The sequence below is a fragment of the Peromyscus maniculatus genome, chromosome 23 (assembly GCF_049852395.1).
Source record: "Peromyscus maniculatus bairdii isolate BWxNUB_F1_BW_parent chromosome 23, HU_Pman_BW_mat_3.1, whole genome shotgun sequence".
Classification (NCBI taxonomy): domain Eukaryota; kingdom Metazoa; phylum Chordata; class Mammalia; order Rodentia; family Cricetidae; genus Peromyscus; species Peromyscus maniculatus.
The window spans coordinates 49,002,024-49,146,202 of record NC_134874.1 but is presented as its reverse complement, the minus strand read 5'-3'; the positions used below and the strand labels follow the sequence as shown (position 1 = coordinate 49,146,202).

Genomic DNA, 144,179 nt, shown 5'->3' with positions numbered 1-144,179 from the left:
AAGCACCAGGAGGTTTCAGTAAGAGCAGAATGTCCACTGTGAGGTGGTAGACCAGGATGCAACATGATCCTTAAGGCCTGTATTCAGGGGATTCTTTCCTCCTGTTTCTAGGCCCTACCACAAGCCAAATCCTTATCAGAAACTGAGGATGGAACATAAGCAAGTCATGAAGAAATTAAACAGCTTGCAGAATGAAAACACCAAGACCTCAGAAAAGTTCAGTGAGATGCCCAAGGAGATAGTTTTCTATCGGTAAGTGCCCATCTTGTCATGGACCTCGTGAGTTGTGGAATGACCATCTCTGCCTTTCTCTTTCTCTGGACTGGAGAGTCCTCAACTCTGGTTCTTATAGCCATTCTGCTTCTTAGGAAGCAGCCTCAGCAAGCAGCTATTTTACTTGTCTCTGGACTCAGTCTCTTTCACACTTAGCAAAACTGTTAGCCCCTGCCACCATTGTCCTGGAGCCTCAGGGGCCTCTAGATAGACAATCATTTTACACCATGAGGGGAATGTCAGGAAGCCCTGGGTGTCTGGAACTCGGGCCCAGGCTTTACACCTCTGGTTGCTGTAGAACCTGTGGATAGAATATACTCACCTTGGGTCTGCTGTTCTCCCTCAGAAGATATTTGTCTACCACTTGCTAATGCTTCCTTATTATCATGGACAGTTAAGGACAGTTGGGGACTCTTCTCTCTCTTGAAGGAAAATGGATCCCTTTTGGTGTTGGGATCTTCCATGGTAGTTTGATTCCATCTGCCATTAGCAGTTGTCTCATTTTGGCCTTCTGAGTGCAGCTGTCATGGCTGTATGGAACTCTAGGCTTTATCTTCCTGGAAACCTGGGGCATTTGGGGGTTCTAGTTCCTGGAGGCTGGGGTGGCAGGAGGAGCCTGGCAGGGCCTTATTATGAAGAGTGTGTCTCCACTGGTCTGTACAGCAGGCTCCTGATGGGACAGACTCGGCTGAAGAAAAACGTGGACATGCTGAGGCAGGAGAACAAGATACTATTGGAGGATTGGGTCCTGCAGAAGTAACGTTTGGAGGACTTGAAAGTGATCTGTAAGGACCAAGAGGAAGAGACCAGTGACCTCAAAACCCAGCAATGGCAGGTGGGTCAGGCTAAGGTCTGGCACCATTTGCCCATTTGACTGCCTGTCTGCCCATCCACCCACCTGTGCTTTCACCCATCTCCTTCCTCATCCATGCTCTCATCCAGCCAGGTGCTCATTTCAGTGTCCATGCACAAGTACCTCTGGGAAGTGAGCCTCCTCTGAGAAACTCAATTATTGGCAAGCCAACCCTGCTGCTCTGCTTGAAGCTGCAGTCCAGTGTAGGAAATGGTTCCATAACCTATCACACACCCGCATGTCATTATGATAGTTAGGGTTCTATGCCCAGAGCTTTGAGAGAGCGAGTTCTGGGTCCTGGGGCTCTTTTGCCTGGCAGGGCTCATGTGAGGTCACGGGGGGGGGGGGGGGCAGAGCAGTTTTCAAGGAGGAGATCCCTGTGCAAGTGCCAAATGGGTGCTTCTCAGAGTCATGGACTTGGGTGGCCTGTGGCCTTCTCCTTTCTTCCCACATCCCAATGTGTTCTGTTTTCTTTGCCCAGCACTTGGTTCACAGTGGCAGAAGCCAGAGTAGCAGCTTGTCAGCTGTTTTCTGTGATGTTGGACAGTTCGCCCATCCAGCAGAGTATAGTCTGGGGTTCTTTGGATGTTCAGCTAGAGGCTTTTCACAAGCTAGTGGTGGAAGGTGGGAGATTTGGGACTACAGGGGCAAAATTCATTAACCAGCTCAACATAGTCTGGCCAAGCAAATTGTGTTTCCCACAACAGTATTAGTCCCCAAAGAATGATGGCCGAGTTGTGAGACTTCTGAAAGGGCTGATATGTTATTCTAAACTAAAGTGATCATCTGCCATGATGTTTTGTTCTGCTTGCTCCCTCTCTTTGCTCACTCTTCTCTCTTCTCTCTCTCTCTCTCTCTCTCTCTCTCTCTCTCTCTCTCTCTCTCTCTCTCTCTCTCTCTCTCTGTGTGTGTGTGTGTGTGTGTGTGTGTGTGTGTGTGTGTGTTGTAAGCATGTGGGTGTTATGGTATATCATGCATGTGTACATTGGCTAGAGGAGACCACTGGGTTTCTTATCAGTCTTTACATTGAATCAGGGTTTCTTTCTTCCCTGGATACTTACTGTTTTGCTTGCCTGGCTGACCAGCAAGCTATTGAGATCCTTTGTAACTGCTGACATTTGTATGACAGTGTGTAACCCTTCACTAAGAACACAATCTTCTAATGAACAGGAGCTCCAAAGGGGATGAACTTGGCAGAAAAGCTGCAGCATCTCTTTGAAGGCTCCCAGATGACGTAGGAGCCCAAGCTGGAGGGAGGAGGTAGAGCCAAATGGGTCCCCTGTGCCTGGGATCTCTGTCTTCTATGGCCTTCTGCTCACATGCACCGTTCCCAGCTACAACCAGGGAAAGAAATCCTCAGAGAAAGGTGCTGGTCCAGTCAACAAGAACTTCTGCCCAGGAAACAATGTGTTTGATATTCAGTATGTCTGTAGAATTGAGTCTTCCTTCCTCTTAACTCTCTGTTCTGAGAATGATTTTCTTGAACAGATCTGCCAGCCTTAGGCTCCCAAGTAATGGCATTTAAAGGTGTGCACCACCACATCTGGCTGAAATTACTATTTTATTTAGGAGTATCCCCCATAGAGAAGAGATTCCCACCTTTAAACACTGCTCTCTGCAATTTATCCATTTCCTGTGCAAAGTGTTCTCTGTATAGAGTAAATTAAGGACTTTCCAGCATGAACCCAGGCAAATGCCTCAGATGCAGGGAAGATCAGAACCTTCTTGGGAGCATTCTGTAGCAGACTCTCAAATAGCCAGGATGCAGATTCTCAGCTCTGGTCCTAAGGAAACCACAAGTTTGTTTGGTCCCAGAGCCCAGTCAGCACCAGTGTTCCCAGGCACACATCTCAGGAAATGCTGCTCTAGCATGATAGGTTCTATCTTGCATGTTGCTCATATTCAAGGTGCCTTCTGGGCATGAGGACTGAGTTAGTCTCATGACCTTGTTCAGGTGCCCAGATAGCAATGTTGTATTATAGCTATAAATTAATTTCATGTTGCTATTTACAAAATGTCCCTGAACTGTAGAAGTATGTCCTATTTTTTTCTAGTAGGAAGGACATCATACAGTGCTTAGTTTAAATTATGACTTGTGTTTAGGGCTGAGTTTTTATGAAGAGTTCTAGGTCTAGATACTCTGTGATCCTTATTTCTTGGGGGTTCAAACAATGAGATCAGTCAAATGATCAGTGTTGACTGTTCAGCATACCTGAGGTGGTGGGAGGTAGTAGCTGGACAGTTGACATTGCAGGTCTCCTCCTGACCGGTGTCTTAACTGCTTTCCTCTCCAGGTCTAGAAAAGTTCAGCCTGAGCTGGAACAGGCCACAACCCAGGATGAGAGCCACTTGTAGGAACAGGCTCTACAGCAAGAGCCACCTGCTGAACCCCATTCTCAGTAACCACTGAAATCTGGGGATACATTTTCTTCAAATTTGGTTTCCATTGTGGAATAGGCCTTGATTATGCCTAGTCAGTGACCCATTATGGCTGCTTCTGGGTCTTGAATCTTTCCTTCTTGACAACACCTTTTGTGAGAATTGAGGAAACCAAAGGAAGCCATAGACGCATAGAGAGCATGACATTAATCACCCTTGGATCTAGGCCTCCTCAGAAAAAGACACCCAGTTGTAGCTGTGAACTCAGAAGAGGATAACACCTTACTCTTGGGGAGCTCATGTCATATAAAGCTCCAAAGAGAAATGCCTATGCTCCTCTTGAAAATGCTGTTATAATTGGTAAATTGTAATTGAAAAGAAAACAAAGTGAATTTGATCTACTTACTTTCTCTCTTCTGTGGTTTCTCTGGGCTGAGCTGATCCATGAATAGTTGCTCCTGCTGCTGTGTATCTGTGCTGGTCAGTATTTTTTTACTTCTCTATCCACTGGTATTAGACAAATTAGTCATGGCTACATCTTCAGATGTCAAGCTTCTTGATGGTGCCTTCTCTCTTTGTGTCCTGAGGACGGGTGTTGACACCAGATACTGATTCTTTTTTTAAGAGGCCCTTTTCTGATTGTGACATTGGCAAGTGTCCTGCCAAGGCCCTCTTTTGCAGTGCCCTGGGTATCACTGTGGAGCCTTCTAATAGGTGGTCCCACGAGTGTGTTCTTTGACATAGTGCTCACAGACTTCGTGTTGACAAACTTGGTGATAGCAGTCCCACTTGACGCTCTTATGTTGATGGCATTTACTGACACAGACCGAGAGTTTTCAGCTTTAGACACAGTAGTGGGAAGTTTCTTCTTTGTTGCAAGACTCTCACTGTGGTGGTATTGTGTTCACCAAAATATTGTGTACCTTAATAAACTCACCTGGGGTCAGAGAACAGACAAGCCACTAGTTAGTCAGTGATAGCACACGCCTTTAATCCTAGCATTCCAGAGATAGAAATCCCTCTGGATCTCTGTGAGTTCAAGGCCACATTGGAAATAGCCAAGCATGGTGACACACACCTTTAATCCCAGAAAGCCAGCCTTTAATCCCAGGGTGTGGTGGTAGAAAGTAGAAAGATATATAAGGCGTGAGGACCAGAAACTAGAAGATTTTGGCTGGTTAAGCATTTGGCTGGTTAAGTATTTTGGCTGGTTAAGCATTCAGGCTTTTGAGCAGTAATTCAGCTGAGGCCCATTCCGGAAGAGGACTCAGAGGCCTCCAGTCTGAGGAGACAAGACCAGCTGAGGATCCGGCGAGGTGAAGTGGCTGTGGCTTATTCTGTCTCTCTGATCTACCAGCATGGACCCCAATAACTGGCCTCGGGTTTGATCTTATTAATAAGAACTTTTAAGAATCCTGCAACACTCTCACTGTTGACATTTGAAAGCTTTCTAAATGAATTAATCTTAGACTGAACAGCCTGGCCATGATAACAGCCAAGCACTCCTTTTTTAGGCATGTTAGCATCCTGTTGGCGCTTTTCTGCAGTTGCTTTACTGTCTTTAAGATGACATGCCTGGTCTGATGTCATAGTCTGTCCTTGGAAATCATCTCTAGTTGATTATAATTTCACAGCTTGAATATCATCCTTCAAGTTGTGTATTTCTGAACTGGTTACATCATCAGCTTTTGATGGAATGCAGTTTTTTCAATTGTGTTTCCAATGTTTTCTTCATCAGCCCATTAGAGTTAAGAGGTTTCGTGTTTCAGAATTCATTTCTTCATGACGAACGTAGAAAAGGTCTGAGTGCTAAACACATACCTTACCATTTTTGTTTTCAGTTTCAGAACTCTCTTCCCTTCTTGGACCTGATCTTCAGATGTCATCACTTCCTGATCTCTATTAATTAAGAAATTAGTTCTGTTTGAAGGAGATTTATTTTAGGAAAGGGGAGGGAGCGTTTTGTACAAACTAAGCAAATGCTCTACCACTGAGCTACAGTCAAGGCCCCACATTTTAAAATTTTAATTTGAGGCAAGAAGTGAAATAAGATTTGTGTAGTTAATAGAGTAGACAAGATTCTTTTAAACTCTTAGCTCAAATTTTTTTCAGCTATTGACCTGTAGAGTATCTGATGACCCCTTAGCAAATGATACCAAATACATGCAAAATCAAGATAAGAAATTGAATATTGTCAATTAGACATTCCAGTAATTCTAAAACAGATTCACAAATTCAGAGAGTATGCTAAAATGTGGGTACCATGTTATCTGGCAGAACTGACAAAATCTGGTATTTTAGAGCTAGTGAAACTCCTTACAACTGCAGAGGAAGATTATCACCTCCAACTCTGCTTTCCTATTGGATGAAGTCCACCTAGGCAGAGGGCCACCTGCTGTCCTCCAAGTCACAGATTCAAATATTAGTCACACCTAAGAGATTTTCTTCTTGTATTTTGTTAGTTTTTGTTTTTTGAGACAGGGTTTCTGTGTAGCCCTGGCTGTCCTAGAGCTCACTCTGGAGACCAGGCTGCCACCCCTTCCCCCCCCCCCCCCCACTCAGAGTTGAGACAGCCCTCTGCCTTTGAGTCTTGGGATTAAAGGCATGTGCCACCAAACCTGTCCTTAAAAGATTCTTTTACTGCAACATCTAGGCTACTGTTTGACCAAACAACTGGGCATTGTAGCCCAAAAGACACAGGAAATCACCATCACAGCTGCAGTGGTACCATTCTAGGATCTGTACTTTGGGACAGAAGGAATTCAAATTTGAGGCCAGGGTGTTTAGAATGCACTTTTTCAAAATCAAACACCAACTTCAGTATAGCTCCTAAATCAGTATCTTGGTACATATACATACACTTTTCTTTGAAACGGTTTTCTCTTGGACCTGTGAGATGGCTCAGCAGATGCAGCTGCTTGTCACCAAGCCTGACTACCTCAGTTTCATTCACAGCACACATGCCTGAAGGTTACTGGGCCTGCATATATGTACCATATCTTGCATGCACCTGCACAAGTGGGTAAGCAAATATACACAAAGAACAAATTTGTAAAGGAATTGTAATTGTTGCCCTTGAAGAGTTTGAACATATATAGAAAATGATGATCTAGTGCATCATCCACATAAAGTGGCTGCAGGTACAAGTCAAGATGTCCTGAAAGTGCTAACACACACCAGATTGTTTGAAGACTCGATACCAAAAGAGAAGGTTAAATGCCATGGTGCCTTTTCTTATGTGGTGCTTCAGTGGCAACATTCTACTACTGGAAAACGTGTCCAGGCCTCTTAATGCTTTTAAATATCATATGTTGAAGTAATGATATGTGGAATCATAACTGTATTGCTGTTATTATCCATTTTAACATTAAAAATGGTTAGTAGGAAAGTAAAAATTACCAATGTGGCACATGTTAGGTTCTTAGTGGACAACTCTAACGTAATTCTGAGAACTGAATTGAACTTGACCTCTCCTGGATTTTTATCTGATTTTCCTGTTTGTGTTGAAACATTTATTTTTTGTATTAACAGATATTCCTTGAGTTTTTGTTTTCTTGTTCTAAAGAGTAAGGAGTAACAAATTCAGCTCTAGCTAAAACATCCTACATGGTTGAATTAAACTTTATTTTACTTGGAAAATTATTTTGATACAGTACTGTCTATAATGATGTAAAAGTAATTAAGATTAATAGAATTGATGTTATAAAGGATTTGCTTGTGAGACACTGATTCCCACAAAGTAGAATTTAGCTAAGCCAGCACAGCCTCCACAGATATTCCACAGGGGAGTGAGGCTAACCAGGCGGGTTAGAGGAAAGATTCAAGATGCTAGGATGTAAATGTTTGTTCACTAGAATTGACAGCCTTTTGGCTCTAGTCACATGACAAAGGACATTTCCTCTAACAGGCTGCTCTAGGTGGGTAGAGTAGGGTCACAACCACCAAGTCCTGGTCTGCCATAAATGTCCTGTGCTCTTATCAGTAAAAACATAATTCTTGCCAGGTGGGCAAGATGACCCTATGTAGCAGCTGTTTGAAAAGAACAATGCTGATGTGCTTAAATAATTCTGGCAATTATATTTTCTATGTCAATCTTCCATCTGCCCAAGTGGCCATTGGTTAGATTTGGTAAAGAACTAAGTCTTATTAAGCTGGGGACCATATGCCATGTGTCGGTCTCCCATCCCCATGGCTAGATATATGCCTCAGCCCCTACTGCAGCCCCACTGGCCCTATAAGGCATAGGCAAGCCCAGACATGTTGGTTTGGAATTGTCAGCTCTTATCTGATGTGACACAAGGAAGTCCTGGGCTCCCTAGTGCTTTTCACTCCCAGCTCTAATAACCTGTGTTCATGACTAAAAACAACTGAATGTCTCGGACCTGGAGACATGGGTGGAAAGTTTCTCTCCCTGGTATTTACAGCAGATATCCATGAAACCTACAGAAATCCACTGAGAATGAAATGCAGCAACATCCTACCCTGATACCTCATTAAAGATTCTTTGCCTCTTCTTGCATTCTTTGCCACTCAGAATGAACTGAAGGAGGTTCCTGCACAGCAGCTGCAGCCTTGACTAATCCTGGCCCTCTGCCAACTAACCATCAGAAATACTTCACTTTGGATCTGCTCTTTAGGAACCCGGATAAGCAGCAAAATCCCATTGCTTCAGATGATCACAGCTTCCAAACCCCATTACTAGAAAGTCCATTTCTAGCCTAACCACCTCCTTAGAAAACCAGGGTGCTCTCTGCCAATCAATGTGCTCAGTCTTGCCAACATGTTGGTTTGTGAACCCTATAAGCATTTAATGGATGCCACAAGGGCAGTTGACATTACCACAACACTAGTGATTTTGCAGAAGATGCCCAGGGCTCTCCAGGATACAATAGAATTTCCAGAGAAGTGACTGTTAGGGCCACTGTCAATGGTCATTACCTATCTGATAACAAGCTCTTCTCCAATTCACCAAAAGCCAAGCTACCCTTTCCAGGAGCCTTTCCTGAGACACAGGGGAAGGCCTTTAGCACCTCCTCCTTCCAATCCCGAGATCTCTCTGATTCATTAGAATCTAGTTCATTCTAATTCAATAGTTCATCATGTGTGGAGAGCAAGATTCACTTTCCAAAGACTGCCCAGGAATGGCTCTTCCCTTAAGATCGCTTACCAATAAGATGAGAAATAAAGGATGCTATGAAATTAGCTCAAGATAATGAAGACAAGTTCCATGAGGTGAACAAGAACATCAGAGAAGATCTATGGGGCTGCTAAAATGTATGGGGGTGGTGGGAGATTGTGTATGTCCTGTCAGAACAATAAGTCACATAGATAATGATGAAAATTTTCCCATAAGGTTCAACAGAAAACATTCCAGCCATCATGTTAGCAAAGGTTTTAACTACTGATAGGTATGACTGAAAATACCTAAGGACTGGGCATTCCCAGGAGAGCCCTCAGTCACCAAGAATAAATACTTACAAAAAATAGTGATGTCCCAGTCCTGCAGTCAAGGTAGAGGAAAAAGGACTGGCTAATGCGAGGGCAGGAACTCAGAAACCTTAGGGGTCACTGACATGCGGCAATACTTGGTGGCTCCTGCCCTGCCAGTGGTTGTTATTTAAAATGTGAGAACCTCTAGCTCTGGCCAGGGGACTTGACTCTCCTTATTAGTGACACACACCAAAAGAAATCCAGTGTGGGTGAAGTGCAGGGCTGGAACTGAAACCTCTTTAGTCCCTCTGTGCTTCCTTCCCACTCAGAGTGAAAGCAGAGGTTCCTCAACAGAGCAGCTTCAGCCTTAACCATCCCTGGCTCTCTGCCAAACTAACCATGGAAAATCCTCAACTCTGGGTCTGCTCTTGAAAAACTCAGAGGACCAGGACAGGCCCATTGCTTCTCAGAAACTCTCCCCTCCTGAGCCCCACTCCTGGAAGGATCAGCTGAAGCTTTCCTCCTTCAGGAAGCTCCCCTTCCTTTTCCCAGGACTCACTGTGCTTTCCCCAGAACCATTTGTTTCTTGATGTGTGACATGGAGACTGAAGGCCATCCTCCTTCTGCCTCCCTCTGATCTCCCTGTGCTCGCCATCCTGTCTCCCAAGAATCCTGTTCAGTCTAGTCAGCATGTCTGTAGGTGAACCACAAGAGACACTGCACCAATGCCCCAATGACAGTTGGTGTTGCCACAACACTGGTGACATTACATGGAATGCCAGGGCTCTCCAGGAGACATTGGAATGTCCATGTGCTGATGTCACATGGTCTAGCTATTACTTCCCTGCTACATACCTCACCCAAAAGTGACTTGAAGGTGCCATTTCCAGGATCCTTTGTGGTCACAGTAGAAGCCTTTAGGTAGATCCTCCTTCCAAAGCCAGAAATGTAGCCCTCTCCTTCATTAGAAACTTTATGTGAAGTTGAAAGCTCACTTTCCATGCACTGTCCAAGGCTGGCTTTTACCCTCCTTAAGATCCATAATCAGTAAGATGAAAAATAAATGAAGCTTAGAAATGAGGTCAGATAATGGGGAGTAGTAGGGATGAGACCTCTGAAGTGAATAATCATCCAGGGAAGATCCTCAGACTTTTAGAGATTGGTGGGCTCAAAAAAAAAGTCACACAGGCAGTTATGAAGATTTCCCCCTGAGCGTCAATAGAGCTCACTCAAGCTATGAGGTTGTTAGTAAAGATGTGACTAGTGCTGGACAGGTCTGGTCTAACCCTGAGGAGCCACTGAACCCAGGTAAGCCCTTAGATATTGAGAGCAAACAATTTCTAGAAAGAGTATGATGACCCAAACCTTGAATCAATAGACTAGGGTATTGAGAGCCGCTGGTAGCGAAAGTCCATGAGAGTATACAGCAGTGACAATTAGTGTTCACTAATTAGTGTTCACCTATCAGAACTAAGGGTTCTGTTAGAGGAAACTATCATGCAAGGCGTTATGGAGTTACTGCCTTTGGAATGAACTGGCTGTCTCTGGTTACAAACTTCTTGTGCAATAACAGTTATGATTCTCCCCATTTACCATGCATCTCCATGTTAGTGTAAATGTAATCTCAAGATTGCTTCTCAATCTTCGGCACAACTTTCCCTGTACATTTGGGGTAATTGGATAACTGTCCCCAGCTGCGTTTATTTTTCATTAACATATATCTGGCCAGGGCCATTCTCCAGACAAAAGTATTTCAGCAAAGATACCTTTTTCCAAGGACAAAACTGCACATAGATAAACATTAGCTCATCTCACCCACAGATAGAGAAAAGAGCCACTAACAATTAAATCCTCAATCCCTTACCTTTACCCCAGCTTATTTACACAAGACCCTAATTTAAGAGATTTACTGCTCACATTCCTGGGATGATGTTTTAGCCATTTGCTAGATACTGAGTTAAGGCAGTTACTTCCCACTGACCCAAGGAGATTGCCTACAAGGCCAGGCAGGTGATAGATGCCAAGCTTCTTTCTTGTGCAATTTAAGTTTTTATTCCTCAGCCAGGTGCTATTCCTAGATTTTCTCCTCAGCAATTACTCTGAGTGAAAGTGCTTTTACTAACCAAATACTACACGCTCTGACATAGGTTGCTTAGCCACCTAACATATGTCCCTCTCCCTTTCAGAAAGCAGCTGCAGCCGGGAAAAGCGGCACCAAAGACAGTTTACATTCTTGTGACTTACTGACCCCTAACATTTTACCTAGATATTTCTAGATTATAGTTTGAGCACATAAATTCCCTAATTGATCTTAGCCTTTAGTTGACCCTACCAGAGAACTTCCCTTTAGTGACTCTCCTTTTGAATTGTAATTGGAAGCTGACAATTAATTGCTTTATGTGTGGATCATTATCACCTCTTTCTGTGACCCTGAAAACTTCAAGCCTCAGATCGCTTTGCCAAAGAATTACTGTGTGGGTATATAGACTGGTTCTCTGAGAGCACTGGGAGAAGAGAATTGATGGAGAAGAACAAAGATGAGGACTGAGATGGAAAGAACTAGGTAGAATGATGAGAGAACAGCAGAAGGGACTGAGAGCAGGAGGGGCCGAGAGGAGCTAAGTAAGAGAGCAGAAAAGAAACTGTAGATGGAATCGCCATAGAAGAATAAAGTGAATGGACTAACAAACTCAGTGTGCTTAGATTCATTGAATATCGCTCCGACTAGAATCCTCAGCTGGTTGTTAGACTTCTGCGGACCCTGGGAGCAAACAATATAGGCTGGACCTATTATTGTTTGTGTTACTTGGGTGAAGAACTCAGAATTTTTCTTTCAGCATCTGTAGCCCTTTGAATCTGAACCATTTTAGGACGTCTGGTTCCCAGAAATAGCCCTCAAATTTAGTTCCATTCCAGTTGTCTCTCAGTGGTCCCACTTTTACTTTAGGCTGATATATGAGGTGAGGTGGGACAAATACTGGTCATTGAGGCAGCCCTGGCATTCTAGTCCCCCAAAAATCTTTTAAAATAAACATTCCAGGTTTTGTGTAGAACTCTAGAAAAGGAACAAGGAACCCTGGATACAGCAGATGATACAGAGAGCTTGTGACAAAACAGGCTGAGTTATTGCATGGTGATATGGATTATTGTAATGGAGAGGCAAGAGTCTCTGGGTCAGGAATATGCAACAGGTTAGACACTCTGAAGATAAAATTTAGACCACTTTTTTTTCAGAGCTGAGGACCAAGCCCAAGGCCTTGTGCTTGCTAGACAAGCACTCTACTACTGAGCTAAATCCCCAATCCCCAGTTTTTAAGGACATACTTTAGAGAAAAGTCAGAGGAAAATGGAGGACTTCCCTAGAATGTGTTGGACTGATCATGTTTGTCTTTGGGGGATGTTATTTTTATTAAAACAACAGACTTAGTAGGGGGGTTTATCATTGAGCTCACCAGCACGAGGACACCCCACTCAATGATTAGTCTGGAATTCTTTAAGGAAGGAGGAGATGCAGCAAGTTGATGAAATGAAATGCAGAAGTGCCTGCAGTTGAAAGGTCAGGATGAGGTGGGTCACTCCAGAATGTTAACCAAAAAAAGTCAGAATAAGGAAAATGAAATATAGGAGGAACTCTTGACAGTATGTGAGAAAAGTCTTTATTTGTTAATGCTGTGATGATTGTCATTGCACATAATCCTAGGAGTATAAAAACAATGGGGATCCTCTTTGAGAAAAAGTCCACATCCATATATTTGTATATTAAGTTCCAGTCTCTGAAATCTTGTAAGGAAAAAAAAAACATCATGGACCATGTTTCTGAAAAAAGAAATAGAAAAGAATTACTGAAGCAAATTGGAAGTATATTAAACATATATATGTACTCATATATGCATATACATGCAAAATTATGAGAAACAAAATCAGTAAAACAATCCAGACAGGAGTCCAATAGAGTCTGAATATTGATAGGTACAATTACCTTGATGGCTACACTATCCACTTAATTCTAAATTCAGGCAGTCAGCAAGGACAATGCTGTTCTGATGAGGATGCCCTTAGAGCTCTCTTTCTACCCTTATTCATTGGGCTGTAGGTGGCAGCATTCAGCTCTGGAGTGAACACAATGGTTTTACATCACCGAATCTACTGTAATTCTCTATGTTAATGTGTAAGAGAAGAACTGAGGTAAACTGAAAGTTATGTCCCAAATATCAGGCAGACCAGCTTTCAATTACCAAATGCATTCATGGTTATCTGAATATCAAGAATATGAATATAGCCTCAGTGCAGTTTCCAGTGATCTTTTGTCATATTCAGCTTCAGGCTGTGCATTTTAGAAATTATGTAGGTAGAAGGAATTACCTGAAGCATTTTCAAGTATAAACAACAATCAGATTCATGATACAGTACTGCCTTGATTTATTTAATTATAACTTATGTGAGAATAGAATCAGTCAAATTAAGGACATTAACATTTTCTTTAGAATTCTTGTCAACACTTAATTATATTTTATGTCATGTTTGATATTTCTGAAATGCTTGTAGCATATTATGAAGCTTGGAATAAAACAGGATCTTCTGGGCATGACAGGACTACTGCACTCGTGAACTCCAAGGTCAAGCCGTCAACACTCTAGTATGGAAGACAAAGGGGCTCACTGGCCCCCATCCCTGCCTGAGAAGCTGGTGGCAGTGGATGGCTTTCGGAGGAGGAAGAGTCAGTTTACTGTAGGGTGCTGATGCCAGGTAGTTTGAGCAAACTCAGCAATGGCTCTAACTCATGAGCAGATGGCCATGCAGTGCTGCCCTAGGTAGATGATTTAAAACAATGGGCATGGATTTAGTAATGTTGGAATTAAGAGAGTGGATCAGGAACCATCTAGAAGAAATGAAGGGGAATATGATCAAAATACACTGAATGCATGGGTGAAATTCTCGGAGAATTTTAAAATGATTATTTAAAAGCTCACAGTTCAATAGCATTAAAAATCTGATACAGACTTTTATCTTTGAGAGGAAAGTGTGGGAAAGTCGCTGTCACTGCAGTTCAGATTTTTGACATTGGACGAGAAGATTTTTTTCTGCAGACTCAGATGGTGGGCCTGGCTCAGTTCATTCTCTTATGCTTTTAACTATCTTCCTTTTCCTTCCTTAGGAAGAATTACATAAAGCCTTGTGATTCTTATTGAGCAATTCCACAGATGTTTATATCATATTCAGAAAAAGGTAATTCTAAGTGGCATTTCATTTTCTTTCTTTTGGTGAATAAATATTCAACTGTGAAATACCCTGGAATTTGACTGAAACATGAACAATTGGGAAGTCCTGTGTGTTGGTTTTTAGCGGTGCTCTTACCCTGTGAGGAAAAGTCACGAAACATGACAGAATCCACTAACAAGAGTTTTGTTAAGATGAGGAGAAAAGGATAGGTGTGATCAGGCCTGCTGAAAGGATACATGTGTGATGGGGGCTGGGGAACATGGGGGACGGCTTTTAAAGGCCAAGCTGCACCTGCACACACAGGCCCATGTGGCTACTCCACGCATGCGCATAGATCACATGGTTGTGCCATGTGCTTTACAAAACCACGCAGTCATGGGGTCATGGGTCACGCAGGATGTATGACCCAGAAATGACTAAGCGGAAATGACTTAGTGTCTTGCCAGGCATGTGTGACCATGGGGGTGTGGTAGGAATTTCTATCATCCCAGACTCTTTGGTTTTGGTGGATGAGTGGATATGGGGCATTGTTTCTCTCAAAAAACTACTTTCAGCTGACTTGGTGGGAGTACATTGGCTCTTGGGGGGAATAGGGAGAGGAGCTTCTAAAGTCCTGCGATGATGTCATCCATTGTTCTAGAGCTGTACATCCTTCGTGGCCGGGGAACTTTTGTCTGACAGGATGCTGGTGACACAGAAAAAGCTTAGAGAGAAAAGAATCATTATTATTTTATTTTATTTGGGGTGTTCCCAGAACAGGGGAGTTGGCACTTATCTGAGGTAGATCCAGCCTGTCCAGATGAATTTAAGCTGGTTTCTGGAGCTTGGGAAAAATTTTGAACATGTTAAGAAGCAGCCGTGAGAAAATCAGTGATTATTGTGGTGTTTAGTACTCTGCTTAATTTTTACCTGAGACAAGCTTTATCAGAGGTAATTTATTTTAAGGCACCTGTTTCCTTTATTAGTTTATCATTCAGGAAACACAGGTCATCAGTTACTGAGCATTTAACAGTGATAGACTGTTGCATTACAGTCTGTTTTTGCAGAACCCAGACACTTTTGGGTCTGGGAGTGTAAATACCTTTTGATTATTACTGTTTCTTTGTTTTTTCCTTACCACCTGGATATTTTTGATGGTCCTTTTGCCTCTGGCTCTGTGTGGCCCTAATTAGGAAAGGAAGAGCTTATGGGGTGATACCTCATTCCTCTGGAATTGGTGACAAGGCAGTGGATCCTGATGTCCTCTGGAGCTTGAGAGAACAAGGCCCTGTCCGTGTCGCTGTATACGAAGAGAGAATTTTCTGGGATGGAGGTGAGATAAAAGGTTTTAAATGAGACAGGTGGACGCAGTGGGGAAAACCTTTTAGCTTAGCAGCTGTAGGGGGTCACAAGAATTACCTTGAAGGGTCCCTGCCACTTAGGGGAAAGGGATGAAGGGCACTGGCCTGGAGGGGAAAGAAGAACCTGATCCCCAATGTAGATTGTGGGTGGGCAAGGATTGTCACATGGCTGAGGTAAGGAATGGTCTGCAAAGTTCCGCAGGATAGACCTTAGGTGACATAGCAGGGCAGTTAACAGGCTCTCTGGAATGGTTGAAGGGTTGGATAGAAGACCTGGTATTAGAACTGGCCTTCCATACATTAGTTTAAATGGAGAAATTGAAAGAGGCTTTTTAGGAAGAGCCCTGAGCCTGAAAAAGAGCTAGAGGCAATAGTCTTACCCAGTCAAGGTGAAGTTCCTGTGACATCTTAGTAAGAATAGTTTTTAAAGACCGGTTGGTACACTCTACCTTTCCTGAGGATTGAGGATGGAATGGGATATGAAAATGCAAGGGAATGTTAAGAGCCTTAGCTAGTGTCTGGGAAATCTGAGAGGTAAACTCCAGACCACTGTCAGACTGAAAAAAAGCAGGAATCCCAAAACGAGGAATAATTTCTCAGAGGAGATCTGCGACGTTTGAGCCTGCTTATTAGAAACGAGGTATGCATCGACCCAATTTGAAAATGAGTCCACCATCACAAGGAGATATTTAATTTTCCTGATGGTAGCCATATGGATAAAATCAAGCTGCCAATCAGTTCCTGGAAGGGAACTTCTAGCCTAGTGGGTGGGAAAAAGCTAACTTCTGTACTTGGTATTGGGATCTGGTTTTTGCCAGATCTCACAAGAGGCAGTAATAGTTCTTAAGAACTGTGAGTCCTCAGAGGTGGGCTGCAAGTAAACTTTTACAAATTGAAACAGAGCAAGATTATTAGGATGAAAGAGCTGGTATAGATAGGACAGAATTTGCCAATTGTCAGGGGTTCCCTGTGAGGGTGTGAGCTGCATTGTATGGATTCCCTATGGTGGGTAGGGTGAGACTTGGCCCTGGAGGGCCACTGTCCTGGCTGCCTGGTCAGCCTGGTTGTTTCCCTTAGAGATAATAGAGCTATTGGTCTGATGAGACCAGCAGTGAACAATTTCTATATCCTTGGGGAGGTGGGAAGTCTTTAGCATGGCCATTATTTAGCCTGACTTAGCTATGGATCCCTCTTTTGCTGTGAGGAGGCCACACTCCCTCCAAATAGCAGCATGGGACAGGAGGATATGAAAAGCATATTTGGCGTCTGTTTAAACATTTAGAGATTGTCCCTGTGCCAATTGGAAGACACGGGTGAGAGCTATCAGCTCAGCCTGTTGGTTAGTGGTGTATGCAGGTAATGCCTGTGCTTCTATTACCTCAGTATCTGACACTATGGCATAGCCTGCTTTACAAGTACCTTCATGTAAGAAGGAGCTGCCATCTGTGTACCAAGTATAGTAGCCTGAGGCAATGTGCTCTCCTGTATGTGTGAAGGGTGAGGTAACAGTTCCTCCAAGGTTTCAGTGCAGGAATGAGAAGGAGAATGGCTAGCATTAGGTTGATGGGGGAGGCTTGAAATATTAAGAGGTGGACATGTCTGGAAAGTAAATGTGGCATCCTCTAGTAATGCCACCTGGAGCAAAAGAACCCAGGAAGGAGGTGAAGTTTATAAGCCTTTATATGTTAAGAAATGAGACAGGTTATGGTGAGAGAAGACAGTAATAGGTGACCCAAAGTTTAGCTTCTTTGATTCTCGAATAAGGAGCTCAGCATCTGCTAAATCCCAGATGCAAGGAGCCCAGCCCTGACTGGTAAGGTCTAACTTCTTTGACAGATATGCTACAGGTGCAAAGGAGGGTCCCAGCTGATGCCCTAAAGTTCCCAGGGCAAATCCCTCCTTCTCTGCTACATAGAGGGAGAAGGGATGGGTTAGGTCTGGTAGGTGAAGCACTGGTGCCTGGAGAAGAGCCTGTTGGAGCTTCTGGAAAGGCTTAGTAACAGGGTAAAGGAGGGGCTCATGTGGAGAGCCCTGAGCTGCCTCGTAAAAGGGCGAGCAAGGAGAGAAAAAGGTGGAACCCAAGACTGTAGGAAACCAGCTATTCCTAGGAAGGACAGAATCTCTTGTTTAGTAGAAGGGACTATAAAAGACTGGATTAGATGATTTCTATCTACAGTAATAGCCTTGTGGGTTGGAGTAATGGCTAGACCCAAATAGGTGACCTGGGGCATGCACAGCTGAACTTTAGAAGGGGATACCCTGTAACCTTGACTGGATAAGAAATTGAGGAGAGCAGATGTGTTAGTTTGGCTAACCTGTAAGGATGGGCTACAGAGTAAAATATCATCTACATACTGTATTAGTTTAGAGCTAGGGAGAGACAGAGAAAGCAGGTCAGAGGCCAGAGCCTGACCAAATAGGTGTGGACTGTCCCTAAATCCTTGTGACAGAACAGTCCAGGTCAGTGTGTGGACAGATGAGTGTCAGGGGCAGTGCAGGTGAAAGCAAAGATATTTTGAGACTGAGGACTGAGAGGAATAGAAAAGAAGGCAACTTTGAGATCTAGAACTGAGAAGTGAGAGGTTCCTGAAGGGATAGTGGATAGGAGAGTATAAGGGTTAGGCACTACAGGATGGAGGGGGACCAATGCAGATTCAATGAGCCGGAGATCTTGAACCAGGCGGTAGGTCCCATTAGACTTTTTAACTCCAAGTATGGGAGTGTTAAAAGGCAGAGAGGTTGGGTGGAGCAGCTTTTTCCTGAGAAGGTCAGAAATGATAGGCTTAAGTCCTCTTAGGCTCTGGAGTGAGAGAGGGTACTGAGCTTGGGTGATATATCTGGCAGGATCCTGTAATTGGATAGTAACAGGCTGGTGGTGCCTGGCGATAGAAGGGTTCTGGGTGCCCCAGACTTTGGGGTCTACCTGAGAGGCTAGCAAGGGAAAGGAACTGTTAGAGTCAGTAGGGTGGGTGGCTAGGAGAAGAAAAAGATGAGCTGCTGGCGAGGCTGGGGTGAGGCGAATGTGTGGAGCGAAAGAAATGGACATTCTTACCTTAGCTAGAAGATCCCTTCCCATTAGAGGCACAGGGCAGGTTGGCACCACTAAGAATGTGTGTGTCAGAGGAATGCCTCTGAAAATACAATTAAGTGGTGGGGTCTGGTGAGGTAGATAAGGCTGAACCCCAACACCACCAATAGGGGGATGAGAAGGAGAAGCAGGCCCCCAAAACTCTCTCAGGACAGAGTAGGTAGCTCTGGTGTCCAAAAGGAATGAGATGGGGCGCCCATTTACTTTTATCACTACCCTAGGTTCCCTGTGTGAGATGGGAGTGGTCGGGGTGGAAACTGGGCAGCGTCAGTCGTCGCTGTAAGCCAAGCCTAGAAAGTCAGCCGGAGGGTGGTCTTCATCTGGTGTTCCTATGCCGCTAGGTGCATTAGGACAGTCAGCTGACCAGTGACCCTTTTGGCAACATTTTGGGCAAGGCCAAAATGCCCTTCATGGGGCAGTGGTGCAAGCCCAGGCCCAATGGCCGTCTTTCCTGCACTTGAAACAGGGACCAGGGAGCTGGTCGGATAGCATGTGCCAGCATCTGGCATTTATTTTTGAGGGCTTTCTCATCTCTCCCATGGTATCCTTTGAATGTTACCACTAACACATCTGCCTGTGGAGTCAGAGGGCCATTCTCTAAGTGTTTAAGTTTCACCCTTATGTCGGGGAAGCTCTGTGAGACAAAGTGGGTCATTAGGAGCTGCCTGTCCTCAGGGCTTTCAGGATCAAAGCTAGTGTACTGAAGAAGGGCCTTAGTGAGCCATTCTAAGAAGTGAAACAGATTTTCATCCTTATGTTGAATTATCATTTTTAGTTTTTCATACTTTACTGGTTTTAGGGCAGCCTTATGGAGGCCTGTCAGGAGACAGGTAATAAACCTATCTCTGGCTAGAGACCCATGCTGGGTGTCATGATCCCAGTGTGGGTCCTGATCAGCCCCTGGAGGGTGTGCGGGGTTAGTCTGGTGAACCTCATCTGCATGCATCCTAGCCTGCTCCCACACCTGCCTGCGCTCCTCAGGAAGCAAATTATTAGCAAGTATCATGTATATGTCATGAAAGGTGAGACTATAAGATTGAGTTATATATTGAAACTGTTTAATAAAGGAAGCAGAATTAGAGGTGTAAGAACCCAGTTTCTTTTCTATTTGAGAGAGATCTGCAAGAGAGAATGGGACATGGACCTCCAGCCATCCACTCCGGCCATCCACTCTGGCCATCTCTTGAAAAGGGAGAATGGTTGGCAGGTTTGAATGGCTGGTGTCAGGCCCTTTGCAGTCCGAGTGCGGGTAGCAGGAGGAGCAAAGGTTGGAGGCAGGGCCAGGCCCTTGGAAACAGCTGCTGCTGAAGAAGAGGAAGAAGCCAGAAGAGGAGCTGAAGGAACAGGCGCCCTGGGAGCAGGTGTGGGAGCAAAAAGTCGGATAGGCGGGGGTTCATTTGCAGGATCTAGGGCCAGAGATTCCAGAGTCAGAGAATTGTCCGGTTCAGGCATGGCTAAGAGCATATGAGCAGGAGAGAAGGAATCCAGAAGAAATGGTTTAATACTCAGACAGAAGAAAGCTATGATATAGGGCAACTCTTTCCATTTGCCTGTTTGCTGTCAGAAGTTAGACAATTCCCGTAAAATATCGGGATCAAAGAAACCACTTGGTGACCATTTTTTTTGTTATTCTCTAAGGCATATTTGGGCCATCTCTTAGTACAGAGATGGACAAGCTTAGAAATCTTTAAGCAAGGCATTAAGCTGAGAGGTTTTAAAGCTTCAAGAAGGCATCCTAGGGAGAGGTGGGACTAATGGGGTTGGAAGCCTTATTTCCCATGTCTGCAGCAGAGAGGCAGAAAATAAAAAAAAAATAAAAAAAAAAAAACCAAACGTGATCCTAAGCCAAGGTCCCAGGCATCCCTAGGGCCAAGGATGGATCTGTACCAGGCACAGACCACCAGACGACTTGTCAGCCACAAGACAGGGACCTAAGGCATGTGAGGCAAGGACTCCGTGGGAGTCCAGGACAGGATTTACTGCTTCATCAAGCCAGAAAAATGTGTCAGCCTTACACAGCCTGAAGATGCACCTGAAGGCAGGGGTCTGACCACAAGGAATACATCTTAAACTTCAGATGTGGGAGTGGCTAGAAATTCAAGCCTTCAATAGGGATCGACCATAGCCAGTGAAGACCGTGGTCGGGGGTTCCCCGGTTTCAAGAATTCCAGAGGGATGCCAGATCCTCAACGGTCATTCCCACAGATCCAGGAGACTGTTTACGCTGGCTGAAAAGTAGGGGGACTCACCAATTGAAGCAGCGGTGTTGTGTGCAGGATCCTGCAGCCAGGCAAATGGACAGTGGGCTGTCGAGGATGGTCCTCGGTTTACAGGTTTACAGGTGCAGAGTGCCTGGAATGGCCCATTGGGCCATGGCACCAGATGTTGGTTTTTAGAGGCACTCTTACCCTGTGAGGAAAAGTCACGAAACATGCCAGAATCCACTAACAAGAGTTTTGTTAAAATGAGGAGAAAAGGATAGATGTGATCAGGCCTGCTGAAAAGACACATGTGTGAAGGGGGTCAGGGAACATGGGGGACGGCTTTTAAAGGCCAAGTTGCACCTGCACACACAGGCCCACATGGCTACTCCATGCATGCACATAGATCACATGGTTGCACCACACACTTTACGTAACCATGCAACCATAGGATCATGGGTCACGAAGAAAGTATGACCTGGAAATGACTAGGCAGAAATGACTACATGTCCTGCCGGGCATGCGCAACGGTGGGGGCATGGTGGAATTTCTATCTCTGTGACTCAGGGTTTCTTTTGGTTTGGTTTTTTGAGACAAGGTATCTTTGTGTGACTTTGGAGCCTCACCTGGAACTCACTCTGTAGACCAGGCTGGCCTCGAATCAATTAATTTTAAGAATTTATTATTGTTTCTTTATTCCCTGTGGGCTCTGTAATTGTTTTGAAAACTTAGTTAAGGTTTCTATTGCTGTGAAGAGACACCATAACCACAGCAACTCTTACCAAGGAAAACCTTTAATGCGGTGTGGCTTACAGTTTCAGAAGTTTAGTCCATTGTCATCATGGCAGGACATGGAGGTATGCAGGCAGGCATGTTGCTGGAGAAGGAGCTGAGAGTGGAGAAGGAGCTACATCTGGATCCCACAGGCAACAAAAGTGCTCTGAGACACCAGGAGTGGCTTTAGCATAAGAAGCCTCAAAGCCCTCCCCACACAGTGACATCCAACCTCCAACAAGGCCACACTTATGCCAACAAGCCACCCCTCCTAATAATGCCACTCCATATGAGCTGATGAGGGCCTGTTCCATTGAAATTACCACTCTGCCAAGATATCCTTAGAAGGCAGAATAAAACTGTTAGTTGGCTCTAATAGATGTTTTTGAAGAGGAGAGGACTTTTATTTTAAAAAGAACATTATCATTTGGTTGACAAATAAGACTTTTGGGAGAAAAGTAGTAAGTGCAGGAGGAAAAATATTTTTGCCTTCTACCCATCTTTGGTCCTTTGTTGGGGACTCCCTAACAAAACAGAGATTCAGAGGAGAAAAGTACAAAGACTTACCCAGTACAAACTTTTACAACACCAGAGCCTTCATAAGGAAGGGCAGCCCTCAACAAGTGCTGAGACCTGAGATTTTATACTGGAGTTGATGGCAAGTGGAATGTTACAGCGTGTGTGACAAACACCACTATGAGCCAAGCAGATGAATGGCAAATAGTGAGGGCTTTTGTCTCATGTCACCTGTGCATACCTTCATCAGTCTTTAGCTATAAGGATGCTTCTTTCTTCCATGGAAGGACATGTGGTACTTCTGACCTGCTTCAGGAAATGGTCAGGAAGGCCTTTTCTAGGTTTTATGAGCAGCTTCAAGGGAAGAGCAGAGTCCTTCCTCACATTCATTCTTCTGCTCAAAATATTTCCTAAGACTAGTCACCATGTTTTGAGATAGCATATTCTGAGCACCACCAAATATGAATTTTAAATATTTAAAATGACAGAATAAACAAATGGTGTTTAAAATAATGGAAAAATCATCTTTGCTAGGAGATACAGTTTTTACCATAGCCAAAAGAGTATCTGACTCATAACTTTGGGGATATAAAACTCTCAATCCTGCCCTCATAAAAGGTGTGAATTTCTACTTTGTTTTAAAGGATCTATCATTTAATTTTTTCAGGTCCAACTGTTAGTTTGGTAGAACCATTAATCTTGGGCCAGTGGTTCAGATCATCTGTGCCTGTGTGAAGAAGATAGCACTGTGTTGTGAGGCTAGTGGTTGTATTCATGTCATCAAAATTTTTGCAGTTTAACTTAGATGTAAAATCACTCCAAGGAAAGGCTCAAAATCATGTTGTAAATAGAGAGACAGGAGGGAACTAATGTGAGAAAAATGGAAAATTTTCACATCCTTTTCCTCCTAGTTCATTTGTCTTCTGTTTCTGGAAAAAATAAAAGTGGTGTTATCTTATTGGATAGTACAGTTTCCCAATGCTTACCTCACTCCTATCAAGCTTGGTAGGCACACCTGCAAACCCAGAACTAAGAAGCAAGGGAGGGCGTATCTTGAGTTGATGGAACCCTTACCTGTCCCTCATTACTCCATTTTCTCAGCACAAGAGATGATTATATACACATGCACATTAGTCAATTCCAAGACATGCTAAGCATGTGTCAGTTAATGGCATCAGCTAAAAGAGATGTTTTCATCACAGTACTTCTACTACTTAGTAAGGAAGTAGCATTCCCTCTTCATAATGCAATTTGTGTTCCCTATAACCTCATGTGTCTAATTTTGAAGTTTTCTATCTGGGATCATCCACCTGATGAGTACTATGATGATGATTCTCTTTATTGGAAGGTAATGTACAGTATTCTGAAAGAGAGAGTAAATCATGGTTCTATGAAGGTTCAGATGGCCAAGGACCTATTTGTTCTAACAGACCAAAATCATAGGTAGACAAGGAGAAGCTTTTCAAATACTGTTCTTTGGTAACATCTGCTGTTTTACCTGCTGGGGAGCATCAGTAGGGACAGTGACTAGGCAAGGACAATGACAAGTGGTTCCTTCTAGTGTTATATTTATCATGAGAACTAATGGATCAGGAACCTTATGGGATTTATCACACACATGTGCCCATACTCAGTGTTTCTGATTTCATCCTGGGCTCTGAGACTCTTGTTCTAGGAGACTTGATCATGCACTTGAACTCTCATGATATCCAGGGCTTCTAGGTCCCCTTCTCTGGCTGCTCATAGACTTCTTTTTCTTTAGTCTTACCTCTGTTTTTGGTCATTTCTTTCCATTTCTGATGGCCACCACATTCTTCTGCCTTTGCTGTTCATGAAGGATTCAAGCGTTTCTGCAGCTGAGACCCTCTCTGAACCCTGTTACTGCCATTGGGATTAATACCCAGAATGCTATCCTCAGTCATTTTATTTCTGGTGTTTGCTTGGGGCATTGAGTATACCAGGAACAAAGTAGGCCTCTTGGAAGTATTTCATATGTGGAGAACTGAGTGTTTGTTTCCCATACACTGCACAGAAATGTCTCACTCCTTCATTAAAACCCCCCTTTTTATCATATTGAGAAATGAACTACTACTGGGAAATGGCATCATTTGAATGGGAAGGAGGGAAGATCACCTACCTCAAATACAGAAGCATGGAAGCACACCCAGGAAGATCCTGAAGGGCTGGTTACAATGTTGGAATTGGGCTAGGGGTACACTCAGAGAAGCCAAATGCCTAGTTGTTGAAAACTGCCCCAAAGGTGCCTCATCAGATAGACAATATACTCATGAGGATGCTGTGATGAAGTGCTGGCAGAGGTAACTTGAACAGTGGAGCCACCAAGAGAAAAATCCCTCAGGTTGAGTGTGGTGCCCTCTATTCTGCACTTAAGAGACCAAAAGAAGATAGATTGCATGCCTCTGTGAGTTACACATTGAGACTAAGTATTGGAAAAAGAAAAGGCAGCCGGGCGTTAGTGGCGCATGCCTTTAATTCCAGCATGTGGGAGGCAGAGGCAGGTGGATCTCTGTAAGTTTGAGGCTAGCTTGGTCTACAAAGCAAGTTCCAGAACAGCCATAACTGTTACACAGAGAAACCCTGTCTCAAAAAACCAAGAAGAAAAAGAAAAAGAAAAGGCAAAGGGGGAAAAGACAATAGCTGTGGACATGGCTCAGTTGGCAGAATGATTCCTACCATGTAGGAAGCTCGGGGTTCAACCACCACCCACACTGGACAAGTTCCCACTTCTTTAGTCCACACAGGAGGGACTGGAGAGTTTGTTCAGCCAGGTATTTCTTCCTAATCAGACATCAGTTTCTATGCCTAGGGAGGGGAGGAGGTTTAGCTGCATCCCCTGGCACTGTGACTTATCATTAATTACTCGATGTCTAACAAAGGTGAGTTCATATTGTTGAGTTCCTGTCTCTATCAATGAACAAGGAAGGATGTGGGGCTTCCCATTTCACCAGATACTGACAGTCCAGAGTTCCAGCCCAAGCTTTTGCTCCTTGTCTTGATTTTTAATTCACTTCCTAAGTATTTAAGGCTCTGCTATTTCAGTATTAGAGGGACTTCAGGTTCCCAGCAGCAGCCATGCTCACAGAGTCCACACAGAAGTGTGTCTGAGAAACATGACCTCCTGGACATCACTACTTCTTGAGTGTACTGAACAGACTGCCTGATAGTGCTGAACACAATCAAAGCAGAAGAATATAAAATATACTTCTATTCCACCCGGTAAGATAGAAAACCAAATCTGAACTTATGTTAATGTCCAGGAATCCCTGGGATACTTGTGGAAATGAGGGATTGCTTCCCTGTCATTCTGAGAATCTGAATTGGGAACTGGAATCCATGTAACAGTCCATATGAAAATAGAAGGATTAACTAGGTTAAGTCCTTAGTACTGAAACTCTTTCCTATGAATATACTTTCTCCTCCATCTATTAAAAGCACATCAAAAGTCATGTCATACGTGATGGTTCATGCCTTAAATTCCAGGACTCAGGAGGCATAGGCAGGTAGATCTCTGTGAGTTCAACATCAGCCTAGTTTGCATAGTGAATTTTAGGATAGTCTTGGCTGTAGATTGAGATCCTATCTCAAAAGACAAAACAAAAACAATAAAACAAGTTACCCAAAAAGGTGGGGCATGGTGATATCAGCACACTTGTAATCCCAACACAATGGATGCAGAGACATTTGGATATCTGTAGGCTAACACAGGCTATATGATGAGATTCAGAACAGCCAGGACTACATACAGAGACCCCATCTCAAATGTCATCAACAGCAAGAATGTTACCAGAAACTGCATAACACATGAACCTATACATGAGAAGGATCTAATATCCAGGACATTAAAAAAAAACTCTCTTCATTTTCATTTTCTGTGTATGGGTGTTTTGCCTGAATATATGTCTCTGCAGCACATCATTGCACTGTCCAAAGAGGTTGGAAGAGGGCAAAATATCTTCTGGAACTAGAGTTACAGAGGGCTGTTGCTGTGGGGATAATGCTCTTGTACACTGATTTAATAAAACCCCGATTGGCCAGTAACCAGGCAGGATGTATATGTGAGGTGAGCAGACTAGGAGAATGCTGGGAAGAGGAAGGGCAGAGTCAGGAGTCACCAGCCTACACAGAGGAAGAAAGATAACAAGGCAGAACTGAGAAAAGGTAGCAAGCCACAAAGCTAAACATAGATAAGAATTATGGGTTAATTTAAGTGTAAGAGCTAGTCAATAATAAGCCTGGGCTAATGGCTGAGCAGTTATAATTAATATAAGCTTCTGAATGATTATTTTATAAGCAGCTGCAGGACTGAAGGGCTGAGCAAGGCCAGAGGAAACCTTCTGGCTACAGGCTGTGAACTACCTTTGGGTAAGTGGACTATAACCTGGATACTCTGCAAGAGTACTCATACAGTGAAAATTTTATTAGTGTATCTGAGTAGTGTAAAAAAACCCACAAGTTTAATTAAAAGAAAAAAAACTCACAAGGCCCACTGGTTGACCTCATCCCTTTAAGATTAAAAAAAAGAAAATAGAAAAAAAGCCAATCATTCCACTTTACTTCCTAACTTAATAAAAAAAAAGAAATAAAAGAAAAGGCCAACTTGTCAACCTCCTTCTTAATCTTAAAAAAAAAATTATACAGGCAACTGGTTGACCTGAATTATTTTATATAATGTATATTAAAAAGGCCAACCAGGACATCTGGTTGACCCATGTCGACCACATAAGACCACATAAGATTGATTCAATTTATATTTTATGGCAAGGTACATTACTTTGATTGCTCACACAATACACTAATGAAAGTATTATTATTCTCCAATCAAAAATGAGAAAACTGCATTGAACTATAATCATGAAAGCATAATTCTAGCACAAGGCTTTTCTATTATGAGCTCTGTGGCTCACGGAATTATAAACTCTCTCAGTTTCAGTAACTATACCTGTAATATAGAGACCATAATTAACCTAATAACCTTTCACAGTTGTTTGTGGATGGCAGTTAGATAAAATGTAAAGTCTATATGAAATGAAAGGTGCCTCAGAGATAAAGATTTTTGTTTTATTCTGTTTATTTTGTTTTATTCAAAAAGTGGTGTTAAAACTCAAAATGAACAGCAGCAATGTGGTTCTGAGATCAGCTCCTGGAGTTACATGAGAGTGTGTTTCTATTTTTTGTTTGTCTGTTTTTCGAAGAAAGGGTTTCTCCATGTAGTTTTCATGCCTGGCCTGGATCTTGCTCTGTAGACCAGGCTGCCCTTGAACTCACAGCTAGTGTCAACCAGCTTAATCTCAAGACTTCCTTAATCCACAGTTACTGAAAAATGATATATATGTATATTTAGCATTGGTGTGTATAATGAAAATTCACATTTATGTTCTGGGTCCTGAATTCCAACATAAAATTAAGACATAACGTTGTTCTCTCGGTTGCATTAATATCACTATTTGCTGGATGTGGATGAATTTGACCAGAGTATAGAGAGATGTGTGCTGACTCTTTGAAGTCTCTTTTTACTGTTGCTACCCACATTAAAGACAAGTGCCTATGCTTGGGAAACAAATAAAAGAGAAAAATCTAGTAAAGAAATTGAACTTGAAACTTTATTTCTCTAGGTGACCGTTCATCAAAAATCTGCTAAATTCATATTCCCAGGCACAATACTGAGAAGCTTCTCTGCATCTGCTCCCTGCATAAAATCAGCAAGTTTTCACTGTGGTTCACTGAAGCCTGGTTTACGTACTCAACCATTCAGTTGTCAATCAAATATGGTTTTATTTATACCACAAAGCTTCTTTTTCTTGTGCCTTTTGTAGACTATTAACTAGAGAGCTGTTACTTGAAACAAAATTTAAGTGTGCACTAAGCACTTGCTGTTGCCTTTAAAGTAGTCTCACTCCTAGTTTCTCTTATGTCATCCTAGAAAAATATTTAAAGTGCTTATCAGTAAGAAAAGTGTTTCCATTATATGCTCACTCAGTTACAAACAAAGTTTACAGGCTCAAATAAAACCATCATTCATAACTGAGAAACAGTAGAAATTTCTCTCTGGTTATACCATATGTGATATTCTGCCTTTATCATTCTTGATGGCTTTATTTCCCTTGGGTATCTATGAGTCTTAACGGTTCAGGAATTCTGCCCTATATATCTTTCTATCTCTTAATGTGAAAGTATACTGAAGCCCAGATCAACGATGCTCTTTTTAGTATATTCAATTCTTTTTAGTATATTGAAAAAGATATCAAACTTCACAGTATGAATGTTGAACATCTAAATCACAACTATCTCTTTGTATTCTCCTATATTTACTTTGCTTAAATAGGTGCCATACCTGAAAGAAGAATCAAGAGAGTATGGTTTGATATATATTCTACACTACATCATTTCTGTAGTGTGTGTGTGTGTGTGTGTGTGTGTGTGTGTGTGTGTGTGTGTGTGACATGATAAAATATATAACATAACTAATTCATGGACTTAGAATTATTTTTTCCAGGGTACGAATGTGTAAATGTTGATTCTTTCATACTATCTGTGGCTGTTGCAATATACATGAAAAGCAGATGACTGTGTTTTATAATTAGATGGATGGAACAAGAATAAACATCTTTAGTGAACTAACCCCAGCCCAGAAATATAACTGTGCTATGTGCTCGCTTATATGTGAATATTAACTGTTACTAAATGATAATCAAACTACAATCATTTGACCCAGAGGATAGCTATAAAGGAAGTGACTAGGGGGATACATTAATCTCCCTGGGAATGGGAAATAGAATAGATTTTATGTGTGGACTGTGGCTAGTTGGGTGAGATAAAAGGATCAAGTGTGGAGGTGAGCATTGGGGGTTGAAAGAGGAAATGATTGTGATTAGAGATAACTAGAATTGAGGGGTATGTGAGGGGTGGTATGGAAAACTAGTGCAGTAGTAGATTCCTAAAATATATGAAGATGATCCTAATGAAGTTTCCAAATAATGATGGAGTCCCAACTGGCCAATTCTTGTCCACAAGTGAAGCTTTCAGTACCATAGTGGGGTACATCCAATTTAGGTGTTGGCCAAAGGGGTCCCATGAGAATCCTCAAACAACCCAGTCTGTTGCTAAGACAACTATTTTCTCTCCACAACTTGACAGCCCAGCCCCCTTGCTAAAGACAACACCCACCCAACTCATTAAACATGGAGATATTTTTGTTACTGGAAGCTACATTAAAGAGAAACATAAACAGCAACACAGCCACAAAACCTTTCAATTACAATCCGTTCTGCTTGCAAAATATGCTAGGGCAATGGTGACACAAAGCCCATGGGAGCAGCCAAGCAAAGTCCAATTTGACATAAGGCCTACTCCACAAAGTGGAACTCACACCAACACTGCTTGCATGGTTAAGAATCAGAGACTAGATACCCCAGATTCCTAGGGTAAAACCTAATACTATGGCTCTAAAAAATAAAAATAAGTAATGTTAAAATGACTTCTAGTGTGGGACTGGAGAGAGGGCTCAGAGGTTAAGAGCACCAACTGCTCTTCCAGAGGTCCTGAGTTCAATTCCCAGCACCCACTTGGTGACTCACACCCATCTGTAATGAGATCTGGCATCCTCTCCTGTATACATAATAAATAAATAAATCTTTTAAAAAATGACTTCTAGTGATCTTCATCTATACTCATTGATTAGTGCCTATTCAGCCATCATTAGAGAAGCTTCCTTCTGTGGAAGATGGGAAAAGATGCAGAGACCCACAGCCAAATATTATACAGACAGAGACAGCTAGAGATAGACAGAGACAGAGAGTCAGAGAGAACTTGGAACCCGCAACTCCAAATGGGATATCTGTTTCAAATCTCTCTTCTCAAATCTTATGGAACCCCATGGAAGAAGAGGCAAAATGAGTGTAAGAGCCAGAGGTCATGTAGGACACAAGAACTACAAGGCCCTCTAAGTCAACTAAGCAAAGTTCATATGAACTCACAAAGAATGAAGCAGCAAGCACAGGGCTACACAGGATATGATTCAGGTCCTCTAAGTATATATTATAGCTTTCAGTTTAGTATTTTATGGGACTCTTGAGTGTGTGTTAATGAGTGGATCTCTGACTCTTATGCTTTCTGTTCAGTCCTTTATCTTCTGTTGATTTGCCTTGTTCAACTTCAATGTGATTTTTTGTTTTATTATACTATATTTTGTTATGTTTGGATGTTATTCTTTTGAAGCCTGCTCTTTTCTAATGAGAGAGAGAGAAATGGGGTGGATCCAGGTGGGAAGAACATGGACGAGAAGAGGGCAGAAAAAGTGTAATCAAGATATTTTCAATAAGACTCTACTTTTTAATAAAGGGGGGGGAATGGATCCAAGTAGGTGACTTTAAAAGAGATTTGGCAATAAATATTTAAACAGAATCAATGGACACTAAATAAATGAGTCCATGAAGATCATAACTAACAAAAGCACCATTTAATATGAACAGAATAAAATAATCCCTTAACAGACGTGGACTTTCAAAGCTAGTGATGATTTTTAGACAACTAGTAATTAGTTGAGTCTAGGTAGAGAAATGTCTGCAAGGAAGATCCTCACAAAATGACAAAGGGATAAGGGAAGGAGAGGAGGAAGGAAGGAAAGAAGGAAGAATAGAGGCAGGAAAGAAAGGAAGGAAAAAGGGAGGGAAGGAGGGAGAGAGGGAGGAAGGAAGGAAGGAAGGAAGGAAGGAAGGAAGGAAGAGAGGGAGGGAGGGAGGGAGGGAGGGAGGGAGGGAGGAAGGAAGGAAGGAAGGAAGGAAGGAAGGAAGGAAGGAAGGAAGGAAGAGAGGGAGGGAGGGAGGGAGGGAGGAAGGAAAGAGTGACAGAGGGTAGATTTGTTTTGCTTTGGAACTGAGGATGACTTTGAAGTTCTGAATGTCCTGCCAATACATTTAGAACAGTGGTTTTTAATAGGTGGGTCATGACCCCTCTGGGGGAAGTAGGACCCTTTTACAGGGTTCACCTAAGGTCATCAGAAATATCAGGCAATTACATTATGATTCATAACAGTAGCAAAAATACAGTTAAGAAGTAGCAATGAAAATAATTTTATGATTGGGATTCATCACAACATGAGCAAATATATGAAAGGGTCCCAGCATTAAGAAGGTTGAAAACTAGTTATTTAGAGTTATCACACAAAATTTATGTGATATTTGGAATCAAAGAAAAATCTTTATAAGTTTTAGACAAGTAGGCTGCCAAGTGAATTTAATGCTTAGACTCTGAATAGTTTTCAAAGGTAACGAATCATGTTGATACAAATTAAGCTTAATGTTAAAGCACCAAGTTTGCATACAAAGACCAACAATTTAATTCCAGCACTGTATTGCAGACAGTGTCTAGAAACAGATCTCACTTTAATATACATGACCCCTGCATGTAAAGAGATAGGTAAACATTTTTATAAACCATCATAAGAACATCAAATGCTCCCTCAATTTAAATCTAACCATCCCTTATATCAATAATGCAAAAGGCACAGAATATCATTCTTGGCAGATGGAGCTGAAATTGGAAGAAGGACAAAGCAAACCCTAGTAAACAGAAGCCGGGGCAGAAGGAGGAAGGGTGACCCTGCATGGTCAGTTTGATTGTCTGAGTGTCACTGTGTAAACACGACTCTCTCTGTGTACAAGGGAGTTTCCAGAAAGACTGAACTGAGATAAAAAATCTATATTGAATGTGGAAAATACAATTCCGTGCTTAAATGCCACTGTGAATAAAAGGGACAGCTACCTGAATGCCAGAATATATCTTTGAGGGAAAACACAATGTGATCTTCTGCATCACTTTATCACTACGATGAAACCAGATGAAGTTTTTTCTTAAAACTGGAAGTCTAAGTAAGTCCCTGCATGACTTGATTTGTTACTCATTTTGTCACAGAAATAACAAAAGTTAAACTCATCCTGAAAATCAGATCTGAGGAGATGGGCTGTTGTTGGGATGAATTTGACTACATTGTTTTTGAATTTTTGATCTGCTTTACAGAAGGAATGTGGAAGAGAGATGACTAAGAGCACGTGAAGCTTCAGAATGTGGTGAGCAGAGATTCCAGGGACCTCTTATGTGGTATTCTGGAGGATCAGAAAGTGGAGAGAATAGTTTAGGATGGAGTTACAGTTCATGCATTGTCATAGAGAAACAAGGATTCTATTGATCAATATAATAATGCCACACATTCTACATAACTTGAAGCACTGTCACTATATTAGCCCATGTGAAGCCAACCTCAAAGTGAAAGGACTATTTGTTTAGCAGGAGAAATTAGAAGACGGGATCACATTTATCCATGTTATGCTTTCTACTGACTGCTCTGTTTCAGGACTATAGTGAAAATGAGGAAAACTTGAACAGAAAGATCTGAAAATGTGAAACTTTGTGATGAATATTGTGTTATGAAGCTTAAAGTTGCAGTCACACTGTGTGCGAGGCTCTCTAAAGGATCATAATTAACAGCATCAGATAGATCCTGCATGATCAGCACTGGAAGTATAGCAAAGGTCCTCTAAGGAAAGTCACCACTGGTCAAAGTTAATAATATGTAAATTCAGAAATAAAACTGAAGACAAAAGGACTCAAAAGGCTAACCATATGGTTTGATGCATAGACAGTCAAGGCTCCAAATTTAACAAATTTCAACAGCAAAAACTTAATGTCTTACATTAGTGAAAACAATGAGAACTCATGCAATCACATCTCAAACTATAAAGTTCAGAAGACTTATTAAACCTGTTTATTTATTTTAGACAATGGACATGCAGTAGTTCAGCCTCAAAAAAATGGTTCCTTATTTCTGCCATGTGGTTCCTTGGAATAAACCTCAGAAAAGCAAGTTTGGTGGGAAGAATTTGTACCTACAGAGCCATGTTTAGAGCACCGTAGTATATTCTTAAATGTGACTGTTAGAATGGTAGCAAACTAGCACAATTCAGTTTAATTCAAGAATCATATAACTAAGCTTTAATTAAATTTTTGTTCCTACTATGGCTTCTGTCCCTGATGTGATTAAGTGAGTTCCTATCGGGCCTGAACAAAATAATGTAGCACTTAGGGGAAAATATTAGGCAGAGAATGCTTGCACTGGAAGCCACAACAGAGAGAACTTCCATAGACACCATGACCTTCCCTGTGGTGCTTTGGTAGACAGGGAGGAAAGTGACCCACACACTGCTGAAAATAAGCATGCTGAAGACAGGAACTTGGCTTTGTTAATTGTGTCAGGTAGGTTCCTGCATAAGAAAGCTATGAGGTAGCTACCAAAGGCCATGACTCCCAGGTATGCCAGACTGCAGTAAAAGACAATAGCTAAGCCCTTGTTGTACAGAATAATGATGTATCCATAGTCAAAATGAGCATCCATGTCAATATATGGAGGAGATATTCCAAGCCATATTCCAGAGAGAAGTACATGCAGCAGGGTGCAAGTTGGAATGATGAAATTAGGGGCTTGAAATATAAGTAACTATCTCATCCTTCTCCATAACTACAGTGGAAGTTATGGAAGGCCATAACTACAGTGATGGTTTTAGCCAACACAGTAGAGAAAACCACAATAAAGAGAAGTCCAAATAAGTTCTGCTGCAGGATACAGGTTGCTGTGTTGGGAAGGCCAATAAAGAGCAGTGGACAGAGGAAACATAGCATGAGAGTGGTGAGCAAGATATAACTGAGAGATCTATTATTGGCCTTGACAATTGGAGTGTCTCTGTGGTTTACAAAGATCCCAATAACAACAGCTGTGAGCACAGAGAATCCCAGTGATGTGGCTGTGAGTCCCTTCCCCAAGGGATCATCATAAGACAGAAAGGTCACAGTTTTCTGGTTGCAGTATCTCCTCTCTGCATTCACTTAATGAGTTTCTGGACACTTCACACACTGATCAATATCTGGTAGACATGCAGGTGATAGTGAATGCATGATCAAATTTTTCCTTTATCAAAACATATTCCACAGTACCACCTCCTTGCGTTGTTATCACAACCATATTCCTAGTCAAAAATTAATGAGTACTCTGAGGTGAATAATCCCACAAGTTAGAGTTTCTTCTTCTTTCAAAAAGCTCCAAGACTAAAAGCAATTTATGGAATAAAGGGAATTCTTCATATTCCCCTCAAAGTAGGATAAGTAGTCAAGAACTGGAGTTGAGTCCATGGTCCTGTGATGTATCCTGACCAGACTATACTGTCTTGCTCAACTTGCTTTGATATACAGCTCAGAATCACCTTCTCAGATGTGGCATCACACACAGTGGGGTGCCCATGTACAGCATTCACTAATCGAGAACGTGTCCAAGAGCCTTGGCTACAGGCCAGTCCTTAGAGGCATTTCTTAGCTGTGGTTCCCTCTTGTTACATAAGTCTAGCTTTTGCCAAGTTGATCAAGATAATGCCCAGGACATCACATTTCTCGAACCTATTTCTTTTAGTAGTATATTAAACTATTCTAATGTCTTCCTCTGTTTTGACTGAAGTGTTTTGCTTATATTTTGTAATATTGTTAAAACTTACAAACTTAATCACAAGAATACCAAATTTCACTGCCAAAATGAATTCAGTCCTTACATTACTTCTGAACAATATTTCTTCATTTCCATATATCATGGAATTTAATTTTAAGAATAGTTTTGTACTTTAATTTTTTTGTCTAATCATGGTGGTCACAAACATAAGATATACACATTTATTCATTTATTCCTCTTGAATATTTTTCATTTTCACTGGATCTTGATTGGATAGCATTAAATACATGTTCAAAGCTTTTCTTAATTTTCTCCCCTTCCCGTTTTGTATTTTGTAGGGAACAAGGAGGTCTCACATATGCCAGAGTGTATTTGTAGATGTCAGCAAAAAATAATCAGGACTTAATTCTCTGCCTTAATTCTAGGTTCTGGGATCAAATTCAGATTGCTGTGCTGGGCTTTAAACTCTTGACATATTTAGACAATTCCATGGCCATTAAATTACTAAAGTTTTAAAGAACCATTTTCAGTAAAATGTCTATTCAGTAGTTCAATTTAGATTTTATTTGTTCTTCCTAGATCAGATTTTAAAGACTCTGAATAAATACTTGTGAATCAAACTCAGAAGCAATGAAATATATCCTCCTGGTGTTATTTAATGTCACATATCATACAGGATAAAGTTATAAGTATTTCTGTTAGGATTCTTTTTCAACAGATGTTTTCAATTTTATTTTTGTTCATAAAATATATGGAGGGTTGGAGAGATAGCCCGGAGTTTAACAGTACTTTCTGCTTTTCCACAGAACCTGAGTTCGATTCCCAGCATGTACATGGTGAGTCACAGCCATCTATTACTCATGTCCCAGGTGATCAGTGCTATGGTGATATTTTATTTGTATTGAAATGTGATTTTAATTTTATGTTAATAAATAAAGTTGCCCTGGGGTCAGAGCTATTAGAGCCATAGCAAGAGTGTGATGGTTAGAAGAGCTAGGTAGATTTCTGTGTGTTCAGGGATACAGCCAGTATTGGAGACATACGCCTTTAAGACCTGGAGGGCGGTACTTACAGGCAGTGATGAGGCAGTCATGTGGTTGTGTTTACAACCAATGAGAAGGCAGAACAGAAAGACTATTTAAACACAGACAAACAGGAAGTAGCTCTCTCTCGGGGAAGCTAGGAGCACTGCAGGAGGTAAGATTTTATCTCTGAGCTCTGACCTCTCAGCTTTCTCTTTTACATTGGCTCTGTGTTTCTTATTTTAAAAAGACGATTCGTTACATCTACACAGTGCTCTCTTCTTGCCTCCAGAAACATCAGGCATGCATGCAGTACACAGACCTACATGCATCTGTGTACATGTGTATCTTGCTTATATTTTCTTAGACTCTCTTGTCACAATAGTTGACCTTCTCTCAAGATGTTTTTACATTCTATGTCATTCTCTCATGTTACCACATTCTGCCCCAGGTTTAGTTTATTTTTGTTGCTGAGTTATTTTAGATTCTAATGGGTGCATCATATGAAGAATGCCAACTCTTATTCACTAATCGTTATTGACATATAAGACACAGAATCTACTTTCTATATGATTGAAACTTTGTATTGAAATACATGTTTAGCATATTCTACTCTATTTGTTATGTAATCTTTCTAAATTTGGAGTGTTAAAGATATGTGTAACTGTCTTTTCTTTTTCAGTCAGCAAAAAGTGAGATTTTGATATAATCAAATTAGCTCTTCATTCCCTTCAATCCCTCCAAACTTAAATGTCCTTGTAGAGCCTATAACTTACTCTGTAGCCATGTAGTTGTGTATGTGGCATGTGATGTGCTACTTCTTCGTGCACATCAAACACATACATGGATTTTCTATGACTTCAGTCTGCATAGAGCTGATAAAACCAAGTTAATGGTTAAGAAGTGTCTATGTTCAGTTCCAATATTTCCCACAAAAAGAACTTAAGTCTACATTTTTATTGTGAAAATCATGGAAATTAATATATAAAAAGGAAAGTAATTCATTCCATTTTAGAAATTGGTATTTTTTTGTGATATATATTTTTTATTTTACAATACCATTCAGTTCTACATATCAGCCATGGGTTCCCCTATTCTCCCCCCTCCCATCCCCTCCCCTTACCCCCAGCCCACCCTCCATTCCCACCTCCTCCAGGACAAGTCCTCCCCCGAGGACTGTGATCAACTTGGTAGACTCAGTCCAGGGAGGTCCACTCCCTTCCTCCCAGACTGAGCCAAGTGTCCCTGCATAAGTTCCAGGTTTCAAACAGCCAACTCATGCAATGAGCACAGGAATTGGTCCCACTGCCTAGTTGCCTCCCAAACTGATCAAGCCAATCAACTGTCTCACCTGTTCAGAGGGCCTGATCCAGCTGGGGGCCCCTCAGCCTTTGGTTCATAGTTCATGTGTTTCCATTCATTTGGCTATTTTTTTTTCAATAATTGAGTAAAACTGAAATTTATTATATGCTACAGTCGTCCTAGGGACCTCCATGCTATATATATAGCCTCTATGGTTCTATGGGTTGTGGTCTGATTGTTCTTTATTTTATATCTAGAATCCACCAATGAGTGAGTACATACCATAACTGTCTTTCTGGGTTTGGGTTACTTCACTCAAGATTATTTTTTCTAGTTCCATCCATTTGCCTGCAAATTTCATGCTTTCATTGTTTTTCTCTGCTGAGTAGTACTCCATTGTGTATATGTACCACATTTTTCCATCCATTCTTCCATTGACTGGCATCTAGGTTGTTTCCAGGTTCTGGCTATTACAAATAGTGCTGCTATGAACATAGCTGAGCATGTATCTTTATGGGATGAATCAACATTCCTTGGGTATATGCCCAAGAGGGGGATGGCTGGGTCTTGAGGTAGTTCGATTCCTAATTTTCTGAGAAACCGCTATACTGATTTCCACAGTAGTTGTACAAGCTTGCATTCCCACCAACAGTGGAGGAGTGTTCCCTTTGCTCCACATCCTCTCCAACATTGCTTGTCATTGGTGTTATTGATCGTAGCCATTCTAACAAGTGTAAGGTGGTATCTCAGAGTTGTTTTGATTTGCATTTCTCTGATGATTAAGGATGTTGAGCATTTCTTTAAATGTCTTTCAGCCATTTGTAGTTCTTGTTTTGTGAATTCTCTGTTTAGCTCTTTAGCCCATTTTTTAATTGGACTGTTCAGTGCTTTGATGTCTAGTTTCTTGAGTTCTTTATATATTGTGGAGATCAATCTTCTGTCAGATGTGGGGTTGGTGAAGATCTTTTCCCAATCTGTTGGCTGTCTTTTTGTCTTATTGACTGTGTCTTTTGCCCTGCAAAAGCTTCTCAGTTTCGAGAGGTTTCATTTATTAATGGTTGTGCTCAGGGTCTGTGCTGTCGGTGTTTTATTTAGGAAATGGTCTCCAGTGCCAATGCGTTCAAGAGTGCTTCCTATTTTCTTTTCTATTAAGTTTAGTGTAACTGGATTTATGTTTAGGTCTTTGATCCACTTGGACTTGAGTTTTGTGCATGGTGACAGATATGGATCTATTTGTAATCTTTTACATATTGACATCCAGTTATGCCAGCACCATTTGTTGAAGATACTTTCTTTTTTCCATTGTATAGTTTTGGCTCCTTTGTCAAAAACCAGGTGTTCATATGTGCATGGATTAATGTCAGGGTCTTCAATTCGATTCCATTGGTCCGTATGTCGGTTTTTATACCAGTACCAAGCTGTTTTTATTACTATAGCTCTATAGTAGAGTTTGAGGTCCGGGATGGTGATGCCTCCAAGGGTTGCTTTATTGTATAGGATTCTTTTAGCTATCCTGGGTGTTTTGTTTTTCCATATAAAGTTGAGTATTTTTCTTTCCAAGTCTGTGAAGAATTGTGTTGGGATTTTGATGGGGATTGCATTGAATCTGTAGATTGCTTTTGGTAAGATTGCCATTTTTACTATGTTAATCCTACCTATCCATGAGCATGGGAGATCCTTCCATTTTCTGATATCTTCTTCAATTTCTTTCTTTAGAGATTTAAAGTTCTTATCAAAAAGGTCTTTCACTTGTTTAGTTAGTGTTATCCCAAGGTATTTTATATTATTTGTGGCTATTGTAAAGGATGATATTTCTCTGACTTCTTTCTCAGCCCTTTCATCACTTGTGTATAGGAGGGCTACTGATTTTTTTGAGTTGATCTTGTATCCTGCCACTTTACTGAAGGAGTTTATCAGCTGTAGGAGTTCCCTGGTAGAGTTTTTGGGGTCACTTATGTATACTATCATATCATCTGCAAATAGTAAAAGTTTGACTTCTTCCTTGCCAATTTGTATCCCTTTGATCTCCTTTTGTTGTCTTATTGCTCTAGCTAGAACTTCTAGTACTATATTGAATAAATATGGGGAGAGTGGACAGCCTTGTCTTGTTCCTGAATTTAGTGGTATCGCTTTGAGTTTCTCTCCATTTAATTTGATGTTTGCTGTTGGCTTGCTATAAATTGCTTTTATTATGTTTAGAAATGTTCCTTGTATTCCTAATCTTTCTAAGACCTTTATCATGAAGGGGTGTTGGATTTTGTCAAAGGCTTTTTCAGCATCTAAGGAGATGATCATGTGTTTTTTTTCTTTCAGTTTGTTTATATGGTGTATTACATTGACTGATTTCCGTATGTTGAACCATCCTTGTATCCCTGGGATGAATCCTACTTGGTCGTGATGGATAATTGTTTTGATGTATTCTTGGATTCGGTTTGCCAATATTTTGTTGAGTATTTTTGCATCAATGTTCATGAGGGAGATTGGTCTGTAGTTCTCTTTCTTTGTTGCATCTTTGTGTGGTTTGGGTATCAGGGTAATTGTAGCCTCATAAAAAGAGTTTGGTAGTGTTCCTTCTGTTTCTATTGTGTGGAACACTTTGAAGAGGATTGGTATTAGTTCTTCTTTGAAAGTTTGGTAGAATTCTGCACTGAAACCATCTGGTCCTGGGCTTTTTTTGGTTGGGAGACTTTTGATGACTGTTTCTATTTCTTTAGGGGTTATTGGTCTATTTAAATGGTTTATCTGGTCTTGATTTAATTTTGGTATGTGGTATTTATCCAGAAAATTGTCCATTTCTTCCTGGTTTTCCATTTTTGTGGAGTATAGGTTTTTGAAGTATGATCTGATGATTCTCTGGATTTCCTCATTGTCTGTTGTTATGTCTCCCTTTTCATTTCTGATTTTGTGAATTTGGGTGCTCTCTCTTTGCCTTTTGGTTAATTTGGCTAGTGGTTTGTCTATCTTGTTGATTTTTTCAAAGAACCAACTCTTTGTTTCATTGATTTTTTGTATTGTTCTCTTGTTTTCTATTTCGTTGATTTCAGCCCTAGAAATTGGTATTTTTAACCCTAGGTAATCATTAAATGTGAAAATGATCTTATACAGAATACTGAAGGAATGAACAAATAACCTCCTATTCCTTGTGAATGAAAATGATAACAAATCCTCTCTGGTTTCATTTCCTACGCAATGTGGAATTTATCAGTGTTTACTATAAAGTATTCTGATTATAGTTACATAGTGACTTTCTTATGTTGTTCAACTTATTTTGTCACAATGTTTCCCAATTTTGCCAAAGATTGCCCAGAAATAGTTATCTTTCACTTAGGTGTCATAGGAGTGTGCAGCAGACTGTAGAATAGTCACTCCAGAAACATTAAATTGGTGGTCATTTGCCAAATTTTCTCATTTCATATAGTTATCAAAAGACCTGGACCACATTTAATAATAGTTCTAATGAAGACTGTGAATGCACCATTGGCATTTGGGCATTGAAGAGTTGATGAGTAATATCACATTCTTTAAGCTGTGATAACATCACCAGTGTTGCTGCAGTCATAATAAAAGTTCCAGATATGAAATAATTATAGTATCAACTTCATTAGTAGATGTCAATATTGGATCTTTAAATCATTAATGCTCAATGGAAGAATGGGAATAAGTTTATGAAGTGCTAAACTAATGATGGATTCTGTTTTCCATTGCATCCCATAAGTCTCTTACTGTCCTTACATTTCAGACTGTTCATAATACCTTATATTCACTGTATAACATATTGATTCACATGTGCACATAGTGTTGGAAATGGGCTAGTACTAAAATCTTGTTATTAAGCTAATTTAGAAACTTAGTTACTGCAGTATAGCAAAAGATGCTACTGGGGAAATGAAACAAACCTTCCTGATATCCTACATGAATCAAGGCTGTGAGGGAACTATTATTGTAAGGCTGAAAACATACAATTTTTGATGAATCATAACTTTGATTGAAACCTGTTTTGAAGATCATGAAAACTTGGTACCCTGAATATTGTCAATTAAATTCCCTGGTGAAATGGAACATTCATCTCTGCTATGAGCAAAGTGGTTTTGTTTTTTGTTTTGTTTTGTTTTTTTTTTTTTTTTTGAGGCAACAATGCCTGCAAAAGATCAACAAAATGAATAGAGTGTGCGTGTTATTTCAAGAGGAAGTTCAAGTGAAAGATTTAAATTGCAACTTGAGGTGAAGGAATGGCCGTCTTGAAACGTTTTTCCTTTAGCTTAGACTTTCAGAAAACTATTGAAAGGACAGAGAGTCCTCTGAGGGGCGTGGCATTTACCTGTCTCATTGGAAACCTCATTGTCTGGGCAAGAAGTGCAGTCAAAGTAGCAGGCAAGCTTGCCCTGAATGATGGTTTTTCTGAATCCAGGCCTGCAGCTCTCACTGCATACAGACTGAGGAAGCTGAAGGAAATTTAATATGAGAAACAAAATGCTTAGCTCTTTATCACAGCCCAAGTAAATGATGTGTTTTAGCATACAGAACATTTGTTCATAAAATTTTATATTTATAAATGTCAGCATTTGCTGTGATATTCCAGGTTTCCATTTGGCATGACATTCAAAGATCATCCTTTCCTAAGATACTTCCTCAGACTATGAAACTCTTTAGGCTCTGTGGACATTTTTGAAGGAAGGACCATGAAGTGCTGAGCAAGGTCACTGGGGAAAGTCTGAGGAGGCCGTGTTGGGACTTTAGACTGATTCAGTCCATGTTCTTCTGGTCGCAGGAGTGGGGAGATTTGTCTTCTATTGTGACTATGGTCTCTTCCCTCAGGTTAGCCTAATTAATGTCACCAAGAAAACAAATTCTTGGGCATTTCTGGGAAGATTTTCCTATATTCTGTTAGCAGAGTTTCAATGACCAGCTGAAAATGGGAGCTATCTATCATTTTGGGCAATTGAATGAAAATGGAAAAGAAGGGTGGTCAGCAGCAGCCTCACCCTCTCATTGCTGGTTTTGGTTGAATTGTTTCTGGTTTCCCCAAATCAGTGCTGTCATGTTTTCCTCCCATGATGGGCTTTACCCCGAAACTGTGATGTCAAAAACAAAAACAAAAACAACATTCTTTTCTCATGTTGATTTTGTCGCCTACATTTTCCAAACAGACAGGTAAGTAAAAAATGGACACCCTCTCACTTTGCTGTTCTGTTTGTCTAGACTTAAAAGCAAAAGCCACCAGAGGATTGATTGTGATACTCTAAGCTCGTGTCTTATTTATGGTTTATATTGCTGTGATGAAATACCATTCCAATGGCAAGCTGTGGACAGGAAGGCTTATTTCATCTTTCACTTCTACCCTACCTTTTATCATCAGTGGAAGTAAGGTAAGGAGTTAAAAACAAATAGATAGGAATTGAAATTGAAACAATATACGATTTTCTAATCATGGATTTCATGCATTGCACTAGGGAAGAAACTTCATATGTGTAGTTCTGTTATAACTCCTTGACACCAATTTTATGTTTACGGGTTTTCTAATCATGGCTTTCTTAGCTTTGTTTCTTAAACAACTAAGGACTACCTGCTACCACGCTCATTTTGATGGCTCCTCACACATCAATCCTTTATCAGGATAATACCTGAAATGTTTTCCTTTAGGCCAGTATTTTAGAAATATTTTCTGAACTGAGATTCCTCTTCCCAGGTAACTCTAATATATGTCAAGTTGAGAATAATTAACTAAGACCCTGAAAGTAAAAGTGAACATCCTGTCAGCTATTTTGTGACAATGATGTCACAAACTACTAATTGATATTTTGATTTTCAATGTCAAAATAAATGGATAATTAGAAACATACTGGAAAATACATTCACCAGAATAAGCAATCACTAAATTTTTTATATTGAGATTTATGGGCATATTGATGGGTCTCAAGTTAGCATGCAAGGGTCATCAGACTCAGAAACATTGTTTTGTTATTAACATACATTAGAATCTTTTAAATAAGATCCACACCCACCTCTGAAAATACTGTTGGCCATTGAATCATATATTCAGATATGGATAATTGTTGCCCCTGTGAAGCTCTTGGAGAAAATGTACCCACTTTCACCTGTAGTGAAAGACCTGTTGGGAAATTCCAAACGTTATTAATATCATACACTGCATCTGCCTTCCTTTTCCTATCCAGAACCACAAGGTCTCCTGCAGGATTTTTCATCTGAATGTTCTTCAGAAAAGGTTGAATCTAAAAGAGATGTGAAATCCTGTCATAAAATTGGTGTCAAGGAGTTATAACAGAACTACACATATGAAGTTTCTTCCCTAGTGTAATGCATGATAGTAATGATGTTTTAGAGAAAGTATCTACAACATAGAACAAAGGAAAACCCAGGAGGAATCAATGATCATTGAGTTTCTAAAATGTCATTTTTCTAGAGAACTATTAACCCAAGCATTACCAAATGATGAAGGATTATATAGTAAATAATTCTCAACTTCTAAACAATGTAGCTACCTCATCCTATTTTTTGAATTTCTATGATCTTCAGTGGGGAACATGAAGTTACCTGAGTTTGTTGGACAATCAGGAATGCTTAAGAGATCATATTAATTATTGATGTACAGGAATATATGACATGAGTTTTGCTATTTGTTATGTGAGAAATGAAAAATAAAATCTATATTTTCACATTGAGTTATTAATAGAAGAAATTGATGTTGTTTCTACCAAAAGGAGTGTTATTCTTTTAAATGAAAACTTCAACTTGAGAAGTATTACCCCCACTCATCGTGTACATTGACATGGGCATGCGTTGATATCTAATCCCTGAAATATACAATACCAACTCGTGTTTAATTAAAGAAGAACAGGAATCTACAATAATAACTAGATTGAGAGTACTCGCAGCCTCTGGTGTCACGTTCCTGCTTACATTACAACGAAAGGGACATTACCTGCCAGGGGGACGACATAGTCCTGTCTTCATTTGCCTCTGGTTGAACTTGTACTTGATTGAGGGTCATCTCATGGAAACTGTGGGCCACAGCATACACAGCATTGTATGCATTGTAACTCTCTTCATTGTAAATTTCATGGCCATGTCAATATTGTTCCCTAGCAACAATTCCAAAGAGGCATTGGGAGACAGTTTTGAAAGATCTGACAATTGGAGTGCAAAGGCGAGTAGTTGAAATACAAGTTCCAAAAGATATGAAGATAAATGTCTTCTGGGTACTTTATAGGGGTGACTTCCTGCATAAATTTTGTGAAACCCAAAATATTTCCATGATGGTATGAAAAAATGAGACTCCCATGGAATGAATCTAACATGGTATACCCATAAAACCTGTGACCACCCCATTTTGAGTTCATGACCCAAACATTCTTAGATATGAACTTTCCCCGTGTATTTACTATTACAGTTAATAAAGAAGTGCTGTCACCATAAATTATAATCACATTTGCTGATGATTTCAAAATATGCACCAGAGTATGCAGAGGAATTGAATATAATGATTCCCCTAGAACTGGTACTGTTTCCACAAAAGCTATGCAGACTCCATTCCTGTCCAGCTCCCTTCTCAAGTCTGATACAATCTGAGCACTTCTGCGGTCACTTGTGATGAGCAGTCCCACCCACTTCCAGCTGAAATGAAGCATCAATGAAGCAATGCCACGTGACAGATATGTGTCCTTGGGAGCCACCTGATACAGAGATGGAAACTGGCTTCCTTCGGTCAGCACAGGATCAAAAGGCCCAATTGTGAGCTGAAAGGAAGGCAGTACTTTAGTGGTAGAACTAGCCTTGCTGTGAAGAATGATCTCAGTCTTGAACAACAGATCAAAGTGGCAGGGATGAAAATCTGCACAACAGATTTTACAGTCAGATACTACATCCCTATAAGTTTCAGAAAATTACTGAAGTCTCAAGGTTTCAATTTATCCTGTTCACTGTTCATCCTCTTTCTTGCATTTCAAAGTAAAAAATAGGAGTGTGTCTTCATCTGTCTCTGTAGCTGTCCTTTTATAGTGAGTAATTAAATCCTTTCACTTTTATTTTGCACACAGTTATAATGTGCGAAGAGACCCGCCTGCCCAGCATGCCACTCTCACTTACCTGAGGAAATTTGTAAAGATGCAGCAATGTCCCCATGAGTTCAGATGTTTTCCCTGATGTTCCTGTAAGTAAAGCAGCTGATTTGCTGTCTTTTCTACAGAAGTAATTAGGGCTGAGAAAGCTCAAATCTGTGAACCAATGAAACACACTCTCTAAAACCTTCACTTCAGCATATCCAACATTGTAAACCTCAATTCCCAGAGAGGTGTTTGGTAAAAGATGGGAGTTCCTGTTGATTTCCTCGATGGCAAATAACATGGCCTTAAAAAACCAAGCTGGTGGTTTTGCTCCATCAGACTGCATAGAAGTGTTAGAGCATTCAGGTGGGAACTCAAAACAATCCAATCTACAATGTAAATGCAATGGCGTCTACAGTTTGAAAGCTTGAATTTTGTTTGAACACATAATTTCACATGTGCTAATGAATGGTTTTTTTTTTTTTTTTTAATTTTTATTTATTTATTTATTTATTTTTCCATCACAGGCAATTTATTTTGTTCTATTCATTCACAGTTAATACAGAAAATACTTGGAAACATTTCCATATAATGTTTGACACAGAAATCATCAAATAGAAGTATACAATGTTGACAGGAGGCAGTACATTTATAATTTATAACCCCAAATGTATTTATAAATTAGAAATGGAAAGATCTACAAATGAAAGTATGAAGGTTCACCAAAGTCATTTAATCTGTCAGTTTCTCATTCATTTTTATGTCTTAATAATATTCTATTGTATGAATAAGCCACATTTTATTTCTCTCCAGTATTTGATAGCTATTTGAGTTGTTTTAACTTTTTTACTATTAGCAACACACTGCTGCAAACCTTCATGTACATGTTTCATAGGTGCACATTTTCAGTAGTTTGAGGTTATATTCCTAAGGGTAGAATTGTTGAGTAACAGAGTAACAATGTTTTGCATTTTGACCAACCACCAAACTGTTTTGCCAAAGTGGCACACCATTTTACAATCTCACCAAATCCTTGTTTTTAAGGCTCTGATTTTTGTACAAATCATTCAATCATTCTGTCAGACCAAACCAGGAAAAGTAAGCTATAGTTCAGAGCTGTTCTATTCCATTTACTATGCAAAGCCAATCTTGGCGTTTGCGACTCTCAGCCCATTTGAGTATTCTTGCAGTGTTCACCTTTTCCTCCACCACTTTTTTTTTCTTTTTTTCTGGTTTATTTCTATCTATTACAAATGTATAAAAAATCCTCCATCAACACTGGAAAGTGTCTTAGTGATTGGAAATTCTAGTGCAGTTTGGAGTTCTTCCATTTGAAAAATGTGATATTTGCATGGGATTGTTTGAATCTTGTTTTCTAGTCCCTCCCCATCACCACCCTCATAGTCTGAAGGTAGATTTTTCTCTTGATAAAGGAACAAAAAAGGTGAACATCTTGTTTGTAAATGGGTATCTAGTAACTAGTGGTAAACTTGAAATGGTAGAATTCTTTAAAGCCTAATTCTAGATAGCCTTAAGAAAATATATCTTAATTACTTTTGAACCTGTATTCACCTTGTTTTTTTCAAATATCTTAAGTTATATTTTCTTTTTCAGAGCTGCTTCTTATTTGGGGCTACTTTTTTTTTTTAAATTGAGGCGTAATTCATAAAAGGGTATATTGTTTTGATGAGACTTTTTACAACTGTGGCTGGATGTCTTTCTTTAGTCTTTCAAGAAGGGCCATTTTACTTTTTTAGAGTTACTTTTTAAAGTCATGAGGTCAACAACTTGGACTACTATGCATGTAAGTGCTAATGCAAACTAAAGCCCAAGTTGACCTCCAGCAGCAGTTCATTCTATATTGACAGTGAGAGAACACTTTGCCTGTTAGGATACTGTTACTCGTGGACTGAAATGCTGAAGAAACCCCTCCCCCTATTTTGTTTTTTGCAAAAATCAAGGTATATTCTAGGGTTTCCTGGTTGACCTCAACAGATAAACTGAGATGATAGTCTTAGTTCAGAAATGATCTGAATGTAGATTTACAGTCTACGTGTACAGCTGGCTAAGTGAGATCGCTCATGTATCCCATCGGCTCCCCATTAGTCACTGAACTTTTAAAACTGGTATTGTAACATTATTACAATGTTTTGCGCCAATTTTATAAACTTTACAGTACAATATGTGTTCCTTTTCTGAATGGTTTTGATTAAAATTGTGTGATATAACATTCCCCCAAACTGTGAAATGCAATTGTTTAATTAAAGCCACCAGGTTTCTAAGACAATTTGGTATGTATGAACTCCCTCATTGAATTCAATCTATCTGTGGCAATAGTTGGCTCTTTTATAGTTATGTATTTATCATTGATTGCATGTGTATATGCTGTGCATTAGTATTTCTGTCTCTGATGTGTTTGTATATACATCTCTTGTGGGGAAATCTTTGTATGACAACTTCTCTGACTGTATTTGTTGTTTAGCCCACTTTAGATTATGTGTCTGAGTAGTCACCACTACACATGCCAGAGAAGCTTTTGGAAATTTTCTTGTCTCTTCTTCCCATCTCCCCGAAAGAGCACTTTCATGCCCATTTTGATGTGGGTTCTATGGATCTGAACTCATGTTGCTCACTTGTTTTGTAACCACTTCATATGCTTTGGCATCCCCTTATCTTTGCAATAATGACTTGTAACAAAGAAGATAACATTTTTGAAAGGTTAAAAGTATACATACAATGAAGAAAACAAACTTTCAACATGTAATGTTCATAAACCAAGATTTTATTATTGTTAATTTTTCAAATTGTTCTCTAGTTGGGGACCCAAAATGCTTATTCATATCAAGACACTTTTAGTTGATTCATAAAACACAATATCATTCTTTTTCATATTGGAAATGTCCAATTGGCAGAGATTAATTAATTTAAGTTTATGTGAATGAATACAGACATTACATTTCTCAATACAGAATGGTGCATCAGGAACCTCCTATTTAGATCCCAAGCCTTTTACAAGTAGGGCAGAGCTTCTTAAGCTTGAAGCATTCCTAACTGCATCCATTAATAATTTTCTTATACCCACATGTAAGGGTATATCTCACAACTAACAAAAGAAAATACTCAGTGCAACAGAAGGTAACTGAAGAATAACATGAGTTGTCAAAGCAGAATGAGCAATCTTCAGGGGTGCCCAGGAGAACTAATAAATCTACCACAAATCTCTTGCAACTAAGCTTAGGGAACATCGTGGAATATGGGCAGAAAGATTTTGAGAGTCAGATGACCTGGAAATATTTGATATCATTTGTCTTAGAAATAACAGAGAAGGGGGGCTGAAGAGATGGCTCAGAGGTTAAGAGCACTGACTGTTCTTCCAGAGGTCCTGAGTTCAATTCCCAGCACCCACATGGTGGCTCACAACCATCTGTAATGAGATCTGGAGCCCTCTTCTGGTCTGCAGTCATACATGCTGTATACATAATAAATAAATCTTTAAAAAAAAGATTAAAAAATGTTCTTAAAAAAAAAAAAAGAAAGAAAGAAATAACAGAGAAGGTACACACACGATACCCCCACAATATGGCTGCTTATAAAAGAACGTAACTATGACAACTGTAGACATGCTTCCTCAGGGGAAGTATTCTCATGGATGGCCATCCATAGACACAGGACTGCAGGCAACTAACTACTGCTGAAAACAGGATGAAATAATCATTTTTATGGATGAATATCTAATCAATTATCCAACCCCAAGTACTCAGCCCCCAAACCATATATGTGGTGATATTTTATTTGTGCTGAAATGTGATTTTATTTGTATCTTAATAAGTAAAGTTGCCTGGGGGGTCAGAGCTAATAGCAAGCCATTTAGCAGAAGTCTGGCAGTGGTAGCACACACCCTTAATCCCAATCACATGACAGGCAGATCTCTGTGTGTTCAAGGACATAGCCAGCATGGAGACACATGCCTTTAATCCCAATACCAACCATAGAAAACCTGGAGGTCTGTATAGACAGGCAGTGATGAGGAGGTCATGTGGTTGGGTTTACAACCAGTGAGAAGGCAGAACAGAAAGTCAATAAAAAGACAGACACATAGGAAGTAGGTCTCTTTCTGAGGGGAAGGACAGCAGCGGCAGGAGGGGTAAGAAGGCAGTTTTTAGTCTCAGCTCTTAGCTACTGCTCTAACCTCTAGGGCTTTTAGCTCTGCATTTGGCTCTGTGTTTCTTATTTAATAAAACTGTTACATCTACACATATACGTGCAAGCAACATTAAATGGATTCAACAGGTAGTAGTTACATAGTTTTGCCTATATATGTAACAGTAATAACTATATAAAAGGAGACCATAAATTTAAGATAAATGGGATATATGAGAAGGTATAAAAGAGTACAACAATGGAGACTTTTGCTGAGGAATACAAGGAGTCAAAAGATATAATTACATGATGACTATAATAAAATATTATAAAGAAAGACACAAATTATAACAATGTATATATATATATGTATAAAACTATTCTAGAATCATATTATGTCTTTTTTTTTTGGGGGGGGGGTTTGAGACAGGGTTTCTTTGTGTAGCTTTGCGCCTTTCCTGGGACTCGCTTTGTAGCCCAGGCTGGCCTTGAACTCACAGAGATCCACCTGGCTCTGCCTCCCGAGTGCTGGGACTAAAGGCATGCGCCACCACCGCCCGGCATATTATGTCTTAACTAACTTAATCACCATATCCCTGAACATATGGAAACACATGTACACTGAAGAATAAGCTTAGTAGATAAAATAATGGCATGTTGTTGGTCCATATCTAGACATCACTCTCTCCCCAATGCATGAATAATTTTTCAGTGACAAGTAAACTGAATTAGGAGAAAAAACTTATCTTCATATTAAAAATCATACAAACATAGACTCGCAGCTATGTTACTCCTGTGAAAAGAGGTAACACACTTGTTTTGAGTCCATCCTAAGAATGAATTGCTCTATCCTGGCACTTCCTTCCCTCTCCTCAGCGTTTCTGACAGTATATGCATGTTGTAGAATAAAGATGCCTGAGCAATCTGTCTCAGAAGTAGTCACATAAGAACAATGTTGAATATAGCAATTTACTCTAACACCATGATTGTTATATTCCTTGGCTTCCAATTCTGTGGTATATGTAGTTATTTCCAAAAAAAACTGAAAGATGAAAATGAAACGAGAGCACAATTTTGTAACTCAAAAATTGTTCTCACTAAAAATAGGAAAGTCCTGGGAGTTACAAGAGAAAGCACAGTGCCACAGAAGCAAACAAGGTAAATAAATTCCTAGAGTCAACCTCTTTTTCCCCTTAGGGCAAAGATTCATTTAAGTTATGACAGTGTCAAATCATCATCTGGCTGAAGAGGACTTGAAGGGGTCATCTCCATATATTTACCACACATGGGTTATGATTAAAGGTATGTGACTCAGAACCCACTGGACACAGTGCTAGGGAATAAAACTCATGCCTTGAGCATGCTTGTAAAGTACTCTGCTATCTATGAATCATCCTTATCCATTCATTGTCATTACAGTACAATGAAACACAATCAGGAAAATGGAGACAATTCCCATAGAAAAGGAATTAACCTAGCAATAACTATAGTAGCTACATAGATAGATTATAAATTCTCATAAGTATAAAAATTATATCAGAATCTATATCTTTACTAATATTAAGTACAAGACAAAGGCAATTCAAAAGAAGCTTAAAAATCTTAACCCATCATATTTGTCCAATACAATTTACAAATTTATTGGAAACCAAATGAAAATGGTTTGTTTATGGTAGTTTAAATTGTATTTATGGTAATTTAAGGACATAGAAAACCATACATCTTTTCATCATGATGAAATGCCAACTTTATGAGCAGGAAAGTATGTGTTATGCTTTTTTTTTCCCATCACAGGCAATTTATTTTGTTCTATTCATTCACAGTTAATACAGAAAATACTTGGAAACATTTCCATATAATGTTTGACACAGAAATCATCAAATAGAAGTATACAATGTTGACAGGAGGCAGTACATTTATAATTTATAACCCCAAATGTATTTATAAATTAGAAATGGAAAGATCTACAAATGAAATTATGAAGGTTCACCAAAGTCATTTAATCTGTCAGTTTCTCATTCATTTTTATGTCTTAATAATATTCTATTGTATGAATAAGCCACATTTTATTTCTCTCCAGTATTTGATAGCTATTTGAGTTGTTTTAACTTTTTTACTATTAGCAACACACTGCTGTAAACCTTCATGTACATGTTTCATAGGTGCACATTTTCAGTAGTTTGAGGATATATTCCTAAGGGTAGAATTGTTGAGTAACAGAGTAACAATGTTTTGCATTTTGACCAACCACCAAACTGTTTTGCCAAAGTGGCACACCATTTTACAATCTCACCACATCCTTGTCTTTAAGGCTCTGATTTTTGTACAAAAGCATTCAATCATTCTGTCAGACCAAACCAGGAAAAGTAAGCTATAGTTCAGAGCTGTTCTATTCCATTTACTATGCAAAGCCATTCTTGGCATTTGCAACTCTCAGCCCTTTTGAGTATTCTTGCAGTGTTCACCTTTTCCTCCACCACTTTTTTTTTCTTCTTGTTTTTTTCTGGTTTATTTCTATCTATTACAAATGTATAAAAAATCCTCCATCAATGCTGCTGATAGCAGCAGAACCTTGAGAAATATACCTTTGGTTTGCCTCAGAAAAGGAACACATATTGCACTGTAAAGTTTATAAAATTGGCGCAAAACATTGTGATAATGTTACAATACCAGTTTTAAGAGTTCAGTGACTAATGGGAGCCGATGGGATACATGCAGAACTGTGAAAGCGATCTCACTTAGCCAGCTGTACACGTAGACTGTAAATCTACATTCAGATCATTTCTGAACTAAGACTATCATCTCAGTTTATCTGTTGAGGTCAACCAGGAAACCCTAGAATATACCTTGATTTTTGCAAAAAACAAAGTAGGGGGAGGGGTTTCTTCAGCATTTCAGTCCACGAGTAACAGTATCCTGACAGGCAAAGTGTTCTCTCACTGTCAACATAGAATGAACTGCTGCTGGAGGTCAACTTGGGCTTTAATTTGCATTAACACTTACATGCATAGTAGTCCAAGTTGTTGATCTCATGACTTTAAAAAGTAACTCTAAAAAAGTAAAATGGCCCTTCTTGGAAGACTAAAGAAAGACATCCAGCCACAGTTGTAAAAGTGTTATGTCTTTTACATATGATGGAATATATATATATATATATATATATATATATATATATATATATATATATATATAGTGTTCTACATAAGCAGAAATTTGAAAAACATAAGAAAGAAGTCAATAAATGTGCCAAGTGCATTGCTCACAGAAATAGAAAACCAACAACTGAATTCTTATGACAAAAACTAAGTAGGATCAACCATGGTGGCATGTGTCAATGATGATAACACCAAGAATGTAGATGCAGGCAGATGTGAATTCCAAACCAGCTTCTTCTATATCATGGGTTTCAGGCTATCCCTGGATGTTCAGTGACCCTATCTCAAAAAAAAAATGGGAATAAAAAACAACAATGATGTGTAGACACAATATTCATTAAAAAATAGCTGAGTTAGAGGCCCTCCATTAAATGACTCTAAGATGCAGTAGAAAGAAAAGGCAATCAAAATAGTCAGCTTTGACTATTAAAGCAGACTCAGATCTCTGGTTCAGGATAAAGTCTGAACACCTATTCCCATCAATTAGAATCAAGGGATTTCTTACGGAGGTGTGAAGAAAAAACTGGAGAGAGCACATTTTCAGTGAAAATCTGGAAAATACAGAAAGTCATATGTGTAAGACTGATACATTTGATGGTTTTCTCATCCTATATAATATCATCTCAAATTGTATAAAATATCTAAAAGGAAAACATCAAGCTATGCAACACATACAAGCACTTCGTGTAGGCATAATTTGTTAGATTCATAATTAACAAAAGCAAGATTTGACATATAGAAGGACAGAAAAATAAAACCAATATGTAGAGTCATAGAAAGATGTGACAAAGAGAACAGATGCTGGATAAGAAAGGCTTTTGCAAATGATTCAGCTAACAAATAATTAATACACAAAATACACCATGCAGTTACAGGACCCAGTTAACAGACTTCCCAAGTAATGCAATTAGAACAGAGAGTGTCATCTAAAAGGATAATGCCATAGTTTCCTTGTGCAGATGTGAGAAACACCATGATCAAATGTAACATGGTCAAGAAATGATTAATTTCATTTTACTTTATGCTTAATGACTCAGGGAAGCCAAATCAAGAATTCAAGACAGGAACTGAAGTAGAAATCATGGAGTAATGATGGCTTCTCCACTGATTGATCAGTTTGCTTTCTAATACAACCCAAGACCTGCTGTGGAATATTGTTCTGTATGCTGTGAATATTTGTTGATCTGATTGGTTGATAAGTAAAACACTGATTGGCCAGTAACCAGGCAGGAAGTATAGGCTGGATAAGCAGACAAGGAGAATTCTGGGAAGAGGAAGGCTGAGTTAGGAGTCACTAGCTAGACACAGAAGAAACAAGATGACAAGGCAGAACTGAGAAAAGGTACCAAGCCACATGGCTAAACATAGATAAGAATTATGGGTTAATTTAAGTGTAAGAGGTAGTCAGTAGTAAGCCTGAGCAAATAGCCATAGAGTTTGTAAATAATATAAGCTTCTGAGTGATTATTTTATAAATGAGCCACAGGACTGCGGGGGCCTGGTGGGACTGGAGAAACCTTACTACTACAAATGGCACCCAGATATGGTGGCAAGAATTTCCACCTAAAACCTGAGAGAGCTTAAGAAGAGATTATAAATGTAGCTAAGAGCACTTTCCTAATTTGTGTTGCTCATGGTGGGCTAAGGTACAGTGATGTGTCTCGTGGCTATGGCAGGTTTAAGGCATGTGTGCTTGAGCTACAGCATGGCTGATTCCCACTGAAGTACACAGAGACATCTCCAAACTGTGCAGCATGGTGCGTGGTGGATATAGCTTTTCCTAGTACAAAAAAAAAAAAAAAAAAAAAAAAAAAAAAAAAAAAAAAAAAAAAAAAGTGAGAAACAAAAGGTTTCTGGGCTACAGGCTTCTGGAGGAAGTTAACTCCCAGAGTTAGCAGAGAACATGGCTCCCTGAGCTAGTGGTAAATTACCAGCAATAGATTCATAGTTAGTCATATTCCAATGAAATAAAACTTCAAATGGTTTACAGTGTGTGTGAAAATGTACATAGGCTTGAAAGAGAAAAGAAAATGAATATAGACAGTTATATAAAGAAATAGTTTGAAAAACTAAAGTTTTTAAAGAGACAGTTAAAGTAATATAAAAAAAAAATAAGCCACATAAAGATGGAAATCACACAGAGTCTGAATTATATTGTCTTTTGGATTTTTAACTGCAGAAAGACATTTGATTGTAAAGGCTGATGAGTTTATATATATATATATATATATATATATATATATATATATATATATATATTGAATAAATTCATTATAGAGTTTGAAAAACGTGTGTGTGTGTGTGTGTGTGTGTGTGTGTGTGTGTGTATCTTGAAAATTTTTGACTAAGTATACACTGCTTTAGAAAACAGGTTCTGCTTTTGTTTCTACAGAAGATGAGAACCTGTGGATTGCTTTCAGGGTAATATGGTTTGACTAACCAAGACCATCTGAAACGTCTCTGATGATACCATGGCGCAGATGATCCAACATCCAGAACAGATTCCAGGCAACTGGCTCAGAGAACACAGTGTCACAAACTGTTCCAGTCAGGACTTGACCATAATTCTTAATTTTCTTAGGATCCCCATAATACTACCAATGCCCCCATCAGCAGGAAGTAGCCTAGAATAATATGCCCACATCCCCAAAAATGGATTATGGATATTTGTCTTTGCTTAGATTGTTGATTACAAATTGTTATTGGTCATAGTCAATCTCTTTCTAAAAGAAGAAAAGGGGATATAATATAAAAATATAGGATATAGATATAATAGAATAAAAGGGTAGATTATTGAATCTACTTTTAAAAAGCAACAACTTACTTAAAATATTTTACAATGCTATAAATTTTACTTTATTGATACAAATTTAAAGTTAATTTTGTTACACTAGGTATATATTTCTACTCTTGTTTAAGATATTATGTTTGTGTAGCTCGTTTGAAATTATACTGTATAATTAAGAAGAAAAGGTCAATAATTAGTCTTCTATGACAGTCAAACTTATAGTCATGTTAGTTAAGTTTTCTAGGTATACATAGATATAATTCAACTATATATGTAATCTTCAAACACTTCAAAGCCCTACAGAATTTAAACATTTAACATTTTTAATAATTTAAACATTTAAAATGTTTAAAAAACTTAGACTTTTCTGGACAATGACACGTTTGCTCCTGGCAACACCAATTACTTCAAGGAGAATGATGGGCATTGAATAAATTCATTATAGAGTTTGAAAAACGTCAAGACCTATAGGCTGAAGATAAATGTCTCCAATGTTACAGAAGAACTTTGGATGATTGTCCAGGCAGGCAGCTGTCTCTGTCATTTCTAGATTTTTGGAATTTGCTTACAATGCTCTTCCTGTATATTTAGGTAATTATATCCTTCTGAGGTCTTTGATGTAGTTGAAGACTAGATAATTATAATAATAATTTTCCTTGGTTATAATAAAAGATAAATTAGAAATAAAACTTTAGACTCACAAATATAGGATAGATAGAATATTTTCTTTAATTTTGCCAAATATAAATAGACTAGATATTGTAACTGTAATTCTTGCTTGACAATGGTTCTATTATATGTAATTTTACTATGTTAAAGTTAAAACCTTCCTTTTTGGTTAGACAGAAAAAGGGAAGTGCTGTAGAATGTCATTCTGTATGCTGTGAATGTGTGTTGCTCTGATTGGTTGATATGTAAAACACTGATTGGCCAGTAGCCAGGCAGGAAGTATAGGCTAGATAAGCAAACAAGGAGAATTCTGGGAAGAGGAAGGCTGAGTCAGGAGTCACCAGCCAGACACAGAAGAAACAAGATGACAAGACAAAACTGAGAAAAGGTACCAAGCCACATGGCTAAACATAGCTAAGAGTTATGGATTAATTTAAGTGTAAGAGGTAGTCAGTAATGAGCCTGAGCAAATAGCCATAGAGTTTGTAAATAATATAAGCTTCTGAGTGATTATTTTATAAGTGAGCCAGAGGACTGCAGGAGCCTGGTGGAACTGGAGAAACATTACAACTACAAAGACCTCCTGACAAATCTTGGCAATGCCCACAGTGGGCAATTCTTCAGTTGTGTTTTCTTCTCCTCAGTTCACTCCAGTTTGTGTGAAGTTGTCAGAAACCAAAAGCACAGTCATGTACTAATACAATAACTCCAATGGTCAAAATGTTTTTAAAATAATTGCTTCATTTCATTATTTTTCATGGAAAGGCATTTCATAACCAGTGTGAGCAATCATCTCTCTTGAGTTACAATGTTACTGCTAAAGGGACTAGGTCACACATACTGCTGATGGTGTAGAGGAGGAGAAATCGCATATACAGCTGCTAGTGCTATACCCATCACCGAAAACTATGCATGCTCATTTAAGAAGAGCTAAGGAAAACCCAGCTAGTCTACTTCTCTGGATATCAAAGGAAATGTTGTAGGCATAATTGACCATGCTTCTTGATTAGCAGATTACATGCAACTGCCTTTAAACACAGCGATCTGGATGAACTAGTGATTTCTACATGGGAGGCACTGTGAAGACTGAAGGTGTAAATTTAGGCTGGAGAGTTATGACTCAAGAATAATTTGAGTGAATAATAATATCTAATGACCCCCATTGAACATCATAAATTGTATTGCATATAATGCGTAACAAATATAGGTAAGGCCCTCAAATCTCCAAACACAAAGCAATGATGTGGATGTTGACAAATCAACCAAACAGACTTGAGCATTATATTTAAATCCTGCTCAAAAATATAATATACCATAAATATATACAACTATTAAATTAATGAAAAAAATTTAAAGGAGATATTTAGTAAGTGCCATTATTTGATCATTTAATGTTCTATAATCTGCTGGATTATCATCCAGCATCACAAAAATAAAAATATCAAACTCCTGAGTTCTTTAAAATTTGCTAAATATTTTTTGAATATGCACAATTTTGGGGAGATTTTGTCAATGTGAAAACTTTAAAGTTTAGTGTAACTATATTAGAAAGTGGAAAATTAAACTTCAGAAAAATCAATCTAATATTTGATTATTTATGAAATTTTACCTACAAATGAAATATAGATCCATTTAGGTACCAAATCTAGAGATCAACCAATAGGAAAAGTCAGTAAACTGAAAATATCCTCTGTGTTTGTAAATGTTTCCTCCATGACAGCATTTCATTGACAGTCTGAGAAGGTATAGTATAGTAACAGACTAACAGTCTGCATAAGCATGAAGCAAAATAATGTGCGCCTATGAATTAATTTACATTATCAGAAAGTATATTTTATGTCTGTTGAATTGTAATGTGTCATCTCTGAAGAATGAAAATAGGAAAAGAAAATCAATTACAACCTGGGAAATACAAATGTCATTATTGTGAGCTATAATGCCAACCCCACTGCTCATGGTCTTTGGTTCATTGTAATTGTGATGATTATATTTGTGCACATAGAACCTGAATGTGGAAAAATGGACTGATGACTGTCAGAAGTCATATTTCTAAATGACTATGCACTCTTTAAGAGTAATATAAAAGACTTAATCAGAAACACGAAAAAGTTTTGTATACTTTGGTGTATATCCTATCTTCTACAAACACACACATTTTAAAAATGTGTTACATAAGGCATATATATTTATCATACCCAGAAAATCAAAAATTTCTATCTCAGAAATCTATTTCCTTATATCATGACATGTTAAATCATGACAAGGCATTGCCCTCTATTCATATTTGACATTCTGGACACTTCAGTCTATTTTACTGCCAGTGTGTTCTTTGTAGGAAGACTGCTACTGCTGTACCGTCTGGAGGGACACAGGCATAGTGCACAGCGGTACCTGAGCTGGTGAAACTGGACAGCAGAAGAAAAGAAGAATTATGGGGAGACTTATCTCTTGTAGAGGTCCACATGAAAAATTTCAACTAGTTATGAAGTTTGGATTCCTCTGATCATGTTTTCTATTTCAATGTCAGACAAAATGTGAAAAGATGTGTTCACTGGCTAATGATGATTCACATCTGAACTATTTCCCTTCCCCACTGTCTGGACCTGATGACTCACCACCATACCAAGGTGCTAGCAAAGTGTTTCAATGTCACATACACCAGAATCTGTCCCACACTTTCAGCAATTTTCCATCAACTGATCACAGGCTGTACCTTGATTACATATTTTTATTTCCTCATTTTGAGTTCAGAGTTGAATACATGCTTCTTTCTCCATTTTAGATTATTTCATGGATTCCCTACACTGATAGACCTACCTGCATGATAACAAGTATGCCTTACTTCCTTTACAAAGAAATACACATGGTTATTTCTCTATAAATTCACCAAGTTGACTGAAACATACTAAACAGACTGTCTACATCTATGCCTACAGAATTGAGAGTGTCTAATGAAGAGCCCTCAGTGGACATAATCTCATAGAATATGTCTACATGAATATATACATAAAATCAAGCAAAGGTATAATGGAAAAATATGGATCTAATAAGTAAATGTTAAAAAAATTCTGAGAATCAAAAATGTGGGGGAAATCTATTTTCAAAACTCAGCCGGGCGTGGTGGCGCACGCCTTTAATCCCAGCACTCGGGAGGCAGAGGCAGGCGGATCTTTGTGAGTTCGAGGCCAGCCTGGGCTACCAAGTGAGCTCCAGGAAAGGCGCAAAGCTACACAGAGAAACCCTGTCTCGAAAAAACCAAAAAAAAAAAAAAAAACCTCTGAGAAATGTTAAAGATAGAAAATATTAGGTAAAGAGGATTAAACTTTTAATTCTGACATCCCTGCAACCAAATCAGAGGCAGATGACACAGGCAAATCTTAAGCTCATTGAACCTGAGGAGGGATTCCAAAGTGTCTGCTTTCAAAGGCATTATCTCCTCTAACAGAAGCACATTTGAAATTCCACAATTCCCTAAAATGCTGTGCTAGCTGCTGCTAAACACCCATGTACTACAGAGCTAGAACTGCCAGCCTAGACTACAGAGTGAAACCCTGTCTCAAAAAATAAACAGATAAACATAAAGGCTAGGGATTTAGCTCATTTGGTAGAGTGCTGGCCTAATATGCATGAAGCATATCTTCAGAGTCTGAGGAGTTACCAGAAGCACAAGATACATCCACAAATTGCAATTGGCAAATATGGAACATAAACCACTAAAACCAAATCTCCCTCTTCCCACTTGAGAGGACAAAAGGAGTCAATGAGAAAACAAAATTAAAGAGAGGATCTGGGAAGTACAGACAGGGAGCCTCAGATGGAAAATATATGCAATAATGATGTTCAAGCAACACATTTCCTAGGATGCATGGATCTTACAAAATAATGAGTCAATACAATATACTCACAATACCAGATGTTCTCCATCCAAAGGTACTGTTTTCCAATTTATTTTACTTCTTTCTGGGAAATAAAAATAAACAGGGAAAAATGCACCAATGACCATTGACCCATCACTGTGTAATCGATATTTTTTTCTGGTAGGCAGGAAGAGGTTACAGTTGTACAGATGAGAGTTGGCATCTTCAAAAACCAGGTCATAAAAACCCAAGATAACAGCATATTACTAGAAGTCTCTGCCAAGATGTAAGTCTTGGGGTTGTGGAACACAAGTGTGTAACCTGTATATATACAGCTCATGTGCTTATGTGCATGTATGCTTATAATGTTGTTGATGACTGAATTTGTCATTGTAATCAGCCTGAGATGTTTCCACTGATCCTTTCCATTACCACTTGAGAGTTCTGTGGTTCTTTCTCCTTCAGGCCATGCATCTGAGGCACCACACTCAGGGAAAAACAAGTTAATTGTATTAAGTGACACATTTTCTTCTCCAGCCACAATCACAACTATATCCTCCAAGGCTTTAAGCTCCCTGGATTGGACTCTCCTTCTGTGTATTTGGCCACAAGGGTTTACCAAGAAGGAGTTCATGTGAGAGCCCTTGAGAATGTTGTAAATATATTACATCAGAGCAAGCCATGTTTGGTGAAAAATGTACAGGCAAGGAAAGTATCACCCCAGCCATTGTTAAGTTAAATTAAAAGGGTACCATAATCCCCAAACTTAATACTACTGATCTTATCATTTCTCTTTATTTTCCTACTAGTCTAAGGATTCAGAGAGCATTCTGTCTATGATACATGCATGTCTACTTATCAATATTATGTCCATCCTCTGCTCCAGACAGTTTGTGTCTCATTCTTGGGAAACCATCTATCCAGTTGAACTTCTCACTACAAATTAGTTACTTAATTTCATTGCAGAAATCAATTGTTCCTCATTACATCTCAGCTTTGATCTTCTATGCTATTGCTCTCTGTTTTTTGTTTTGTTTTGGGGTTGTTGTTTTTGTTGTTGTTGTTGTTTTAATCAAGACAGGGTTTCTCTGTGTAGCTTTGTGCCTTTCTTGGAACTCGTTTGGTAGCCCAGGATGGCCTCGAGCTCACAGAGATCCACCTGGCTCTGCATCCCAAGTGCTAGGATTAAAGGCATGCACCACCACTGCCCAGATGCTCTCTGTTTTTATTCATGCTGGAACACTGAATGTATATGTACTCACTATCCTTTTTTGTGGGAAACAAAGTTTTTTAACTATAAATAAATAAATATATAGATTCATGATTATATTCCCCATGAAACATATGCAAAGGAATCAGCCGAGCCCCACAATAGCTTTGTAAATTCAGCAGCAAAATAAAAGAAAATCTCTCCAGATGTGCTGACACATGTCTGTAATGCACTAGGGAGGTTGAACCAGGAGGATTAGCAGTTCAAGGTATCCTCAGCTACAGATTGAATCTCAAGCCTGGGGTGCCTGAGACCTTGTTGCAAAGGGAAAAAAGGTTAATTCCAATCCAAATAGTAAACCATTACATATCCTTGCCCAAACCCTGGTTTTTTTTTTATTAAGAAAAACATTTTTTATTCATTTTACATACCAATCACAGATTTCCCCTTCCCTCCTTCCAACACTCCCTCCTCCCTTCCCCCAACCCAGCCCCCATTGCCTCCTACAAGAAGGTAAGGCCTCCCATGAGGAGTTAGCAGAGCCTGGTACATTCAGTAGAGGTAGGTCCAAGCCCCTCCCCCTGCCTCAAGGCTGTGCGAGGTGTCCCAACATAGGGAGTATACTCCAAAAAGCCTGCTCATTCACCAGGGATGGATTCTGATCCTACTGCCAGGGGATCCTTAAGCGGATCAAACTACACAACTGTCTGGCTTATGCAAAGGGCCTACTCCAGTCCCATGGAGGCTCCACGGGTGTTGGTCTAAATTTCATGAGTTACCACTAGTTAGGTTTGGTTGTCTCTGTAGGTTTCCCCATCATGATCTTGATGACCCTTCATCAGAGAATCCCTCTTCTTTCTCTTTGATTGGACTCCTGGAGCTCAGCCTGGTGTGTGGCTGTGGAGCTCTAAACCTCCTTCAATCAGTTACTGGAGAAAGGCTCTATGATGACAGTTAGGGTATTCATTGATCTGATTACTGAGGTCAGCCAACTCAAGCACCCTCTCCACTACTGCCAGTAGTCTAATCTGGGGTCATTCTTGTGGATTCCTGGGAACTTCCCTAGCACCTGGTTTCTCCCTATCCCCATGATGTCTCCCTCTATCATGGTATGTCTTTCATTGCTCTCCCATTCCATCCCTGTTCCAGCTTTACCATGCCATTCTCTTGTGTGCTCATCTCCCATCCCCTACCCTTAATTTCTCACCCCCATTCCCAATTTACTCATGGAGATCTTATCTATTTCCCCTTGCCAGTGTGATCCATATGTCCCTCTTTGGGTCCTTCTTGTTAGCTAGCTTCTCTGGAGCTGTGGGTTGCAGTCTGAGTGTACTTTGCTTTATATCTAGTACCCACTTATGAGTGAGTACATACCATGTTTGTCCTTCTGGGTTTGGGTTACCTCACTCAGGATGATATTTTCTAGTTCTATCCATTTGCCTGCAAATTTCATGCTGTCATTGTTTTTCTCCATTGTATATATGTACCACATTTTCTTAATCCATTCTTCAGTTGACGGGCATCTAGGTTGTTTCCAGGTTCTGGCTATTAGGAATAAAGCTACTATGAACATGGTTAAGCATGTGTCCTTGTGGTATGATTGGGCATTCCTTTGGTCAATGCCTAAGAGTTGTATAGCTGGGTCTTGAGCAAGATTGATTCCAAATTTTCTGAGAAATTGCCATACTGATTTCCAAAATGGCTGTACAAATTTGCACTCCCACCAATAGTAGAGGAGTGTCCCCCTTGCTCCACATCCTCTCCAACAGAAGCTCTTATCATTGTGTTGAATCTTAGCCTTTCTGACAGGTGTAAGATGGTATCTCAGAGTCATTTTGATTTGCATTTTCCTGCTGACTAAGGATGTTGAGCAATTCCTTAAATGTCTTTCAGTCATTTGAGATTCTTCTATTGAGAATTCTCTGTTTAGCTCTGTAGCCCATTTGTAGTTGAATTGTTTGGTATTTTGATGTCTAGTTTCTTGAATACTTTATATATTCTGGAGGTCAGCCCTGTGTCAGATGTGGGGTTGATGAAGCTCTTTTCCCATTCTGTAGGCTGTCATTTTGTCTTATTTACAATGTCCTTTGACTTACAGAAGCTTCTCAGTGTTAGGAAGTCCCATTTATTAATTGTTTCTCTCAGTGTCTGTGCTACTGGTGTTATATATAGAAAGTAGCCTCAATATGTTCAAGACTACTTCCTACTTTCTCTTCTATCAGGTTCAGTGTAACTGGATTTATGTTGAGGTCTTTGATCAATTTGGACTTGAGTTCTGTGCATGGCAATAGATATGGATCTATTAGCAATCTTCTACATATTGACATCCAGTTATGCCAGCAACATTTGCTGAAGATGCTTTCTTTTTTCTTTTGTAGAGTTTTGGTTTCTTTGTCAAAAAGCAGGAGTTCATATGTGTGTGGATTAATGTCAGTGTCTTCAATTCAATTTTAGTAATATACTAGTTGGTTTTCATGCTAATATCAAGCTGTATTTATTAGTATAACTCTATAGTAGAGCTTGAAGTCAGGTATGGTGATGCCTCCAAAAGTTGCTTTATAATAAAAGATTGTTTTAGCTATCCTTGGCTTTTGTTTTTCTATATGAAGTTGAGTATTGTTATTTTGATGTCTGTGAAGAATTGTGTTGGGATTTTGATGGGGATTGCATTGAATCTGTAGGTTACTTTTGGTAAGATTGCCATTTTCATTATGTTGGTTCTACCTATCCATGAACATTGGAGATCTCTCCATTTTTTGACATCTTCTTCAGTTTCTTTCTTTAAAGACTTGAAGTTCTTTTCATACATGTCTTTCAATTGCTTAGTTAGAGTTACACTAAGATATTTTATGTTATTTGTGGCTATTGTAAAGGGTAATATTTCTCTAATTTCTTTCTCAGTCCATTCATCTACTGATTTTCTTTTAATCAATCTTGTATCCTGCCACATTACTAAAGGTGTTTATCAGTTGTACGAGTTCCCTGGTAGTATTTTTGGGGTCACTTATGCATACTATCATAACTCTGCAAATAGATAAAGTTTGACTTCTTCCTTTCCAATTTGTATGCCCCTGATCTCCTTTTGTTGCCTTATTGCTCTAGCTAGAACTTTGTATACTATATTGAATAGAGTGGACAGCCTTGTCTTATTCCTGATTTTAGTGGAATCTCTTTGCGTTTCTCTCCATTTAACTTGATGTTGGCTGTTGGTTTGCTGTCAGTTGCCTTTAATATGTTTAGATATGTTCCTCCTGAACTCTTCAAGACCTTTATCATGAAGGAGTGTCATATTTTGTCAAAGGTTTTTTGGCATCTAATGAGAAAATTATGTGGTTTTTTTCTTTCAGTTTGTTTAGATAGTGGATTACATTGACAGATTTTCATATGTTGAACCATCTTTGCATTTCTGTGATAAAGTCTACTTGATTATGGTGGATAATTCTTTTGAGGTGTTCTTGGATTTGGTTTGCCAGTATTTTATTGAGTACTTTTGTATCAATTTTCATGAGGGAGATTGGTTTGTAATTCTCTTTCTTTGCTCCATATTTGTGTGGTTTGGGTATCATATAAAGAGTTTGGCAATGTTTCTTCTGTTTCTATTCTGTGGTATATTTCAGGAATATTGGTAATCATTCTACTCTGAAATTCTGGTAGAATTTTGCACTGAAACCATCTTGCCCTAGGATTTTTGTTTTTGTTTTGTTTTGTTTTGTTTTGTTTTGTTTTGGTTGGGAGTCTTTTGGTAACTACTTCTATTTCCATTAGAGTTATATGTCTATTTAAATTATTTATCTGGTCTTGATTTAATTTGTGAATGTGATACCTATGCAGAAAATTGTCTATTTCTTTTAGATTTTCCAATTTTGTGGAGTATAGGTTTTTTAAGTATGACTTGATTTTCTTGATTTCCTCATTGTCTGTTGTTATGTTTTTGTTTTCCTTTCTGATTTTGTTGATTTGGATATTCTCTCTCTGCCTTTTGGTTAGTTTGTATTAAGGTTTGTCTATCTTGTTGATTTTCTCAAAGAACTCTTAGTTTCGTGGATTCTTCATATTGTTCTCTTTGTTTCTGTTTTATTGATTTCAGCCCTCAATTTGATTAATCCCTGATGTCTACTTTTCCTGGGTGAGTTTGTTTTTTTATGTTCTAAGAGCTTTTAGGTGTGCTGTTAAGTCACTAGTGTAATACTTCTCCAACTTCTTTATGTAGACATTTAGAGCTATAAACTTTCCTCTTAGTGCTGCTTTCATAGTGTCCCATAAGTTTGTGTATGTTGTACATTCATCTTAATTGAAATCTAGGAAGTCTTTAATTTCTTTCTTATTTCTTCCTTGACCCAGTGGTGATTCAGTTGAGCATTATTCAGTTTCCATGAGTTTGTAGGCTTCCTCTAATTTGTATTGCTAAATTCTAACTTAATTTAAGCCATGGTGGTCTGTTAAAATATAGGAGGTTATTCCAACTTTTTTGTATCTGTTGAGATTTGCTTTGTGACTGAGTATATGGTCAATTTTAGAGTAGGTTCCATAGGGTGCTGAGAAGGAGGTATATTCCTTTGTGCTTGGTTGGAATGTTCTGTAGATGTCTATTTGAGTCATAGCATCTGTTAGATTCCTTATTTATCTGTTAAGCTTCTGTCTGTCCGACTTGTCCATTGATGATAGGGGATGTTGAACTCTCACACTAATAGTGTTTGGGGTTTGCTGTGCAATTTAAGTTTTAGTAATGTTTCTTTTATGCCTTCTTATTTGGGGCATAAATGTTCAGAACTGAGACTTCATCTTAATGGATTTTTCCTGTTATGAATATGTAATATCCTTCCTGATCTCCTTTGATTGATTTTATTTTGAAGTCTATTTTGTTAGATATTAGGATAGCTATACCAGTTTGCTTCTTAAATCCATTTGATTGGAAAATCTTTTCCCAACCCTTTACTCTAAGGTACTGTCTGTCTTTGACATTGAGGTGTGTTTTTTGTATGTAGTAGAAGGATGGATTTTGTTTTCTTATCCATTCTGCTATCCTGTGTCTTTTTATATGCAAGTTGAGTCCATTGATATTCAGGGATATTAATGACTGGTGATTGTTAATTCCTGTTAATTTTTGATGGTAGTGTATGTGTATATGTTTCCCTTCTTTGGTATTTGTTGATGTGGGATTATCTATTGCCTGTGTTTTCATGGGTATATCTAACTTCCTTAGGTTGGATTTTTTCCTTCTAGTACTTTCTGTGGGGATGAATTGTGGATAGGTATTGTTTAAATATGATTTTGTCATGGAATATCTTGTTTACTCCATCTATGGTGGTTGAGAGTTTTTCTGGGTATAATAGTCTGGGATGGCATCCGTGGTCTCTGAGTGTCTACACCAGGACCTTCTGGCTTTTAGAGTCTCCATTCAGAAGTCAGGTGTTTTTCTGATGGGTCTGCCTTTCTATGTTACCTGGCATTATTTTTGCAGCCCTTAAGAATCTTTCTTTATTCTGTATGTTTAGTGGTTTGAGTAGTATATGGTGAAGGGACTGGGGGGCAGCACAGTCTATTTGGTGTTCTTTTATCTTCATTGGCATTTCCTTCTTTAGACTGGGAATATTTTCTTCTATGGTTTTGTCGAAAATATATTCTGTGCTTTTGAGCTGGTATTCTTCTCCTTCTATCCCTATTATTCTTAGGGTTTGGTCTTTTCATGGTGTCCCAGATTTTCTGTACAGCTTGTGTTATGGCTTTGTTGGCTTTAATGGGATTTTTTAAATGTTTTCTTTGACCAATGAATCTATTTCCTCTATGGTATCTTCAATGCTCCAGATTCTGTCTTCCATCTCTTGCATTCTATTGGTTATGCTTGTATCTGTAGTTTCTGTTCAGATTTTCCATTTCTGGAATTATCCCAGTTTCTGTCTTCTTTGTTGTCTCTATTTCAATTTTCAAGTCTTGAACTGTTTCTTTATTCTGTTTCATTGCTTTTTCTTGACTTTCTTTAAGGGATTTATTGATTTCTTCCAAGTTTTTGTTTGTCTTTTCTTTGATTTCTTTAAAAGAATTTTTCATTTGCTCTTTTAAGGCCTCTTTCATCTTCAAAAAGCCATTTGTAAGGTCATTTTCTGCTTCTTCTATGTTGGGATGTTTAGGTCTTGCTGATGTATAACTACTAGGTTCTGGTGGTGCCATATTGCTCTTATGTTGTTGAGTGTATTCTTGCACTGTCATCTACCCATCTCTTCCTCCAATATATGCAAATGGTATCTGTGTCTCAGGGAGCCTCCCTCGATCCATTCAGCACTCTTGGTCCAATTGGAGCTCTTGGCATAATTGGAGCTGGTAGAGTATGTCTCTTAAGAAGCAGCTGTGGTCTCAGGGGATGGATGGTTTGGGGGATGGAGTGGCGTTCTTAGCATAATTGGAGCTGGTAGAGTATGTGTCTTAGGGAGCAGCTATGGTCTCGGGATGGATAGGTTTGGCAGATGGAGTGGGGTTTGTAGATTACAGGGTCCAATTGGGGGTGATGGGGGTCAGGCCTGCCTTCAGGAGTCTTACCTGCTTTCCTGTACTGGGGCTGCAATCAACAAATGAATTCTTGAAAAAACTTTAAAATTATTTTTACATGAGCACAGTTTACTGAAAGTTGTTCACATACTGAACCAAATCTCCTTACTGTAAACATGCAATCTGTCTAGATATTCAGAAGTACTCAACTTTGTTAAATGTCAAAGTAGAATTAATATTTTGTGTGATTTTACTCCATAATTTCTCTATTTAGTCTTTTCCCAGATGACTTGCCTATCAGTAAGAATGAGGTACAAAATCACCCATTATCATTTTGTTGACATTGTTCTGTAGCTTTAATCTAACACTGTTTGTTTTATGTAATACATACAGTGTTTCTGTGTTTGGTGAATATGCAGTTAGGATTGTAGTATCTTTTTAAGGAGAGTATAATTTTTCCCCTTCTATTCAGACAAACTGATGTGATGTTAGACTAATAGGAGGAAGAAGCTCTCCTGTAGGACATGCTCTTACCACAGTCAGCTTCAGACATTCACAGAAACCTCCATAAACTAGCAACTGGTCCAATAAAAATGCTGGATGACTATGCCAGGGCTAAAAATTTTGTCTTTCTTTTAGATGAGATGAGGACATGGAATGAAGAAAGAACAAGCACATTGGAGAGTTGGTAGCAGCTCTGAGGGCCAATCTGATAAAGGCTCCTCTCCCATGTCTAAGTGTAGACAGAGAATGATATGATAGGAAGTATAAGTACAGAAGCTCCTACTGTAGCCATACATCTTAAAGACTCTACTAACTTTTTCCATCTGTAACAATATCTTCTCAGACCTAAAGTTGCAGATGGACTATTTTAAAAACCCTAAAAACAAATAGGCTAAAATGGCTACTTGAATGTTCTAGCCTATTTAATGCTCTAAGCTTGATGTTAGAAAAGTCCCCAACAAACAAAAGTTAGTTCAAGATCTTCATCTTATCAAAGAGGAATTTGCCTGGTTCCTCCTCATTTTTGTGTTCTCACACAGATCTCTGTTAATATAATCCAATATTCCATATATAATCTTTCTTTTTAATTTTTATAGGGCTCATTTGTTTAAAAGACATGTAATAAGATATGCCATAACTGATGATTCGTTAAAACTCATATCATCTTTGAATATCCTAGCTAACCCAAAGGCCCCAGGCTTGATGATTGGATTGCCATCCAGGAAGGTTTTGACTGTATTCAGATCCTGGTGCAGGACAATGCAAGCAGCTTCCTTTGTGACCTTCTTTCAGGCCAGAGTGAACTGAAACATCAACCCCCCAAAAAACTCCTAATCTTGGTATCATCTGCCTTTGTTTTCTTTGTTTGTTTTTCTGTAGACACAAATTATTTTTATTTTTACAGTGTTAGAGTTTGTGAGTGGTGGCCAGCCTATCTTCTTTCCCCCTTCTCCCTCACTTGCTCCTTCTGTGATTAAAAAAATATTTATTATTTGTGTCTTTTACATGAATCTCTATCCCATTAATCTCATAGTCCTTTCATACCAGATCTCTACCTTTGCAACTTGCCCTCCAAAATAAAATAAAATTTAAGAGAAAAGAACAAAAAGAGAGGGAAATCTCATGGATGATGTACTGTGACACAGTGAGGCATGCAGTACATGCTTTCATCCATACATCTTTACTTGCAAGTGTTTACTGTAGAGTCATTGGTCTGGTTGTGGGAGGCCAGCTCCCACCTTTTAAAGGCTTCTTATGGGGAGGAGAGAGGAATAAGAAACCTTTAGATAGAAAGATAGTGGAGAGGAGACAGACAGAAACATAGGATAGCTTTTGGAGGACCTGGATCAAAATCCACTGGCCCCTTCTGTCTCTTCAAAAAGACTTTTTATAACAATCCCGAGGGGTGGGGAAAAGACCTCCCCCTTGCTAGATTAAAGCATACTGCACAGCCAAGTGCAGACCCTTCCAAAGACCTGATAACCATGCCTGTGGTCAAATCACACCCTTATGCAGCCCTGTTGGATAAAGCAAGCTCAGATTCTAGGACCCTGAGTAAGTTCTCACTAGGAAACCTCTGTGGGTCTCTATATCTGGTTCAAGCCTCTAGTTCCTGCTACACTGTAGATATTGAGCCTTCACTGAGACTCCACTTGGATATCCTGTCCCATGTCATGGAGATCCTACAACTTTGGATCTGTAAGACCAGCTCCTTCACATTCTTCATCAGATCATAGATGGGGTGGATATTGGGGCAGGTCAACTCATAGCCTTGGTTCTGGGCCTTGGTAACAGCAGGGTTGTTCAGTTGGTGGGCTAGGTGTCCCCCATCCTTACTATCAGGGTAAGTTCTCCACCATTGCCTGGTTAGTTCACCCTATGAATCAAGGGGCAAGGAGAAGGGGGCAGTTCTGCTTTCATGCTCTGAGGGTTGGCTAGCCCATACCTTCACCACCAGAGCCAACTCTACTGTGTTGCCCAGGCAAAGTAAAAGGGCCACTCACCTGAGTACTGCAGCTGGTGAGGGGCAGATAGCTCTCCTGCTCTCATGGCCTCAGGGTCAGCTCTCCCAACTGCCACAAGCAGTGAGGGGAAGGCAGACATCTCTTCCTTGCTCACAATACCTTTTGGAAGATTAATGGTGGGGCCAGATCTCCTATGCTTATGTTCTGGGGTCCAGCTCACCCAGGCTCACATCAACAGGACCAGCTCTACTGTGCTACCTAGGAGACATGCAAGGCCTGCTTTCACAAGTTCTGCATCTGCTAAGAGGGTAGTTCAGCTCCCTTGACTGCTACAGGTCAAAGGAGGGAAGGGATCCTTCCCTCACCCTCACCACCACAAGGGAAAGGAGTGGGTGAAGTAAGATCTCCCATTATCGTGTCCTCAGAGACAGCTTGCCCATGGTCCTGCAAACAGGGTCAGTGTATTGTGCTGCCCAGGTGAGGTGTAGGACCCACTCTCCAGAGTGTTGCATCTGGTGAGGGGTAGGGCCAGTTCTCCCTAGTGTGGCAGCTAGTGAGGGGGCAAGGCCTATTATTTTTTTTTAATTTAAAATTTATTCATTTTACATACCAACCACAGATCCCCCTTTCATCCCTCCTCCCACTCCTGCTTGAGTTCCAACGAGCTTGGTTCAGCCATCTCTGCAGACCTCCCCATCATAATAATTTTATTATTCATTTTACATACCAACCACAGATTCTCCTCTCATCCTTCCTCCCACTCCCTCCACCCCACCTCCCCCTCCTCCAACAGGGTAAGTTCTCCCATGGGGGCCAGCTAAGTCTGGTACATTCAGTTGAGGCAGGACCAAGCACCTCTCGATGCATCAACTGAGAGCAATGTGTCCAACCATAGGTAATGGGATTCAGAAACCAGCTCATGCTACTGTTTGTCCAGGGATAGATACTGAACACACTGTTAGGGACCCCTCAAACAGACCAAGCTACACAACTGTCTCCCATATGCAGAGGACCTAGTCTAGTCCCATGCATGTTCCATAACTGTCAGTCTAAGGTTTGTGAATTCCTTTGAGCTTGGTTTAGTTCTCTCTGCAGATCTCCCCATCATGATCTTGACGTGCCCCACCCCCTTGCTCATAAAATCCCTCTTCTCTCTCTTTGACTGGACTTCTGGAACTTGCAATCTGATTACCAGAGTAGACCAGTTCAGTCACCCTCACCACTATTGTTAGTCATCTAATCTGGGGTTATCCTTGTGGGTTCCTGGGAATTTCCCTAGCACTAGGCTTCTCCCTTCCCTCAATATGTCTCCCTCTATCAAGATATCTCTTTCATTGGTCTACCACTCCATTCCTCCACCAACTTGACCATCTAGTTCTCTCATGTTCTCATGCCCAATTCTGTCATCTTTATTGCTCCCCTCATCCCCCAGTTTACTCATGGGGATCTCCTCTGTTTCCCTTCCCAAGGTGATCTGTACATCCTCTTAGGGCCCTCTTTGTTTCCTTGCTTCTCTGGAGCTGTGGGTTGTATTCTGATTATCTTTTGCTTTACCTCTAGTATCCACTCATGAGTGAGTACATACCATGTTTGTCTTTCTGAGTCTGGGTTAACTCACTCAGGATGATATTTTCTAGTTCCATCCTGCAAATTTCATAATGTCATTGTTTTTTACAGGTGAGTAATACTCCATTGTGTATATGTACCACATTTTGTTTATCCATTCTTTGGTGGAGAGCCATCTAGGTTGCTTCCAGGTTCTGGCTATTATGAATAATGCTTCTATGAACATAATTGAGCAAGTGTACTTTTGGTTAAGCATCCCTTGAGTATATGCCCAAGAGTGGTATCATTGGGTCTTGAGGTAGATTGATTCCCAATTTTCTGAAAAACCACCACACTGATTTCCAAAGTGGCTGTACAAGTTTGCACTCCCACCAAAAGTGTAGGAGTGTTCCCCTTGTTCCACATCTTCTACAACATAAGCTGTCATTAGTGTTTGCTGTGGGATGTTCTGTATGGCAAATGTGTTGCTCTGATTGGTCAATAAATAAAACACTGACTGGCCAGTGGCTAGGCAGGAAGTATAGGCGGGACTAACAGAGAGGAGAAAAGAAAGAACAGGAAGGCAGAAGGAGTCACTGCCAGCTGCCACCAGGACAAGCAGCATGTGAAGTTGCCGGTAAGCCATGAGCCACGTGGCAAGGTATAGATTTATGGAAATGGATTAATTTAAGCTATAAGAACAGTTAGCAAGAAGCCTGCCATGGCCATACAGTTTGTAAGCAATATAAGTCTCTGTGTTTACTTGATCAGGTCTGAGTGGCTGTGGGACTGGCAGGTGATAGAGATTTGTCCTGACTGTGGGCAAGGCAGGAAAACTCTAGCTACAAGTGTTTTTGATCTTAGCCATTCTGACAGGTGTAAGATGGTATCTCAGCATCATTTTGACTTGCATTTCCCTGATGACTAAGAATGTTGAGCAATTCCTTAGTGTCTTTTCAGCCATTTGAGATTCTTCTGTTGAGAATTCTCTGTTTAGATCTGTAGCCCATTTTTAAATTGGATTGTTTAGTATTTGGCTGTCTAGTTTCTTGAGTTCTTTATATATTTTGGAGGTCAGTCCTCTGTCAGATGTGGGGTTGGTAAAGATCTTTTCCCTTTCTGTAGGCTGTCATTTTGTCTTGTTTACTGTGTCCTATACCTTACAGAAGCTTCTCATTTTCAGGAGGTCCCATTTATTATTTGTTGCTCTCAGTGTCTGTGCTACTGGTGGTCTCCTGTGCCAATGCTTTCCAGGCTACTTCCTACCTTCTCCTCTATCGGTTTCAGTGTAGATGGATTTATGTTAAGGTTTTTGATCCACTTGCATTTGAGTTTTGTGCATGATAATAGATATTAATCTATTTTTTAATCTTTTACATGTTGATATATAGTTATGGGCAACTCCTGTTCTGTGCATCCCTACATTCCCTGCCTTCAGAGGCAACAGGACACATGGGCATCATCATATAATCCCTCCTCCCTGTCTTTGACTAGACTCCAGGTTAGCCTGGTGTTTACCTGTGGATCTCTGCATCTGTTTCCATCACTTTATAGTTGCAGCCTTATATGGTACTGATAAATATTCAAAATTATTCTTATAAACCACTAATACTACATGCAAAAATATTTTATGCATCCTCTCCTCAAAGTAGCCACAGTATTCCAAGTATCATACTTTGCAAATCTTTATTTTATGGCTACCAGAAAAGACTAGTTCTATGAGGACAGTATAGACAAAATTCTAAACAGTCTTAGTAAGTAAGAAACATAGATCCAAACACAGATGTAATAGCCAAAGAGATCAGAGAGCCCTGACTACCCTATCTTACCACCTCACCACTGTCACTTCTCCAGAGAGATTATAAAAACAAATTCAAACATTCAGTCATTTTTTTCCATGGATGTTTCTTTTCTTTCTTTTTTTTTGGGGGGGGAGGGTTGAGACAGGGTTTCTCTGTGTAGCTTTGAGCCTTTCCTGGAATTTGTAGACCAGGCTGGCCTCGAACTCACAGAGATCCACCTGCCTCTGCCTCCCGAGTGCTGGGATTAAAGGAGTGTGCCACCACCACCCAGCCCATGGATGTTTCTTAAATTTAGGGGATACTATTGTTTATAACTAAGACAGACATCCTTAAAATAATGTTAGAAACCACTAAGTACCATTTTCAGATGATTCAAGTATCAATTTGGTATGTCTATAAATTCACAAATTTCTTCACTTATTACATATTCAAAGTGCCATATCTTTTTTAAGCATTATTATTCAGATGCCCATTGAAATCAGCCTGTTAAGAAAACTCATCTTCTCCAGAGATCAATTGTAGATGTAACCAACCATCTTATTAAATAAGAAACACAGAACCAATGCAAAGGAGAAAGCCAAGAGATCAGAGATAAGAGCCTTACCCTGCAGCTAGCCTCTTCAGCCAAGAGACCTCTCCAAAAGAGACCTACTTCCTGTGTGTTTGTCTTTATATAGTCTTTCTGTTCTGCCTTCTCATTGGTTGTAAAACCAAACACATGATTGCCTTGTCACTGCCTGTCTGTAGAGACTTCCAGGTCTTCTATGGTATTGAGATTAAAGGCGTGTGTCTCCAATGCTGGCTGTATCCTTGAACACACAGAGATCTACCTAGCTCTGCCTACCAAGTGTTGGGATTAAAGGTGTGCACCACCACTGCCATGCTCTTGCTATGGCTCTAATAGCTTTGACCCCCGGGCAACTTTATTTGTTAACATACAATTAAAATCACATTTCAGTACAAATAAAATACCACCATAATCAATGCCATTACTATTAAGTCTTTACTGTTTCACTACAATCAGAAATCTGTGGAGCATGTTTCTTAGTTTCGTATTAACTTTTTCATATGTGTATATATATGGGCTGCTGTTAACAAAATTTAGACTAGAATAAATTTTGATATATAAAGAGAAGAAACAAACCATGGAAAACAGAAAATGGAGATGTAGAGTTCTAGACTATAGACCCATCCTTGCTTTGTGCTAGAATCATCACAGAAACCACTCCCATTTGACTAAGATTAGGGGCAGCTACCTTAGTGAGCGCCAGAGTTGGACTCTGAGGAGCGTGTTCAAAGTCTTCACTGGGCACTTGATTATACTGAGTCTTGGAATACCCTTCCATGTTGAAAGGGGACATGGATCCTAGGGAGGAGTGGTTGCTGTCAATGTGGCTCCTGGCAGTGGGTGTCTGGCTCTTCGGAAGTGGCACATCTTCCCTGATATCATGATGAACTTCCTTTCCATACTTCTCTGCATTTTCTATGACAGCAAAAGAGGATGGCACCAATGAACACAAGAGCAAACAGCATTCCTATGATAGCTCCTGTAATCGTTCTGGCTCGATTTGAAGAAGGGACAACATCCAGATGTAGCATACACTGGTCAGAGCCCACTCTATTTTGGACTGTGCAAATGTATGTTCCAGAATACTCAGAACTGGCATTTTTCACAGATATAACAGGTGAAGTCATTTCTGCTAACCACAGAGTAGGCATTTTCTGGGAGTCTGATGATTTTTGCCATTCATACCGCAGTGGAAAGGAAACTTCTTTTGGTTCATATTTTAGTTTGAAGTCATTTTCAATCTCTTCTGATCCATTCATGAAACATCTTGTACCTGAAGGCTTAATAAGAACTGTCAGCAGGACTTTCTTATTTGCCACCCCAGGAGCTTTCTTCACTTTGCACTGATGTGTGTCAATATCCAATAATTGCAGATTCATTACATTTATAAAAGTGTCACCAGACTGGACATCATTGCTTGTAAAATATACTCATCCTTTCAGATATGGGTAGTAGTTTTCATAAATTTTGTCTCCAGAATACAAAATAATCACTTTATCCAACTCTGGTTATCAGATGGGGATAGTAGCCACTCAATGTCCAGTAGTCCATCATCTCCAGGACTCAGTGTAAACTTGCATGGTAGATAAGCAGTTTCCCCTTCAGCTTTTTCAATACTCTGTTCAGAAGTAGTGATACTCAAACCTCTGGTGACATCCACAACCCTGCACAAGAGCACAAAGCACAGTAAGAGCACCACTCAGAGCAATTGAATAACAAAATGCCTATTAGAATAAATCAGGCTGCTTGGGGTGATAGAACAGCTGAGGCAGAGAGAATAGAAAAATCAGGAGAAGCCATAAAGCAAATTTTGGGGCAAACTTCTATAAATAAACAAAGACCAAAATTAACAATAAGAATAAATGATGTTTTGTTGTCTGGTTTAGTAGACATGGGTACAGACGTGACCATAATTACACCAGAATTTTGGTATCCAACGTGGCCTCTTCAGGAGGTAAACGTTCAGTTGTTAGGGATTGGAACATTATCTCAAGTGAAACAGAGTGCAAGATGGCTTGAAAGTATAGGTCCAGAAGGACAGCGAGAAAAATTAAAGCCACATGTGCCTAACATAGCTATGAATTTAAGGGGCCATGATCTATTGCAACAATGGAATACTCAGATTAACATTCCTCCAGCCTTAGAAACAAATTATAAACTAACACATGCTTCTGAGAGAAATATTAGAAGGTATTATTCTAATGAGTGGTCACCAGCCATCCAGATTGTACAAGAACAGGGCACAACAACTGATGATCTTCCAAAGACACCAACAGCTCTACCTTTAAAATGGTTAACAGGCAAGCCTGTATGGGTTCAGCAATGGCCTTTAACAACAGAGAAACTCCAGGCTTTAGAAGAGCTGGTAAAAGAGCAGTTAAATGCTCAGCATATTGAAAAATCAACCAGCCCTTGGAATTCCCCTGTATTTGTTATTAAAAAGAAATCTGGTAAATGGAGAATGGTAACAAACTTTAGACTCACAAATATAGGATAGATAGGATATCTTCTTTAATTTTGACAAATACAAATAGACTAGATATTATAAATAGACTAGATATTGTAACTGTAATTCTTGCTTGATAATTGTTTTGTTATATGTAATTTTACTATGTTAAAGTTAAAGCCTTCCTTTTTGGAAAAAAAAAAGGGGGAGAAGTGTTTTGGATAAAGTATGCTGTGAATGTGTTGCTATGATTGATTGATAAATAAAATGCTGATTGGCCAGTAGCCAGGCAGGAAGTATAGGTGGGATAAAGAGAGAGGAGAATTCTGGGAAGTGGAAGGCTGAATCAGGAGATGCTGCCAGATGCTGCCAGCCACCGCCACCATGGGAAGCAAGATGTAAGGGCAGAACTGGGAAAATGTACCAAGCTATGTGGCTAAACATAAATAAGAATTATGGGTTAATTTAAGTGTAAGATCTATATAGCAAGAAGCCTGAGCCATTAGGTCAAACAGTTTAAATAATATAAGTGTCTGTGTGTTTATTTGGATCTGAGTGGCTGTGGGCCAGGCAGGAATGGAGAAAACTCCAGCTATTGGACAGAACTTTTCAGAACATGCTATGATGTCATACAAATAATAAGAAGATATTGAAGGAAACAATCCAGCCCTGTGTAAATTTATTTGACATATATCCTAAGTATTCATATATATATATAGTCTTTAATATATATATATATATATATATATATATATATATATATATATATATATATACACTAATATTGTTTTGGAAAGTTTCTTTGTGGGTATATGTGTGTGCGTGTGTTTGTATGTGTCTCTTGTGTGATTTATGTGTATTGGTATGTAAGTGTTTATGTGATGTGTGTGGTTTATGTAATGTGTGTCTGTGTTTGTGTATATGTTTCTGTGTCTACGTTTGTGCGTGTATTTGTGTGTATGTGTATATTTGTGTTTGTGTGCATTGTTTGTGTTTGCATGCCTTTGTGTTTGAGTAGTGTGTGTTTATTTATGTGTGATTGTGTTATGTGTATGTTGTTTGTATATTTGTGTGTGTGAGAGAAAGAGAGGTATGATGAGTTTTTGTTTTTGATGTATGAGTGCACATACATGCTAGACCTCACATATAGTGGTCAATAGACAATAGAAAATAGTTTTGACAACTAAAAGGATCTCTTTCTCTTATGATAAAGAAATGAATGTCTGTTAGGAACACTTAGACACCATTTTGTGTGCTATCATTTAAGATTGCTGGTAAGTCATCAGAGTGAGGAAATGAAAACTTTTTAAAACAAAATGAAAGATAACAGATTTTAATTAATCAGTGTACATTAAATCAACTTGTTTTGCTATAATTGCTTTATGATTCACATGCATTTTGAGAACAAGTTTATTGCACTTTTGCATATATTTGTGCATGAGAGAAAATACTTTCCACATATATACAGCATCTAGAATAGTAGATAATTATGAGCCTTTCAACTTGAGTGTTGGTATCTGAACTTAGGATATTGCCAAGAAGAATATGTGTTGAGCCACCTCCCAAAATCAATAATATGTTTTATCCAATAAACCAAAAGTCTTTCATAAATTAACAACAACAAGAAGAACAAACCCTAAATAAGTAAAGAAGCAAATAAATTATCCTTGGAAACATGGTGTAATCAAAATAAAAATGTGTATGGTAAATATGAAGCATAAAATAATATAATCAAATGACAATGCCCAACAATTTACAACAGGAAAGCTGAGTGCAAAGGTACATTCGTTTTGAGTGAAAACACTCAGAATGACCAATGGGATTATGAAAAAATAGTATACATATTGACGTATAATGACTTCTATACTTACCACAATACTACAACAATCAAGAATGTGTACATATTTGTGAAGGAATAAAGAGGATAGAAAGAAAAACCAAGAACAAAGGCAGAAAATACATTAAAGACTATTGGGGTACAGCCTCTAATAGTCTTTTCCCAGGATTCTAGAAGAGACACTACTAGCAGCAAGTTATAATCTGAGGGAAAGAATCTAAGCATACCAAGCTCTTCAGTCCATTCACTTTATTCTTCCAAGACAAAATTCACCCATCCTCTCTGGGAACCATCTACATATACTTACAAGGAGTAACTCTTTTTTACAATGCAAAGCAAGTTTTCAAGGTCCTCCCAAGAGTGGTGATATCAGATTCATTTGCAATCCAAAAGGGAAGTGATTAAAGGAGGTGAGGTCAACTAAGAGCTAAAATCAGTTAATATATCAGAAAGGGGGAATTTATGTGCTCAAACTACATTCTTAGAAGTGGTTAGGTAAATATGAGTAAACAAAACTGCCTGTATTTCTTTAGGGCTTTAACTGCCTCAGTGTAACTCAGCTGTGCTGTTTTCTGGCAGGGTGGGTATAGCTAGGCAGCTATGTCACAGCTTGATGTACCTGGTAAGAAAGGAGCGGCTGAACTTAATTTGCACAAGAAACAAAGCTATGCACCTAATGTCCACCTGGCCTAGGCAGTATCTCCATATGTATATTTACCTTAATTCAGGAGTCTAGCAGGTAGTCTGGAATGCTTGTTCTGTCTGCCTGCTGTTTGTCCTTTGGTGTTTGATAGGTACCTCAGATAGAATGCTTTTGTCTGGAGCTGGTCCTTGCCTTTGATACTTGCTAAAGGAAATAATTACAGAAGGCAGACATCTGATTCTAATGTTAAAAGGAAAAAACAAAAAGCCAGGAACGCGGCGGTGATGTCCGCGAGCCAGGCGAACGCCGCGGCGGTAGCGGCGGGGCCTCGCGTGTGGCTGGGCGGCCGGGGCTGCGGCCTCCCCGCCGGTCCCTGGGAGCCCGTCCCTGGGAGCGGGCACGCGGCGGGCGCGGGAGCAGTGGCGGAGGCCCCGGCGCATCCTTCTGCCCCGCAGCCTGAGCCCGGGCGGCTGGAGGGCTCCGCTGCCCGAGGATGGGAATTCTCTTCACCCGGATCTGGAGGCTGTTCAATTACCAGGAGCACAAAGTTATCATTGTTGGGCTGGATAATGCAGGGAAAACTACCATCCTTTACCAGTTTTTCATGAATGAAGTTGTACATACATCCCCTACAATAGGAAGTAACGTGGAGGAGATTGTGGTTAATAATACACGTTTCCTGATGTGGGATATTGGAGGTCAAGAATCGCTTCGATCTTCCTGGAACACTTACTATACTAACACTGAGCTTGTAATAGTTGTTGTGGACAGCACAGACAGAGAAAGAATTTCAGTAACTAGAGAAGAGCTCTACAAAATGCTGGCCCACGAGGACCTAAGAAAAGCTGGATTGCTGATTTTTGCTAATAAACAAGATGTTAAAGAATGCATGACAGTAGCAGAGATCTCCCAGTTTTTGAAGCTAACGTCTATAAAAGACCACCAGTGGCATATCCAAGCATGCTGCGCTCTTACTGGCGAGGGGTTATGCCAAGGACTCGAGTGGATGATGTCACGGCTGAAGATCAGATGATCTCTACTGACCTCTTCTCACAGACTCTGTATCAACAAAGTGCTGGACTTTACTTGCAAGCTGCAAAAAAAATGGTTGAGATATATTTATAATAAACTGATTTAAGTGTTTTTCTACAAGAAGGAAAATGAAGACCACTCATTTGAAAACAAAGATGAACGTCACCGCCCAGTTTGCTCTCATTCCTTCCGAAGTGCGTCGAAGCTGTGACTGACATTTCTCACGATGAATCCTCTCCGGATGTGGGATGTGGTAGAGCTGTGGCGAGTACGAAGGGAGAGGAAGACATTTGAACTGTAGAGCTTTATTGTCCGAGTGCTTTGCCCTTCCCACCCCACCCCAAGTTGAATGTTCCCTTCTCATTACATTGAATCAAATACAAATCAGCACAGATACCGTTCCCAGTTTTTAAAAATGTAATATTATGGAAAGCATTTTGCTTAAAGTTGAATATGTATTGTGTATATACCTCAAGTTCAGGTTAATGGCTTTGATTTGTGTTCTAAAGAAAAGCAGATAATACAATAATAACCTTAGTTATTATTACCCTAATGTTATTCAGTACCAACGTTAGTGTTAAGGGTCATTTTTGTAGTTTCCCTTCTGTTCTCTGTATTGTTCTAACAAGCCAGCCCTGACCTAGAATGGTTGAGCTGCTCCTTAAAAACAAAACAGGAAAAAGCTTGACATTGTATACCAATTTTTCTTGCTCAGTAATTGAGATGGACAAATGTAACACAAGTGAGTAGAGTGTCTGCTAGACTCCTGGCCAGGAGTGACTGGGCAGAATTACAGACAGAGCAGTTACCAGACTTTCCCTTCTGTTGATCCTATGCCAATTCAGCTACTAATCATTCATAAGTTGTGATTAAAACTACCAGGTCATTTTTAATTGAAAATCATGGTGTGAAATATATCTGCCCAAAGAGGAAACATTCTATAAATAATAATAATTAATTTAGCTGCAGCTTTTTAGGTATAACATGACAAACAGCTAAAAATGAATTTGAGAGTAAGCATAAGGCATAGTTTTCAGTGAACATTGATAATTTCTCAATTTGCAGATTTATTTATTTCTGTAGGTTTTCTTAACATGTTCTTCTACTGCATAAAATACCTTGTTTAATGTGGAACCAAAATAAGACCAAAATGCTCTCACCCCAAAACTAAAGGCCTAAGACTGCTCCTTTTAGCTACAGGCCATAAGTTACTGGAACAGGCCAGAAGTTACTGAGACCAGTCAGTTCAGATTCCAGAAACCAGGAAGTGTAAAAGTACAGAGCCACAAGATAGTCACGAGGTAATGCCTGCCAGACTATGGAATGTCCTCTCCCTGGTTTCCAGGGTAACTGATCACAGAAATGCCCCCACCTGAGGGCAGCCAATGAGAAATGGTGGCAGGCAACCACTCCCTTAGAAGTAATTTCTAGAAGTCCCTAGAAGCGAGCCAATCAGAATTGTACCTGTACTAGCACCCCTAAATGATGTAACCTTGTGACTTTTCCCTTTAAAAACTGAGCTTGCAGACAGGTGGGCGCTTCCTCCAGCCTCCACTGTGTTGGATGTATTGGATGAAGTCCCTGCCTAGGCTTGTATTGCTTTTGGATATCCAGGATTAAACCTTGCTTTTGCATTCCGGCATGCTCGTCTTTGGTGGTCTCTCTGGGGGTCACGATCTGGGCACAACATTTGGGGGCTCGTCCGCGATCCCCAGAGACCCCCCGCCGGGACCCCTAAGAGCTCCGGAGGTCCATCTGCACCGATCGGTAAGAGCGCTCCATTTTCTTGTCTTTGTTTTACTTTCATTTTCTTATCCAAAGCCGGCGGTTGAATCTGACAGGCTCACCTTGGCGGACGCGCCTGTAAGGTGACCTGGAGGAGTTGGAAGACGTTCCAACCCCTCATCAGGACTCGGGGGTCCTCACAGGTCCCCCCCGTCATAGGACGCCCGAGAGGGGTCCGTCTGTTAGGATGCCCGTGAGGGGTCCGTCTGTTTGGATCCGTCTGGGGATCGGGAGATGCCCGTGAGGGGTCCGTCTGTTTGGATCCATCTGGGGATCGGGAGACTCTGTTGAATTGTCCCTGTCCCATCCGTAGGTCTTTGGCATTATTGAGGCTCCCTCTCCACACTCTCGTCTGTCTGCCTGGACCATCTGTAGGGCCCTTGTTCTTCCTTTTTGTATCTTGTTTGTCAGTGTTATTTGTTATACCTTTATAAATGCATAAATGTGTGAGAACTGTGGCCACATGTGTGAGTGTTTTATGCCTGAGCTTGTGTATGCATTGGGATTTGTGGGCCGATTGCCAGCCGAAGGGATGGAGACCCCTTCGGTGGTTGAACTGGCACAGACTAACCTAACATTGCCTCCTTGCTCTCTCTGACCAGAGCACAGGCAGCAGGCAGCAGCCGGCAGGCAGTGGCTGCACAGCTGCTACTTTGGGGACCCAGGGCGCCGCTGAGAGGGCTAGGCGGCCCGTGAGCATCACGGGGCCTAGTTGCAGCAGGTTCGGGGCCCCAGCTCGCTCAAAAAGCTGTGGAGTAGAGGCTTGGCTGCATGGGAACTAGGCATGGCTTTGTGCTAGAGCAGGCTGTGAGCACTGTGGGGCCCAGATATGGCAGGCAGGTTCTGGCTGGGCTCCTGTGTGGACATGGGGCGGAACTGGCGGGAGCCAGCAGGAGCCTCAAGGAGCTCAGTGTGGGGGCTGGTGGAGAACTAACTGCCCCTCCAGGGTCACAGCTGAGGAGTGGCCTACAGGTCTGTGGGCCCAGCCAGGGCATGGAGTCACTTTCAGTCTGCCGTTCTCGTGTACTTGAGGGTCTGAGGTTAACAGCAATCTTTTGTCTCCATGGTGCATGCTCCCCCCCCCTTTCCCTGTCCTCCTCTTCCAAGCTGTTGGGTGGGGCTCCCAAGACCTGCCCTGGGGCTAAAACCTGATCAAGGTCTGGCTCCAAGAATGGAATGTCACCAACAGTTTCTTGTCTGCGGTACAGTGCTGATGCAAATTGAGAGTTGTTCTTGTTATGGTATATGCATGTATTTCTGTTCTTGTTTAAACTATTGTAACTTTACAATATATTCTAGAGTACTGAGGGAAATCACAAGAAGGACTTTGGTAAGAGTTTCTGTTTTAAAAGAAAAGCAAAAGCAGAATTTGTCTGGAGTAAATGTCTGAGGGATCAAAGGAATGGACTGAGGGTACATGGAAGGTCGTAGAAGGTCAGAGGGGATGTGATGCAAACTGTTTGTTATGGTTTCTTATACCTGCAAATACTGAATTTGAAAGTTAATTCTTATTGGTTTTCATCTTAAGAATGGCTAATGATTCTGCAAACTGCTTATGTGTGTATGTGGACAGGTATGTGACTTGAAAATGTAAGCAAGCTTTAACTGTATGTATGTATGTGTGTGTGTAACTTGGATCCAACTGTGTGTATGTGTGCAAGTAATTATTGTTTAGAAAAACGAGTTTTAAACAGCAACCACGTGGCTCCCTCCATCTTGGCTGGTGACCTCATGGGCAGCCATGTGGCTGGCAGCCATCTTTTACTAAGGTTATAAAGATCTACTTGGGTTAACACCTAATACTTATGTCTTAACCAAGTGTTCAACAGCAAGTTTCTAGAGAATTTAAATACATGGCAACATATGTCTAATAAATAAGGTATTTGATTAATATTAAAGCTGCACATCAATGCTTTTATACACAGGAATATACCTTGCTCTGGCAGCCAAACTTTGCAACATAAAGGAATCATAGGAAACAGCTGAGGTTTGCAAATGTATGGCAGGACTAGAGTTCCAAAAAGAGTCTAGTTGCAGTGGTGGAAGACATTTGAGAGATCTCAGTCTTTTAAGAACAGTTTTTATAGTTAAAAACCAATGGCTTAAAAAATGTTTCTTCTTACCCAAGGTATGTACAAGCTTAAAAATGTTGTATATTGATATTTTGTTTTGATTTCTTTACTGAACCTGTATTTGATGCTAGAAGAGCTTCAACTTAAAAGCATTGTTTTTAGGCTACTTTTGTAGACTGTTAGAGAACATAAATAGTCAGTCATAAGTAATCAAGTTTTTAATTGTAGTCAGGGTAAGTAAGTACTGATGTAAGTTTACTCATTTACTCAGTCTCGTGCATATGTTTTTAGGGTTGAGCTTGAAACAAGTAATTAGAAACAAAGTTTGTCTATTCAGATATGCCTGGACAGCCCTCATACTTCAGAGATCTGCAGAATATGGCATTTAAATGTTGATCTAAAAGCTTACTATATCAGACAGGCTTCCAGATCCTAGCAGTGACCCAAGGTCTCCAAAGAAGATTACGTACGAGGCAGCACAATGTCTCTGCCTGAAATATGACAACGCTGACCACAGGGCAAGATGCCCAAATGCAACGCCTGCCGCCAGGACCCAGCCCAGACTGTGGATGAGCAGTAGGACACTGGAATTGATTGCACCCTTTTGCCTGATCAAGGTCAGTCTTCCGTGTCCCTATTCCACAGAAAAAAATACTCTGCCTTATGGACCTGATGGCGGAAGAAGATTTATGCTGTTCTGACTGGTGCCTCCAACGGTATGGAGACCTGGGTAGGGATTGGTCCCTGTAATTTATAGGATTGGAAGCTTCTTGGTCTGCACTCAGATATAGTTTATCCTTCTCAGATCTCTGACAGTACTGATGGCCAGGCTAGCTCTAACTTTGTCAGCACGGCAGCATCAACCAGATCCTTCTGCAAGGCCATAGCTAGCTTGTTAGCTCACTTTTAGGAAAATGTTCTAAGATATAAAAGTTTAAGTAAGTCATAAAAGTTCAGATATGAGTTCAAAATGAGATAAGTTTCAGATTACTCTCCTGTTCTATGGTTCAGAGCTTAACATTTAGGAGTCCTGATGAGCTGGTAGAGCAATGACTACTTACTATTCAGTCACAAGCTCAACATTTTGGATTTGTTTTAGATGTCATCTAAATGTAAACCTAAAAGTGCCTCTCACCAGGCCAAAAATCTCTGTCCAATTTATACCTGGCTTTCTGGACAGAAGGAAAATGTACAAGCTTTTAACCTAAATCTGTAGTTCTTGTTGGGACTCAAAGGTATGAGTCCACTTCTGCTGTTTTACAGATACCCATTACCTGCTTTGTTTATACTAATGTATCTAAAACTTTTATGTCATTTTGTAAGTAGGCCTCAAAGGATCAAAAGAGCCATAAAAACCTAGACCCATTTCACAGAGGTTGAAAGGACCCCAGATAAGTATTCCTAAAGATGATATTTTTCCTCTCTTCTGGTCTTGGGACTACTGCTTTTCCCATTACTAAGGGTATGGACCTAAGGGTTCCAAATAAGTTCATAAATTTTAACTTCTGTTCCTAGTTTAAATTTGTCTCAACAGATTTCTACTCAGCTGGCAGTCACCTCCAGGTTTCAGTCGCTGACTCCACTGCTCCAGATGACTGTGTGCTCTAGACGACTGTGAGCTCCAGACTTGCTAAAAGCTGACGTGGACCAGCCCAGCTAACATGGTTCTTCCCTGTCCCTATGGGGGCAGGCAGCTACATGCTTCTGACAAATGCCCCCTTGCCCAGTCTTTGACTAGCTTTTCAGCCTTTTGGGGCCCCCTGATATCAGCACCCCAATGCCAGCTCGAAGCAGTTCCAGAAGAGAATACATCACCCATATTCCCTGTTCAGAAAAGGCTGAAATGCTGGGTCAAAAGAAAACTCCCTGGCATAGAGACAAGATGGCTAACTATACATGGCCATTATTAGAGAGGGATACTTAGGAGCTAACTGTCCAAAACCCATGATTGGGTTCCATTAGGCACATGAGAAGGGGGAAATGTGGAACCAAAATAAGACCAAAATGCTCTCACCCCAAAACTAAAGGCCTAAGACTGCTCCTTTTAGCTACAGGCCATAAGTTACTGGAACAGCCCAGAAGTTACTGAGACCAGTCAGTTCAGATTCCAGAAACCAGGAAGTGTAAAAGTACAGAGCCACAAGATAGTCACGAGGTAATGCCTGCCAGACTATGGAATGTCCTTTCCCTGGTTTCCAGGGTAACTGATCACAGAAATGCCCCCACCTGAGGGCAGCCAATGAGAAATGGTGGCAGGCAACCACTCCCTTAGAAGTAATTTCTAGAAGTCCCTAGAAGCGAGCCAATCAGAATTGTACCTGTACTAGCACCCCTAAATGATGTAACCTTGTGACTTTTCCCTTTAAAAACTGAGCTTGCAGACAGGTGGGCGCTTCCTCCAGCCTCCACTGTGTTGGATGTATTGGATGAAGTCCCTGCCTAGGCTTGTATTGCTTTTGGATATCCAGGATTAAACCTTGCTTTTGCATTCCGGCATGCTCGTCTTTGGTGGTCTCTCTGGGGGTCACGATCTGGGCACAACATTTAATAGTTAGGAAATCCAAATACTCTGAATGCTTTCGAGAATTTGATTAAAAATTTGACATGTTACATTATTTGTACTAGAAGTAATTTGATCCAAAACACCTTTTATATTTGCTGGGTTTTTTTAAATTTATCTAAAAGTTGGAGGTATTTCTGTCATAACTATAAACATGATAAAGGTCCTAGAGAGATCAGGAATACAAGGAATATATCTAAACATAATAAAGGGAATTTACAACAAGCCGACAGTCAACATCAAATTAAATGGAGAGAAACTCAAAAAGATTCCACTAAAGTCAGGAATAAGACAAGGCTGTCCACTCTCCCCATATTTATTCTATATAGTACTTGAAGGTTTATCTAGTGCAATAACACAACAAAAGGAGATCAAGGGGATACAAATTAGAAAGGAAGAAGTTAAACTTGCACTATTTGGAGATGATATGATAATATACATAAGTGACCCCAAAAACTCTACTAGGGAACTCCTACCACTGATAAACTCCTTCAGTAAAGTGGCAGGATACAAGATCAACTCACAAAAATCAGTAGCCTTCCTATACACAAATGAAAAAAGGTATGAGAAAGAAATCAGAGAAACATCACCCTTTACAATAGCCACAACTAATATAAAATACCTTGGGGTAACTCTAACTAAGCAAGTGAAAGACCTGTATGATAAGAACTTTAAGTCTCTGAAGAAAGAAATTGAAGAAGATATCAGTAAATGGAAAGATCTCCCATGCTCATAGATAGGTAGGATTAACATAGTATAAATGGCAATCTTACCAAAAGCAATCTACAGATTCAATGCAATCCCCATTAAAATCCCAACACAATTCTTCACAGACCTGGAAAGGACAACACTCAACTTCATTTGGAAAAACAGAAAACCCAGGATAGCTACAAGAATCCTGTACAATAAAGCAACCTCTGGAGACATCACCATCCCCGACATCAAGCTCTAATATAGTAATAAAAACAGCTTGGTATTGGCATAAAAATTAACATGTAGACCAATGGAATTGAATTGAAGATACTGACATTAATCCACACACCTATGAACACCTGATTTTTGACAAAGAAGCCAAAACTGTACAATGGGAAAAAGAAAGCATCTTCAGCAAATGGTGCTGGCATAACTGGATGTCAACATGTAGAAGATGGCAAATAGATACATATCTCTCATTATGCACAAAACACAAGTACAAGTGCATCAAAGACCTCAACATAAATCCAGTTACACTGAACGTGATACAAGAGAAAGTAGGAAGTAGTCTTGAATGCACTGGCACCAGAGATCATTTCCTAAATATAACACCAGTAGCACAGACACTGAGAGAAACAATAAATAGGAACTCTTGAAACTGAGAAGCTTTTGTAGGGCAAAGGACATGATCAATAAGACAAAGATGACAGCCTACAGAATCGGAAATGATCTTCACCAGCCCCACATCTGACACAAGGCTGATCTCCAGAATATATAAAGAATTCAAGAAACTAGACATCAAAATACCTAACAATCCAATTTAAAAATGAGCTACAGAACTAAACAGAGAATTCTCACAGAAGAATCTCAAACTGCCAAAACACATATAAGGAATTGCTCAACATCCTTAGACAGCAGGAAAATGCAAATCAAAATGACTCTGAGATACCATCTTACACCAGTCAGAATGGCTAAGACCAAAAACACTAAAGACAGCTTATGTTGGAGAGGATGTGGAGCAAGAGGAACACTCCTACACTTTTGGTGGGAATGCAAAATTGTACAGCCACTTTGGAAATCAGTGTGGTGGTTTCTCAGAAAATTGGGAATCAATCTTCCTCAAGACCCAGCTATACCACTCTTGGGCATAGACCCAAGGAATGCTCAATCATAGCACAAGGACACATGCTCAACTACGTTCATAACAGCATTATTCGTAATAGCCAGAACCTGGAAACAACCTAGATGCCCCTTACCTGAAGAATGGATAAAGAAAATGTGGACATATACATAATAGAGTACTACTCAGCAGAGAAAAAAATGACATTATGAAATTTGCAGGCAAATGGATAGAACTAGAAAATATCATCCTGAATGAGGTCACCCAGACTCAGAAGGACAAACATGGTATGTACTCACTCATAAGTGGATACTAGATGTAAAGCAAAGAATAACCAGACTGCAACTCACAGCTTCAGAGAGGCTAGCTAGGAGGGAGTACCCTAGGAAGGACTCATGGATCACCGAGCAAAGGAGATATAGATGAGATCTACATGAGCAAACTGGGGGTGAGGGGTTAATGGAGGGCAAGGAATGAGGAATGAAAACATCAGGGAACGAGAGGTTTGAGCTGGAACAGGGACAAAGTGGGAGAGCAAGGAAAGAGATACCATGATAAATGAAGACACCATGGGAATAGGGAGAAAAAGAGCGCTAGGGAAGTTCCCAGGAATCCACATCGATGGCCCCACCATAGACTACTCGCAATAGTCGAGAGGGTGCCTGAACGTCCTACTCTGATGATCAGATGGTTGAATACCTGAACTGTCATTATAGAGCCTCATCCAGTGACTGATGGAAACAGATGCAGAGATCCACAGCCTGGTGCCAGGCTGAGCTCCAGGAGTCCAATCGATGAGAGAGGGGAGGGATTCTATGAGCAAGGAACATCGAGCCCATGATGGGAAAAAGTATAGAGATGACTAGCCAAACTAGTGGAAACACAGGAAGTGTGGGCCAAGGAGGAGCCCCCATGGGACTGGACTAGGCCCTCCGGATAAGCAAGACAGTTGTTTAGTTTGAACTGTTTAGGGGGCCCCCCAAGCAGTGGGATCAGGACTGGTCCATAGTGCAAGAGCAGGTTTTTTGGAGCCTAGTGCCTATGGTGAGACACTTCGTGCAGCCTTGGTGCAGGGAGGAGGGGTTTGGACCTCCTTCAACTGAATGTACCAAGCTCTGCTGATTCCCCATGGGAGACCTTACCTTGGAGGAGGTGGGAATGGGGGATGGGTTGGGGTGGAAGGCTGGGGGGGGGAGGGAGGACAGGAGAATCTGTGGTTAGTATGTAAAATGAATAGAAAATCTCTTAATAATAATAAAAAAAGAAGAAAAGGCAGACAAGAGTTTTCCTGAGGCAGTGACCATCAGGCTTTCTTTTACAACCCAAAAAGGGAGTGGTAAAGAAGGAGGTCAACTGAGAGGTAATGATCAGTTAGTACATCAAGAAAAGGGGATTTATGTGCTCAATCTACATTCCTAGAAGTGGTTACGTAAAATGTTAGAAGTCTATACTGTTAATATAAATACCACTAAGGCTGCATAAGAAAGGAGGGTAGCCAGGCGGTGGTGGTGCATGCCTTTAATCCCAGCACTCGGGAGGCAGAGCCAGGCAGATCTCTGTGAGTTTGAGGCCAGCCTGGGCTACAGAGTGAGATCCAGGACAGCCACCAAAACTACACAGAAAAACTGTGTCTTGATGAAAAAAGGAAGGAAGGAAGGAAGGAAGGAAGGAAGGAAGGAAGGAAGGAAGGAAGGAAGGAAGGAAGGCAGGCAAGAAAGAAAGAAAGAAAGAAAGAAAGAAAGAAAGAAAGGAAGGAAGGAAGGAAGGAAGGAAGGAAGGAAGGAAGGAAGGAAGGAAGGAAGGAAGGAAGGAGAGAGAGAGAGAAAGAAAGAAAGAAAGAGAGAGAGAGAGAGAGAGAGAGAGAAAGAAAGAAAGAAAGAAAGAAAGAAAGAAAGAAAGAAAGAAAGAAAGAAAGAAAGAAAGAAAGAAAGAAAGAAAAGAGGGTCTTTGCCTAAATTACACAAGAAATAAAGCTATCCGCCTGACCCAGGAGACAGGCTTTGTTTCCAATTGTGTTACCTTAGGTCAGGAGATCATTTGGCCTTGGATGCCTGGTAGGTATTTTAGATAAATACACTGTTTGGAGTTCTTAGAACTACACATAGCATACAAGAAAATCATTGTAGGATTCGGCTAATGTATATACGAAAGCTAAAATATCACCAAAGCTTCTTAAGCTATGGCTTGACCTTCAGAAAGGTCCTTGACCTTTCCAAGTAGTAGCTTTTGTCATAGTAGCTGGATTTCATTACATTTTCCTGTGACCTGTAGCACTCTGTTTTTATTTTAAATGTATTTCCTGGCTGGAGGGATAGCTCAGCCGTTAAAGGCTAGGCTCACAATCTTAAAATGTATTTCCATAAATTGTTAATTAAAAGATAGTACATCACTTTCCCTTTTTATGTCTTCATTTCATCCCTTCCCAAATCCCTTCCAACTTTTTCCTTGTTGAGTATGGATGAGTAAGTATGCTGAAATACATAAATATAACCAGCTGTGTCCACTTTTGTTGGTTGTACATCTATGGATAATTGGCTGACCATGTCGTATTGGATAAACAATTAGGGAACTCATTACTGCTTGAGGCTTCTTCTCTCAAATGAAGGACAACTCCACTTTTTAATCAGCATCATGTGTTCGACAATGGCAAGGATACCTTGGACAGGAAACATAATTAAGAACAAAAACCTTAGGGTAGAAAATACTTTACCAGTTAAGGGCACTGAAGATTTTTTTCAGAGCATCCAGCTTCCATTCCCAGTACATATAGAAGCTCACTAATATCGGTAACTCCACTATTAGGGGTTCTGACACCCTCTCCTGGCCTCCCTGGTCAAAACAAGATGAGACATAGACCATAAAAATTATATTTCAAGCTGTGTGTGGTAGTGCATTCGTTTAGTACCAGCAATCTAGACACAGAGGCAGGAAGATCACTGTAAATTTTAAAGCCTGTGCTACATAGTCTACACACACACACACACACACACACACACACACACACACACACACACACACGCACGTGCATATGTTCATGCACATGTGCATAAACACAGAAGGGAAAGAAAAAACTTAATAACATACAAGAATAGAAGCATTGGAGAATTGGGACAATACAATACCTATTAAAGTCATTTGAAGTGTCTTCCACTGATGCCCATAGAACCATTTTCAACAATAATTTTGACCAAGCATGCAAGCACATGCCATTAATTCCAGTCACTGGGAAAAACTGAACATTTGACAGTGGGCCATGTACTTACCATGTGACCTGAACTGCCCATCATGAACTGGATGTTATCAAACCCAACAAATCATAAAATAGGACATGTGCAGTACCAATATATTATCAAATGGAAATGGTACACAAGAGATCAGGCACAAGAAGGTCCTGAGGCACAAGCAAGCTACATGAAGAAGTTGCCCAAATGCCTATGGTTTCTTCTCCTGTTGTAGTGCCTTCTGCTGCCAAGCATGCACCTATAGCCTCATGGAGTATTCCATATTATTGGTTGACTGTGGAAGAGAAGACTAGGGCCAGGGTTACTGGTGGTTCTATGCATCAAGTAGGCATCAGCCAGAAATGGACAGCTGCAACATTTCAACCCCATTCTGGAATAAGCCTAAAAGATACTGGTGATGGGAAATCTTCACAGTGTGCAGAAGTTCAGTCAGTACACATTGGCATACAGGTTTTGGGGGAGAGAGAAATGGCCAATGTGCAACTCACTGATTGAGTATATGGTCAAGGACTTGGAAAGAGTATGGTTGGAAAATTATTGAGAAAGACATGTGGGGAAGAAGTATGTGGGTAGATTTCTCCAAATGGGCAAATGGTGTGAAAATACTTGTATCCCATGTAAAAGTTCACCAAAAGGTGACTTCAGCTGAGGAAGAGTTCAATAATGAAATAGATTGGATGACTCTTTCTGTGGTCAGTCAGCCTCTTCTCCCAGCCATTCATGTCATTGCCCAATGAGTGTAGTGTGTAGCCATTCCAGCTTTGATCTGGAAGTTCCAACCCCCACTGAGGCTTCAGTAACTGTCACACCTACAAGGCGGGGCTGAGAGAGGACCCTGAAGACCTGAGATCCAGATGGGCCGGCTCTCTTGGTTCCTGTACCCAGGATGCTGAAGGTAGACCGAGCAGAGTTCTCTAGAGAACACTGCCGGACCACGCTACACCTTTCCCAGATCCTGCAACCTATCCTTTTACTTGTAAGTTACTCCCACAAAATAAACCTCCCTTTTAACTACATGGAGTGGCCTTAATAATTTCACCAATAAATGAGCCCATGAAAAAAGTGGCCCTGGTGGCAGAGACAGGGGTTATGCATGTGCTCAATAACATGAACTTCCACTTATCACAGCTGACCTGGCTACTGCTGCTGCTGAGTGCCAGATTAGCCACAGCAGAGACCAACACTGAACCCCAGATATGGCACCATTCCCCGGGGTTGAACAGCCAGCAACCTAGTGGCAGGTTGACTATACTGGACCACTTTCTCAATGGAAAGGACAATTCTTTGTCCTTATTGGAGTAGATATATTTATTCTGGTTATGGATTTGCCTTTGCTACATTAATGCTTCTGTCAAAACCACCATCAATGCATTAACAAAATGTCTTATCAACTGATATGGTATTTTACACAGTATTGCTTTCTGGCCAGGAAACTCATTTCACAGCCAGATAAAGTTCTAGGTGGGATTTTAATGGCTTGCAGCACTGGGTAGTAAGTACTGCAGAAGTGCTGTTTTGAGTAACCAGGATGAGCAGGTACTGACTACTTAACACAAAATACAACAATGAAGAACATGTACAATATTTGTGAAAGAATAATAGGGTAGAAAGAAAAGGCCAAGAACAAAAGCACAAAAGTATAGTTAAGCTTTCATCAAAAGAACTAAGGAAATTTCAACCAGGAAAACTGTGCACTTGACCAATGTAATCTATGATTGAACATGTATAGAAACTAAATAAACACAGACTTCACAACTCCCACAAAAAAAAAACTCAAAGTGACCCCTAAACTGCTATATTTCTGACCTTCCTGTTACTACTGATCTTTCTTCCAAAAGAGAGGTCACATGCTCTAGAGCTCTCTCTGGAAATGGCTATAATCAGCAAAATTGACTATGGTTATGAATCCCCTCACTCCCCTATGTGGTTTCAGGTAAACCCAGTCTGAGGGATGCCCACACACAAAACAGTGTTAAAGAATAATATCTGCTTCCTGACACATGGATTATGTCACAATATGTGAAATCATCCCTATCCACCTGCCCAACACCTTGAATACCCAAGGACCTCTGCAGCTAAGAAATTTCTTTTGTTCTCTGGAATTGAAATTCCCTGAATCATGCCATTGTGACTGGTAGTCGAGGAAAGTTAAAAGCATTCTAATCAAGTATTTCTGAAGGATGACCCCCATTATGTCCTTTCTATCAGTTTCTAAACTATTTGTAAAACTTATCACACAAACCTGAATATGGAATGCAACATTGAAAATTTCTACAAACCAGACCTTCAGTTTTCCAATCTTTCTTCCCACTGCACACCAAAAGCAATCCTGTGTATTCACACAGGACAGTGATATTATAAACACCACATCTCCCATAGCCAGGCCAGCAGAGCCTCCCCATCCCTTGGGAATGAACACTCAGGGAGGCTTAGAAGAGAAGGACCACTGCCCAGGTCAACACATGGGCCAACAGAACTAGTCTGTCTCATGGTCCATTTAACTCCCAGCAGATCTGATAGCTCAGCCAACCTGACCCTCCTGCATGGAAGGCAAAGCACACCTACTCACCATGACATGGCTTATGGTCTACTTCATGGCTCCTTATAGCTGCATTAGAGGAGAACCCTAGAAAAAACCCACAATCTACCTCCTGCTGGTGTTCCTGATTGCTAGGCTTACCCAGAGTCCCTCAATGACTATTTTTACCCAACTGGGCCTCAGGAGAGTAGCAAGTCTCCAATTAGATAAGCAGAGAGATCAAATGACTAAGGCAACACAGGCCTTCTCAGCCCTGCCCTTCCACCTCAGGGGCAGACAGGGTTCTAGTCTTGGAAATTTATATTTTAGTAGAAACTATTCCAGTCTCTCAGAGCCTTTCCTATTCCTATTCCAAGATATAGTGTCCTTAGTGTACTCCATTACTCACTGACCACTGCAGCCAACCCTTTCCTTCATAGCTCAGAAGTCCTGCAACCAAACACAGGTCACATTCAAACAGTAACTGTTCCTAAAGTAAAAAGAGGCCAAGAATTAGAAAACAATGAAGTGTCTATGGACAGGCTTAGAATCAGGAAAGAGATAATGGAAATAATGTAATTATAATCCTCAAAAATTATTTTCATAAGTTGAAACAGGCTACATGGCCATGTGCTCCAGAGACTAGGGATTTGTGTTAGAGCATACCAAATATTAGTCACACATATTCTCTCAGGCTGTACATCTTAATCCAGTAAAATAATATTTCTTATAGGCAGGGCCACACCATTTTATCCAGTTCTATTTTGGTCAAACTAATGTAACTACTGTATATTCGTTCATGCTATGTTCAGTTCTTTATCCAGATTCTTGATATCCTGTTCTGTGGATGCAAGAAATGACCATTCAGAACAATTAATAATTATCTAAAATTCATTACTTCACTACTTACTTCTAATATGAGCTACAGTCAAAGGAGGAAAGCTCTCATGCTCCTTCTTGCCCATCCCTTTCTGTGCTGGGACTACACCTGCTTAAAGTTCATCAGTGAACTCAATTCATCTATAAGTTTGCAATAAAATCCAGAGAAGTTGGAGGATATTCATTTGCTTCTCTATTTTTCCTTCTCAATAACCAGTTAAGGTCTAGACTTGAAGCAGTTGCAAAACTTTCTTTCCAACACTGGGCAGCAGAAGCAGCATTAGGTGTTCAAAGCAATTTGCAACTTCAGTGTGAGGCTAGCCTAAGCTACAGGAGGCATTGCTCTAAACAGAAATAAATAATCAACAGCACTTGTGAAAAATGGAAAGAAATTCTTAATGACCTAAAAACAATGGGGAATAGATACAAATGAGAGACTAGAGCAGTGATCCATTTAAAGAAAAACAAATTTTAAAAGTGAAACAAATAGTCTTTTTAAAAAGATAAATAGAATTGAAAAAACACATAGGTATACTGACTTTGAAAAAGAGAAAACCATTCTCTGGTAGAGGGAATGCTATTAATAAGGTCTTATTTTACCACGCCCCTATGTGCAATGTTAGCTGCTGAGACCTAAGACCTACCACACACAGCTAAAGCTAATGGATATAACCATGACAAACAGGCTTGAACATATCTGCATAGGAAAGTTCCTTTGTTGGAAATTCAGTACTCATTGACTAAAGCTAACTTTCCCAAATTGTACACCCAAGATCTGACCTGCCTTCACTCACATGACATGGATCAATATGCGCTGGGAAATTACAAAATCACTGATCTTGCCACAATCAGGTCCTATTTCATAATGGTGACTCCAGCAGCTGTTTGTCTGCCCTGTTTTCCCCTGCAGTGTACACAATAAACTATTCCTCCTATTTTGGTCTTAAGGCACACACAAATCCTTTTCCTATTCTGAGTTGTTCTTACCTTAGAATAAGGCTTCTTTTGCCTCCAAGCAAGCTGTCTCAGAGAAAGGCCACAAATGCTTCTATGAAGGACCAGAAAGAGTTCATTTTAACTAGCCCTAACTGCCATCAATCTTAAGGCTGTGAAATTACTGTACAGACTTCGAGTTTTTTAAGCTTTGCTTTATGTATATGAGTGTTTGACCATATGTGTCTGTGTGCAGTACTGGCAGAGGCCAGGTGAGGGAATCAGATCTCTTGGAACTGGAGTTACAGGAGATGGTTAGCAACCACGATCTCTGGCAATGTAATCTGTGTCCTATGCAACAACACCCAGTACTCTTAATTGCTAAGCTATCTCACAAGCCATATTTTTATTTAAAATTTATTTTATACATTTTAATTAAAATATTTACATCACTTTCCCCCTTCCTTGTCCTCTCTCCATGCCTTCCCAATATCTTCCCTTCCATTTCCTTACTTGTTAAGTATGTATGAATAAGTATTTGCAAATATATGAATAAAACCTACTTGGGTCCATTTCTGTTGGTTGTGTGTTATGGTTTTAGAAGTAAGTGAACATGCTGTTTCAGATATCCAAATAGGGAGTTCATCGCTGCCTGAGACTAATTCACCCACTTGAAGGAAAATTTTACTCTTTTTTTTTTGGGGGGGGGGGTTGAAACAGAGTTTCTCTGTGTAGTTTTGGTGCCTGTCCTGGATCTTGCTCCATATACCAAGCTGGCCTTGAACTCATAGAGAGCCACCTGGCTCTGCCTCCCAGGTGGTGGGATTAAAGGCATGTGCCACCACCACCTGGCAAGAATTTTACTCTTTATTGATCAACATGAGTCTAACCCTTAAGTGACCTACCTAGGTTAGGTTACCTTGGATAGAAAACATTATCAACAGAAAATTTGGAGTGGTAAATACCTCAGCCATCACTTCCTGGTGCCATGGCCCTGAAGTTCTACAGCTACAGGGAAGACTGTGGACATGTCCTGAGCCAATCACAGTCTCCCTAGGTTCCATGGGCCTCCCGCCATACCCCATTGACCATTCTCCTCTTGGATGACATTGCAATTCTAAAATTCCTGCCTCCAGTATCATGATTATAGGCCTATGTCACCATGCCAGGCTTAGGTGGCTTCACCTTCATATAGAGAGTCATTAAAATGATGAGATGACTAAGATGAGCAATTGCACTTAAATATATTCAAAAACCATTTATCTCCATCAGCCTAGTTTTCACTATCTCTAGAATAAGACAGTACTCTTCCCTAGTCCCTTGACGAACTATAAAAGACTCAAAGATAAAGAAAAACAATATTTCTCATAGATGGAAGACAATGAACTTTAAGGCAGAAGGACTGCACTTGACGGAAGCCTTCTTCTGTTCCTGGAGTTAGGATCAGTGTTTGTGTCCTGACTACCCTAACAAGCCAGGCTCAGCCACTCACTCTTACTAAGCCAATTAAAAGAACCAAGTTATACTAGGTGGTGGTAGTGCATGCCTTTAATCCTAACATTTGGGAGGCAGAGGCAGATGGATCTCCATAAATTCAAGGCCAGCCTGGTTGACAGAGCTAGTTCCAGAACAGAAAAGGCTACACACACACACACACACACACACACACACACACACACACAAACCTGTTTTGAAGAATTTCCCCAAAGAAAGAAAGGAATTACTGTCTGTGATTTGCCCACCTATAACTGAGATACACTAGACACAAGGTGAGCAAATCTCTCTGATGTTTTAGAAGAGCCTAGTCTATATAGTGAGTTCAAGGCCAGCCAGAGATTCATAGTGAGACTATTATTTAAAATTTAAAAAAAAAAAGTAGAAAAGGAAAAAGAGCAAACTACTAATAAAAAATTATAAACATGACTGTTTTTCAGTGTGACTAATTTGGAACAGTGATGAAGATATAAGGTAACTAATTCATCCTTGCATTCTTAATAGCTTCAGATAGACAGCAAGAGATATGCACAGCTCAGTAATATAACTAAGCCATATAATGAAAGTTTTTCCATCTCTCAAACCTCCCCCAACCTCAGCTCCTGTCTCTACTACAAGTGGTCAGATAAGGAATAAATGTCACTTCAGTGGAGACATTCTCATCTGGAGGAGTCAGTCTTTTCCCACAATGAAATCCCCAGGGAAATCAGAATTTCATGGTGTCTACTGTTTGACTAGTTGTTATCCAAAGGGAGAGATATAAATGTCTCTTAGAATATTCTTATTCCTGCAGGCAGGCAGGTACCAGGGATTGATAGGATGGAGACTGAAGAGCTTTACGATCCCAGTGGAAACTGTGGGGACTACATGAGTTGACAAAAAAGTAAGGAGTGGAAGACATGGAGGTGGCTCACCCACCACAGCTGGGTGGATACTGAGTAGAGTCCATTTCAGCTTGTCCTTGGATATACATCAAGCACTGCTCTGACATTTGAACCTCAGGCTCTCACATCCAAAGGTCCACCCCTCACAATTCTTCGAAACTCCACAGCTCTTTGTAGATGCCTGATTGACTTTGATGAGAAGCCTTAGAGAGACTTCAGTGCAAGTCTCAGGATCTCATCCTAACCTGGATGTCATCTAAAGTCACCACTATTCAGAGCTCTGAACTGAAAGTTTTGCAGGCATCAGGTAAGCATAATATAATCCCATCCAGACAAGTCAGACTTCATGCCTTCAAGTTTCTTCTCTTTCGTTACAGGAGGCATAAACTCAAGCAAGCGTACACCTGACATGTGAGCTGCTGGGCTCCAATTACTGCCTATTTATCACATTGGAGATAAAGCCACTCTTGTGGCTCTGATTAAATGGTCAACCATCTTTTAAAGATTTTATAGTCAATCTTTCTCCTGATCATTCTTTGTACTTTTCTCTCATTTTGTGAAGATTTGGGCCCAGAAAATTCTTTAAACACCATGTCTAAGGTACTTTCTGATGCTATCTATCTTATGTTTCTTTTGGGTCATCAGAGCTGAGGTAAAGATGAACTTAGATCAGGCATTAACACCTTACTGCTATTAGTAGCATGTCCATGGGGCTGAATACAAGGCTCAGAACTTAGAATACAGGCTGCTCATCTACAGGGCATGACTTTGATTCCCAGAACCCAAGCACCCACAAAACAGCTCACCACTGTCTGTACCTAGAGTCACAGGGGATCAGACACAATCTTCTGGTACCTGACATGCACTTGATATACTCACTGGCAAAGCTTACACACTTAAATTTCATTCCTTTTTAAGATAACAGGCACATGAAGAAAATCTTTTTTTACAATATGGAATCACATACACATCTGCCTTTTTACCATTTGCATATCTGGAGGAATTCACCTGATCTCTGGGACCTGAAAATACAGGTAATTCTGACCAATCTGATGTAGGCGCTAGGAATTAAACTTGAGTACCCCAGTGGATCAGTACTACCTGGAGCCAACTCTCCAGGTCCCAAATATTTCATCAGAATGCTGAAGATGAAGATGTCCCACTGCTCCTTCTGTCTCATATCACTTGAAGGCGAGGAACGTCCCCTCTAGATGGTTGTCAGAGGATTCAATATATTTCTATACCTCTGTGAATGGACTCTCTCTATTGGTTATTTTCATTGTTAACACAGTTCTCTTAATGTGAATAAAGATAACAAAAGCTTTTGTTGAAACCAGTCAGAGCCAAGCCAGATTATATTAGAAAAAGTTCTATAATTTGAAATATACTTTTTCTTTTTGGAATTTTTTGAGACAGATAGGTCCACAGAATGGTAGCCACTCTAGAATTTACCATGGGAACCAAGCTGACCTGAAACTCACAGAGATTGGCCCAACACATTCTCCCAAGTGCTGTGATTACAGCCATGTACCTCTAAGTGCAGCTGAGGTATGTGTTTTTATCTATCATTGAATTGGAGAATGAAAAGATAAAATAAGATTTAAAAAGGGACTGTTTTGATGAACAGCAATATTTCTTGAAATTCTATGACTTAAATCAGCAAATCATTTCATATGTTCTAGATAATTGGGTTATTCTATGCTTTTTAAATTTCATTCATTTAAAAATGTTTGAATTGTGTTTGTGTGTATACACCTGTGCCATGATGTGTATGTAGCAGTTAAAGGACAGCTTACAAGTGTCTATTATCTACTTCTCATATGTGAGTTCTAGTGATGAAACCTAGGGAGTCATTTGGCTGCACATGACCTCAATGGCCCTTATTCAGGCTTACAAATTATTTATGTATGTGCTGATGTAGGAGTGTGCATATGCCACTACCCAAGTGTAAAAATAAGAGAAAAACTTGTAGGAGTAATTTGGGTCACCCAGAGATAGAACTCAAGTCATCAGGTTAACAGCTACTAACTTTAATGAATGAGGCAATTCTCTGGCATTCAATTGTGGTTCTGAGAAAATGTTATAAACAAATGTTTAGTCCTCAGAATAAACAAATTAAAAAGTGTATGGTCATATAAATATTTTTATATGCAAAGACGATTTATTATTCAAATTGTCTTGTTTTTCTCTATCCTTGCATGAAATTAAGTTTACAATCTGAAAAGAAGACAATAGTTGTAATATTTCTACTAATCTTATTTGAACATCAATGCTATGGCTCAGTGGAAATGGTCCATAGCTGGAAACTTGACCTTGATTACCATATTAAGAGGACAAAAAGTAGAAACCACAAAACTGTCTTCTGGAGTCCACATATCTGTCATAGACCTACAAACACATAATCATGTTATACACACACCATAAATGTTTGTTAGAAAATAAATATTAGTGCCATTACACTACAACTCTGGATAATTCCCTTAGAAGGCAGTACTTCAAGATGAAATGCTTAATTAATGGGGACAGGAAGAAGTATGAAATATATATATATATATATACATATATGTGAATTTGTGCTATATATATATATATATATATATATATATATATATATATCCCTAAATACAAACTCCTAAAGGTCTTATAATAAAAAAACCCAGAGCCAGATATTAGGGCAAATGCTGAGATATCAGAGAAACAAAAGAATAAGCCACAGCTAATTCTCACCTCACCAACTCCACAAATCCTCTGACTGGAAAGTCTCTGAGTCCTCAGCCAAAAGGAGTCCAGCCAAAAAAGGCTTCAGCTGAAAATGCAAGGGCTTAGTTCCTGTCTCCTCAAGCTTTATATACCTTTCACCACCAGGCCATATTACTTCCTTCTTAGTGCAGGGATTAAAGGCATGTAATTCCCAAGTACTGGCATTAAAGGTGTGTGCCACCACTGCCTAGTTCTGTTTCTTTCCTAGACTGAATCAATCTCATATAGTCCAGGGTGGCTTTGCACTCACAAAGATCCAGAAGGATTGCTGCCTCCCAAAAGCAAGGATTAAAGGTGTGTGCCACCACTGCTCGACTTCTATGTTTAATATAGTGGCTTGTTCTGTTCTCTGATCTTCAGGAAAATTTTATTAGGGTACAAAAAAAATATAATATAATATATATATATCAAATATATATATATATATATATACCAAATATATATATATATACCAAATATATATATTTGTGTGTATCTATAGAACATCAAGATATAGTATGAAATACACAACTGATTGCAGATTATCCTACTTTATTACATATTTACCAGATAAATGAAAATACTGGTTTCAATATACATATGAGGTATTTAATGGTTCTCATATTCTCTTATATTAAGCATTTTAACATTAGCATTGTTAAATTGTGTTGACAAAACAGCACATGTTGGTAATACATCATCAACCCTTGGACTTGTTCTCAGGAGGCAGACATATGAGTATCATGAGTTCAAATGTATTCCTGAATCATTACTGACATCCAAGCCAAGCTGAATAACAAACAACAAAACCTCAAGGGAATTTGTGAAAATATGAAAAACAAAACCAGGAACAACAGCCATTTCACAGATACCCTCACTTGAAAAGTATGATCACATGCTGCCTGATATTTAAGAAAACAATGGATGACTTAGATGATGGGGATACCATTCTATACATTACAGCAGAAAAATACCTATCACTAAGCAAAAGCACAATAGAAGGTGAACAAAAGCCATAAAAGGAATATAATGACCACAAAATAAACTTCACTAAATGGATCTGCCACACACATAGCACACTTTAGTATCTACATCAAATCTTTCAAAATAGAAGCAACAATGCAGTGATCTCCACCATCAGTCTTGAGTGAACATGGTAATTTACTTCCTTCAAGGCTATGATGAAAAATAAATGAAACATGATTTTTCCCTTGAAGCTGAAAACAATTGTGATGTCTAAAGTCTTTACTAAATCGTTTATGTGAACAGGGTTTTTCTGTTGTATGAGTTTGTCCCTATTTCCTGATTTCAAAATAATACAAATAGGCTTTACAATATTTACAGCACTAGAGACATGGCTTGGCAGTTAGGAAATGTTCACTCCCAGGACCTAGGTTCAATTTTTGACAACTTCCTGTAATTCCTGCTACAAGAAGATCCAAGGGTCTAATGTGCACAGGAACGAGCATGCATATTCACATAACCACACAAACACACACTGATATCATATAATTAGAATTAGAAAATTTCTTTTTTTTTAAAAGATTTATTTATTTATTAGGTATACAGTGTTCTGTCTGCAGGCCAGAAGAGGGCATCAGATCTCATTACAGATGGTTGTGAGGCACCATGTGGTTGCTGGGAATTGAACTCAGGACCTCTGGAAGAGCAGCCAGTGCTCTTAACCTCTGAGCCATCTCTCCAGCCCCCTAGAAAAATTCTTTAAACAGTCTTTTATTCATGAAAGATTTTCTCTTGTAAGCATTCATTCCTGTAACACAGGTATTGAGACATTTAATGGCTTAAAAAAAAGCACTTAGTCATGAAGTCTGAGAAATCAATCCTTCTAAGTTGGTGGTTTTGTTTGGGAACATTTAGGAGCTGCTGCCCTGCTGGAGGAAATATGTCACTGGGGATAGGCTTAGAGAATTTACATCTACAGACCATTTCCAGTTCCCACTCTCTGCTTCATGCTATAGGTTAAGGATGTGACTCCTTAGCATCTTGCTTTAGCTGTCATGTCTGACACTTGTTGCCATGTCACTTTCATGGTGACCTTGTATCCCTCTGGAAACAAGGGCCAAATTAAATTCATTTATAAATTGACTTAGACATTATATCCCAACAATGGAAAAGGAACTAATACAAATCCATAAAGTTTTACACCTGAATTAGTTATTTTGTGTAATTGAAGAGAAATATAAAACCTAAAAGGGTTACATTATCGTTTAAACTCATAGTGCAAGTGTTAAAGCTCTGGAGGGAAAGGTACCCTGACTGTCGGAATCAGGCTATACCTACAGCTATGAAAGGAGGGTATGCTGGATACCTACAGCTCTGAAGAGAATGGTACCCTGATGGTTGGAAGTCAGGCTATACCTTCTGCCATGAAGGGAAGATATCCTGGATACCAACAGCTGTGAGGAGAAAGGTACCTTGACTGTTGGGAAGTGAGGATATACCTGAAGCTGTGTTCTAGTGGGGAATGGTCTCCCCACAGGATATAGTAATCCCACTCCTCTCCAAAAGAGAGGCATTACATCTATGCTCTGCTCCACTCTGCTAAGAGAGTTTCCTAGCAGAAATATCTATTGCTGCTCTTCTCCACTCCTATAAGGGAGTTTCTCAGCAGAGTTGTCAATTTCATCTCAGCTCCAACTCTAATTATTACTTCTCTGCTTCACTCAAGTAAGGAGAAAACTGCTGCAGAAATGTAGCAGTCCCCAGTGAAAAATTATTACTTCAGCTCTGCTCCTTTAAAGGAGTTTGCCAACAGAAGTGTCTGCTGCTTCTCTGCTCCAATCCAATAGTGAGTTTCTGATCTGCTTCATTGAAAAGTCTTCACCCAAAACTCATTCAAGAGATTTATTTGGGAGGGAAGAATCCAGGGGTGGCTGCCTCTGCAGTTACCAACTGAACAGGGACAGTGCTTGAACAAGCTCAAAGATTGGCTGGATTTCATGCTAAGGGACTGGCTGGTTTCAAGCTCAGAGACTGGTTGGTTTTGTACTTATTTGGTCAAGGGTAGAATGTGTTTCTTTGGCTATGATTTCAGAGCCAACGTGTGCTGCTGTCACTGGCAGCTTTTAAACTTTGGGATCTTTTTTTTCAGGTTCAGTGTGTTTATTTCACTAGCTCTGGATTCAGGGACAAAGTGTGTTTGACTCTGGTTTCAGAATTAGGGTATGCTTTTTGGCTCTGATTTCAAGGGCAAAGGGTGTGTCTTTCAATCTCTCTGGTTTCATGGTCAGGGTATGTTTCTTTGGCTGTCCGTTTTCATCCTACACACAGGGCTTCATAAATTCATGAAATCATTTTTTCCATGTGTTTTCTGGTGCAAACAATATAAAAATGGACATCATAATGCTTGAACAGATTGTTGACACTGTCAAATATTTTTTTTACAGAATACATACTTTTGTGTAACTGACTGTAAGTGTGTTGGCTAAAGATTTTACAAAATAATGTATAATAAGAAACCCTTAGTATCTGTTTCAGATAGTCAAAGACTACTGTAATATGGACAGGCTTTAACAGATTGATTGCACACAAAAAGTTATGCTCTTGTACAAAATGCAAAACTTTACCACACTGACTATATTTATGGGGTTTCTCTGCAACATGATTTTTTCACATGATTTTGAAGATAACTATGCCATGCAAAGGCTTTACCACACTGATTACATTCATAGGGTTTCTCTCCAGTATGTGTTCTTTTATGCTTTTGAAGATAACTGTGCCATGCAAAGGCTTTACCACACTGATTACATTCATAGGGTTTCTCTCCAGTATGTGTTCTTTTATGCCTCCGAAAACCTTTGGGACACGCAAAGGCTTTACCACACTGATCACATTCATAGGGTTTCTCTCCTGTATGTGTTCTTTTATGCTTTTGAAGATAACTGTGCCATGCAAAGGCTTTACCGCACTGATTACATTCATAGGGTTTCTCTCCAGTATGTGTTCTTTTATGCTTTATAAGCTTACTGTGCCATGTAAAGGCTTTACCACATTGATTGCATTCATAGGCTTTCTCTCCAGTATGAGTTTTATTGTGTATTAGAAGATGACCTTGTTGTGCAAAGTCTTTACCACATTGACTACATTCATAGGGTTTCTCTCCAGTATGTGTTCTTTTATGCATTTGAAGACTTTTGTGATGTGCAAAGGCTTTACCACACTGATTACATTCATAGGGTTTCTCTCCTGTATGTGTTCTTTTATGTATTTGAAGATTGCCATGCCATGCAAAGGCTTTACCACACTGATTACATTCATAGGGTTTCTCTCCCGTATGTGTTATTTTATGCCTTTGAAGGTGACTGTCACATCCAAAGCCTTTACCACACTGATTACATTCATAGGGTTTCTCTCCAGTATGTGTTCTTTTATGCTTTTGAAGATAACTGTGCCATGCAAAGGTTTTACCACACTGATTACATTCATAAGGTTTCTCTCCAGTGTGTGTTATTTTATGCCTTTGAAGATGACTGTCACATCCAAAGCCTTTACCACATTGATCACATTCATAGGGTTTCTCTCCCATATGTGTTCTTTTATGCTTTTGAAGATAATTGTGACATGCAAAGGCTTTACCACACTGATTACATTCATAGGGTTTCTCTTCAGTGTGTGTTCTTCTATGTATTTGAAGACTTCTGTGATATGCAAAGGCTTTACCATGTTGATTACATTCATAGGGTTTCTCTCTTGTATATGCTCTTTCGTGCATTTGAAGAGTACTGGAATATGCAAAGGCTTTAACCCATTGAGTATTTACTGAAGTTTTCTTTCCAATTTGACTTCTTTCATGCCTGCAGGGATAATGGCACATGAAAAGGGATTAGAACATTCAATATATTGTTGAATCTTTATATCTGTATGAATTAATTTTACAATTTTGTCAAATTGTAATGAGGAATTAGATCTTAATGTTTTATCACTGTGTTTACACTTATGTTGTTCCCCTTCATTAAGGGTTGTTTTGCATATGTGAAGATACCTATGATCCTTTATTACATGGTTCTGATTTACAGAATCCTTTTTCTACATGGGATTATTCACGTATTTGAAGAGAACTGGAAAAAACAGAGCTTTAATACCCTTATTGCATTCACAAATTTTCCTGCACTGTGAGTTGTACTACATTTTCTAAAATAACTATAAAAAACAGAAGTTCTTACACCATCGTAGAACTTAGGAATTTTCAGCAGTGTGAGTTTGTTGATGTGTTAACAATGATCCATATCTGTCACCATGCACAAAACTCAAGTCCAAGTGGATCAAAGACCTAAACATAAATCCAGTTACACTAAACTTAATAGAAAAGAAGATAGGAAGCACTCTTGAACGCATTGGCACTGGAGACCATTTCCTAAATAAAACACCGACAGCACAGACCCTGAGCACAACCATTAATAAATGGGACCTCTCAAAACTGAGAAGCTTTTGCAGGGCAAAAGACACAGTCAATAAGACAAAAAGACAGCCAACAGATTGGGAAAAGATCTTCACCAACCCCACATCTGACAGAGGATTGATCTCCACAATATATAAAGAACTCAAGAAACTAGACATCAAAGCACTGAACAGTCCAATTAAAAAATGGGCTAAAGAGCTAAACAGAGAATTCACAAAACAAGAACTACAAATGGCTGAAAGACATTTAAAGAAATGCTCAACATCCTTAATCATCAGAGAAATGCAAATCAAAACGACTCTGAGATACCACCTTACACCTGTTAGAATGGCTAAGATCAAAAACACCAATGACAACCAATGTTGGAGAGGATGTGGAGCAAAGGGAACACTCCTCCACTGTTGGTGGGAATGTAAACTTGTACAACCACTATGGAAATCAGTATGGCGGTTTCTCAGAAAATTAGGAATCAAACTACCTCAAGACCCAGCCATCCCACTCTTGGGCATATACCCAAAGAATGCTGATACATACCATAAAGATACATGCTCAGCTATGTTCATAGCAGCACTATTTGTAATAGCCAGAACCTGGAAACAACCTAGATGCCCATCAACGGAAGAATGGATGAAAAAAATGTGGTACATATACACAATGGAGTACTACTCAGCAGAGAAAAACAATGAAAGCATGAAATTTGCAGGCAAATGGATGGAACTAGAAAATATCATCCTGAGTGAGGTAACCCAAACCCAGAAAGACAGTTATGGTATGTACTCACTCATTGGTGGATTCTAGATATAAAATGAACAATCAGACCACAACCCATAGAACCATAGAGGCTATATATATATAGCATGGAGGTCCGTAGGACGACTGTGGCATATAATAAATTTCAGTTTTACTCAAAAAAAAAAAAAAAAAAAAAAAAAAAAAAAAAAAAAAAAAAAAAAAAAAAAAAAAAAAAAAAAACAGAAGTTCTTACACCATCGTAGAACTTAGGAATTTTCAGCAGTGTGAGTTTGTTGATGTGTTAACAATGAAACAGAAAAATTGATTACTTGTATACATGAGTCAAATTCAACAAGTATACAATGTGGGGATTGCCACATATCTTCATTGTTCTGAGAGAGGAATGTTATATTTTTCCATATCCCTATGCTCATATGACTTCTATCCATAGTGTATATGGATATAAACTAGTAAAGGAAGAATAACCAATAAAATGTTTCCACATTGAATTCACAGTTTGACTTTCTGTCCTCATAGATTTGTGGTATGGGGATTAAGGCTTCTCCACAACAACTGCTCCATGACTCTTGACTCTTACTACCCCCTCATTAAACAGCACAGTCACAACAATATATGAGTTACACTAGCTTTACTATGGACTATTTGTTCATTAGAAAGTCTTGAAGATATACTTATTACCTCTTCACTGTGTTAACCTTTTGTAATATGAGTGGTATGAAACTAAATGGATTGGCCATTCTACAGTATAGCTCTCATGGAGCTATGATTCAAACTGTAATATATGTTAAGGCATTGTTTCCTTGGTTTATTTCTTAAAAGAATGATTTGCAAATACAATTCATCTACCTGAAATTGAGGTATATGCTTTTGTGAGATTTAATAATTATTGATACACTTTAAGTTGTGCTTATTTACACTGTTGTTTTTGTTTAAAACTCCAGGACACATTATAATTTCTTTGGTGGCACATTTGTTTCAACTTTCACATGGCAATTACCTTTTACGTCTCCTAGAACTTTGACAATGTTCTTCAATATTATGGTCTTCCCAACTGTATCCTAAAATATAGTACCATAAAATGTATGTTATATTATTGAGAACTGTGCAAAATTTTAGTTACTATCTTCAGTGAACCTTAGAAGCCAGCCTAGTGTTTTTCACCTCATTCTTGTTCTTTCTTAATTAATTATAAAAGAGCATCAATAACCAAGGAACAGTTGTCCTCTTATTTAAAAAAAAAAAAAAAGAAAAATTCAGTCTTACCTATACTTGTGAGGTTCCTGTAGGTCTCTAGCATCACATCTTTGTAGAGATTCTTCTGGGAAGGATCCAGCAATGCCCACTCCTCCCAAGTGAAGTTGACATGCACATCATCATAGGTCACCGCATTCTAAAATATTCCATATATATGTACAACAGAAAGCATGATACTGACAACATTATAAGTGTATACTTCTTTGACAACATAGTCATATAATTCTGGTGCTCCCTACTCTTATTCCATGACATAGACATTATAATGTAATCACCAAGTCGCTTTAGAAGGAAACTGAATATGAGAGTCGCCTCTGTCATTTCTGCACCCTTTGAATGGGATATGACCTTGCAAGTGAAATGCCTATTAACAAACATAGAAAGACAAGTAAACAGATCAACAGCACAGAGTATACATGAGAAAAATTGTATGAACAATTACTAACTAAAAAAAGAAAAGAAAAGAAAAATAAGATAGACAAATTGGGTGTAAATACCTCAGCTAACAGTTGCTGGTGCCATGACCATAAAGTTCTGGAGCTACAGTGAAGACTATGAACACTTTCCTGAACCAATCACAGTCTCCCTTGGTTCTGTGGTCTTCTCACCATACCCTATTGACCATTCTCCTCTTGGACGATTTTGAAATCCTTAAATTACTACATCTACTTTCTAAGTACTATGTTTACAGGCCTATGCCACCATGCCTGACTTAGGTGGCTTCAACTTCATTTAGGGAGGCATTAGATTGACAGGATGAGTAATATAAGAAGTTACAATCAACTATATTCAAAGACTATTTATCTCTGTGAGCCTGGCTTTCACCATCTGCTGAATAAGAACAGACCAGGTCATTTGATGAGTTATACAAGACTCAATAATAAGGAAACATAATATTGCTTATAGTTGTAAGATAGTGGACTTTAAGGCAGGAAGGCTGCATTGGATGAGAGCCTTCTTCTGTTACTGGAGTTAGAACCAGAGCCTGTGCACTGGCTACCCTACCACCTAGGCTCAACCACTCATTCTCTGTAAGCCAATTAAATGAACCAAGTTATCCAGTGAGTGACATGCCACCTATAATGCAGTCACTCTGGAGGCACTGGAAACAGGTCTCTCTGATGTCCTAAAACAGCCTAGTCTATAGTGGGTGTTCCAGGCCATATAGGGAGTCGTGATAATAGTATTCTTTTAAAAAAAATAAGAAAAGAAAAAAGAAATAAATAGAAAACAGAAAAAAGCAAAATTACTAATGAAAATTTAAAACATGATATGTATTCAGTTTGACTAATTTGGAACAATGATGAAAATATAAAGTAAATAATCCATCCTAGTATCCTAACAGGTTTAGACAGGAAGCAAATATATGCAAAACTAAGTAATCTAATGAAGGAATATACTCAATTTTCACGTCTCTAAAATCCTCACACATTCTCAGATCCTGTCTCTCCTGTAAGGCGGTCAGATAAAGAGTAAATGTTTCCTCAGTAGAGACATTCTTATTTGGAGTACTCAGTCTTTTCTCACAGGGAAATTTCATAGGGTCCACTGTTTCACTAGTTGTTAGCCAAAAGGAGAGATCTAAATGTCTCTTTAGAATACCCTTATTCCTACCAGGAAGGCAGGTTACAGGGATAGACAGGGTGGGGACTGAGGAACTTTAAGGTCTAAGTTGGGACCACAAAGTGGGGGCCCACAGGAAATTGTCACTGATGGCTACATGTAGTTGCCAAAAACAGGAAAGAGTGGGAGACCTGCAGGGCAGTGATCCACCACAGCTGAGAGGATACAGAGAACACAATTAGGTGACAGCTTGTCCTCAGGTACACCCCAAGTATTGCTCTGTCATGTGATCTGGGTTTCCACAACCAAAAATCCCTCCTAACAATTCCCCCATACTCTACAGATCTTTGCAAATGCCTGATTGCCCTAGCCTTAGAGTGACTTGTGGATCTCCTGACAACCTGGATGTCATCTGGAGTCACCACAATTCTGGGCCCCACCTGAAAGTTTTACAGGCATCAAGGAAGCAGAATATGATCCCATTCAGACAAGTCAGTCTTAATTCTTGCAAGATCCTCTTCTCTCCTTTCAAAAGGTAAAAACTCCAACATGGGTACACCCCACATATGCCCTTGTGAGTTTGCACTGCTGCTCATTTATGACACTAGAGATAAACTCAGTCTTGTGGCTTTGGTCAATCAGTCAAAAACCTTTTAGGACTTGTATTGTCAGTTATACTCCTGATCATTTATTTTAACTCTTCCTACATTTTGTGGAGATTGGGCTTGGAAATTTCTTTAAGAACCATGTCTAAGTTAGTTTTGAATGCTGTCAGTCTTGTATTTCTTTTGAGTGATCAGGGCTGATGTAAAGATGAAATGAGAATCATCCATTCACACGTTACTGCTTTAATGACATGTTCATGGCCATGTTCAACCCCTGAGAGCACGGGCTGTCATTCACAGGGCCTGACTTGGATTCCCAGCACAAAGAAGACAGCTCGCAACTGTCTCTAACTGCAGGCACTGGGGAACAGACTCTCTCACGACCTCCCCTGGGACTTGTCCACCTATTGATGTGCACACTGGCGAATCATACACATCTACATTAAACCTCGTTCCCTTTGAAAACAACATCTACATGAAGAAAATGTTTTTAAAATATGGAATCACATATATATCTGTTTTTTTATCATTTGTAGATCTGGTACCCTAGCAGGCCCAGAGAATGCATCGGATTTCCTGGACCTAGAAATACAGGTAGTTCTGAGCCATCTGATGTGGGTGCTAGGAACCAAACTTGGGTATGCAAGAGGAGCATAACTATTCAGTGAACTCTCTAGTTCCCTAATATGACATTCAAATGTAGATGAAGCTGCCAGATTACTCCTTCTGTCTCTTATCACTTGAAGGTGATGAAAGTCTCCTCTAGATGGTTCTCAAAGGATTCAATAGCTTTCTACCCCTCTGTGAATGGACTCTCTACTTTGCTTCTTATTTTAATTATTAACACAATTCTCTTGATATGAGTACAGATATCAAAAGATAACAAACCTAACTTGTTAAAAAAAAAAACAGTCAGTGTCCAGTCAGATTATATAGGGAAAGTTCCATAATTTAAGATATGCCTTTTTTTTTTTTTTTTTTTTTTTTTTTTTAGAATTTTTGAGATAGGATACTTCTACATAGCCATGGCTGTCCTGGAACTCACTATGTGAACCAATCTGACCCCAAACCTTAAACTCAGAGAGACTGGCCTGCCACTGTATTGCAAGTGCTGGGGTTACAGGTATGCACCTCTAATCCCAGCTGAGATATGTTTTTTTAAAATGATCTATCTTTAAATCAGAGAATTAAAGGATGAAACAAGATTTTTAAAAAAACCATCTGATGAACAGTAATGCCTCTAGAAATTCTGTAATAATAATGTAAACTGGCAGGTCATTTCATATATTCTTGATAACTGGGTCATTTACTTTGCCAATTTCATCCATTTAAAAATGTTTGAACTATGTTTGTGTGTATGTACCTGTGCCATCATGTATATGTGGCAGTGAGAGGACAATTTAAAGGTGTCTATTATCTACTTCTCCTATGTGAATTCTAAAGATGAAACCCAGGGAGTCATCTGGCTGCAAGTGACCTCAATGGTGCTTGTTTGTATTTAAACATTATTTATGCATGTGCCAGTGTGGGTGTGTGCATATGCCACAGCCTGAGTGCAGAAAGAAGTGAAAAAAATTGTAGGAGGAATTTGAGTCTTCCAGAGATTTAACTTGGATCTTTAGGTCTAGCAGCAACCAACTTTACCCACTGAAACAATCCTATGGCAATAGATTGTGGTTCTGAGAAAGTGTTAGGAACTTTTTCAGTGTTTAAGATTAAGTGTTTAATCCACAGAATCAACTAACACAATCCAAACAAAAGGAAAAAGAAAACAAGAGATAGCAGTACATCATTTCCATTTGCAAATAGGATCTATTATTCAAATTGTCCTGTTTTACTCTATCATTAGATGACATAATATTTACAACCTGAGGAGAAGATAATGAAAGGGTATACGGCACTAGTTTGGTTATCACAAGCCGAAGAGTCATGAGCGGAAGAGTCATGAGCCATGGTTACCAGAGTTAGAATGGGCTTTATTAGAGAGAAGAAGGGATAGGAGAGAGAGAGAGAGAGAGAGAGAGAGAGAGAGAGAGAGAGAGAGAGGGAGGGAGGGAGGGAGATGCAGAGAAAGAGAGAGACAGAGAGAGCGTGAGGGTGCATGTCTGGCATTTAGGCTGAGATGCAGTCGCCCGCTGATGAGGTAATAAGGCACCAGATGAGACTGCCAAGCTGCACATATACAGAATCCTTACAGATAATAGTTTACTAATATAATTTTCAACTAGTTTAATTGGTGGACCAGTGAGACAGCTAAAAAATGTCTGTGCAAGGCTGGGACCTGACCTTGATCACCATATGAAGAGGGGCAAAAGTAGACCCCACAAAGTTGTCTTCCAGTTTCTACACATCTGTCATGGCCTAAAAACCCATAATCACATTACACACACACACACACACACACACACACACACACACACACACACACACACACCAGGAATGTTTTTGTTTGTTTTCTTTTGTTTTTAATTAATAAATCTCATTGCCATTACATTATCTGGCATCTCTGGATAATCCCCTGGAAGGCAGTACTTCAAGATGAAGTGACAAATGGGAAATTAATAGGGCATGAAGAAGCATAGAACTTCAAATAATATATACCTATCCATAGTACAACAAGCTATGTTGTGAAGTACTGATGTGGATTATATGGCAAACACTGATGCTGACAAATTTCCAGCATTTCAATATTATAGACTGATCACACCTTTCCAGTGACTTTTTTATTTTATTTTTAGTGATTCTCACTATTATTGCCTTTCCCCTTGGGAAACTTTGTGTAAGTTTTTGTAAAGAATAAAAATGTGTACAATGGTAAACTCTCTAAATGAAATAATTATTGGGAAAAAAATCCCTGTCACCATGGAACCAGGAATTCCATTGTGCCCTCCTAATTGTACCAAGAACAGGAAAGTTAGAGATTTATTAGACACATCTCATCCCAAAGATAAAATGCCTACTATTCAGATCCAGAGACTAATGCAATTAAGGGCAAGAGTTCACTTAATGAATATAGAGAAGTTAGAATGGTATGGTATAATGGGAAAAGAGTAAGACACAAGGAACTTCCTTTTGGGGAGCATTATGAGAGGAAGAAGCCCATATATTAAAAGTAAGGAATTGTAGTATAGTGTCTGCTCCCCAGAAGTCCTTTTCCCTAGGTCAGGCATTTGGATAAGGGTCTCCATTATTCCCTCAAGGGGTTCAGGAAAGTTCCCAGTTGCTAAAGTACTCATTCTCCTTATCTGTGGCAGGAGGAACTTGTGGTCCTTTCATTAACATAAGTCTGGTGCCTATTATCAAGGTCAAGGGTAGGTTCCTTAACCCATGATTTCAAGCCAAACACCAGCTCACAAGCCCTATTTTCTCCTGTTTAATCATGCATGAATCTATAGAACATAAAAGGTGTCTTTTTTCAATTAAACACTGCTGGTAGCCATTCAGTTCTCCCTCATATCATGTCAGTCTCTTTCTCTCTCATCCCTGCTGACTCCACACATCTTCTTTGGAACATGAGCCCCCTCCCAAGCAGGTCTCCAGCAAAACATACAATTTATGGCTGGTCATCCTATATTATTATATTTCTGCCAAATAGATGAAAATGATGTTTTGGTACACACATGGGGTATTTAATGTGTCTTATACTTTCTTCTACTAAGCATTTTAACACTAACATTGTTGAAATGTGTTGACAAAACAGTACACATTGGGGATACATCATCTACTCTTGGACATTTACTCAGGAGGCTGACACAAAAGGATCATGAGTTCAAATGTATCCGTGACTAAATACAGATATCCAAGCCAGGCTAAATAACTAACAATATCTCAAGGGAATTTGTGAAATTGTGAAAATCAAAACCAGGAACAATCTTTCACAGACATAGCAGTTTGGGGCTATTATGAATAAAGCAACTATGAACATAGTTGAGCAAGTATTCTTGTGGCAGGATGGAGGAGCATCTTTTGAGTATATGTCCAAGAGTGGTATGGCTGGGTCTTGAGATAGATCAAATCCCAGTTCTCTGAGGAACAACCATATTGATTTCAAAGCTGTACAAGTTAGCACTCCCACAAACAATGGAGGAGTGTTCCCCTTACTCCATATCCATGCCAGCAAGAGATGTTTCTTGTGTTATTGATCTTCACTATTATACAGGTGTTAGATAAATCTCAAAATAGTTTTTATTTGCACATCCTTGATGACTAAGGATGTGAACATTTCTTTACGTGTTTCTCAGCCATTTTAGATTTCTCTGTTAAGAATTCTGTGTTGAGATCTGTACCTCATTTTTATTGGATTATTTTGTTTGTTCATCTCTAGTTTCCTGAGTTCTTTATTTTCCTGAGTGAGGCAACTGAGAATCACATAGACAAACATGATATGTACTCAATTATAAGTGGATATTAGCTGTTAAGTATAGACTATCAGTACAATCCACAAACTCACAGAGGCTAAGTAACAAGGACAGCCATAGGGAGGGATGCACAGATCTCCCTAGAAAGAGTAAATAGAATAGATTTTCTGGCTCGATGGTGGGCAGGACCAGGAACCACCAGATGAGGAAGGGAAGAACAGAGGGAGAGTATACAGGGAAAGCTGATTGGAATAGGGGAGATTTTAGGGGGCAATATGGAAAACTGGTATAGTGTAAACTTCTTGGAAGCTATGAGTGTGACCACAGTGAGGACTCCAAGTAAGTAAGAGTACAGAACCTGAACTGGCCATCTTCTGTAACCACACAAGGCTTCCAGTGATGGGACTGGGACACCAGCCCAGCCACAATATATTTTATCTATGCTGGTCCTGTCTTCAAGATATGCTGGGGCAATGGCAGCTCAGAGCTTGTGTAATAGCCAACCAATAGCTGATGTAACTTGAGGCCCAGGCCACAAGAGGGAGCCCATGTCCAACACTGCCTGGAACTGGAAGTTGACTGGCTCTGAGAATTAAGGTAGATCCAAATACAATTGACCAAAAGGAAAAAAGTCTATGAAATGATTCCTAATTATATTCTACTATAATCAGAGAATGGTGCCTACACCAATTGTCATCAGAGGGGCTTCTTCCAGCAGCTGATTGGAGCAAATGCAGAGGTCCTCATAAAACACTACCTGGAGCTCTGGGAATCCTGCTGTAGATGTGAGAAGGGATTGTAGGAGCCAAAAGGGTCAAGGACACAAGGAGAACATAGCCCACGGAATCAACCAAACAGGGATCATAGTGGCTCACAAAGCCTGAAGCAGTAATCATGGAGCCTCTATGGCTCTGTGCCAGGTCCTATGCATATATGTTATGGTTATGTAGCTTGATGTTTTTGTAGGACTCCTAACAGTGTGTGATGAGGTGTCTCTGACTCTTTTCCTGCTCTTGGTACACTTTTCCTCCTACTGCATTGCCTCATGCTGCCTTGATTATGAGGGTCTGGGACTAGTCTTGTTGTAAGTTGTTATGTTGTGTTTGGTTGATATTACTGAAGATCTGCACTTTTCTGAAGGGAAATAGAGGAGGAGTGGATTGGGTGGAGAGGGGATCAGTGCAGGAAACTTGGGGGAGTAGAGGAAGGAGAAAATTTACTGTATGAGAGGATATATTGTATGAAAAAATAATTTTTAAAAAAGAAAAAGAGAAGAATGTGGATACAAGAAGGGAAAATTGGACCAAGACAAGAAAAAAAAAAAAAAACTCAGCAGGGAAAACACCAAGTCCTACAGCTCTATCTCGGATACATGGGGTTTCATTTTCAAAAGGCTTAAATAGCTCTATTCTTTCAAATTTTCATACATGTCCCTCCTTTGCTGCTTCCACTCCCTGTATCCAGCTGCCCATGGCAGATATCTCATAGCTTGTGTAGCTCAATATCAAATAGTCTCAAACGACACAGTCTTCATCTTCATGGCTTCATGTAATGGACTCTCAGAGTCTCCACACTGGGCTTCTGACCCATGCCAAAGAACAGTGCTGAACTGAAACTACAGAGGAAGAACCCACGACCTTTACATTTTGCATCTTTCTTGTTTCCAGAATCAGTACAACATGAGTAATCTTCCAAAACTCCCTAAATTTGGATTTTAAGTTGTAATGGACCTTACCATATTTGAACCAGAGTTGCAACAGGTTCTACAATTAGATTCTTTTCTGAGAACAGGAGTCATTTTGCTTACTCCTTCCATAAATTGAAAGTTTACCTTAATGGAGTCTTATCCTTCTGATGCCCATAGGCTTCTACTGTAGAGCAAGTGCCTTCATTTTAATCTCCTTAAAACTTCCTGTTCCACCACTGGACTGCTATCTGAAACTACCTAATGTTTTTCTCTACAAAACACAAATTTTTCATTTCTTTTTTTTGTTTGTTTGTTTGTTTCTTTTTCACTAGAGACCTTAATGAGTCACCATACTAACCATCCAACAAAATCAGTATGTTGTTGAAGAAATCAACCTATTACTTTATAATTCTGGTTTACTCAGTTTATCTAGATGGAGAAAGAGCAATTTGAGGCCAAAATATCATACAGATGACTTCTGGCTAAGTTTTTCATGGAGTCTATTTCCCACTGAAATCCTATGACCTCAGTCTTCACTGTCTGAGTTGCTCTCAAGATTCCCATCTTCTCAGTCCTACAAGAATAGCCACTTAATCTCTGTTTACAGCTTTCTCTCTCTCTCTCTCTCTCTCTCTCTCTCTCTCTCTCTCTCTCTCTCTCTCTCTCTCTCTCTCTTTTGCTTTTGGGACCCTGCTTCTCATACTGGGTTGCCTTGCCCAGTCCTTTTTTTTTTTAATTTTATTTATTTTATTTTACAATACCATTCAGTTCTACATATCAGTCACAGGTTCCCCTGTTCTCCCCCCTCCCACCCCCAGCCCACCCCCCCATTCCCACTTCCTCCAGGGCAAAGCCTCCCCCAAGGACTGCAATCAACCTGGTAGATTCAGTCCAGGCAGGTCCAGTCCCTTCCTCCCAGCCTGAGCCAAGCGTCCCTGCATAAGCTCCAGGTTTCAAACAGCCAACTCATGCAATGAGCACAGGACTTGGTCCCACTGCCTAGTTGCCTCCCAAACTGATCAAGCCAAACAACTGTCACACCTATTCAGAGGGCCTGATCCAGTTGGGGGCCCCTCAGCCTTTGGTTCATAGTTCATGTGTTTCCATTCACTTGGCTATTTTTTTTTTCAATAATTGAGTAAAACTGAAATTTATTATAAGCCACAGTCGTCCTAGGGACCTCCATGCTATATATATAGCCTTCATGGTTCTATGGGTTGTGGTCTGATTGTTCTTTATTTTATATCTAGAATCCACTTATGAGTGAGTACATACCATGATTGTCTTTCTGGGTTTGGGTTACCTCACTCAGGATGATTTTTTCTAGTTCCATCCATTTGCCTGCAAATTTCATGCTTTCATTGTTTTTCTCTGCTGAGTAGTACTCCACTGTGTATATGTACCACATTTTTTTCATCCATTCTTCCGTTGACGGGCATCTAGGTTGTTTCCAGGTTCTGGCTATTACAAATAGTGCTGCTATGAACATAGCTGAGCATGTATCTTTATGGGATGAATCAACATTCCTTGGGTATATGCCCAAGAGGGGGATGGCTGGGTCTTGAGGTAGTTCAATTCCTAATTTTCTGAGAAACCACCAAACTGATTTCTTTTTTTTTTTATTTTAAATAATTTTTACTATTTGTATCTTATCTATGTAGGATTTCTTTGCATTGATTTACATAACTTTTCTTTTTTTTTTTTTTACAATATAATTTAATTCTACATATCAGCCAAGGATTCCCTTGTTCTCCCCCCTCCCGCCCCCCACCCCTTCCCTCCAGCCCACCCCCCATTCCCATCTCCTCAAGGGCAAAGACTCCTCCGGGGATTGAGATCAACCTGGTAGACTCAGTCCAGGCAGGTCCAGTCTCCTCCTCCCAGGCTGAGCCAAGCATCCCTGCATAAGCCCCAGGTTTCAAACAGCCAACTCATGCACAGAGCACAGGACCTGGTCCCACTGCCTGATTGCCTCCCAAACAGATCAAGCCAATCAACTGTCTCACCTGTTCAGAGGGCCTGATCCAGTTGGGGGCCCCTCAGCCATTGGTTCAAGGTTCATGTGTTTCCATTCGTTTGGCTATTTGTCCCTGTGCTTTATCTAACCTTGGTCTCAACAATTCTCACTCATATAAACCCTCCTCTTTCTCACCAATTGGACTCCCAGAGCTCCACCCGGGGCCTGGCCATGGATGTCTGCATCTGGTTCCCTCAGTCATTGGATGGCATTTCTAGCACGACAATTAGGGTGTTTAGCCATCCTATCACCAGAGTAGGTCAGTTCGGGCTGTCTCTCGACCATTGCCAGCAGTCTATTGTGGGGGCATCTTTGTGGATTTCTGTGGGCCTCTCTAGCACTTTGCTTCTTCCCATTCTCATGTGGTCTTCATTTACCATGGTCTCCTATTCCCTGTTCTCCCTCTCTGTTCTTGATCCAGCTGGGATCTCCCACTCCCCATACCACAAGGGCACTTGCTCAGCTATGTTCATATCAGCATTGTTTGTAATAGCCAAAACCTGGAAACAACCTAGATGCCCTTCAACTGAAGAATGGATAAATAAATTGTGGCACATATACACAATGGAATACTACTCAGCAGAGAAAAACAATGACATCATGAGGCTTGCAGGCAAATGGATGGATCTAGAAAAAATCGTCCTGAGTGCGGTAACCCAGACTCAGAAAGACAAATATGGTATGTACTCACTCATAGGAGGATACTAGATGTGGAACAAGGATGACTGGACTGCTACTCAGAACACCAGGGAGGCTACCTGGAAAACAGGACCCCAAGAAAGACATGGGGATCACCCATTGACGGAGAAATGGATGAGATCTACATGAACAGCCTGGATGTGAGTGGGGGTAATGAAGGGCGAGGGTCGAGGGAAAGAGTGCTTCCAGCTTTCTATGGCTTTTGCCATCTAATGTCCTGATATCTTCAACCTTCCTCCAAAAGTCATCAGTCCTAGGCCCTATGCAGCAACAAAACTACTTTCTGTGTTTCATGTTTTATTCTAACTTGTTTGTTACTTGCTGTTATTAAATTTTTCAATGAAAAGCATCTTATGTAATGAACAGTTTTATTTGGCTGAAATTGCCAGATCACAACCCATCATTGTGGGAGCTTCACAGCTGGGAAGTCCTGCAGCCAAACATTGGTCACATCAAACAGTAACTGTTGTTAAAGCAAAAAGAGCCCATCAATTAGAAAACAATGAGGGATCAAGAAAGGGCTTGCAGGCAGGAAAGAGACTGTGGACATGATGTAGTTATAATCTCAAAGAATTATTTTAAAAAGTTGAAATAGGCTTCGTGTCCATGTGCTCCAGAGACTAGGGATTTGTAAGATAGCACACCAAGGATTACTCACACCTTTCCTCTCAGCCTGGACATCTGAAACCAGAAAAATCACAGTCCTGTTAGTCAGGGCCACAACATTCTACCCAGATCTTCAATTTTGGTTGAACTAGTGTAAAGGCAGTAATATGATTTCATGATAAGGTCAGTCCTTTATCCAGATTCTTTATTGCCCTGGTCTGTGGATCCGAACACATCATCAGTCGGACACTTATGATCACCTAAAATTGATGACGTGACTCCCCACTGCTAATCTCCACTGCTGTCACATCAGGAACGCCCTCACCCTCCTGCTGCCCCCCCACTCCCACCCCCACCCCCCCACCCCCGTCTGCACTGTCACCACACCTGCTCCAGTGTTGCCAGGGAACTCAGTCCTTGCACAGGTCCCTCTTCATCTGTAAGTGCCCAGGAAAGGCCAGAGGTAGTGGAGGACACTCAGTCACGGGTCTAGTTTTCCTTCTCACTGACTACTCAAGGACCAGCCGTAAAGCTTCTTCTGTGCTCCTTTCTGCCTCTCCATTTCTGCACTGTCAAACTACACCACACTCAAAGCTGTTCAATGAACTGAGTTTTTGAAAAGGATCCTCTCCTTTTGTATGTTCCCAGTAAAAGCCAGAGAGGTTGGAGGACACCCATTAACTTGTCTGTTTTTCCTTCTCACTGCCAGTCAAAACCCTGCCTGGAACGAGATGCAGGACTGTCTTCCCAGCATTTGGCAGCAGAGGCAGAACTAGGTGTCCAATGTCCAAAGTATAAGTTTGTTTCTACACCATGATGTGGTGGTATTGTGTTCACCAAAATATTGTGTACCTTAATAAACTTACCTGGGGTCAGAGAACAGACAAGCTACTAGTTAGTCAGTGATAGCACATGCCTTTAATCCTAGCATTCCAGAGATAGAAATCCCTCTGGATCTCTGTGAGTTCAAGGCCACATTGGAAATAGCCAAGCATGGTGACACACGCCTTTAATCCCAGAAAGCCAGCCTTTAATCCCAGGGAGTGGTGGTAGAAAGTAGAAAGATATATAAGGCGTGAGGACCAGAAACTAGAGGCATTTGGCTGGTTAAGCATGTGGCTGATTAAGCATTCAGGCTTTTAAGCAGCAGTTCAGGTGAGAGCCATTGGGATGAGGACGCAGAAGCTTCCAGTCTGAGGAAACAGGACCAGCTGAGGAATTGGCAAGGTGAGATAGCTGTGGTTTGTTCTGTCTCTCTGATCTACCAGCATGGACCCCAATAACTCACCTCGGGTTTGATTTTATTAATAAGAACTTTTAAGATTCCTGCTACACCATAGTTTATTAGACTGTGAAATTTTGGGTGGGCCCACTAAGGCCCCATGATAGATTACAGGAAGGACTCAGCTTCCATTTAGCCCAATGGAGAAATAATGGTAAGGTTGCTCCTTGTCATCAAATTGGACACAGAGGCTAGTAAGGCACTTTATTAATATCAGGTATATTTTTTGAGATGCCTGTTTTAAAAACATTGCTTCCAATAACTTGTACAGGTTAAACTTTTATTTTTCCCATTTTTCAGGTGCCTAATAAAAAGCCATATCATTATTAATTCCAAGGCTTCTTGGTATATTATTTGTTATTCATGGTAAAATGTATAAGTGAATCAGAAGCCTGATTGTAATGAGCATAGTAAAAAATGTCTTTTATACCTGAAAACATAGCTTAGTCAATAACCCCACTACACCCAAGGCTGCACCTGATAGGCTGAAGCCAGTGACATCACTCACTCCAGCAGACACAGTGCTAGAGCCCCATGACACCCACTGGACAGTATATAAGCAGAAATCAAGAACAATGCACTGCTCTGTATGTATGAAGAGACACTACCTTGCTCTACCCTGCAACTGGAAAGTTTCCCCAGGATCCTGACCCTGGAAACAAATTTCTGTTGAGGCTGCACCTGGTCTTCAGCTGACACCCTTGGCACAGGTGAGCAGCCTTGGGGACAGAAGCTTGTGACCTTAGTTAGGAATCGGGAGTGTGAACCTTGTTTGATAACCATCAGCATAAGAAGATACAACCTTCGTTACACTAACCCCGCAGATCCACCCTCCAGCCCACAGTACTCTTCTCTGCCACTTCCTCTCCTGATATGTTGTCAGCCGTTTGGCCATTCTTTGTCATTCTGCCTGCAATTACCACAGCTCCTTCCAACAGACCAAAACCACAATCTACAGAAACAGCGACAATTCATAATATCAACAATAGTTCTGTGAGGGCACAACCTGTTCTCAGTGGCCTAGAAGAACATAGTCTGGAACTGCAGGAAAACGTATTCCTTAATTTGTATTTGTTTGGACCTTCCTGGTACATTGTTACTGCTATAGAAAAGCAATAATAGCTTCACTGAAACACACATAATATCTCCATACTTCCATAGGTCTGAAAATGTATCCTGAATTTAAGTAATCTAAAATAGAAAATCCTAATTCCCAACTAAAGAACAAGGAACGTCCAGACCAACGATTGTCTATCTGTAAGTAAGAGCTACATTTGTTAGCAGATTTCACATTTGCTGCAATGCACAATCATTAATTTAGACATATATTAGGGTAGAAAATAACTGGAAGATAAATGATACTGTACTGGGCACACACCTGTAATCCCAGCTCTTGGAAAGTAGTAGGATTACCCCAGTGTGAGACCAACAAGTGTGAGACCAACCTGGTTTACGTAGATGAATTCCAGGAAAGCTACCCAGAAAAACTATCTCAGACATATTGATTAATTCACTAATTAAAAATTTAAAAGCAGGGCAAATGTAGTTTAGCTAAAATGTTTGTAGGCTTTGTAACAAGAAGAAAAATACATTCTTACACCTAGTCTCAATACTATCCACAAGAAAAGAATGAATCTTTGTTCAAAGATTGAATACATGAAACAAAAGATGCCTTAAAAATTAAGTCATCTATTAGCACAATTATCCTACTGTGAGAAAACCCACAGATGAAATAAAAACTAATATAAAAGATTTATTAAGCAAAGGGCTTGGTCTATTTACATACCAAGGAAAAAATATTTTTGAATATCAAACAACTGTCTAAGGAAAGGAGCAGCTGAATAGTAGAGCAACTAACAGCCTAGCATGAAGCCTGCCTGGGTTTCATTCCAAGATGAAAATTACTTAGAATAATGGAGAATGTAAGATATGCAAAAAAATCCTAATTTTAAAAGAAAACAAGCTTTTTAAAAGGAAAGTTGAGTAATGATGATGATTTAGAACTAATTTGTGTATATATGGGCCAAAAAGGAAAAAAAAAAAAAAAAAAAAAAAAAACAGAAATCACACAGATCTGAATGAAAAACAAGATTATACTTCAACTCTGAACCAAAATCTATGCAGTATGAAAAAGGGAGCAACATTTTCACAGTTTATATGTTTAAATCATAAGCTGGACAGTGACTTATGTGGGGGTAAGAGCATCAAGACATGATCATCCTCGGGTGAATATGGAATTAAAAGCCACCTTAGCCTACTAAAGACCAGGTCATGAAATAAGTAAGTCTGGCTCAAAATTTTTAGCCCACCATGTGTTATTCTACTTTCTCAAAGTACAACCAACATTTGACATTTAGTGGTCATATAAAAAAGATCTCAACCAGGTGTGGCAGCATGTACTTTAATCCCCAGGCTCTGGAGTCAGAGACAAGCAGATCTCTGAGCTTGAAGCCAGCCTGCTCTACTCAGCAATACCAGGCCCACCAACAATACATATTGAGACTATTTCAAAGAACCTAAAACAAAGGTAGGCATGCTGGTGTAAGTTTTCATCCCTAGCACTTGGGAATCAGAGGCAGGAGGATCTATCTGTCTATGATTCAAGGTCAGCCTGGTCTAAGAAAGGGAGAAATTAGTAGCCATCTTGAGAGGTGTTCCTTTCCCTTCCCCCTCTTCCTCTAGAGGTATTTGCTGACCAGTGGTTTTTGAACTGACCAGAAGTTGAACCTATTGGAAAGATAAAGCTGTGAAAATAAATCTATATATCCTGGACTTGGCAAAACAAGGTATGAGGAGTAATGGGCGCAATTGACCAGAAGCTGAACTCAAGAGTGAGTAGGACTGCACCAATAAATCTGAATGTGTCCACAAAAGCAGGACATAGGGAGTAAAAATTTATGACTCTGTAGATCCCCTGAATCCTGTTAGCCATTATTAACCTTATGCTTACCTTACCCCTAGCCCTCTTTGCCCAATCCCGAAATATGCAACATTCTGTATGTGAACCTTTCCTATATAAACCCCTTAAAGTGAGTGCTCGGGACCTTCCCTCTTTTCACCTACTGTAAAGTGGTGTCAGGGAGGTCAAGCCTAGGCCAGAATAAAGGAAACATTTTGTTCTTAAGTCAGAAGTTGGCTCCTGGGCAGTCTTTTTGGGGGGCGGGGGGAGGGGGGTGCTCACACTTGGGCATTACATTTACATGTAAGTTCCAGAACAGCCAGGGCTACATAGAAAGAATGTGTCAAAAAAAATCAAAACAAGGTCTATTTTTGTTACATCAAAATATTAAAGTCCTTTATTACTTAAGCCTAAAGAGTCTTTCAAATGTCAGTGTCTCCCACAGTACAGACTTTTTTTGGTAATGATAAAGATTCAAAATGATTCTTCTAAACCATTAATATTAAATGCAAAAAATATTTGATGTATTCTCTCCTCATAGGAGCCAAAATATTCCAAGTATCATACTTTGCCAAAATATATTTTATGGCTACCAGGAAAGACTTGTTCTATGAAGTCAGAACTTTTCCAAATATGCTGTTATGTCATACAATAAAGAATAAAATCTGAAGAAAAAAAAATGCAGTCTTGTGTAAATTTATTCAACGCATATCCTATGTTCTTTAAATACTACTACTGTTCTTGAAAGTTTATTTTGTGTGTGTGTGTGTGTGTGTGTTTGCATATTTGTGTGTAATGTGTGTGGTTTAGGTGATGTGTGTCTATTTGTTTTTGTGAGTGTGTTTGTGTCTATGTTTTTGCATGTATTTGTATGTATGTGTGTACTGGTTTTATTGTGTCTGTGTGTTTGAGTAGTGTGTGTATGTATGAGTGTATGTGATGTGTGTGTGTTATGCATATGTTGTGTGTATATTTGTGTGTGTAAAAGAGAGAGAGAGGTGTGTAATGTGGGTGTCTGTTTGATGCACAAGCATACATACATGCTAGGCCTCATGTGTAGTTGTCAATAGACAGTTTTCAGGGCTTGGTTCTCTCTACCATGGGTTCTCAGGAACAATCTTATTGCACTTGTACAACAAAGTGCTTTGACCTGAGGAGTCACCTCAAGATCTTACAAATACATATAAATAAGCTTAATAAAGTAATTGCTGACACCTAAAGTCAGTGCAAATATACTGTTGTGTGTGATTATTTTTTCGAACATAGAAGAAGTAATTCAGGTTTACTATTGAAACATCTTAGGTCAACTTCATGAGTGGGGAGATTTTAGTGCTTAAAATAATTTTATCTAAAAAAATAGTGGCTACAATTACCCAACTCACTATATCCACCAGTCTATGCAGTTGCTAACACCGGCTTTAAACTTCTCTAGTGCTAAGCATTAGCTAGATGCCTTTGCCACAGGACATAGTTGGCAATTTAAGACACATACAAATTATAATACCATCGATTAGCATAGGCAGGTGATGTCCTTGAACTTTAAAAAATACAGAACACGTGTACTAGCAAATAACCCATCTAGTGTGAAGAGTTCCTCCTTCGGTGAAACTCTCTAGAGCTACAAATTACAAATACCAACATTAAATCATTTTTATTTAAAATTCCATTTTCTAGGCAACATCTCCTAACTGCTATGATTCAGAGTAACTCATGGCATTGAGTAAGCTAGAATAAGCTCTTTTTGCGTTCCTGACAAGCAGCCAAATTTGGTTACCAGTACTCCACATTTGTTGAGTCTTTGTTTTGAAATCCCCCTCCAATTGTGTGAATGGCACAATGGATGTGATCAAATGTCCTCAGTCTCTGCAGCCTCTGTTAAACAGCTTTCATTGGCTGAACCACTTTCTATTCTAAGTCTATAAGAAGCAGTAAACCAAGCTCTTCCGATCTAGCACTAACTTTTTACAATCGATAGGAGTACATGACATATAACCCCAGTACTCTGAACCTGGGAGGAGAGCTGCCACAAATCAGTGGCCTCCGTGGGCTGGATAGCAAAACAGCAAAACAATTCCATTCGGGATACAGGGCAGGCCTAAGAATTTCAAGTCCTTTGCAGCAAGGAAATCACATTTGAGGTACCATGTTTTGTTCCAACTTTCTTCTCTGTTGCTGTGATTAAATTCTCTTATCAAAAGCAACTCAGGTAATGAATAGGTTTATTTGGTTGATACCCTAGGTCACAGTCCATCCTTGTGGGAGCTTAAGACAGAAACTCAAGCTAATAAATGAAGACAGAACATGAGGAAACATTGCTTCCTAGCTCTCTTTCTTGCTTTGTCACTGTCTTGTGCTAAGGTAGCTCTCTTACCCAAGCCAGGCCCACTTGCTTAGTGATATGGCCAACTCAGTGGAAGAGACTTCAAACATCAATCATAACCAACACGATCTCTCTCAGACACAGCAATCAAATATTGTGATCTAGTCACATCTGTCCCCTCAGATGACTCTAGGCTATGTCATGCTGACAGCTCATGCTAATTAGGAAAAACAGACATTAATATATGAAGTTTTAAAGATCCAAAGCAGGGAATATGAATTACATCCAATCACAAAGCAGCAAAAACACAAACATGAAGATACCAAAAACTGGAAAACACAGATATGCCAGGAAGACAAGGCAAGCCTCTAAGATCAAAAAGAGAAAACTAAAACTGTCTCTCCACAAAAACTTCCCAAACCAACAAAAACTCAAGGAAATCATAACAAGAAATTTTCTGAATACAAAATTAGTGAAGGTCAATCATTTTTCCAGTGAAACAACAATGCAGATGGATGGCAATAAAACTAACAACATAGATGGCACCACTGGGGGGAAACTGAGATGAAAAGGCATACCTTCAAAAATATATCACAGGCCGGGCGGTGGTGGCGCACGCCTTTAATCCCAGCACTCGGGAGGCAGAGCCAGGCGGATCTCTGTGAGTTCGAGGCCAGCCTGGGCTACCAAGTGAGTTCCAGGAAAGGCGCAAAGCTACACAGAGAAACCCTGTCTCGAAAAACCAAAAAAAAAAAAAAAAAAAAAAAAAAAAAACAAAAAAAAAAAAAAAAAAAAAAAAAACAAAAATATATCACAGACCCTTAAACATGAACAACAAGATTCTAATCAAAATCAAACTATAAGAAATCACTGGCCATCACTCACCTGTACACACCATCTCTCCTTTGCCAATAATAGAAAATGGGTTGTGTGAGGAGGGTGTTCCACCAAAATTAGAGCAATTCACTTGAAGCTTTCTGGGGTTTTAGCATTGTAGAAAATAATTTTGACTACTAAAAGCATCTCATTCTCTTATGATAAAGAAAATGATGTCTGTTAGGAACACTTAGACACCATTTTGTTTCCTATGATTGATGATTGTCTGTAAGTCTGCATCAGAGTAAGGAAATGAAAACTTTTTTTTGTTTTGTTTTGTTTTGTTTTTTGAGACAGGGTTTTCTCTGTGTAGCTTTGTGCCTTTCCTGGAACTCACTCTGTAGCCCAGGCTGGCCTCGAACTCACAGAGATCCACCTGCCTCTGCCTCCCGAGTGCTGGGATTAAAGGCCGCCGCCACTGCTGCCGCCGCTGCCACCACCGCCGCCGCCACCACCACCACCCGGTTCCTTTGCCTTCTTGTGGTTTCAGGTAAAAACAGCCCCACTGATGCCCAATCTCAAAATGACATAGTAGAATAATTTAAAATTGGCTTCCTGTCACATGGATTATGGTAAAAGATGTGGATTCTGCCCTATTGACCTGCCCAACAAGATGCTACCTGAGAAATCTCTGCAGCTCAAAAACTCCTTTTTTCCCTGGAAGTAAACATCACTGAAACACACCATTGCAGCTGATGGTAGCAGAAAGTTAGAATCATTCCAATAATGTATTGATGAATGACAATCTACATCACCAACTTTCTACCAGTTTCTAAACTACTTGAAACAATTATAAGACAATCCTGAAAGTGCAATGCAATATTCAGAACTTCCAGAAACCAGATTTTCAGTTTTCCAATCTGTCTTCCCACCTACACACCAAAAGCTTGCCCATGTGTGAGCACTGAACAGTAATATTACAAGCATCATATCCTAACATACCAGGACTGCAGAGTCTGGCTCATGGTCCGTCCAAAGTCAGCAAAAATGACAGCTCAGGAGACCTTCTCTGAACACCCTACACTCACCATGGTATAGCTTGTCTTCTTCCTTACAACTCACTACAGCAGAAGCAGAGGAGAAGCCTGGGAAGAGCCTGCAAGCTACCTGCCACTGGTACTCCCCATTGCTAAGCCTTCCCAGAGTACCTCAAAGGCTAGGGCCACCCATCTGGGCCTCAGAATATTAGCAGTTACCATGCTGCTTGATCAGAGATCAAATGACTCAGACAGCACAGTCCTTCCAGCTCTGCCCTTACACCCAATAGATAGGACGCTAGTTGAGAAAGAATGTATTTCAGTAGACATTCTTCAACTCTCCTAGAGTGCATCCTGTTCCTCATCCAAAGCAAAGTGTTTTTTGTGTGCACATTCCATTGCACACTCAATGTGGAGTACAGCCTACCCATTGCCTCCTAGCTGGGAGTCCTGCAGCCAAACACAGGTCACATTCCACAGGAACTCTTGTTACTGTGTAACTGTTGATACAGAAATACAGACCGTGAATTAGAAAAAGATGAGGGCTTGGAGACAGGAAAGAGAACGTGGATATGATGTAGTTATAATCTCAAAAAATTATTTTGAGAAGTTGAAACAGGCTTTATGGCCATGTGCTCCAGAGTCTAGAGATTTGTATAAGAGCACATCAAAGATTTCTCAAACCTTTTATCTAAGGTACTACATCTCAAACCAGAAAAAAAAAAATCCTGTTAGGCAGGGCCACAACATTTTACCCAGATCTATTTTGGTTGAACTACTGTAACTATAGCAATTTTGTTTTATGATAAGGTCAGTCCTTTATCCAGATTCTTGATTGTCCTTGTCTGTGGACCGTAAGAAATGGTCAATCAGGACATTTATGGAGCATCTAAAATTGATGACCTAATTCCACATTGCTAATCTCAACTGCTGTTGAAGTAGGAAGGCTCTCAACCTCCATTCTGACTCTCCCTTTCTGCACTGCAACACTACCAGCTTCAAAGTTGTTCTATGAACTCAATTCTTTCACAGGTCCCTCTTCATCTATAAATCCCCCCTAAAAGCCAGAGAGATTGGAGGTCATTCATTAACTGGTTTAGTTTTCCTTCTCACTGACCAGTCAAGGCCAAGATGGAAGGTTTTATGGGACTGTCTACCCAGCACTGGGCAGCAGAGGCAGGATTAGGTGTTCAAAACAATGCTCAGTTACACAGCATGAGGCAATTCTCAACTACATAGCATGAGACAGTGATATTACAAGCTCACAGTCTCCCATGCCAGGATGGCAAAGCCTCCCAGTCCCCAGGGAATCCACATTCAACAAAGCTCAGAGGGCAAGGGCCACTACCCAGGTCAACACAGGGACAAACAGAACCTCAGTCAAGCTCATGGTCCATCCCAGACCAAGCAGCTCTGACAGCTCAGCCAACCTGATCTTCCTATTCTGGGGACAGTGGCCCCCACACTCACCATGGCATGGTGTTTGGTCTTCCTTACAGCTCCCTACAGCAGAACAAGAGGAGAATCCTGGAAAGAACTTGTAAACTACCTCCTATTGGTAATCCTGATTGCTAAGCCTTCCCAGAGTCCCCATTAGCTAGGACCACCCAGCTGGGCTTTAGAACATTAGCAGTTACCCTACTGGATGAACAGAGATCAAACAACTCAGAGAGCAAAAACCCTCCCAGGTTGGTCCTTCCACACTATGGCAGGCTGGACAGGACCCTAATCTGAGAAATTTATCATTTAGTAAAATCTTCCACGCTCCCAGGACACTTCCTGTTCCTCTTCTGAGGCACAGGGTCCTATGTGTACAAATTCCATTACACACTCAATTTCCAGTGTAGCCAGCCCTGTACTTCATAGCTGGGAGATCCTGCAACCAAACACAGGTCACAATCAAACCATACCTGTTGATAAACACAAAGAGGCCATGGATTAAAACACAAGGGTCTATGGAAGGAGTTGGAGGCAGGAAATAACACAGTGGAAATAATGTAATTATAATCCCAAATAATTCTTTTAAAAAATATTGAAACAGTAAGACAACAAAAGGAGATCAAAGGGATACAAATTGGCAAGGAAGAAGTCAAACTTTCACTATTTGCAGATGATATGATAGTATACATAAGTGACCACAAAAACTCTACCAGGGAACTCCTACAGCTGATAAACTCCTTCAGTAATGTGGCAGGATACAAGATCAACTCAAAAAAATCAGTAGCCCTCCTATACAGAAATGATAAAAGGGCTGAGAAAGAAGTCAGAGAAACATCACCCTTTACAATAGCCACAAATAATATAAAATACCTTGGGATAACACTAACTAAACAAGTGAAGGACCTTTTTGATAAGAACTTTAAATCTCTAAAGAAAGAAATTGAAGAAGATATCAGAAAATGGAAGGATCTCCCATGCTCATGGATAGGTAGGATTAACATAGTAAAAATGGCAATCTTACCAAAAGCAATCTACAGATTCAATGCAATCCCCATCAAAATCCCAACACAATTCTTCACAGACTTGGAAAGAAAAATACTCAACTTCATATGGAAAAACAAAAGACCCAGGATAGCTAAAAGAATCCTATACGGCCGGGCGGTGGTGGCGCATGCCTTTAGTCCCAGCACTCGGGAGGCAGAGGCAGGTGGATCTCTTGTAAGTTCGAGGCCAGCCTGGTCTACCAAGTGAGTGAAAGGCACAAAACTGCACAGAGAAACCCTGTCTCGAAAAACCAAAAAAAAAAAAAAAAAAAAAAAAATCCTATACGATAAAGCAACCTTTGGAGGCATCACCATCCCTGACCTCAAACTCTACTATAGAGATATAGTAATAAAAACAGCTTGGTACTGGTATAAAAACCGACATACGGACCAATGGAATCAAATTGAAGACCCTGACATGAATCCATGCACATATGAACACCTGGTTTTTGACAAAGGAGCCAAAACTATACAATGGAAAAAAGAAAGTATCTTCAACAAATGGTGCTGGCATAACTGGATGTCAATATGTAAAAGATTACAAATAGATCCATATCTGTCACCATGCACAAAACTCAAGTCCAAGTGGATCAAAGACCTGAACATAAATCCAGTTACACTAAACTTAATAGAAAAGAAAGTAGGAAGCACTCTTGAACGCATTGGCACCGGAGACCATTTCCTAAATAAAACACCAACAGCACAGACCCTGAGCATAACAATTAATAAATGGTACCTCTCAAAATTGAGAAGCTTTTGCAGGGCAAAAGACACAGTCAATAAGACAAAAAGACAGCCAACAGATTGGGAAAAGATCTTCACCAACCCCACATCTGACAGAGGATTGATCTCCACAATATATAAAGAACTTAAGAAACTAGACATCAAAATACTGAACAGTCCAATTAAAAATGGGCTAAAGAGCTAAACAGAGAATTCACAAAACAAGAATCACAAATGGCTGAAAGACTTTAAAGAAATGCTCAACATCCTTAATCATCAGAGAAATGCAAATCAAAACAACTCTGAGATACCACCTTACACCTGTCAGAATGGCTATGATCAAAAACACCAATGACAGCCAATGTTGGAGAGGATGTGGAGCAAAGGGAACACTCCTCCACTGTTGGTGGGAATGTAAACTTGTACAACCACTGTGGAAATCAGTATGGTGGTTTCTCAGAAAATTAGGAATCGAACTACCTCAAGACCCAGCCATCCCACTCTTAGTTTGAACTGGTGTAACTATAGTCATTTGGTTCCATGAAAATTCAATTCTTTATCCGGGTTCTAGATAGCCTGGTCTGCGGACTCAAGAAATGGCTGGTCAGAACATTTATTGATCATCTAAAATGGATTACCTAACTACTCTTTGCTAATGTCAAATACAGTCACAGCAGGAAAGCTTTCATGATCTTCCTTGCCCTTCCCTTTCTCTGCTGTGACTACACCTGCTTTACAGTTGGCCAATGAACTCAATTCATACACAGGTCCCACTTCATTTGTAAATTCATAATAAAATCTAGAGAAGTTGGAGGATACTCATTCACTGGTCTATTTTTGCCTTTCCACAAGCCAGTCAAGGCTCAGCCTGGAAGGAGTTTAAGGACTGTCTTTCCAGCACTGAGCAGCAGAGGCAAGAGTAGGTGTTCAATGCAATTCTCCATTATATAATGAGGCAAGCCCGAGCTACAAGAGACACTGATCTAAACCTGGGATTCTCAACCTACCTAATGCTGTGACCCTTTAATATAGTTCCTCGTGATGTGGTGACCCCCCAACTATAAAATTATTTTCACTGTTAGTTCATAACTATATTTTTGCTACTGTTAGGGATTATAGTATAAATATCTGTCTGTGCTTTCTGATGGTCTTTGGTCAGTCGTCCTGTGATAGGGTCATTTGATCTCCCCAAGGGAGCCATGATCTCCAATGTTGAGAACCACTGCTCTAAACTGATATAAATAGATAAATAAATAAATGAATGAATAAATAAATAAATAAGAAAAATGGAATGAGGGCTGGAGAGATGGCTCAGCAGTTAAGAGCACTGACTGCTCTTCCAGAGGTCCTGAGTTCAATTCCCAGCAACCACATGGTGGCTCACAACCATCTGTAATGAGATCTGGTGCCCTCTTCTGTATACATAATAAATAAATAAATCTTTAAAAAAAAAATGGGATGAAATTCTGACACTGGGAAACATTGATAAATAGTAAAAAAAAAAAAAAATACAGTAATGCATTTAAAGAAAATGAATTTTAAAATGATACAAATAATTGATGTTTTATAATGATAAAAATAATTGGAAGGATACTTAGGTATACTGATGATGAAAGGGAGGAGGCAATACCCTGGTAAAGAGAATACCGTTAATAAGAGGCTGTATGACTTTGACCCAGGTAAAGTGTTAGCCACTGAGTGTTGTAAGCTAACACATAGAATTACAGCCAAAGGCCTGTGTCTCAAACCTCTGAGTGAACTGTGTCAACCAGGATTGCACATATCTACATAGGAGAGTTCTCTACTTGGGAACTGAATACTTAGCAGTTCAAGCTATCTTCACAAAACTGTATACCCACCAATTCTGTCTGTCTTCATTCACATGGAAAGGATTAATACATGCAGGAAAACTATAGAGAAAGTCACTCACCATGCCCCATCAGTTCTTCCTTGTAACAGAAACCCCTGCAGCTCACTGCCGTCAACTTCAGTCTGTGATCAAGCTATTGTCTAGTCTGTTTCCCTCTGCAGTGTACAGAGTACACTGTTCCTCCTCTTCTGGTCTACAGGGAGAATCCACGCTCCACACCCAAATCCTTTCCCTGTTCTACAATGGACAGTCCACTATGTGACTCAATCTGGCAATTTTAGAACTCTGTGGTGCTGCAGATGTATAATCTAAGATTTAGGGTGGTCAGTCAGGAAGATAACAAGGGCAATGCCCTGTGTGGCTACAGACAAGGTTCAAGTCCATCTCAATCAACATAGAAGATCTTGACTCAAAACTGCTTTTCAAAAAGACTGGAGATGTTCCTGTTCTAGAATTAACATACCTTTATGGCACACCAGGACTTAATGTTGGCTGTGACCCTGTAATGGTCCCTTGAGTACCTTGAGTAGCATTTAGAGGCTGGGTTTGTTTGTTTGTTTGTTTGTTTTGGATGGATGGATGGGACTTTCTGCTGGTTGTATATCAGGGCTGTCTCCTTGGATATGGGAATATGGTTGGTTAATCATGGGGAACAAACAATTACACCTTATCATACTAATTTCTAACCAGCATGGTTAGCATACTAGTTATCTTTGGAGTATTCATGATGCAGCCCTCCCTTACCTAAATTCTACTTTGTGAATTAATGTCTCCTAACAACTGGTACTACCTTGTACCATCAATTCTATTACCATCAATTCTACTTTTCTACATCACAGTTGAGCGGTGGAGTGCCACTTTACACAGGAGATACTGTTTATGAGCTCCACAGAATGGATCCTAAACCTAATGTAAAAGTTCAAAGTACAGTACTTCTGGAAGATACGGAAAACATGGGACCACGACTCTCTGAATTCGGCAAATCTTTGTTCCATAGCAACAACATAAACACTAAGGGCACTGACATTTCACAATGATGTCAACAACAAGATTATTTCAAAGTACAGTCCCACTCCCAATGCTCTGCACAGATGCAGCCTGCAGAGTGAAGTTACACAGAGGCTGCCAGCAGACCCAGGAACTGCAAATACCATGCAGGACCACACAAAACAACACTGGAGCATGCAGGACCAGCAGGACCATGCTGGACCATGCAAAACCAGGCAAAAACATGCTGAACTCTGCGTCCGCCCACGGGCTCCCACCCAGCCAGGGGAGGGACCCACCACACTGGCTCCCACAGCTCAACTGGCTGCTCCTCCCAGTCTGGGGATAGGCTCCTAACTCACCATGTCGTGGTTTTCCAGCTCTCTCATGCTCTCTGCTCGGCTCCTTGAAGCAGTCCTCACAGCAGAGCATACAAAACCACTGGCGCCAGCTTCTTTTCAAAGCCAAGCCTGAAGCTGGTGACTGGAAAGACCTTAAACAATTTCTGACAGGCGGGACGCCGGGAGGGCCTGATTGGCTAGTGAGGCCTGAGTGACAAGAGCACCTCCCATATGGTTACACTGTGCTTAAAGATACAGCACAAAAATTCCTGACCCAGCCTTCCACCCCAGACCCAGACATTTTCTGAACCAGCAGAGAGATGCATTTCAATAGTACCTGTCCCTGGCTCTAATAGCAGACCCTGCTCTCTTCCTGCTCTCCATAGGCACTTCCCCTTCATCCTCCTGGAAGCAATGTGGCTGGCTAACTTGTACAGCCCACTACACTATGTGTGGTGTAGTGATTCCCTGTCACACAAGTGGAAGGGTACCCAGAATATTAACAACTAAAGAGATTTAAGCACACAAAAGGAGATTGTTAGGTGGCTTCACACTGAGGTAGGGTAAATTGAATGCACTTTTTACCCACTTGTCACAGGGACTTCAGACAACCAGGAAAGAAAAGCAGGAACTAGATCAGAAACAAAATAATAGGTCTTTCTCTCATCAGAGAGCTGGATGATGACTCCATTGCTTAAGGGGTTTTATTCCTGAAATTCAGAGCAGAATGTTTGCAAATTAAATAATAATAAAGAGTACTCTTCATGGAAAGTTGAATACTTAGAGACTAATGAAGCTAGGAAGAATGCAGTTATGAGCACCATTGTTAGCCAGCACATCTTCCTCAGTGGACAGGTGCAAAAAAACACAACTGTATTATTCAAGGTTCTCAACATGAACAGGACTTGTAGAATGAATCTCTCCATGTATGTAGAAAGTTGATTTAATAGACTGTCTTACAAGCTGTGGTCCAGGTAGTCCAACAATGGCTGCCTACCAATGGAAATTTAAAGAGTCCAGTAGTTGTTCAGTTCATGAGGCTGGATGTCTCAGCTGGTCTTCAGTATACACCAAAATATCAAGGAAGTAGGCTCTAATGCTGTTAAAGGAATGAACTCAGTAGCTAGTGCTAGGGCAAGGAGGCAAAGAGAGAGAAAGAGAGCTTGCTCCTTCCATATACTTTATATATGTTGGCTGCTACCAGAGGTGCAATCCAGATTAAAGGTGGATCTTAAACTTCCCTTGATTTTTTTTTTTTTTTTTTTTTTTTGGTGTTTTTGACAGAGTTTATCTGTGTAGCCCTGAACTCATTCTGTAGACCAGGCCAGACTCAAGCTCAGGAAAATCCAACTGTTTCTGCCTCCTGAGTGCTTGGGTTAAAGGTGTACACAGCCACCAAGCAGCTGAAGGTGGATTTCACCTCAAGTTATCAAGATTAAAGATGGGTTTTTAATTTCTAAACATTAAAAAAAAATCCCTCACAGGTATACCAAACTCTTTGGGTTTTAGTTGATTCCAGAGGTAGTCAGTTTGACTAGTAAGAATAGCCATCACAACAGCCAAGAAAGAAGAATTTCTTTCCAGCAGGAGGCAAGGAAAGCATGCTTTTCCTAAACAAAGGAGGCATGTGGGTTTCACTTAGGAAGTCCGGAAATGTTCATGTAGAATTATCCCTATTCCTAAACAGGTGAGTAAACAAATCCACTTCAGAGCATGATCACAATGTAAAAGCGGAGACATTTAGGAGTATTCTTACTGCAATGTCATGCAGAAATATATATATATAAATTATAAAAATGATGGAAAGAAATGCCTCTGACATGTTCATCTTATACCACAAGGTCTTAGCTGAAAATCAATAAATGACACAGTGAAAAAATATTGCTTTGGAGCCTATGCAGCCTGTCAATCTTGAAGTTCAATCTAAAAGATAACTATACCAATGCCATTCTCACAGACAGAAAAGATAGAACACAAATACAGAGAACTTCAAGGAAAAGTCACTTAACGCTGTTTGCCCTGCTCTTAAATGAATGGTTATGATGGTTATATTAACCTCAGAATGAAGCTGCTTTTGCCTCCAAGCAGGCCAGCTCAGTGGAAGGCCACTGCTCCTTCCACACAAGAAATTGTATGGGTGACCCAGGTTCCATTTTTAGAATCCACATGGTAGTTAACCATTTGCTGTAACTCCCATCCCAGGCATTTCCTGCCTTCTTCTGGCCTCTGTAAGTGCTGTGCACTGACATGTGCATGTGCATGGAAAACACTCAGATAATTTCATTTTTTAAATGTCAGAAAAAGCAAAGAATGGAATTTTCCACAGTGATGGCACAGCCCTGAGACAGACAGCAGCCAGGGCTAGTTAAGATGACTTCCCTATCAAGATGTCAGCAATTATTTTATAAAGCTACAAAAAAAAAAATTTAAAAAAAAAAAAAAAAAAAACAGACTCAGCAGGTTGTCTTCATCTATTTCAGCATACTCATTCATACATAACTTACAGGGAAGAAGTGGGAAGGGAAGTATTTGAGAGGGGATGGAGTGAAGATAAAATAGGGTAATGTGGTATAATATCTTTTAAATAAAATATATAAAATAAATGTTAAATAAAAGGGGGGCTAGAGAGATGGCTCTACAATGAATAGCCATGGGTCAATTGTGACAGAGGACCCGGGTTCTATTCTTAGAGCCCACATGGTAGCTAACCATTTGACTGGACTCCAGTCCCAGGCATCTCCTGCCTTCTTCTGGCCTCTATAGATACTGTGCACAGACACATGCAGGCAAAACATTCACATAACTAAAATTAAAAACAGGTTAAAAAAAAGAAAAGAATAGAATTCTCTTCAGTGATGTCACAGTCCTGAGGGAGACAGCAGCCAGGGATAGTTAAAAGGAACTCCTTCTTGTTACGCATTCAAGGAGCTGTGGCCTTTTTCTGAGACAGCCTTCACAGAGGCAAATTGAGTCTTGTTTTGAACTCAAAATACCTCACCAGAGCCATCCAAGGAAGAGCAGTGACCACAGTGCTGATGGGTGGCTTTTCCTTGATGTCTTCTCTATTTCTGTTCACTGTCTTTTCGTGAGAATTGTGGCGTGGATACATCTATCTTTTAGGTGAAACATGAAGATTGACAGGTATCTTAGGCTCCAAAGCAATATAGTTTTACAGTGCCATTTCCTTGATTTTAGGTAAGACTTTGTGGTTAGAAGATGAACATGCCAGAGGCATTTCTTTCTGTCATTATCATAATTTATATCTGTTCCTGCATAGGGGTAAGAATGTCTCTGACTAATACTGCTGTGTTTTGTTGTTTTTCACCTGCCAACTGATGAAATTCTACTAGTTAACAATAGTGTTCATAGATGCATTCTTCTTTATACCATAACTCTTTAAATATTCAACTTATTGTGAAGACTTCGTTTCTTATTATTAATTGCCAAGAGAATGAAATGAATTTTAGAAGAAAACTCCTGTTGGGTCCAGGATCATGCAATAATGGGGGATAGATCACCAAAGTCTATTAAACCAGAAGCAAACTTTATTCCAGAAAAAGAAAAATAAAAAATTAAATTTAAAATAAAACACCATGGGGCACAAAAGCTTATCAGCTAGCTGAGACCACAGTCAATGTTGGAATTCTGGGGCTGTGGTCACGGAGGCGGGTACTGAAGGAGTCACATAAAAACAACCATTAAAAGTTACTTTTGCGCCGGGCGGTGGTGGCGCACGCCTTTAATCCCAGCACTCGGGAGGCAGAGCCAGGCGGATCTCTGTGAGTTCAAGGCCAGCCTGGGCTACCAAGTGAGTTCCAGGAAAAGGCGCAAAGCTACACAGAGAAACCCTGTCTCGAAAAACCAAAAAAAAAAAAAAAAAAAAAAAAAGTTACCTTTGGTCCAGGCAGTTGTTGGCTATAAGGGGCAAGGGGATTAAAAGTTAACCCTAGTTGTTGACAGAGAAGCTGGCTGTAAAGCAGACAGCCATTGTGAAGTGTTAACCTTTAGAGCTGATGATTGTCATTCTTTATCTCTTAAGCTTATAATTTTATAGTTGTATATTCCTGGACCCTTCGGGTACATCCATAAAAGGCAGGTTGACAAATTTGGAGAGGCCTAGTTTCTCCAGTAGCTTTTAGGCATTCAGAGATTTACATTTAACCTTTACATGTAAAATACATTTATAGTTAATTTCGTGGATGTTGTAAAAAAAAAAAAAAAAAAAAAAAACCATCTCATGTATTGGGTAGTACTCCATTACTAAGCTGTGATATAGAAGAGTAGAATTGGTGATATAAAGGATTTACCAAGCTTAGGAAATAATAAGGCTCACAAAGCACAACTTAGTTGAGCAAAAGCTCCCTCTAAAACACCCCAAAGATAAGTAGTATAGCCGGGCGGTGGTGGCGCACGCCTTTAATCCCAGCACTCGGGAGGCAGAGCCAGGCGGATCTTTGTGAGTTCGAGGCCAGCCTGGGCTACCAAGTGAGTTCCAGGAAAGGCACAAAGCTACACAGAGAAACCCTGTCTCGAAAAACCAAAAAAAAAAAAAAAAAAAAAAAAAAAAAGATAAGTAGTATGTTAACCAGGACTGTTAGAGATTAGAATGCTACAAGGTAGATTTATTCATCAGGATTGTCCCAACATTTGGCTCCACACCATTACAAAGAGACACTCTTGATTTACAACCAGCCACTAGGCCCATCCCTGTATCAAACAGCAGGCCTCAAACAAGCTGCTCAAGGAGGCATTACAGGGTCACAACCAACCTTAAGGCATGGTGTGTCATAAAGTTCCAGTTTTCTTCTTGGGAAAAGAATCATTTTGAGAGATGGGCATTATGATACCAAATCACAACTATTTAGAAAATAAAATATTGTTGTTGTAAGGACTGACCTGATCAGACAAGGTTTTCACTTAGGCCCTCATGCATGGAGGAGGAATATTCTTGGGAGAGCAAGTAACAGGCTGGATAGGCTTTAGGAGCTTTCCCTAAGGGCCTGAAGTATTGATGATAAAACAGAGCCCTACTCTAAAGCCGGGAATATGCTTGGGTGAGCTGGTAATGATCTGGAACTATGGCCTTTTGGATGGATTGAAGGCTTCAACGGATCTGCATTGGAGAGTTCCCTAACTGGAAATTCAATATTCTTTCACTCAAGTTAACAATCACAAACTGTACCCCACCTATCTGGTTGGTGTCCATTCATGTGACATTGATTAAAATATGCTGGCTGGGAAATCATAAATTCACTCCTCCTCCCACAATCAGGACCTTTTTCATAATGGTGACTCCAGCAGTTGATCACCTGCCCTGTTTCCCCATGCAGTGTATGACATAAACTATTCCTCCTATTCTGATCTGAAGGCAGAAGCCTAGCTCCACATGCAAATCCTTTTCCTGTGACTGCAATGGAGACTCACTACATGACTCAAATGGATAATTTTTCAACTCTGAAGTGGTACAGTCATTTAAGAATGTTGAAGGTGTAATACAGAGGACAATAAGGTCATTTCCCTGGAGAACAACAGGCTGGAATCAAGGCCACCTGAGTCAACATAGGAGAGCTTATCTCAGAAACATTTTTCTAAAAGGCTGAAAATGTAGCTATTCTAGAATTAATATGCCATCCAAGGGAGAAATTACTCCACACATTTACAACATTAATAAAGAATCAGTTTACTGGTACTGTTGTGCCCCAGTCACAAGACCCCCAAGCAAGACCACCACAGAGCCAATATCCAATGCAAGCACACAGAGGTTTTTAATAACAAAACAAGCTAGCTTGGTCTTCGTTCAGCATCTGACACAGTGGGTGGAGACCGGCCCTGAGCACTCACTTTAAGGTGTTTATATAGGAAAAGTTTACATGCAGAATGTTACATATCTCAGGGCTAGGGATGAGGTAAGCATAAGGTTACTAATTGCTAACAGGAGTCAGCGTATCTATAGAGACATAAATTTCTATTCCCTGTGTCCTGCTTTTGTGGACACATTCAGATTTATTGTTGCAGTCCTACACTCTCTCAAGTTCAACTTCTGGTCAATTGAGCCCATTACTCTTCATATCTTGTTTTGCCAAGTCTAGGACACACAGATTTATTGTCCCAGCCTTCAAAGTTCAAATTCTGGTCACTTCTAAAACTGCTGGTCAGCAAATACCTTTGTAGGAGGGGAGGGGAAAGCATCTCTCAAGATGGCTATTGATTTTCCCTTTCAATACTACGCATGGCTAACACTCAAAGAGAAGACAGACTAGACAGATTTGGCATTCCACATATGCTGTCATCCTTAACTTTCTTTTAGGTTCATGCTCATAGTTACACTTTGAACAATTTAAATATGGAGAGGAGACTACAAGTCTAGCCATTTAGGCAGATGGGCGACTTAAACAGCAAATATTCTCATAATTATTTAAGTATACCAGTGACCTGATACAACAGGTCATTCTTCAGTGACAGGGGCCTGAGGTGAAGGTGCCAGGGAATGAGAAAGATAGGAAAAGTAGAAAGCAGAAAAGCCAAAAGGTCATTTGGAGAGGTCTTGCACAAGCTATATCGCAACCAAGTAAGCATCTTAAGAAGAACAGCATCGCCGGGCGGTGGTGGTGCACGCCTTTAATCCCAGCACTCGGGAGGCAGAGGCAGGCAGATCTCTGTGAGTTCAAGGCCAGCCTGGTCTACCAAGTGAGTTCCAGGAAAGGCGCAAAGCTACACAGAGAAACCCTGTCTCGGAAAAAAAAAAAAAAAGAAGGAGGAGGAGGAAGAGAAGAAGAAGAAGAAGAAGAAGAAGAAGAAGAAGAAGAAGAAGAAGAAGAAGAAGAAGAAGAAGAAGAAGAAGAAGAAGAAGAAGAAGAAGAGCATCTTGTACAGGGGGAGGGGTGGAGGATGGAAGGAAATCGGTGACTTCTATGAAGTTAGCAGAAACTATTATACAATGGGACAAATTCAGAAGGAGGTTAATCAAACAATGCCTCACAAGGGGATCACAGGGCATCTCAAGAACATTACTGACTAAGTCCAGAGTGGCCTTGTGACTGATAATCATCCCTATGTGGTGGGAAGAATTGGGTTCTCAGGATCTGAACCAACGCATCCAAAATCAGCTTCTAGGTTCATTTATAGATCAACAGATACCTCCAGATAGGGGTGGACTCTCAAGAGGGCTACTGATTATTTTTCCTTCAGGTTCAGGAATATAGAAATATAAAATTATAACCTTAATAATTGAAAACTGACAATCATCAGCTCTAAAGGTTAACTCCTAACAATGGCTGTCTGCTTGACTGCCATCTCCTCTGGCAACAGCAAGGGGTTAACTTGTCCCTTATAGCCAACAACTGCCTGGACCAAAGTTAACTTTTTTTTTTTTTTTTTTGGTTTTTCGAGACAGGGTTTCTCTGTGAAGCTTTGTGCCTTTCCTGGATCTCACTCTGTAGACCAGGCTGGCCTCGAACTCACAGAGATCCGTCTGGTTCTGCCTCCGGAGTGCTGGGATTAAAAGTGTCCACCACCACCGCCTGGCCAAAGTTAACTTTTAATAGCTGTTTCTACATGACTTCTAGCATGTATCCCATGGCCAATGTTTGTATAGGACTCCTAGCATGCACCCCCTACCTGGCACTATAAAAGGGAGCCAGTACCCAGCTCCATGGCCACAGTCCCAGAATTCCAACATTGGCTGTGGTCTCAGCTAGCTGATAAGCTTTTGTGCCCAATGGTTTGTCTTTTTGTTTTGTTTTGTTTTTTTAGTTTTTAATTTTTATTTTTCTAGAATAAAGTTTGCTTCTGGTTTAATAGACTTTGGTGGTCTGTTCCCCATTATTGTGAGACCCCAGACCCAACATTGGTGCCAAAACCTGGGATCTCTCAAAATACTGGTTCTGGAGGGGCACCCCAAGTCTCTGGCAAACATATCCACTGGTTTTGGCGGATCAGTAAGTTTCTGGTTCTGGTATCTGCTGTCTGGACAGACTGGAGGAGCTCAGTAAGAGTAGGTGGACGCACCAATGGCCTCTGAGCCAGAGGGGTGGAGGACACTCAAACCCTCTTTTGGCCTTCGGGTTGCTTATCTGCAGCCCTCTGGGATCCCGAGGTCCCTGTGTGCAGCACTCTTCCCTCTGAATGTCTGTCTATTCTCTTTGTGGTGTTACTTGTCAGTCTCTTTGTGATGATTGTCAGTAAACTAATGTTTACCCTGGGCCAAGGTCCTCTAGCCTCAGGCCCCTTTCAGGTTTTGTTTTCTCATTTCCAGGATTTCGGGAACGTAAAGTTAGTTTTTTGGACCCTTTGCTGCCCTTTGCCACTTCAGGAGTCCAGGCTTCCCAAGGCAGTGAAGCTCTCTCCAGTCTTTGGAGCAGCCTGCAGTCAGGAAGAGGACTGTCCCTCCCCGCTGCAGATACTGCAGCCTCTGGCCAGAGCCCAGCACTGAACCCCAGCCAGGTGGCATGGGAAAGGTGGTGTACAGAAGACCCACTCCCCGGCGCCCCTCGTGGGGGCCCACGTCCTTCTGACCAAGACCCAGCCTGTGGATGATGTGAGGCCTGTAGAGGTCCCCGGTATGCTGGCCTGGGTCTTCCTGGAGTTAGGTTGCTTGGGAATGCAAATACCAGCACAAGACTGATAGTCAACAAGTACCATAAGGGAAAGTTAGGAAGAACTTCAGAGAGAGTTCAAGAGAGTGTAAAATTGTTAGGAGGTAAATGGGTGGGGTTGGTGGGGGATGGGGAGGGTGGTCCCCTGCCGGGCGCACTTCCACTGTGATTTAGAACTGCAACTGGCTTCTAGAGGGCAGTGCCACCCACAAAGCTATGCCACCCCTCCCCAAATGTTACACCCCCACCCCCACCACTGCACCAGGGGTGGCCAAATCCTAGGGCCTCAGGAACTGCTCCATCAGGAAAGCAGGAATGGCCTGCCACTCCTCCACCACCTAAAAATTCAGCTGAGGAAAGTAAGAAAAATTTTGTCTGGTTTGAATGCATGAAGGTGGCCACTGGATGCTTATTTCTAAATGTACAAGTCGAGTATCTGCAGCCCTTATTTACTGCCCAAACTTAAAATTTACTTCTGGATGCTCTGGTCATTGTGTCTGACATAATAAAGGTCAATAATAATATTAATAATCATAGCTTAAATTTATACTATAAGGTCATTGCTCAAGATTTATAAATTGCTTATGAGATATGGTTTAAATCTATAGAACAGAACTGGGCCAGGCGGTGGTGGCACATGCCTTTAATCCTAGCATGCCTTTAACCCCCGCCCCCAAACAAAAAAACATTAGGAATAATTCTAAATTTGTATCAACATTGTACCATTGTGAAGCATCTGAAACAAGCAGTAGTTTTTTTTTTAAAATAATAATAACTGGATCTAAATTATAAGCATATATATGCATAATTAAATCCAGCTCATATTTATATACATGTAGAGAACCAGTTAAGTTTAAGCCATATATGTGTATATATATTTTAAACAGGAGGTGTACCATAGTACTATATATATATGTGTGTGTGTGTCTGTGTGTGTGTGTTTAAACACACACACACAGACACACACACGTATGGAACTTTAATTATAAGTTCTTTGACATAAACTGAAAGCCAAATTTTGTTATAAGTTCTATAGATTCATTTTTTAATTTAATTTAATTTTTTTTGGTTTTTTGAGACAGGGTTTCTCTGTGTAGCTTTGTGCATTTCCTGGAACTCACTCTGTAGTCCAGGCTGGCCTTGAAGTCACAGATATCAGCCTGGCTCTGCCTCCTGAGTGCTGGGATTAAAGGTATGTGCCACCACCACCTGGCTAGAATTATTCTTTTTTTTTTTTTTAAAGATTTATTTATTATGTATACAGTGTTCTGTCTGCACATATCTCTGCAGGCCAGAAGAGGGCACCAGATCTCATTACAGATGGTTGTGAGCCACCATGTG

At 40.0% G+C, this 144,179-nt stretch overlaps 1 protein-coding gene, 1 long non-coding RNA gene and 3 pseudogenes across 3 annotated transcripts in view; 2 read left to right on the top strand and 3 right to left on the bottom strand.

Moving 5' to 3' along the window:
• The window catches only part of LOC143270387 (uncharacterized), an 8,468-nt gene extending 4,490 nt beyond the window's left edge, over positions 1–3,978 (top strand). The window contains exons 1-3 of the long non-coding RNA XR_013047559.1: positions 1–1,108; positions 2,297–2,492; positions 3,421–3,978. The exon at positions 1–1,108 is cut by the window's left edge and continues 4,490 nt beyond it. This is a non-coding gene — a long non-coding RNA (uncharacterized LOC143270387). The remainder of the gene's footprint in view (positions 1,109–2,296; positions 2,493–3,420) is intronic.
• A 29,096-nt stretch (positions 3,979–33,074) lies between these two features.
• On the bottom strand, positions 33,075–54,818 carry LOC102908064 (vomeronasal type-2 receptor 116-like; annotated as a pseudogene).
• Positions 54,819–72,825: 18,007 nt separating this feature from the next.
• Positions 72,826–79,014, bottom strand: LOC102907766 (coxsackievirus and adenovirus receptor homolog pseudogene; annotated as a pseudogene).
• Positions 79,015–79,049: 35 nt separating this feature from the next.
• LOC143270639 (ADP-ribosylation factor-like protein 5A pseudogene) lies at positions 79,050–79,957 on the top strand (annotated as a pseudogene).
• A 21,105-nt stretch (positions 79,958–101,062) lies between these two features.
• Positions 101,063–134,410, bottom strand: LOC102925846 (uncharacterized). Of its 2 annotated transcripts, XM_076561334.1 has the most exons (5): positions 134,266–134,410; positions 107,961–108,087; positions 107,695–107,755; positions 104,285–105,339; positions 101,063–104,201 (listed from the first exon to the last, which is right to left on the bottom strand). In XM_076561334.1, exons 1-5 carry the CDS (start codon positions 134,290–134,292, stop codon positions 104,194–104,196), a joined length of 1,278 nt encoding a protein of 425 aa, XP_076417449.1. In that variant the 5' UTR covers positions 134,293–134,410; the 3' UTR covers positions 101,063–104,193. The 2 variants fall into 2 exon arrangements, with proteins under 2 accessions (XP_076417449.1, XP_015842062.2); XM_015986576.3 differs by having other exon boundaries at positions 103,992–105,339; positions 134,266–134,402.
• Between the last annotated feature and the right edge of the window lie 9,769 nt (positions 134,411–144,179).

Bases quoted from the DNA above. Each gene is read 5' to 3' on its own strand.
- LOC102925846 (XM_015986576.3), bottom strand. From the start codon at position 134,292: ATGAGAGAGCTGGAAAACCACGACATG. The intron at 108,088-134,265 runs GTGAGTTAGGAG...GGAATATTTTAG, and splicing joins AGCTGGAAAACCACGACATG to AATGCGGTGACCTATGATGA. The intron at 105,340-107,694 runs GTAATTGCCATG...TTATCCCTGCAG, and splicing joins AGTTCTAGGAGACGTAAAAG to GCATGAAAGAAGTCAAATTG.